Source organism: Acartia tonsa, chromosome 10, assembly GCF_053477335.1.
Source record: "Acartia tonsa isolate MP-2025a chromosome 10, ASM5347733v1, whole genome shotgun sequence".
NCBI lineage: Eukaryota > Metazoa > Arthropoda > Copepoda > Calanoida > Acartiidae > Acartia > Acartia tonsa.
Window position 1 is genome coordinate 7810517 of NC_137269.1, and position 109316 is coordinate 7919832.

A 109316-nucleotide genomic window follows, 5' to 3' on the forward strand; every position below is an offset into this window, starting at 1 on the left:
CTAAAGTACTAAACAAACAAAAGTGAAAAACTACCCATCCTCTTTTATTTTTAATTTATTTTTAAAACAGGGGGGAAGGATGTTATTTGTTACCCTAACCAGTACCTAGTATAAACTAACTAATCCTGACCTAAAGTTAAAAAGTATAGTATAGATAAATATATACAGATAACTACCTGCCCCCATTTTCCATGGACCTTTTAGTCTGATATTAAATTGTTTTCTGCTACTTGGATGCGTTAATATTCCCGATACTTTTGGTTGATTTTTAAAGACCCAATGTAGAGTTGGCACAAGGTCCTTGGGATTGGGACATGCAGTTATTGAACCCTTCCCCCCACTAGTGTTTTACTCTAAAATTTTACATTAGAGTAAAACACTAGAGGGAGAAAGGGTTAAATAACTGTATCTCCCCATCGCAACCGCCTTGTGCAACCTTTCTATTGGGTCATTGAAAATCAACCAATGGTGTCGCTTATATTAACACAGCCAAGTAGCAGAAAAAAATTTAGAAGCAGACAAAAGAGGTCTTTGAAAAAGGAAGGGAGGTAGTTGTTTGTATATACATCTATACTATAGATCTGTTTATTTTACCTTAAATTGTTTTCCAGGTGTAGGTTAGTCCCGCTGGGTGGTTAGGGTCCAATTAGAGCATTAGGCCCATAGTAGAAGCTAGTAAAAGTGGCGGCACAGATTATGACATAAAAAAAATTAACTAATGGGAGGCTAGTATACACTGTAATTGACCAATGGTAAAATCTATAGTGGCCTCTCATTGGTTGATTTTTTTGACGTCATAATCTGTACCGCCACTTTTACTAGCTTTCCCATATATAAAAATCGGCCTTCACATTTGTTTGCCGCCGCTTTGAAATTTAAATTACCTCCGCCCCCAGCTGCGAAGCACAACAGCCCAGACCTCTGCCAGATTCTTATTGATTTTGGTTGTGAGATAAACCCCCTCTGCAGATTTTCCAGCAGGAATGGTCACAATCCTATTATATAAAGTAGTAAGGTTTTTTGTCTCAAGCTTATTATCTCATTAACTACCAAACCAATTAGGTTCTCTATTTTAGTTAAGGTCTTACGATGGTTTTAGGTTATTATATTTTAAGATTCAAGTCTTGGGATGGATTTTAGCTACTTTTTCTCTGCCGCTTCAAGTTCAGAAACCCTATATGCTAGGGCAGTAGCCTCTAGTAATGGATATAGAATATACGTGGATATTATGACAGGGTAAAAATTGGCATAAATTTAGGTTTCTAACATGAACATCATTTATTGATCAGTTATGTTATCCAGTAGGAGGGGAAGGGATAAGGTAAAGAGGGTGTATTGAGGTGATCGCTACAAGTTTCACTATATTATTGTAAATGATAATCTGGTGTAAGATCCATGTATTAATAAATCAATTGTCACAATTTAATTGTCAAAAAGCGTAGATAAAAAAGCTCAAATTAAGCAATTTATGCAACAGCTAAACGAGTTTTTTTTTTATATTTCCTGACTAGGAAGAGATATCACTACTGGAAAAAATCAACCATCAAACTTCTTTCTAAAATTTCTTTTTAAAAGTGGAGGTGCGACAACACCGCTTCCCTCTTTCCCTCTTGAAAGCTTTTCGGGTTGCTAGAATTAAAGAAATATTTTTATCAAAATGAGGCAAAATATAGACTATTTTTTATCAAATTGGATTTTTCTAGTTTTAAGTACTATAATAATTAATTTTAACTTTATTGTAATAAAATTTAACATAATTGATATTTCTTTTTAAGTGTTATAAGAATTAGAAATAATTAGGTTCAATTTTATTGTGTATATAGTGTTCTTGACGTTAGCACTAGCTAAAATCATATGTTATAACTCACTTTGTCCGTGTGCTGTCTGTACGTCCAGAAATGGGATACCATGTTACTACGCACCTCAGGGCCTCTAGAGGCGTTTAAGGGGAGGGGGAAGGTGGTTGAATTTTATAACAAAATTTTTAATTTTAGTTTTGAAGAAAATTTTTTTTTTTTAAGGGGGGCAATTTTTTCTAGGGGCGATTTCTCTTAGTAGGTTTAGCGGTTAGCAAGATCCTTTGGTACAGGCAGGCAGATAAATATACAAACATCCTGTTACTTTTATAAAGACTAGCGGCTACGCCCCTAGAGGCCTCTAGTGGCACTTTAAATGTTTGGTTTTTGGGTTCAAGGGTCTACGATACCTATTTATGTAGCTTTCAAGTCTCTACGATACCTAACAATGTTGTATTGGAATCTGTCAGTGTTAAAACAAATCGATTTTTTTGGGATTTCTCTTGGGAGTGTGGTGGTACTGGTACCCTCCCCTAAAATAGTTATAAACCTTCCAGGGACTTATGAGAAGCTACCCTGCTAAGGAGAACCCGATCGGTTCAGCGGTTAGCGAGATCCTTCGGTACAAACATACAAACAAACAGACATCGTCATACTTTGTTTTATACATATAGATAATTTACTGTTTTGTGACTTATCCCGAGCAGTCGACTGTATACACCAATGGATATTGCTTTGTTACGAGGAAACACGGCTTCTGCAAAATTTCTACATTCAAGGTATAAATTTTACTTTTTAATAAGCACAGTTGTTTTTCAATTTTAATTTTTCGTGTCTAACAGGGAGGGGGCGGATATGACATTTTTTGAAAATAAAACTAAAACTAAAAGGAACTCAACTAGAAAAAGATTTACAGCTCTTAGATTTGACATGGCAGTTGATTTAAAGAGGTATAATATGGAACTGTGAAGAAACGGCGGCTGAACCGCCGCTCCCGCCAAAAACCGCCGTTTCCGCCGAATGTATTTCCTTTTCTCGCCAAATTAGACAATTTTTCCCATGTTTAAGTACAACCCTAAATAAAAATCATGAAAATTTTTTAAATAATCATTCTAGGGGAGGTGTGTCATCCAAGAAGATGTTAAACAAAGCTATCCTAGAGCTGGCTCTCAAAACATCATTAAATGGAAAGGTAATTTTTTCATATAAAATGAATTTAGAACTCTTTTTTTTGACAAAAAGTCATTAATTAGGAAAGTTATGTTCCTTATTTTTAAATTTTTAACTTAAAGTTTCTGTGTCTGTCTGTCAATATGTATACTCTCAAGAGAAATAACTTTTTTTAAAAACCACAAAAAAAAAATTTTTTTTATTTTTTTTTTATATAACTAAAATTAAAAGTGGAGGGTCGACTTTCCCTCAACCCCCACCTCCCTCAAGTGCCCCAGGAGGTCTCTTTAATGTAAGTTTTTTTTTGTCTGCCAATTTAATCTCGTTAACAACGATTGAGGCATAACCACGCTAGTATGTAATAAAATACTAAGTTTATATGGATCAAATGAAGGTTCTAGGCTTTTTATTGCCTAGAAAAAGCCCCCATAAAGATATAAAGATTCTTTCATGTTCAAAGTCTTTATAGGTTTTGTGAAGAAATTATAAATTTACTTTATTTTTAGAAAAAAGCTGCCTGTAAATTAATTGTTTGCAATCAACTTTTTGCTACAATTAATTCTACTCGTCCTTGTTTACTTTAGGTTGAGGAGGAGCCATTGCAAAATGAGCCAACGAATGGAGATGATTTAAAAACTGGTGAAAATTATCCATGTAAAACTTTTCCATCACCAAATAACTCTATAGGAATGTGTTTATATATTTACTAGCGCCTGCAACCATAGCTTCTAGGATTCTGTATTAGGTAAGGGCAGAAAAATAGCCTAATACTTATATCTGAAATAAAATAGCAGGGACTGATAGTAACCATTCCTTAAAAGGAGAACTAAATTAGTTTAGTATTTATTAAAATCCAAGCTGCAGAATGAAAAAAAAACTTTTTTCCCATTACCTCGTGAGAGCGGGATTCTCCTTCAATTTTAAGTGATCATCTAGAGAATCCAGAGCATCATCCATGTGTAATGGGATGCGATACTCTAACACCCAAGGATATTAGGTTAAGTAACATCAATCAGACCACCAACCCTTTGATTGCACGACCTTTGTCTGAGAAGTCCTAACTGTGCATGGTAGTGAGTTGCGCCTGTTTATGGGCCAAGGCATTCCCCCTACTTATCGTTATCTTATTCATCGTATCAAAAACTTTGGTTACTTTTATTGTTTTTTGATTGTTTGTTTTAATCTGCTACTATTTTTAATAGGATTTGTTTGTGTACTTGGTGTTTTTGCAATATACAATAGTCTAAGAATGCCTTTTAAAACAACTAAAAAAAAGTTATTTCAGCATGAAATAAATTTCTTTGAAAAACATCTTTATTTACTAAGTATATTTGCGATAACTTTTATTTAATGAAATCTTTCAATTTTTAACATGTACAAAACGGCCTGCTTAATTGCTTCAAGATCCATGTCAGATCTATATAGGAAATAAATGTCTATAAACGAGCTCAAGTTTTCCAAGGAATATTTGTTTAAAACTCATAGTGCTCCAATAATCCATAATAAACTCTCATTGCCCAGAACGATAAGACCCATTATTTTACTTTATTAAAAATAAATTCCTTTTTTTAATTTTATGTTGCTATTTACCTTATATCAATGTATTTAATTTCTAATCATAAAAAAGAAAATTTAAATTTATAATATAATAAATTTAAGAAAACTCTGTTTTAAAAGAATTCGATTGTGGCGACACTTTGTGTGTTCAAATATTAAACTAAAATTGTAATCATCATCATTAACCCTTTGGTGATGGTAATGTAAAGAAAAAATATAATTTAAAAAATCTTTTTAAAATCATTTAGATTATTAGATATTTACTTTCTTTTAGATAGTAATGCCGGGTGAGGAAAATAGATTTATTGAGAAATAGATATGCATATAGAAAACTAGCCAATAGGGAGATAATTATATCGAGCCAACTCTAGTTAAAAAAATGGGATAATTTGCGCACTTTTATTTACTCCAAATATTATACTCCATCCTCCTTAATAAAACAACAAGGATGACAACATCCATAAGTAGCGAAGCCTAACAAATTATGGAATGATTTTAAAAATATATGTCAAAACCAAAAGAAATCGCGAAGCCAGTAAAAATAAAGGTTTTTTTTGCATTTTAAAGCAGAACTGACAGACAGACTGACAAAACAATGTGTTGAATATATGTTCTTATGCCATAGCAATCTTTGCTGAAAATTCATCGTTCTTTGATATAAGCATTAAATAACATTTTCTCTATACAAACTAATTTACTGACAGACTAAGTTAATTATAGAGCAGCTTCGTACCAAAAATTACACATTTTTTAATGATTTAATAAATCCTTACATGCCTGAAATTTTTTTTGGGGTATTGTTTATTTTTATTCCCTTAATCCATATTCGATTGAAATGTAAATTGTAATAATGTTTATAACTATTAATAAATTTTAAATTAAAAGTTATCTTCCTTAAAGTTAATAACCTTTATATTATATAATGTATTTTTTTTGTCTGAAGCTCAAGATTTCAATAATTAAAAAGCTTTTGGAGAAACTTCACAAAGTTACCGGTATGGTTTTAGGCTATATTCCCCCCCTATCTTACCTCATTCAATGTAGAGCCCCTGTATGCTAGGGGCGCAGCCGCAAGAAATATGTATATTATAAATTTAAACGCTTTGAAAACTATTCTGACTTTTAACAAGTTTTACTAGCGGTTGCACACCTAACATTTAGGGGCATGGACGTCATAGAAAAGAGTGGGGGGGGGGGTGTAACGGAATGTTTACACATCCCCCAAACGAATTATGATTTTTACTATTTTTGGAAATATATTGAAATTTTGTCGTTTAAATTTGACCGCCCAAACAGAGTGCTTCTTATTATAAAATCTGTGAAAATCTGGTTCAATTGACCGCCAAAACTGCGCTGATTAATTTGACCGCTGGTTGCTAGTGCGCATCCCTCATTTATACATTAGGTCTAGAAGTATATAAACTAATGATGTCAGAGTTTATGAATCATATTTAAATATGTGAATTTAGTATGTATTTTTGGTTCATTAAATAGTGATATAATTTATCTATAGCAATATTTATATCACATTTTAATGGCCTTTTTAAATTTATTGATATTTTTCGACATTTGAATTCTTTGTTTTATGCTTACTGTTATTGATATTATTGTTATTTCTAGAGAAAATTTATTATCTTAATTCATAGAACATTATTTGGTGATTTGTTTTCCTTATTTAATCACTGGTTAATGTTCTTTGAATTATGATCATGTCTTTGCTACTTACATTCTCAGAAACAATCCATTTCTAATTATTTATAAAGTGGTGTCTCTATAGTCATGGTTATATAATATACATGACTAGAGTAGACGCTGTTTTATTATCAACTATCTACACTATATATTCTATATAATTATAGATAAGGTAGTGTTTTATATGGTTTTATAATATACATGACTAGAGTAGACACTGCTTTATTATCAACCATCTACACCATATATTCTATAAACCCTGATTATATTGAAGAATTCCTTTATCCCTGAATAATACTTTACCTGTACCTTTATCTGATTAAAATTGACCTATTCCTTTATTCCTGAATAATACTTTACCTATTTCTAGACCTATGATTATATTATAATAATCCTTTATTCCTGATTATACTTTACCTATTCCTTTATCCTTGATTATATTAACCTATACCTTTAATCATGATTAATATTGACCTATTCTTTTATCCCTGATTAATATTGACCATATATTCCTTTATCCCTGATTACAATAATCTATTCCTTTATCTCTGATTAATACTTAACCTATTCCTTTATCCCTGATCAATATTGGCCTATTCCTTTATGCTTGATTAATATTGACCTATTCCTTTATTCCTGAATAATACTTTATCTATTCCATTATCCCTGATTAATATTGACCTATTCCTTTATGCCTGAATGATACTTTACCTATTCCTTTATCCCTGATTAATATTGACCCATTCCTTTATTCCTGAATAATACTTCACCTGTTCCTTTATCCCTGATTAATATTGACCTATTCCTTTATCCCTGATTAATATTGACCTATTCCTTTATTCCTGAATGATACTTTACCTATCCCTTTATCCCTGATTAATATTGACTTATTTATCCCTGATTATATTGACCTATTCCTTTATGCCTGATTAATATTGACCTATTCCTTTATTCCTGAATAATACTTTACCTATTCCATTATCCATGATTAATATTGACATATTCCTTTATCCCTGATTAATATTTGCCTATTCCTTTATTCCTGAATAATACTTTACCTATTCCATTATCCCTGATTAATATTGACCTATTCCTTTATTCCTGAATAATACTTTACCTATTCCTTTATCCCTGATTAATATTGACCTATATCTTTATTCCTGAATAATACTTTACCTATTCCTTTATCCCTGATTATATTGACCTATTCCTTTATGCCTATTTAATATTGACCTATTCCTTTATTCCTGAATAATACTTTACCTATTCCAATATCCCTGATTAATATTGGCCTATTCCTTTATGCCTGATTAATATTGACCTATTCCTTTATTCCTGAATAATACTTTACCTATTCCATTATCCCTGATTAATATTGACCTATTCCTTTATTCCTGAATGATACTTTACCTATTCCTTTATCCCTGATTAATATTGACCCATTCCTTTATTCCTGAATAATACTTCACCTGTTCCTTTATCCCTGATTAATATTGACCTATTCCTTTATCCCTGATTAATATTGACCTATTCCTTTATTCCTGAATAATGCTTTACCTATTCCTTTATCCCTGATTATTATTGACCTATTTCTTTATTCCTGAATATTACTTTACTTATTCCTTTATCCCTGATTAATATTGACCTATTCCTTTATTCCTGAATGATACTTTACCTATCCCTTTATCCCTGATTAATATTGACTTATTCCTTTATCCCTGATTATATTGACCTATTCCTTTATCCCTGATTAATATTTACCTATTCCTTTATTCCTGAATGATACTTTACCTATCCCTTTATCCCTGATTAATATTGACTTATTCCTTAGTCCCTGATTATATTGACCTATTCCTTTATGCCTGATTAATATTGACCTATTCCTTTATTCCTGAATAATACTTTACCTATTCCTTTATTCCTGATTAATATTGACCTATTCCTTTATCCCTGATTAATATTGACCTATTCCTTTAGTCCTGAATAATGCTTTACCTATTCCTTTATCCCTGATTAATATTGACCTATTCCTTTATTCCTGCATGATACTTTACCTATCCCTTTATCCCTGATTAATATTGACCTTCCATTATCCCTGATTATATTGACCTATTCCTTTATGCCTGATTAATATTGACCTATTCCTTTATTCCTGAATAATACTTTACCTATTCCATTATCCCTGATTAATATTGACATATTCCTTTATCCCTGATTAATATTTGCCTATTCCTTTATTCCTGAATAATACTTTACCTATTTAATTATCCCTGATTAATATTGACCTATTATATGCCTGAATAATACTTTATCTATTCCTTTATCCCTGATTAATATTGACCTATTCCTTTATTCCTGAATTATACTTTACCTATTCCTTTATCCCTGATTATTATTTACCTATTCCTTTATCCCTGATAAATATTGATCTATTCCTTTATCCCTGATTAATATTGACCTATTCCTTTAGTCCTGAATAATGCTTTACCTATTCCTTTATCCCTGATTAATATTGACCTATTCCTTTATTCCTGAATAATACTTTCCCTATTCCTTTATTGCTGATTATTATTTGCCTATTCCTTTATCCCTGATAAATATTGATCTATTCCTTTATCCCTGATTAATATTGACCTATTCCTTTAGTCCTGAATAATGCTTTACCTATTCCTTTATCCCTGATTATTATTGACATATTCCTTTATTCCTGAATAATACTTTACCTATTCCTTTATCCCTGATTAATATTGACCTATTCCTTTATACCTGAATAATACTTTACCTATCCCTTTATTCCTGATTAATATTGACTTATTCCTTTATCCCTGATTATTTTGACTTATTCCTTTTTGCCTGATTAATATTGCTATATTCCTTTATCCCTGATAAATATTTGCCTTTTCCTTTATGCCTGAATAATACTCTACCTATTCCTTTTTCCCTGATAGATATTGACCTATTCCATTATTCCTGAATAATACTTTACCTATTCCTTTATCCCTGATTGATATTAAATTATTCCTTTATCCCTGATTAATATTGACCTATTCCTTTATGCCTGAATAATAGTTTACTTATTCCTTTATCCCTGATTAATATTGACCTATTCCTTTATCCATGATTAATATTGACCTATTCCATTATCCCTGAATAATATTGACATATTCCTTTATCCCTGATTAATATTTGCCTATTCCTTTATGCCTGAATAATACTCTACCTATTCCTTTATCCCTGATAGATATTGACCTATTCCTTTATTCCTGAATAATACTTTACCTATTTCTTTATCCCTGATTGATATTAAATTATTCCTTTATCTCTGATTAATATTGACCTATTTCTTTATGCCTGAATAATACTTTACCTATTCCTTTATCTCTGATTAATATTGAACTATTCCTTTATTCCTGAAAAATCCTTTACCTATTCCTTTATCTCTGATTAATATTAAACTATTCCTTTATCTCTGATTAATATTTACCTATTCCTTTCTGCCTGAATAATACTTTACCTATTCCTTTATCTCTAATTAATATTTACCTATTCCTTTCTGCCTGAATAATTTTTTATCTATTCCTTTATCTCTGATTAATATTGACCTATTCCTTTATGCCTGATTAATACTTTATCTATTCCTTTATCTCAGATTAATATTGACCTATTCCTTTATTCCTGAATAATGCCTTTTCTATTCCTTTATCCCTTATAAATATTGTCCTATTCCTTCATGCCTGAATAATACTTTACCTATTTCTTTATATCTGATATATATTGTCCTATTCCTTTATCCATGATTAATTTGTCCTATTCCTTTATCCCTTATTATATTATATTGACCTTTTCCTTAGCGGTCGAACTGCTTTTAAGCCTTTTTTTCACAACCGATTTTCTCAGTTCCTGTGAAAGTTCCTGTGAAACTTCTTGTATATAATATAAGTTTCATAAAAAGTATTGAAATTGTAAAGAAAACACGTCATTGCACTTAAAAAAGCATTTTTCTTGAAAAGTTACTTTTTTCTCAGCCACTATGGGCTGCAGATGCTAAAAAAAATACTTTTTCGTGGGTCAATCTGTACAAAATCAAAACAAGAGTATCCACACAAAAAAATGAATTTTTTTCTCAATATTCATATTATTTGAATTGATGAATTGTAAATATTCTCTAATTATTTTTTAACGCCCCGCCAATAAATTTTGTAAAAACACTACTCTACTTATCAGGGACGCATCCTAATGAAACATTGACCTCACCAAACAGATCCTCTTCATATCTCCTATCAGGTAAAATTTTAACATTGTTTTGTCAAGCTTTTTATAGCGCCTATAAAACAAGGATGACGACATTAATAAAAGCGAAGATCTAAAACGGTAGGACAAACAAACATTAAAACTTGGAGAGTGTCAGATCTGAGTAAGCAGAATAAATGTTTAAAACAAAATTGTAAGTAAATTTGTTGAAAAACAGCTTAAAGACAGGATGATGTTTATGGACATACTTATATTTTTAGAACTTGATTATAGAGATGCTTCGCTTAAAACATTGTACTTTGTTGTCCTAGGAATCAGTATTTCAAAAATAAGTTCAATCGGATTATTATATCACATAAAAAATTTAATAAAAAGTTAAAAATCAACATGTCTGTCTGTCTGTCCGTCCGTTCGTCCCTTAAGATCTCGGTAACCACTGAAACGATCGGATTCTTCTCTTCAGGGAACATAACTAATGGTCCTGTGGTGGTTTTAGGCTATTTTCTTGGAGGGTGGGACACACCCAACCTCCCCAATGAATAATATGTTACTAGATTTATTTATTTAGGCACCCTTACATCTCCAAATTTGACCACAGGAAAGTTTCTTTATTATCCTTTCTCAATTATGAACACATAAATAATATAAAAATCCGATTCTGGCCTATCATTGGTAATTTTGTCTGTGTATTGGCATATAATTGGTCATTTGTAATGTATGACGTCATTTTCTATAGGCTCTATAAACAGCTTCATTTTTTATGCTTTATAAAGGTTAGGTTAGGTTAAGTAAAGGTTAGAAGGGGTAATCTTTTCTCTTAGTTACTTTAAAATATCATTTCTCGTATTCATTCGAATCCGGTGGATAGGAACCGGTTCTCATCCATACGAAAAAACTATGTCTAGCATCGTATTATATCTAGCTTTCTACGAATATAAAAATGTACAATCATAAGATTAAAACCAGTTTTTTAGCCCGTGCCTACGGCACCTAGGTGCTAATAAAAAGGTTTTAATCTTATAATTGTACATTCTATATCCGCGGAAAGCCGTTTATAATACGATACGATAAATAACTATTATTAACTATGAATTAACTTTCTTGTACTACAGCAAATTTTTGCCTGGCCGAGAGTTCAAATTTATTCAACGATAACAAGTCTCATAATCATGTTCTTCTGTCATCAACAAGCTCAGATAAAAAGAGTTTTAGTCAACACAGGTAATTCTTTTATAAAAGTAACAGGAAGTCTGTCTGTCTTTAAAATCTCGCTAACTGCTAACTGTTTGCACTATCGTCTAATTCTATCTTTTATGGATGCTCTCTCGTCCTTCTTTATGTTTTATGTTAAGTTTTTTAGAAGCGTAGATACTCTATAATTTGAAATGTCCATCTGTCCGTATGTCTGAAAAGTTTTTGGAGAAACGTGATTTTCTCGGCTCCTTTAAAAGGTAGTAGGCTGAAACTTCTTGTCAACATTACCAGCAATGTAAAGTATAATTAAGAATAACACATACATAGAGGTCGGACTGCTTTTAAGCAGCTTTTTAGCCGCTTTTGTTTTTTCACAATTAATTTTCTTGGCTCCTGTAAAAGATAGAAGTTTAAAACTTCTTGTCAACATTCCCACCAATATGGAGCATAATTAAGTATTGCACATCCATAGCGATCGGACTGCTATTAAGCCGCATATACTTTTTGCAACAGATTTTCTCAGCTCCTACATTTTTAGGTTTTTGTATATTCTCTCTCTTTCTTTTCTTTTTATGATAACAGATTATCTGCTTTATAACTCACTTTGTCCGCTTGTCTATTTCATGATAAATTTTGTGTTTCGCTACTTATGGATGTTGTCATCCTTGTTTTTTTTTCAAGTTTTTCTATTTTGTAGGATGTCTACGTCTGATTCAACAAGTTCAGATGAGGACCGCAGACGCGAATATCCAATTCAAAGGAAATTATGCATTTTAAAATGAATTATCTCAATTTAGGGGCTTCGTCCCTTTCACGGGTAGAATAAAACACATTTTAATTTTAGAAATGAATTTAGAAAAAACTTTTACAACCCCTTAAAAAAATTGGGACAGAGTCCAAATTGTGTTAAAATTGTGTCAAACATGATTCGTGTGACGTTATAAAAAGAGTGAGATGAGAAGAAAAGTGGGAAAGAAAACCCCTAAAAAAGAGATGGATAATCCCTCATTTTTATTACGTCACATAGATAATTTTTGACGCAATTTTAACACAATTTGGGCTTTGTAAAAAAATTATGCTTCGCGTCTTGGTTCTAAGCTCTTGGTATTTTTTATAATTTTACATCCAAAATGTTATGTTTAAACTTCCTCTCCCCCCCCCCCTCAAAAAGCTTAGACGTCTTTGCTTGAAGAAAATGCATTTTAAAAGGCGGAGGCGGTTAAGAAAGAAGGTTAATTCTGATCCTTACCTACAAAACTGTGCCTCCAACCCTAGGTATATTAGTTATTATCTACAAGTGTGCCTCCAACCCTAGGTATATTAGTTATTATCTACAAGTGTGCCTCCAACTCTAGGTATATTAGTTATTATCTACAAGTGTGCCTCCAACCCTAGGTATATTAGTTATTATCTACAAGTGTGCCTCCAACTCTAGGTAAATTAGTTATTATCTACAAGTGTGCCTCCAACCCTAGGTATATTAGTTATTATCTACAGGTGTGCCTCCAACCCTAGGTATATTAGTTATTATCTACAAGTGTGCCTCCAACCCTAGGTATATTAGTTATTATCTACAAGTGTGCCTCCAACCCTAGGTATATTAGTTATTATCTACAAGTGTGCCTCCAACCCTAGGTATATTAGTTATTATCTTGAAGTGTGCCTCCAATCCTAGATATATTAGTTATTATCTACAAGTGTGCCTCCAACCCTAGGTATATTAGTTATTATCCTTATATAAAAGTAACAGGATGTCTGTGTGTCTGTGTGATTAGAGTAAAGCACTAGAGGGAGAAAGGGTTAAAAAACTGTATCTCCCCATCGCAACCATCTTGTGCAACCTTTCTATTGGGTCATTAAAAATCAACCAATGGTGTCGCTTATATTAATACAGCCATGTAAATTAGAAGCATACCAAAGAGGTCTTTGAAAAAAGAGGGAGGAAGTTGTCTGTATATGCATCTATACTATAGATCTGTTTCTGTGTGTTTGATTGATTGATTAGCCATAGTTAGGGTTTGGGCCTAAGTAGTCATGGAGTAGGCTGAGACACTTTTGTCTAGCCACTAGGACTATCAAGCTCCACGTTCAAGCACATTATGACTTGACCCGCTGTCTCATGAGACTGTGTGTACTGTAAAGAAGTATGAGAAGCTACACTATAAAGGAGAACTATAGCAGTTCAGCGGTTAGCGAGTTCTTTCGGTAAAGACAGATGGACAGACACAGATCCTGTTACTTTTATATAAGGATAACTAGCGGCTTCGCACCTAGCCTCTAGTTTTTTGGGCGGTTGGGGGTGTCCCAACTCCCCAAGAAAATAGCCTTAAACCACCACAGGATCAGTAGGTATATTTCCTGAGGAGAAGAATCTAATCGGTGGAGCAGTTACCGAGATCTTAAGCTTAAAACGGACGGACGGACACCATTCTACTTTGTATTATACTAGCGGCTTCGCCCTAGCCTCTAGGGGCTTTGCCCCAAGAGGTTTGATCAAACCAATTTTTCGTAATCTAGATTTTAAAAATAAATCTAAAAAAAAATTTCTTTGGGGAGGGGAATTTATTTTTTTTATGGGGTGGGTGGGGGTCGGTAGTCGACCCCACTATTTTAATTTTAGTTTTATAAAGAAATTTTTTTTTTTTTGGGGGGGGGGTATTTTCAATTTTTGTGGGAGTTGGGATGTCCCACCCCCCAAGAAAATAGTTATAAACCTTCCCGGGACCTATGAGAAGCTACCCTGTAAAGGAGAACCCGATCGGTTCAGCGGTTAGCGAGATCCTTCGCTACAAACAAAGAGACAAATAAACAGACAGACATCGTTCTACTTTGTATTATATTTAGATAAAAACAATATGTTTCAAAATCACTAATCATGGAAATATCAATCCTTGTGTTTTTTCTAGTGTAAACCTGAGCGCCCATAGCTTTGGAGGAGTAGAGAGAAAAGACAGCCATGAACGCAAGGAAAAATTAAACAAAAATAAAGGGTGCCAGTTTTTCTGCTCATTTTCCGCAAAGGTATATGATCATATGCGGAAAGTGTCATATGCGACGTCATAAAATCCATCTCTTTTTTGGGCTTCCCTTTCCCCACTTTTCCTCTCATCCTTCTCGTTTAGACGTATTTTAACAACGTCACATATGACAATTTCCGCATATCCTAAGATATTTGTTACAAGACGTATGATGTTTTTGCCTTTTCTCCAAATAAAACAATTTTAAATGATTTTTCAACTTTTTTATTTAAAATAATTTTATTATATTTTAACTTATTTTTTTAAAAGAACACTTACTTTTACAGTAAATAATCAAAAAAAAATACTCATAACAAAGATTATCTTTTTTTATCCGTTCTCAACCTCAGATTATATTTTTCATCACTAATAATAGAAACAAGGATGACAACATCCATATGTTGCGAAGCTCAAGAATTATGAATGGATATCAGGAAAAAATTTACTATAGAGCATTGTCATAAAATAATCATTAAACTTGATAAAATAGGGAAATCACGAAGCCTTTAAAATCTAATAATCGATCTAGCACCGCAATTAATAGACAAATCTCAATGAAACGTGGTTGAAATATGTAGAATATAAGTATATTCAAACCCCGATAATTTCAGCCGTCAATCCTGAATAGGAATTGAGAAAATCACGAAAACTTGAAAATCTAGTAATCAATCCAGCATCCCATTTACTAAACAAAACTAAATAAACCTTGGTGAAAATATGCAGAATGTAAAATAATTTAATCTCTGAACGTTTCAGCCTTCTATCTTGAATAGGAATTGAGAAAATTACGAAAACTTGAAATCTAGTAATCGATCTAGCACCCCATATAACAGACAGATGGACAAAACAATGTGTAGATAAGATTGGCCAATGCCATAGGAATCTACACTAAAAATTTGAGCTGTCTATCATGAATAGGAGCCGAGAAAATTACGTTCCCCCAATGCGTTACAGACGGACAGACGAACTGACGGACAGACATAGTGAATTATAGAGTAGCTTTGCTACTAATAAGTTTATTCTAAATTTAGAAACTATTAAAAAAACCAGGGATCGGAAGCCTCACGTAAGCCGCGCATAAGCCTCAGTTTTAAACCTGCTTGTGAGCAGAAAAAAAAATTTAAGAAAGAAGGATTGTCTGCTAAAGAGCCGTTTTATACATCCAGCTGAATTTTATAGTGATAAAATCACGATTTCACTGAGGCTTACACGCGGCTTACGTGAGGCTTCCGATCCCTGATTAAAAAACTTATCATAATAGACAAAAAAAAATTTTAATAACCTTAATCATTTTGTTGCGCATTTTCTCTGTAACTGAGGTCTTTCCGTCCGTTCTTATGTTTGACAGGGACAATTAAACGCATATTGTTTAATTTTGCTGACCCCACAGACTCCAGAACAACGTATCTCAGCAGATCCTGAAGTTATAAGTGCCAGGTAGTGAACACAGTAATAGTGTCTGACTGATTATGACGTAACAAAAAAAATAGCCAATGTAAGGCCACTATAAATTTTACCATTGGTCAATAACGGCCTCTCATTGGCTAATTTTTTTTTGTTACGTCATAATCAGTCAGACACTATTTACTAGCGGTTACGCGCCTAGAGGCCTCTAGGGATCTTTGTGATTTTTTTTTGAGGGGGGGGGGTGGTGAATCGACCCTTTCCAACTTTAATGATTTTTAAAAAAAATTAAGTTAAAATAAAAATTTGTTGAGGGGGTCATTTTTTCTTGAGAGAGTGGTCGTACCCGTGGAGGAGAGAGGGGGGGGGGTGAGAAAATGGCAAAAAAAATTGTGTGACATTTAACCTCAAATGTTCAGATTTTGTACCCCCTCCCCCTCAAAAATTTTGGATGTTCTTGTAATAAAGTATTGATGCATTGCAGGTTAAAACGTCAGAATGCTGTGACTCCCAATGGCACGCACTCTGACAGGAAAGTGGCTTTTTTATCATGGCTTTGAAACCGATTAATATCCGGTGTATTAGAGTTAGTTCTCAGTCATACGGAAGAGTCTTGTAAAGCATCGAATTACAGACAATTTTTACAGAAGCTTTTCTATGAATTAGAGCCGTATAGAAAGCAGTTTCCAACCTTTTAACCTATAATTTACAATTATATAAGGGGTATTTAATTTATCATGATTGGTTTTATTGTCCATTTGAATTAATTTGAACCCGTTTGGAATTAGAGTAAAACACTAAAGGGAGAAATGGTTAAATAACTGTATCTCCCCAACGCATCAACCTTGTGCAACCTTTCTATTGGATCATTAAAAATCAACTAATAGTATCGCTTATTTTAAAACAGCCAAGTAGCAGAAAATAGTTTAGAAGCAGACGAAAAAGGTATTTGAAAAAGAAAGAGAGGTAGTTTTCTACATCTATACTATAGATCTGTTCGTTTGAAAGCTTTGAAAGTTTTTTTTTGAAAAGAGGGATCGCCATATTAGAGTAAAGTTTAGACTTTTAGCTGATTTGTAATTTTTGAAACGTTGCTTTCTCTAAGTCTTATAGAGATGAACTCCAATTTAGTTTCCGAAAGTATACCTAGCGTCCGCGTCCTATCTCGAAATTTGCTATTAGCTAAAAAAGCTTCAAACTTCCAAAAAAAATTTAAATTTTAAACATTAAAATTTTGAATGTATAATGTATAAATCGCTTTGTTTTCACAAATTTCCGGAGTAGCTGAAAAAAGGGTCTGCAATAATTGGGTTATCTGCTGTACACTTTAGGAAACTAGGGCTAGAATAGGAAATACATTTGGAGCTGATCCTTATAGAGGCGGGTGACGCGCGGCTGCCGTGTCCTAATAAAAGTCCACTTAATTGTAGTCAGAATATGCATACAACGACTGATTTTGATGAAGAAAAGAACAACGAAAGCGGAGATATAACGAGGCAAGTATTAGTTATTTCTCGCATCGTATTATAAACAGCTTTCCGCGGATATCAAAATAGTTTTGATCTTATATGAAAACTGGATATAATTTAGTGCTAGACATAGTTTTTTCGTATGGATGAGAACCGGTTCTAATCCAATGGATCTTAATCGGTTTCGGATGAATACTAGAAAAATATATATAATCACATCTTTATATTTACTTTTTAAGCTTCGATGCTACTTTATAAATAACTTTGTCTGTCCGTCCGTCCGTAACGCTATATGGGAAATGTGAATTTCTCATCTGTTATTCAAGGTAGACGTCTGAATTTTGTTTGTGAAGATTTCCTGAATTAATGTTTGTCTTTCAGTCACTCTACAAAAAAATATAAAAATACGCGAATAAGGTTTCGTGATATTTTTTTTCTTTAATACACTATTCTTGATTTTAACATATACTCTTTACATCTATTCGTTTTAGTTCTAGATTATTAACCCCATGCTCTCTGACACCATCTACAACACAAAAGTCGGCTTCAAATGTATATATTTTTCAAGGAAAAGTGTTTTTTTTTAGAAATTAATATTTCTTCTGTTTGCCAATTCACTTTGGAGAAACTTTGGTGTGGGGGGGGAGCCTCCCCAAAATGGTTATAAACCTCCCCAAGACCTATGAGAAGCTACATTGTAAAGGAGAACCAGATTGGGTCTACGGTTAGATAAGTCCTTCGCTACAGACGAAAAAACCTTACTACTTTATATAATAGGATAATTTTATAACAAATATTTCATTCATGCATTACAGCTGGCTAAAATAATTGTAGCCCTCATTCTCTTCCCCCTCTGTTTGGCTTTAACTCATTCCCCCCCCCCCTGGCAATTTAAAACAATATATTAGGACTATATTAGCAACCTAAATTGATGCAAAAAATTCTCCGTCACAATATCTACGTATTGCATATATTCATTTATAAAAAAAAACGCTTTCAACACCCTAGGATCTTTGAAAATCTTACCGGTTAGGGAAAAAAGCCCCTCCAGCCAACCTTCCCCAAGAAAAATGATGAACAAAAGTTTTAGTCTGAATACCAAGTTGAAAACTCTCAACCTGTACAACGAACAAAAATTGCGAAGAAAACACAAGATAGTGGATGTTTTACAGGTTAGTACACAGTTATGTATCACATCGTATTATAGACAGCTTTCCGTGGATATTAAATTTATGAATTTATTACACTAGTCCCCAAAGTCTTATAATAACGATATCTTATTCATTTGCTTAACAACTTTGGGGACTTTTATTGAATTTTGATAGATTTGTTCGTTAAGTTGAGATTAAAGTTAGTCTCTAAATCTATTCAGTTGAGTGTCCAAACATTTCAACCACTGATAATACCTACAAAAGTTACAATTTAGTTTATCATCATTTGGAATGTACATCAATTTGTCGGCCAATATCTTATCCACTTAGATCCCAGTTTAAACAGAGATGGGTTCTAAAAAAAATGCCGCGTTTTTCCGACATTTTTTAGACATTGATTGATTGAACGAAGACGATATCGTTATACTGAGATGGGTTTTTGAAAGATGAATGCCGCGTTTTTAAACATTTTTTACGCTATGAATAACAAGCGCAGCATTCGCGAAATCTAAACAGAGTATATAACTATTTATTTAATTATTTTGTTTTTGTTGGTACAGCCTTTATAAAAGAAAAACAAATTATCTTAAATCCATTCTTGCTGCATATTAATTAATATATCTTTTTAGAGCTATATTAGACATTATACAAATGGGTAAAATAATAATTTAAAAATTTTGAATTCCTAAGTTGTATACTCTGTTTAGATTTCGCGAATGCTGCGCTTGTTATTCATAGCGTAAAAAATGTTGAAAAAACGCGGCATTATCTTTTAAGAACCCATCTCAGAGTATACAACTTAAGAATTCAAAATTTTAAAATAATTATTTTAGCCATTTGTATAATTCGCTTTTGTTCGTACGGCCTTCATAGAAGAAAAACAAATTATCTTCAATCCATTTTTGCTGCATATTAATTAATGCATCTTTTTAGAGCTGTATTAGACATTTTACAAATTCAATCGGCAACTCAAATTCAGCCGGATATTTATATATTTTAGACATATCTGCTAAGATTGGAACATTTGAAAGTGAGTACATCCAAAGAAAATTGTAGAATAGTGGCCAAAAGATTTGTTGAAGAATTCAATTGCGAAGTTTCCAAGGCAAGTAATTTAATGGTCTCTATGACTACTGAACTGTTTGGGTTCTCTTTTTAGTGAAGCTTCATATTGGGATGGTTTTATTCTATTTCATTATTGGATTTTCTATAATTAGGACTTGAAAATCAGTACGTCAGAAGCAGGAACTATTTTACTGTAGTTTTGGCCAGTCATAATTGGCTAATGGTAAGGTGTACGTTAGGTGGGTTAAAAGTTTAAAACTGTCAATTGTGAAATTTTATTTTATGAACCCTTTTCTCGTATTCATTTGAATCCGGTGGATAGGAACCGGTTCTCATGAATACGAAAAAACTATGTCTAGCATCGTATTATATCCAGTTTTCTACGAATATAGAAATGTACAATCATAAGATTAAAACCAGTTTTTTAGCCGGTGCCTCCGGCACCTCGGGGCTAAAAAAACTAGTTTTAATCTTATAATTGTACATTCTATTTCCGCGGAAAGCCGTTTATAATACGATACGAGAAATAACTATTAAGAGTTTCGTGGACTTATAAATCCCTTATCCCTTTTTTCAGGTTCAGACTTCCAGCTGACCCACAGGCGGCTGAAACGCGGCTGCAGAGCCATGAGAAAAAAAAACTAAAATAACATGATTATTTTTTAGTATGTTGGCACGCCACCTTATGCTGGTTTGTTCTTGTTCGCCAACATTGAAAAATACATTCAAGATCAGCTGTACAGATGCAATATAGGCAAAAACAACATTTCTTACTGCTTTTTAAGCAAGAAGATTTTTGGATCATGGTAAGAAAACGAGGTAGCGCGTTTCGTTGTATTTTCACAGTAGCTTTTCTCCTATTTCAAGCCACTGCGGAGCATTCATTTACATTTACCTAACCTTACCTAACCTAGAATAACCTATCAAAAGCTACTGTGAAAATACGACGAAACCCGCTAATTCGTTTTCTTTCCATGATCCAGATTTTCATTTATATTAAAATATTTTTTTCAAAATGTTTGTTTTTATAGCATTCAGAAAGCAAGAGGCATTTTGTAAGAAAAGCAAAGATTCGGCAGAATGGATTTCAACAAGTTTAGATGGGTAATTAGATTTTTTAAAAGCGAAGCTTTTCTATTAATAGGGTCGGTCCGTCCATCCGTACCGGTTAGCTCTTTTCGTTTATTAAGGAATGTTATAATTGTCCTATCGATTTCAAACTTTGCAAGGTGAATCCTGTAACAAATTTTTAACAACAAATGTTTTATGTGTTGTAATATAATTGTTTTTTTGGAGTACTGATTCCTTTACAATAAGGTACACTATTATAAGCAAAGTATCTGTATAATCACGTCCTAAAAATATCAGTATGTTCTTAAACAGTATTATGTATTTAAGAAGTTTTGCAACAAATCTACGTACAATTTTGTCAAACTGATATATTTCTATTTTGCATATTCAGTTCTGACACTCTACAAGGGTTAATGTTCGTCTGTCATACAGTTTCAGAGCTTTGCTTTTATGGATGTTGCCATCCATGCCTTTATACTTTATTTTTATCATTTTTAATAATTTTTTTTAGTATATTTAAACAATATAATAGAATGCGGAATTGAAGTGACACCACAATATTGGTGTAATGATGGATATAGAATACGTGGATATTGTGACGGGGAATTTTTTGTCGTCAATTTAGGTTGCTATTAAAATATTCAGATAGTGGTCAATATGTTTTTCTATGGCCAAAGAAGGGGATGGGGTAAGGTCATAAGAGGGGAAAAAGGAGTGGCTATCATTATATTTGCCAGCTAGGAGAAACATTTCATCAGGGCAGGCAAGAAACGTATTCTATATTCGGATCATTGAAAGAAAACGAAGTTTCCGGTTTCGTCGTTTTTTCACAGTAGCCTTTCTCCTATTTCTAGCCCCTGCGGGGGGCTCTAGCCCTTCGGGGCATATTTTCTAACCCTGCGGGGCAATCATTAACATTTACTTAACCTAACCTAACCTAAAATAACCCTTCAAAATCTACCGTAAAAATACGACCCAGGATTTAAATAATACCAGAAAAAAACCTAGTTTTTACCACTTTTACGGTAAAATTTTACCAGACTTTACGTTATAAAAAGTGGTAAAAACCTTGGTAAATTTTACCAAAAAGTGGTAAAAACATTTTTTCTGGTACTTTCTCACGGTTTTTACCACCTGTTTTACCACAATTTTCGGTCAAATTTTACCAGATTTCCGGTAAAATATTACCATTTTAGGACGCAAATTTATACCAGATTTTGACCAATTTTACCACTTTTTTGGTAAAATCTTACCGCAAATTTCTGTAAGATTTTACCGAAAAAGTGGTAAATCTGGTCAACACCTGGTAATATTTTCGTCCTAAATTGGTAAAATTTACCGGAAATCTGGTAAAATTTGACTGAAAATTGCGGTAAAATCGGGTGGTAAAAATCGTGAGAAAGTGGTAAAAAACGACCGACCCTAATTATAGAGAAACTTCGCTTTTAAAAATAGAAAAAATTATAAAATTTTTTGTTGTATTTTTATATTTATTTAACTTGAACATATAATAATAATTCTAATAATCAGCAGCCGTTCTCAATGTCGCGCAGCTGAGGACCCTTGGGTGCGCCGCCAAACACACAAGTGTTCTTGATTCTACTGCTCTGGCCGAACTGTTGCGCAACCTCCTGGATTTGCTGGGCACCGGCCCCATTCCCTCGTAGAACTGATATTCAACCTGGAATAAAATTGCTCATTAGTTAATTAGATAATTACAGGGATATAAAGGGATAAGACAATGGCTGATAAATTGATGTTCATCTCTAATGATGATACACATCGTTACCCCTTCTGTAGATTACAATAAGTGATTGAAATGTTAGGACACTCAACTTAATGAACCAACCAATAAAAAATCAATAAAAGTACCCAAGGTTGTTAGGCCAAAGAATAAGAAAATGTTATTTTAAAACTTTGGGGGCTAGTGTAATTTACAGCCCAATGTCCCATCCCTCCCTACTAAATATCTAATCTATAATACAAAGTAGAACGATGTCTGTCTGTCCGTCCGTCTGTCTGTCTGTCTGTCCGTCCGTCCCTTAAGATCTCGGTAACCACTGAACCGATCAGATTCTACTCTTCAGGGAATTTACCTACTTTATCACCTCTTGGGGCAAAGCCCCTAGAGGCTAGGGGCGAAGCCGCTAGTTAAATACAATAGGATCACAGTCGCCTTCAGATATATATTTTGGGTTAACAAAACTGGTTTTAATTTTAGAATTTTTTATTTTAATGGAAAATTGTCTGTCAAACTATCAGGGTGATAATGCTTATCATCATTGGATATTAACAACAATTTATCGTCCATTGTCTTATTCCTTAAGATCCTTAGATTTTAATAAAACAAAGAGTAGCTACGCCCCCCCCCCCCCACACACACACCAAAAAATCTTTATTTTTTTCAATTTAAAACTTAAGTAAAGCGGAGGGTCGATATACTTCATTATAGTGCCTCTAGAGGCCTCTAAAGGCGCATTTTTCACTATAATTTCAAATTGATTTACCTAGATTAGCTATGCCCTGCATGTAAGCATCTTTGCTGGCAGCTGTTTTAAACACCTCTTTCTCCATGTTATCTCCACTTCTACGACAGACAAAATAGTTATTAATATATAGTTATAAGATATAAATGGTTAAATATGTCAAGGGTTAATAATTCATAAAGCGTATATATTTGCAAAACGACTTTTGTAAATGTGTACCTATACAGTATTTTTTAAAGGTTTTGCAGTTTGTACTATTGCAATAATTTCAGGGTTCGGAAGCCGCAGCCGCAGCCTCAGCCTCAGCCACCATCAGCCGCGCGGCTTACGAGAAGCCTCAAAATCAGCCGCGCGGCTTCCTCAGCCACCCAATAAGCCTCAGCCTTAGTCGCAGCCGCGCGGCTTAAAGAAAACATAAGCCACTGTAAGCCTCAGCCGCATTCAGCCACTGTAAGCCTCAGCCACTGTAAGCCTCAGCCACAAAACTCCAATTCAGCCACATTAAGCCTCAGCCGCACTAAGCCTCATTCAGCCAACACCCCTCTAAGCCTCAGCCGCAATCAGCCGCGCGGCTTATAGTTGGGGAAGCCTCAGCCACACTCAGCCGCGCGGCTGTTAATAATTTGAAGCCGCAGCCGCACTCAGCCGCGCGGCTTCAAGAAAGCCGCAGCTGCAAAGTTATGATTATGCCGCAGCCGCAGCCGCGCGGCTTGATATTTGTAAGCCGCAGCCTCAGCCGCAGCTTAATTTTTTTAATTCAGCCGCAGCTTTGACACAGCCGCGCGGCTGAGATATTGTAAGCCCCAGCCGCAGCCGCAGGTGCTAAATTAGTACAAGCCTCAGCCGTCAATTCAGCCGCGGGGCTTAATTTTCATTTAATTTTGTCTGTCTGAAGCTTAAGATCTCAGCAACCACTGAACTGACAATGTTGTCCTTCTCAGGAATCCTTTTACTAAAGTAACAGGATGTCTGTGTGTCTGTGTATCTGTGTGTCTGTACCGAAGGATCTCTCTAACCGCTGAACCGATCAGGTTCTCCTTAACAGGGTAGCTTCTCATAGGTCCTGGGAAGGTTTATAACTATTTTTTTGGGGGTGGGACACCCCCAACCCCCCAAAAAAATTTAAAATCCCCCCCCCTCAAAAAAAGAAATTTTTTTTAAAATTTTTTAAACTAAAATTAAAAATGAGGGGGGAGGCCCCCCCCCCTAAAAAAAAAATTCCCCCCCCCAAAAAAAATTTTTTTTTACTTTTCTTTAAAAATTTAAAATAAGAAATTGGGTTATTAAATTTGACTCTCTCTCTTCCTCAAGTGCCCCCTAGAGGCCTCTAGGGGCGTATCCGCTAGTTATATATATATTGACATTGGATGGTTTTGAGCTAATTTTGGGGTGGGGGTCAGACATTTCCATCGCCAAAAAATAATTTTTTTAAATGTTATACTTTTAAATTTTTTTATATTCTTTTATAAAATTTTATCTTAAGTTTTTTTTTAAAATTACAACATAGAAACTACCATCTCGAACAACTACAAAAAGTTTGAACCTGTAATGTAAGAGCTCCAGTGGGGCAATCAGTTAGCGCACGGTTCTTCTACACTGTTATGCCGGGGTTATAAGTTCGAATTTCACCAGGAGCAATACGTTTTTGAACGTTGATACTTATGAATATTATTGAATACTATTTATAGGGTAACTGCCCTACTGACGTTTGCCTAATTTTATTGTTTTTAAAAGATACAAATTTTTCAGAATTTACTTAATATTCACTATGAATTTGTATTATCTTAAATTTTTTTTCTTGTACAAGTGGCCTATTTAGCTCAATGGTAGAGCACTCGTCTTGTAAACTAGGGACCGTGAGTTCAAACCTCACAGGATCCAAACAATTTTTGTGATACTCAAGTTATATAGTAGCTTCTCTATTATTTTTCCGTTTAGGTACGCAATACTTGTTCTATATAATTAAGCTTCATTATGTTATACAATTTCTGAATTTATAAGCAATACATGAATCGATATATTATTACTTTGATGTTGTCCATATTTTCATGTACTCTGATAAAGAAATAATCTCAGCTGGCTAAAATAACAATAACCCCCATACACCCCCTTTAATCCATCTCTCCCCTCTTATGGGATATATAAATGAACTGGCCAATAAATGAGGTCCATAATTTTATTAACAAATCTTCTTTTTTTTAATATATCCACATATTCTATTATATAAAGTGGTAATGTGAAGCTTCTTATTGATCCAGGGAAAGTTTATAATTTTTTGGGGGAAATGTATCTTTTCCCTCCCAAAAAAAGATGACCCTCAAAATAAATTATTTTTGCTTCCCTTAAGTATTCCTAGAGGTTTTAGGGGCGCAGCCACTAGTATCCTTTAACCATTAACTCATTACATATTAAAACAGGTTTTAAAAGTATGTACATAAGAGTTATACCTATGAAATTTAGCACCCAATAATTTATTAAATTGTGATATTTAGACCTAAATTTTTCTTCAAAATTTCTGTCACCTTTGGTCTAGGGGTAAGTGTGGCAGTCGTGTGTTGGAAAGGTTCTTGGTTCAATTCCACCAAGAATTTAATGTGATTAAAGTTTTTATTCTGCTATGGACATTGGGACAATGGACAATAATTTTTGTTTCCTCTCATTTATATTTAGTTATTTTCCTCTCAAGTTGAAAAAAAAATTTAAAAGGAGGGTGGATATAATGTGTAAAAAAAGATTAGAGGAGATTTGTTCTAGGTAAACTTACTTTATTTGTAATATTATTAACTAAATTTTAATATAAAATTGCTTTACACCTATGTTCTAAGGTTTAGTGCACCATAATGTGTAAGAAAGGTTTTCTGTTCAATTCCACCAAGAATTACATATGATTATTTCTAAAACCTTGTATAAAGTATGGAGAGTTATTTTGTCTGTAGATTAAGAATTCGATAACTACTGAACTAATGAAAACTTTTTAAATTGCCTTTTCCAAGTTTTTGAATTTTTTAAAAAACTGAAATTAAAACTGGTGGGTGCTCAACTAAACTCCCCCCTATTTTCCCATAAAAAAATAATAAAAGTCACCCTTCATCCCCCCAAATTTTTTTTTCTTCTGGGATTCGAACCCGGATGATAGATGGTTCAAAGCTGTTACCGTACCAAAAAGCTATCAGAGCTCCAATATTTCAAAATGAAAATTTGTCTTATTTTTAGATCATTAAGTATTATGATGTCTGTTTGTTTGTCTGTCTATATGTTTGTACTACAGGATCTCGCTAACTACTAAACCGATATGGTGCTCCTATTCAGGGTAGTTTCTTATAGGTACTGGGAAGGTTTACAACTATTTTGGGGGAGGGTACCATCACATTACCAGAAAAAAATTGCCTTAGAAAAAAAATTAAACATCACCCCAAAATTAAAAATGGGATTTACTCGCCCCGGCCCTCCCCACCCAATAAAAATCACCCTACCCCCCAAAAAATTATTTTAATTCAGTTCTTCTTTTTCCAGTACCTATTGTTTAGTATTTTTTGTAATAACTTCATAATTACATTGTCATTAAGATTATGTGACATAAAAAGTTAGTCATAAAAATTATACCCATGAATAATTGTAATAAAAAGCACTTTTGTAAAAAAAACATTTTTCATAAGAGGTAAGTTTTTATGACAAATACATTTATTGCAAGTGTACATATGATAAGCATTTTAAAGACGATTATTTTTAAAACAAATTTAACCTGCGTACCATGGCTCAACATGTAGCGCATCTGCTTGTCATCATGGAGGTAATAGGTTCGAATCTTGGCCAGACACTGCGTGAAAACTGAAGACGTTAAATGGTTCCTACTGCAGCTATGCCAGGTATGCAACATGTAAAGTTAGAGTATGAGGATTTCCTTGGCTCATAAACAGGCGTAACTCATTACCATAAAACTTTCAGGCAGGTAGTTCAATAAAAAAAAGTTGGTTGCTGGATAGATGTCACTTAAACTAATACAGAAAAGGATAGAATTGGTTCCCCAAGGTTCAACAAGTAGCGCAAAAAAGGCGTAACTCATTACCATAGGACTTTCTGGCAGGTAGTTGGTTGCTGGATAGATGTCACTTAAATTGGAAAGAATTGGTTCCCCTTAATTATCCAAGGTTCAACAAGAAGCGCATCTGCTTGTCATCATGGAGGTAATAGGTTCGAATCTCGCGCAGACACTGCGTTATAACTGAAGACATTAAATGGTTCCTACTGCTGCTATGGCAGGTGTGCAACATGTAAAGTTGAAGTAGGAGGATTTCCTTGGCTCATAAACAGGCGTAACTCATTACCATAAAACTTTCAGGTAGGTAGTTCAATAAAAAAAAGTTGGTTGCTGGATAGATGTCACTTGAACTAATACAGAAAAGGAAAGAATTGGTTCCCCAAGGTTCAACAAGTAGCGCATCTGCTTGTCATCAGGGATGTAATAGGTTCGAATCTCGCGCAGACACTGCGTTATAACTGAAGACATTAAATGGTTCCTAGGTGCTAGGTGTGCAACATGAACAGGCGCAAAGGAAAGATATAATTCCCCTTAATTATCCAGGGTTGTTGGACCTCGAGTTAATGTCATAGAAACCCTCGACCGTGGCTCAACATGTAGCGCATCGGCTCGTCGTCTGGGAGTTGATAGGCTTTGTACTGCATCATAACTAAAGATGTTGAAATAAATTCCTACTGCTAAAAAACTTGTATAAAACTTTGGGTACCAGTATAAAACTTTGGGTATCAGAATAAATTTTTGTCTATTAGTATAAAACTTTGGGTACCAGTATAAAACTTTGGGTACCAGAATAAATTTTTGGCTATTAGTATAAAATTTTGGGTACCAGTATAAAACTTTGGGTACCAGTATAAAACTTTGGGTACCAATATAAAATTTGGGTACCAGTATCAAACTTTGGGTACTTGTATATAACTTAAGGTACCAGTATAAAACTTTGGGTACCAATATTAAAACAAAATTTTAGGTATTAGTATAAAATTTTGGGTACCAGTATAAAACTTTGGGTACCAGTATAAAACTTTGGGTACCAGTATAAAACTTTGGGTACCAGTATAAAATTTGGGTACCAGTATAAAATTTGGGTAACTGTATAAAACTTTGGGTACCAGTATAAAACTTTGGGTACCAGTATAAAATTTGGGTACCTGTATAAAACTTTGGGTACCAGTAAAAAACTTTGGGTACCAGTATAAATTTTTAGTACCAGTATAAAACTTTTGGTACCAGTTTAAAACTTTGGGTACCAGTATAAAACTTTGGGTACCAGTATAAAACTTTTGGTTCTAGTATAAAACTTTGGGCACCAGTAAAAAACTTTGGGTACCAGTATAAATTTTTAGTACCAGTATAAAACTTTGGGTACCAGTTTAAAACTTTGGGTACCAGTATAAAACTTTGGGTACCAGTATAAAACTTTGGGTTCTAGTATAAAACTTTTGGTACAAGTATAAAACTTTGGGTACCAGAATAAAATTTGAGTACTAGTCTAAAACTTTGGGTACCTGTATAAAAACTTTGGGTACCAGTATAAAACTTTGAGTACTAGTATAAAACTTTGGGTACTAGAATAAAACTTTGGATACCAGAATAAAATTTGAGTACTAGTATATAATTTTGGGTACTAGTATAAAACTTTGGGTACCAGTATAAAACTTTGGGTACCAGTATAAAATTTTGGGTACCAGTATAAAACTTTGGGTACCAGTATAAAACTTTGGGTACCAGAATAAAACTTTGGGTACCAGTATAAAATTTTGGGTACCAGTATAAAACTTTGGGTACCAGTATAAAACTTTGTGTACCAGTATAAAACTTTGGTTACCAGTAAAATTTGGGTACCAGTATAAAACTTTGGGTTCTAGTCTAAAACTTTGGGTACCATTATAAAACTTTGGGTACCAGACTAAAACTTTGGGTACCAGTATAAAACATTGAGTAACAGTATAAAACTTTGGGTACTAGAATAAAACTTTGGGTAGCAGAATAAAATTTGAGTACTTGTATATAATTTTGGGTACCAGTATAAAACTTTGGGTACTAGAATAAAACTTTGGGTACCAGAATAAACTTTGGGTACCAGTATAAAACTTTGGGTACCAGTATAAAATTTGGGTACTAATTTTGAATCAAACATTTGAAAAAATCCTGCTGTCCTCCCCCCTCTTCCCTCCACTCTTATTCTCACAACCCCTAACCACCCTCAACTCTCCAAAAAATGTCCTAGAATGCATTTGAAAAATCCAATTTAGCCGAAGCCTCAGCTGCAAAGCTTATTTTATAATCAGCCATAAGATCAGCCGCAAGGCTTAATATTGTATTCAGCCGCAGCCGCATTCAGCTGCGCGGCTGAATTTAATTCAGCCACAGCCTCAGCCGCACGGCTTTCAGTAAGCCGCAGCCTCAGAATCAGCCGCGAGGCTTAATTATGTTATCAGCCACTCTCAGCCTCAGCCTCACTCAGCCGCGCGGCTTAATTTTCCAATCAGCCACTGTAAGCCGCAGCCGCTATGAGCCGCGCGGCTTTCAGTAAGCCGCAGCCTCAGCCACAAATCCTTCAGCCACTGTAAGCCTCAGCCACCCTCAGCCACTGTAAGCCTCAGCCGCTCGAAGCCTCAGCCACAAAATTCCAATTCAGCCACTGTAAGCCTCAGCCACCCCAATTCTTATTAAGCCTCAGCCGCATTCAGCCGCAGCCACTCTCAGCCGCACTAAGCCTCAGCCACTCTCAGCCTCAGCCACTTCCATAACTTTAAGCAGCCGCAGCCGCAGCCGCAGCCGCAAATTAGGATTCAGCCGCAGCCGCAGCCGCGCGGCTGATAGCGCGGCTTCCGAACCCTGAATAATTTACACTGTTAGTGTTGAAGATTTGCAGAAATGGACGAACACAAACACTTAAGGTATATTTTATGATAAAATCTTTTCCAGTATGGCTTCGAAACCGATTACTATATATAATATCCACTGGATTAGAACCGGTTCCGAGCCATACTGAAAAAAAAACCTGTAGCGTATTGAATTATATCTAGTTTTAGACGAATATAAAAATGTACAATTATAATATTAAAACCAGTTTTGTTAGCCAGTGCATTAGGCATCTCATGTTACAGTGTTGAAGATTTGCAGAAATGGACGAACACAAACACTTTAGGTACATTTATGATAAAATCTTTTCTTGTATTCATTCGAATCCGGTGGATAGGAACCGGTTCTCATCCATACGAAAAATCTATGTCTAGCATCGTATTATATCCAGTTTTCTACGAATATAGAAATGTACAATCACAAGATTAAAACTAGTTTTTTTAGCCGGTGCCTTCGGCACCACGGGGCTAAAAAAAACTAGTTTTAATCTTATAATTGTACATTCTATATCCGCGGAAAGCCGTTTATAATACGATACGAGAAATAACTATTCCAGTATGGCTTCGAAACCGATTACTATATATAATATCCACTGGATTAGAACCGGTTCCGAGCCATACTGAAAAAAAACCTGTAGCGTATTGAATTATATCTAGTTTTAGACGAATATAAAAATGTACAATTATAATATTAAAATGTTAGCCATTGCAGTGCATTAGGCAACTCATGGCTAAAATAAACTGGTTTTAATCTTATTATTGTACATTTTATTTCCGCGGAAAGCTGTTTATGATATGATGCAATATATAACTATTATTTTGAACCTACCTAATTCCCCACTTTCCCTCATTCAGAACCTTGTTAAGTTTGGTCAGCTGATGGGCTCGAAACTCTGGGCTTTTCCAGTCTTCCAGGACGTCCTGAAGTTACACAGTTTTATTTAACATCTGTGATACAAAGTAGAACGATGTCTGTCTGAAGCATAAGATCTCAGTAACCACTGAACCGATTGGGCTCTACTCTTCAGGGAATATACCTACTGGTCCTTTGATGGCTTTAAGCTATTTTCTTTTTAAGATATTTAAAGAAAAATGTAAAATAACCCCCCACCAAAAAAATACCTACCACCTCAAAAAAACTTTGGGGGCTAGTGTAATTTACAGCCCAATGTCCCATCCCTCCCTACTAAATATCTAATCTATAATACAAAGTAGAACGATGTCTGTCTGTCTGTCCGTCCGTCTGTCTGTCTGTCTGTCCGTCCGTCCGTCCGTCCGTCCCTTAAGATCTCGGTAACCACTGAACCGATCAGATTCTACTCTTCAGGGAATTTACCTACTTTATCACCTCTTGGGGCAAAGTTCAGATCGAAATTCGAATTCTAAGTGCCATTTAATCACAGATTACGAGATGGTTGCATTAAAACCCCCCTTACATACCTATTGAAGGAACAAAAAGGTCTTTCCGCCAAGATATTACTGCTGCACAGACAATGGCGAATAAATATTGTGCAGAATACAAATCCCTGTTACCTTTGCAAAGACTATATACCTGTGTTTTGGATCGAACATGCCAACGAGACCGTCATACCGGCCACCTCCTGCCACGGATCCAACTGTGATTGGTTCTCCCTTATCATCCACGGAATCTCCACACAAAACCTGAAAAAAGGAGAAATATATTGTAATATAATATTTTAGCAGACAGAGGAAGAAAAAGGACAAAACATAAGAACAGCGAATTATAGAGTAGCCTGGCTCATAAAAAACGTATTTATAAAAAAAGACTTGTTAATGACAGGTTGGTATAAAAAAAGGCTCGTTAATGACAGGCTGGTATTAAATAAAAAATATACAGATATTCAAAGTCATTATGTGTCAAATGTCGACTAGCTAAAATCCAATCATATAGGTAAACAATGTTTTCTTGGGTAAAAGTGAAATGCAGAAGGAGTAATTTAGTCAGTAAGCGGAAACTTAAAACTTTAACATTGAAACTAAGGTTGGCAATTCTAATCCTAATCTGGAATTTTAACAGCGGATTCGGATTGTTAAGGGGGGGGGGGGAGTTCTGACACATTTGCGTAAATCTGGTGTATAGGCTTTATCTTTGGACTGAGAGGATAGGTTATTAGGGATAAAATCATTCTTATATGATGAATTTCCCCCAGATTTAAGATTTTTTGGATAGGCCTCCAGGTTCCGGAGCTCCAGGCCTCCAGGTGGTCTCTCTACAGGTAAAAATAAAAAAAATATTTTTTTTAAAGAGTTAGATGTCAGCTTATGAGACAAAATATGTATGCTTTTTCTTCAGATATGTGAATAACAATCAAAATGAAGCATATTTTGTTTTATAAGTTAACCTCTAGGGTAAAGTGGGGCGAACTCGGTGTTTTTTTCGGTTTTTTGAACCTGCAAATCGTAAAAATTATTTTTTTAAAATGGGACCAATACCAGTAGAAAGATCTCGGAAAAGTCGATCAGGTCCTAAAAGGACGTAAACCTAGGACTTTGGGAAGTTTGTCAAAATTGATCTCTAAAACGGCACCGACTTCGCCCCGCCTTGAGGCGAAGTCGGTAGGGCATTTTCAAGCTTCGAAAAATCGATGACGTATTGATTTTATTACAGCATGCCCAAAAGGTAAAAGTTGCTAAATGTAATAAAGAGTATGCACAAAGAATTTTATTAAGATAGGTCAATTTTTTCTACCAAAAAAAATAATTTTTCCGAAGTACGCGAAATTTGACTTTTTTTTTCGAAAATTTTTTTAATAAAAAACATAAAAATACTACTAGAAAAAATAACTTTTTATGACTTTAAAGGCCTGATCCTTAAAATTCAGGCAATTTTGAATAGATTTGCCCAAAAAAAAATTAGTTCTATTAGCAAAATTTCCTAAAAAAATCAAGTTGAAAAAAAGAGAAATTTGACTTTTTTCTCGAAAATTTCACTTTTTTATATAAAATTGAAAAAGTTAGTATAAAAAGTGAAAAAACCGAATTCGCCCCGCTTCACTTTTAGTCGATTTAAGAAAAAACTATACAAGCTTTTTTAAAGTTTTAAACGGAAATGGATAGCCTATTAGATTCTTAATAAGTCCCCTGAAGACGTCTAAGCTCTAGCTCTTACCAGTTTTTGTCCAACTTACCGTTTTTCTGACCGAAGCAAAAAAATCGAAAAAAATTTTTTTTGTCGTCCGACTTTAAGACCCAATAAGTACCCAAAAAATTCATCTCACAAAAATTTCATTTTATACTTTTCGTAGGCAATTTAATAAGGAACAAATTTGATTTTATGTTTTTTTCTGTCAGTCGATTAGAACATGGAGAAAAATGTCATTTAATGAAGGTGGTCAAAAAAATACCGACTTCACCTCAAAACCGAGATCGCCCTGCTTTACCCTAACTATTAAAAAAAAAATCTTATTTTTAATTTTTACCTGTACAGAGACCACCTGGAGGCCTGGAGCTCCGGAACCTGGAGGCCTATCCAAAAAATCTTTTTAGCCGTTTTTTGGCTATTTTTAGGGCAAATCTAACATAAATTACGTAGGAATCAACTTTTTGAAACATATTTTTGCTTTAATCATGTGAAATGATACAAAAACGCATTTTTTTAGATTTTTAGTACCAGCAACTACCGGCTAGAACCGTTTGAAAACGTTTTGGAGCGGGTAAAGAGTATTATGTAAAGATAGGTTTCGTGATGGATTTCCGTTGTAAATAGTCAAAAAATGGCTAAACGGCTGAGCCGCCAGCTGCTACTTTTCCAACTTTTTGTTCGATTTAGGGAAAATAGACCTACCAAGGATTACTCATGCAAAATTTTAGATCAAAATTCGAATTCTAAGTGCCATTTGATTTATACATTGATTACGAGATGGTTGCATTACCCCCCCCCCTTTATTTTAAAAATGCCTTTTTAAATATTGCTAGAATCCGGAACCCGTCAAAAAAATCAAGAATCCGGAATCCACGGATTATTCAGTTTCATTTTTGTACAGATTTTTGTAAGAATCTGAACCCAGTCCAAAAAAATTGGACGGATTGCCAACCCTAATTGTAACAAATAAAGGACAAACAAAGGCTTAATAACCATCTAAGAACGTATAATAGGAGAATGTACTAACCGCTTCATAAATAACCCCAGTATAATAGTCCAGACCTCTGGCCAAACTCAGATCAAAAGATACATTCTCACTGCAGTTGTACAGCTCACAATACCTTAACAAAATTCAAATATTTTTATATCCATTAGGTACCTAATATTTCCAAAATCAAGCACTTTGGAAAACTGGATTTTAAGTCTTATTTTGATAAAAAGCCATGAAATAGCCCATACTTTTTAGTTTTCTTTTATAAAAAAAAATATCTTAAGACAGTAAGACGATAATTAAGACAACCTACTAATAATATAATGAAAGTACCCAGAGTTTAAGCTAACGACTGTTGAATGTTAATGAACAAAATTTACCTTCTAGAAAAAGAAAAAAAACTTACTTTAGCAACAATTTCATATCTTCAAGGCCTTGCTTAGCAATTTTACTCTTTGCAAGATCACCCTGGAGTAACTCATCAATAAGGGGTAGACCACCAGCCTTCTGCACATATTCACCAATCCTATAAAAGAATAGTTTTATATCGCAACGTATTATAGACAGCTTTACGCGTATAATAATATGAAAAACCTCAAAAAAAATTTTCTTTCTTTTTCTTTTAAAATCTAAAATACGAAAAATTAGGTTGATGAAACCTCCTGGGGCAAAGCCCCTAAAGGCCAGGGGCGAAGTCGCTAGTCAAAATATAATAGCACACTACGAAGAAATAGAAACCAATTAAAATATAAAATAGGGTTGGGCCGGATATCCGGCAATGTAATCATTCATATTATTTAACAAACATCCCTGTCAAAATGGCCTAGAAACCTACCCAAGAAAGTAGATGTCAGTCAAATGGTAAGTAATAATAATTCATTAATAGATTAAATCAATGCTTAGAACTTAGAAGTAGGATCAACTTAATAGTTACTTTTTAAGTTTTCATCGTTTTTAGCTGTAATTACAGTTGACGTAATTACAGTAGAAGTTCCAAATACTGACCTAAGATGTAGATACAGTTGGATTTTTCGGCATAATAGTTGCAGAAGTGCCGGGTGCTGGTGCACTTCTCCTGGTGGCTTTCATTGTCTTCACATTGTTTGCTCTGTTAGACTCTTCAGATCCTAAAATTTACAGATTTAAATATTTAAAAATTACATCTATAATACAAAGTATAATGAAGTCTGTCTGTCTATTTTGTTAACCTCAGAACCGCCAAGGTTGTGTTTTTCAAGGAATATATACCTACATTTTTTTGTTAGTTAAAAAAACGTTTTCTCATTCGTTGGCTGAACAAGTTTGGGGAATTTTTTTTGAATTTATTGCCCATTGTATTATCTCGTTAGATAAATCTGCTGATTTAGGTAATCATTTCTTGCATTACCTGCAATTTTTTTCCAAAGTCCATCCCCATCCGCTTCCTTCATTTTAGCGCTTGGAGCCCGGGCTCGTTTAGCCGGTAAAATGTCAGCAGCCGCTGCTACAGCCAGCGGCTCACTGTTGATTCGCTGCTTCCCTGCCTGCAGATCTGCAGCTCCTGTTGCCTGTGGCTCCAGCAAGCTTTTCTACAAAGTCAACATTTTTAGCAATAAGCGAAAAAAAATGGATGAGTTGGAATGGATATAGATTTTGTGGATTGTAACAGGGGATTTTTTTGCCGCCAATTTAGTTTGCTATTATAGTATTAAGATATTTTTCAGTATGTTCCTCCATTTATGAAATATTTCGATTTTTGGATAAGTAGGTACTACTTAATTATTAAAGAAAGTAATCTACATGTTAAGGGAGCTTCACGTAGGTCCTTGGATGGTTTTATGCTATTTAATATAAGTCATGGGTTGGTTTTGGGCACTTTTACCTTTTTAGACTGACAGAAGAAAAACAAACAAACATTCCATTACTTTTACTGTGTGTTTTTTTATAAGAACTTTTTTGAAAGCAATTTTACCCCACTTAGGTATAGTTATCAGAATTTAATGATTAATAGCTTATTTTTTTCGGTTTTTTAATATTCTTAATACCATTAAAGGAACATCAAAAAATATTTAAGTTTTTATTTAAAAAGTACAGTAAAATAAAAGCTCAAAACTTTAATTATATTAAAAACAAAGAAAATATGCCATTAATCATTAAATTCTGATAACTATACCTTAGTAGGGTAAAATTGCTTTCAAAAAAGTTCTCATAACAAAACACACTGTATAAAAATAAAAAGGATTAGGTACCTTTTGGTTGAGATTCGTTTACAGCTGACTTATTCTTATTTTGTAGTGCAGATGTTGAATGTGTCACACCCATAGATTCTCTCTTCTAAATAAATTAAATAGTTGAGTAAAGAAAACCCGCAATTTAATTATTTTTAAAATTACAACTTCTTTAGATTATAATTAGACATATTGCTAGGTAATTTTCAAAAGAAAGAAAAAGAACATAAGAAAAAAAGAATACTTTAATAGTTATTTCTTGCATCGTATTATAAACAACTTTCCGCGGATATAGAATGTACAATTATAAGGTTAAAACAATTTAAACTAGTTTTAATCTTATGTACTTTTTAATCTTTGTACTTTTTTATATTCGTAGAAAGCTGGATATAATTCGATGCTAGACATAGTTTTTTCGTATTGATGAGAACCGGTTCCTATCTACTGGATTACTCTTTATTACATTTAGCAACTTTTACCTTTTGGGCATGCTGTAATAAAATCAATACGTCATTACGATCCGTCGCCCCCAAGGATAATATCCCCACTTACCTGATAGCTCAAGTGTGGTTTAAATAGAACTGAAGCCTCTAACCAACTACAGAAGTAGAGGGTTACAAAAGTTTAAATTGATGTTATTTTTTTTTAATGTTAATATTGAATGTAATATAGTTTTGTAATGACATATAAAATATATTCGATAGAATATAAAAAAAATATAGTGCATTCAATATTAAAAAAAATATTTAAATATATATAGTTGTTAACCATATATATGCATGTATTTCCGGCCGGGTTCTTAAAAGATAATGCCGCGTTTTTTCGACATTTTTTACGCTATGAATAACAAGCGCGACATTCGCGAAATCTAAAAGAGTATACAATGATTTATTTAATTATTTCGCTTTTGATGGTACGGCCTTCATAGAAAAAAAAAAGATTATCTTCAATCCATTTTTGCTGCATATTAAATAATGCATCTTTTTAGAGCTGTGTTAGACATTAGAAAAATTGCTAAAAAAATAATTTAAAATTCAGTATTTTTAAGTTATATACTCTGTTTGAAATTCTATCGTCAACGTTCAATCAATCAATGTCTAAAAAACGCCGAAAAAATGTGGCATTCATCTTTTAAAAACCCATCTCAATGGTATTTCCGGTTGGCAGAGACAACATAAATATAGAAATCATGAAACATTGTTGTTCCACAATTTTGCCACATTTTTAAACATCTTGCTTAAAAAAATCTTCCAAACAAATTGTAAATTCTATAAATTTAAATATTTAGAGAAAATTGAGTAGTAATTTACTTCTTGATTCAAAATATTTGATTAAATTGAATCAAAACTAATAATTATTTTTGGCACTCTATATTCAAATAATCATAAGCTTATCAATAGTGCGCATGCGCGCACAGAGGTGCCATAAATTTCAAAACTTAAAAATATAAGTTTTGTAGCGAAATTACTCTATAATTCGAAATCTCTGTCTTTCTTTTAGAAACATTCAGGGGAATATACGAAAGCTTATATTTATATTAAAGATGAAAAATTGATAAATTCAAATGCACACGGCACATCTGCACACACACACCTGGATTTTTTTTCTTTTAATTTTAATTCGTCATGAAGCTAGCTCTAATAAGTAAATATTAAATTTGATATATTTTTGACGATGCGGGAGGATGTTTTAAAAGAAATGATGAAATAATTTTCAAGGTTTTAAAAAAAAAAGTTAGCTTTTTTTATGCGAAAAAATTCAATAAAAAGTAAAAATTGACCCGATTTTTGGTAAAAATTAACCAAGTTGGGTTTTTTTGCCAAAGTCCGAAAATCTGTACTTAGCCTCAAAAATTACCTTGTCAATTTTTACCAAAAAGTTGGTCAAATTTTACCAAGTTGATTTTTTTTGTCAAAGTCCAAAAATCTGTACTTAGCCTCAAAAATTACCTTGTCAATTTTTACCAAAAAGTTGGTCAAATTTTACCAAGTTGATTTTTTTTGTCAAAGTCCGAAAATCTGGACTTAGCCTCAAAAATTACCTTGTAAAATTTGACCAACTTTTTGGTAAAAATTGACCAAATTGCGTTTTTTGTCTAAGTCCGAAAATTCAGACTTAACCTGAAAAATAAAGTTGTAAAATTGACCATATTTTTGGTAAAACTTCCAAATGTGGTAAAATTCCAAAAAAAAAAAAACTTTGAAATTTAGGCTTCATTGTATAGAAATCATTATTTTAAAGTACTACAATTGATTTTGAAGAGCTTACATTAATTTAAAACACAAAAAACGGGGTTTTTTGTTTCGTCAAATTTTACAAAAAAAATGGTAAGATTTTACTAATTTCTTGGCTAACATTTTTGCTGGTAAAATTTACGACGAAACCGGTAAGATTTACCAGATTGACCAGCTTTACCACTTTTCCGGTAAAAAGGGTGAAATTTTCTGGTACTTCGTAGAACCTGGGGATGAAACCGGCAACTTCGTTTTCTTTCCATGATCCCTATATTCATTTGTGTAATATTTCAAGTTCAATAGTATATAGTTCCTAAAAGCACCGCTAGATGTTTCTAAACATTTCATAATGTATAATTTTAGTTTAAGCTTGTACAGTGAGAGGACCCGGACAACGGGGGACTCTGGATACTACAAGAGGCAGAGATTGACAAATACAACTTCTCTTGACTCTAGGCAAGGGTGTTCACATGATGCTTAGTCATTTTTAGTAGCGAAGCTTTTATATTATTCACTAGATTATACACTAACTGCTACGCCCCTAAGAGGCCTTTAGTGACACTTTAAATGTTTGGTTTTTATGAGAAATAATACGTCTCTACGATACATATCTATTTTGCATTCAAGTCTTTACATATATAAAAATAAAATTCGATATTTTCATGAATTCTCTTTGGAGGGGGGTAGTACCCTACCCTAAAATAATTATAAACCTTCCCGGGACCTATAAAAAGCTATCCTGTTAAGGAGAATCTGATCGGTTCAGCGGTTAGCGATATACAAACTAACAGACAAACACATGTACTGTTACTTTATTATAAGGATTCTTATGAGATATGCGCATATGAATAATAATATAATTTTTTTCTTCAAAATAGTTAAAAACCTTCCCAGTACTTATGAAGCTATATGAGAAGCTATGTAAAAGAGAACCATATCGGTTTCAGTGGTCAACCACATCATTTAGTACATACAGGCAGATACAGATCATATTACTTTTTTATGTAAGAATCATGTGAATCTTTGACGCTTATTTGCTCAGAGCTGGGTATAGTTCATCAGAATATCAGCAAAGAATTACCAAGGCAAGAAATACCAAGTCTGTTAGAATTCAACATGATAAAAAAAGAAAAACTGTGATAAAGTAAGTTTTTTTTTCTCTCCATGGCTCGGCAGCTGTATTTTAGCTATAAAAATCACGTGTGCGGCTGTCGAGCCCCGTTTTTCTCCCATTTTTTGTTAGATAAAGATGACTGAAAAAGCACCATATAAATAAGAAACAAAGAATGACAACATCCATAAGTAGCGAAGAACAATCAACGGAAAAAGTGAGTTATAGCTGTCTATCTGGACTAGGAGTTGAAAAAAAACCTTGAACACTTAAAAAACTAGGAATCGATTTAGCATCCCAATTAACCAATAAGCATATCTCTCTGAAACTTTATAGAAGTGTGCAGAATTTGAATTTATTTAATCCCTAAAGATTTTAGACTTCTATCTTGAATAGGAATCGATCTAGCATTTTAAGTTAATTAATTTTGACCAATAGGAAAGGTGGATTTTAAACTACCTGCGCTCTAATTGGTTGAATGATGTACGCCATCCAATCAGAGCGCAGATTTTTTAAATCCACCAATCACAGATGCCAAAATTAATTAACTTAAATTGCATTTCCGCTTTTAGATAAAGAATTATAGAAAACACGAATTTTATAAAAAAAATCCTCAAAATTTGATGCAGATTTCAAATCCCCCTCTAACTTTAAAATTCCGGAAAACTTATATATCTTATTATTTAATCCCTAAAACTTCAGGCGTCTGTCCTGAAAGAAGCCGAGAAAATCACGTTTCCTCAAAAACGTTTCAGACGGACATACGGACAGAAGGACATTTCAAATTATAGAGTTGCTTCGCTACTAAAAAGGTATTGTGAGATTTGTGCTATTACAAATTAATAAACGTTTTATATCAGACAGACCAATAGGGATCAACTATAGGGCAAGAATAGATTTAATAATTAATTGGATATTGTACCAGATTTTCGCCTACTCTAATAAAATGGTGTTTCCAGCTGGCTAATATGACGATACCTTCCATCCACCCCTTTTACACATCTGCAGTTTTCTGGAGAAACGTGCTGACCAATAAATGAGGACTAAAGTAGCAACCCCTAATTCATTGACGACAAATTTCCCCAAAATATCCACATGTATAAAATCCATTAGATTAAGTATATTATAACAATACTTATTATTATTATTTATTTAGTAGGCCTGACATGTCACCTCTAATGCTTGAAATTTCTAATGGTGGAAGACGACAACAGGTTAAGCATTTTCTTTATTTCTCAAGTATTACAGCTACCAGTGGGTCAACTAGATTTAAAGAAGAAATACAATGTGACCCTGAATATTATTATATTATAGGTGCAGCTACCAGTGGGTCAACTTGATCCAGAGAAGAAATACAATATGACCCTGAATATTATTATATTATAGGTACAGCTACCAGTGGGTCAACTTGATCCAGAGAAGAAATACAATATGACCCTGTATATTATTATATTATAGGTACAGCTACCAGTGGGTCAACTTGATCCAGAGAAGAAATACAATATGACCCTGAATATTATTATTATATTGTAGGTGCAGCTACCAGTGGGTCAACTAGATTCAGAAAAGAAATACAATATGACCCTGAATATAATTATTATATTGTAGGTGCAACTACCAGTGGGTCAACTTGATCCAGAGAAGAAATACAATGTGACCCTGAATATAATTATTATATTGTAGGTGCAGCTACCAGTGGGTCAACTTGATCCAGAGAAGAAATACAATATGACCCTGAATATTATTATTATATTGTAGGTGCAGCTACCAGTGGGTCAACTTGATCCAGAGAAGAAATACAATATGACCCTGAATGTTATTATTATATTGTAGGTGCAGCTACCAGTGGGTCAACTTGATCCAGAGAAGAAATACAATATGACCCTGAATATTATTATATTGTAGGTACAGCTACCAGTGGGTCAACTTGATCCAGAGAAGAAATACAATATGACCCTGAATATTATTATATTATAGGTGCAGCTACCAGTGGGTCAACTTGATCCAGAGAAGAAATACAATGTGACCCTGAATATCAGATCCATGGAAAATTCTACCAGTCCCTCATTACCATCCCTAACATCTAGCTAAAAACAAGTATGACAACATCCACAAGTAGCAAAGCACAAATTTATTGACAAACAAATAAAGTGAGTTTTTTATCAGATGTAGATCAGAGGTAACATGCAAATACTCGAAGAATATCTCAAAATCTATAAATAATAAGGTTTATGTCTTTTAAAGCATAACTGACAAACTACGGACAAAAAAAAGTAAACACTAGATAGATCCACATTTATTTTTAAAAACTCAATAATGCATAGAAAAAAAGAAAATTATATAACAGTTATTTATACAAATTATGCCTTAAAAATGTTTTTTTTTCTCTAAAGGTCTTATTTTAGAAGATTTGTGGATTTAAAGGTAGTGCCAAAATGTGCATATTTTTAAATTTAAATTGCGCGGCTTGTGTTCGTAGTAGAAAAACGTTATGATTCTTACATTTTTCAACAAATGGTACTTATATTTCCAAAAACTAAAGTTTATGACGATTAAAAAGTTATGCATAAAAGTTTTTTACTATTAACACAAGCCGCGCAATTTGAATTTTCAAAATATGCGCATTTTTTGCACAACCTTAAATCCATAAATCTTTGAAATTAAGGCCTTTAGAAAAACCGGTTTATGTGGCATAATTTGTTGAAATCATCATTTTTAAATATTTGAAGCATAAATTTACCAGAACAGGTTTTCCAAATATATAAAGCATTTTATCATATTCATTTGAATCCGGTGGATAAGAACCGGTTTATATCCATTCAAAAAACTATGTCTATAATACAATGCGAGAAATAACTATTATATATAAATTTGTTTTTATTCTATGCTTAATTAAATTTTTAAAAATACTTGATAATAAACTCAAAACATAACTTTAGAATCTAAATAGTTTAATTGTTATTTGTTGCATCATATTATAGACAACTTTTCGTAGATTGTAAAATAAGAAATTACAAGATTATTTCCTGTTTTGTTAGACCCGTGGGGCCAAAGCCCGGGCCAAAAACTAGTATTAGATAATAGATTATAGATTTATGATTTTTTTATTAGTCTTCGTAGAAAATTACATATAATACGATTGCAACCTGAATACTTATTATTTTGAAATGTGTTAGTTACATTGTTTAATAAATTTTGTGATTCAAATACATAATATATTTAATTTTTAAAAGCGAAGCTTTTCTATAATTAGGGTCGGTCTGTCCGAACGCCCTTACATCCGTCCGTGCGTAACGGATAGCTTTTTTCGTTAATTTAGGCATTTTATAATTGTCCTATCGATTTCAACTTTAGATTTTTTGTGATTTATCTTGGAAGGGTGGTGGTTAGTTATAAATATAGTTATAAACCTTTCCGGAACCTTTGAGAAGCTACCCTGTTAAGGAGAACCCGATCGGTTTAGCAGTTGGCGAGATCCTTCGGTACAGACAAGCAGACATCGTTCTACTTTGTATTATAGATATAACGAGTAGCTTTTTCGCGAACACAGTAATAGTGTCTGACTGATTATGACGTAACAAAAAAATTTAGCCAATGAGAGGCCACTATAAATTTTACCATTGGTCAATAACGGCCTCTCATTGGCTAATTTTTTTTTTGTTAAGTCATAATCAGTCAGACACTATTACTGTGTTCCTTTTTCGCTCATTTATAGAAGCGAAGCTTTCTATAGATAGAATTGTTCCGTCCGCCCGCCCTTCTGTAACGGTTAGCTCTTATCGTGTTCATGTTAAATTTGTCCTATCGATTTCAAACTTGGCATTTGATTACTGTAATAGTAAGGTACGATTAGCAACACTATAATTGCTACCAGAATGTCCGTAACTCCATTTAAAACGTGTGGATATTTACCTTTTGAAGAAATTTTTATGTGATTTGATCATCCTATTTATCTCAGTTTATAATACTGATTTCAATGACAAACAAGGATGACATCATCCATAAAAGCGAAGCTCTGAAACGGTAGGACAGATTAACATTAAATCTTTGTAGAGTGTCAGAACAAAATATACAAAATTTGAATATATAAGTTTTGACAAAATTATACGTAAATTTGTTACAAAACTTCTTTAAACCAGAATGTTGTTTATGGACATACTGACATTTTTCGCTCAAAATATTGTACTTTATTGTAATAGGAATCAGCATGTTTAAAATGGACGTACGGATAATCTGTTAACGATTATAGAGTTGCTACACTTTTTAAATCGTACCTACTACAGGAATCACCATGCAAAGTTTGAAATCGATAGGACAATTCAAAAATGCCTAAATTAACGAAAAAATTAACGGACCGACTCTAATTATAAAAAAGCTTCGCTTTTAAAAAGTACAATGTTATAAGCGAAGCATATCCACAATCAATTCCTAAAAATGTAAGCATGTCTTTAAATAGTAACCTGCATTTTGTAGTTTTGTAACAAATTTACTTACAATTTTGTTTTCACTTATCCATTTATATTCGCTTATTAAATTCTAACACTCTAATTCAAATGTTAATATTCGTTTGTCCTACAGTTTTTGAGCTTCGCTTTTATGGATGTTGTCATCCTTGTTTAGTATTTGTTTGTTGTGGGGGAAACTTGTCGCCAATTTAGGTTGATAACATGTAGCTCATTTATTGGTCAGTTAGGTCTGTTTGTCTGTCTGTTTGTACCAAAGAATCTCGCTAACCGCTGAACTGATATGGTTCTCCTTTACAGGGTTGCTTCTCATAGGTCCAAGTAAGGTTTATAACTATTTTGGGGGAGGGTACCACTATCCTCCAAGATAAATCGCCCCAAGAAAAAAATCAGCCCCCCTCCCTCAATTAATTTGTATTCCTTTTTTTTTAAAAACTAAAATTAAAAATGGGGGGGAGGGTCTAAATCTAAAATGATAAAATAGGTTATTCAACTCCCCCCTCCTTAAGTGCCCCTAGAGGCCTCTAGGGAGCGTAGCCGCTAGTACTTAACAAACCAATGGATATAAAATTAATATATTAACATTAGCCAGCTAGAAAAATCACTTTATTAGAGTAGGCAAAAATCTGGTGCAATATCCAAATAATTTTGTATCCACTCTACTTTACATATCCCCTCCAGGGCACTGAACATAATCCAGGAGTTTTCAAGCTTGAAGTTTCTTCTGCCCAGGACTTGAGTTGAGCGGGGGTTAGCCATCTATTCAGTGGTTTCATCTTTAGTCGTGACATGACATCTCTAGAACAAAATTTTAGATAAATGTACGATAAATATTTTATTCATAATAGTTATTTATCGTATTATAGACAACTTTCTGTGGATATTAAAATGTTGGTTGTTCGGACTGGGCTATCAAATCTTGTATTACTTTTATGATATTCGTGGGAAATTGTCTGTAATTCGATGCTATACATGAATTTTCAGTATGGCTGAGAAACGGTTATAATCTAGCGGATATTAATCAGTTTCGTAGCCATACTAGAAAATTTATTTCTCGCATCGTATTATAAACAGCTTTCCCCGGATATGAAATGTACAATTAAAAGATTAAAACTTTTTTTTAGCCACGAGATGCCAACTTGTTTTAATCTTATTTTTGTACATTTTTATATTTGTAGAAAACTGGATATAATAGGATGCTAGACATAGTTTTTACGTATGGATGACAACCGGTTCTAATCCAGCGGATATTAATCAGTTTCGAAGCCATACTAGAAAAACAATTACATTCTTAAGTAGCGTAGCAGTGACATACAAAGTTTGTTCAAAAAAATTAAATTTTAAATTATGGCAACTTTTTCAAGAAATCGATGTGTATTTCCTTTTTTTATTTTTTTTTAATTAACATCAAAAGTGCAGGGTAGCCCCTACAAGGGGAAGTGGAGAGCAGATAGATTAGCAGTTTAGCTTTGATATTAAAAACTACCTGATATTTTCAACGTGTTTAAGAACCCGAATAATATTTGCGCTGGCTAATTTACCCAAGTCTTCGTTTGTCCAATTAACCTTCAATTAATGATTTTATTTAACATGGATATAGGTATGGTACACTGGATCTAAAATTAATTTTTTGTCTGTCTTTAACTTTGGGTACTAGGAATAGTGCAACTTTGGGTACTAGAACTAGCGCAACTTTTCTTATTGTGGCTAATTTAAAAGACTTTGGCTACAAGCGTATAGAATGCCGCGGTTAAAGTTTTTTCAGCATCTGCTTGCTTTTACTCTAAATATGAATTATTTGCCCATTGTCTATCTCTATATGACAGATATCTAATGGCAATTTCTTTCAAAACATGGTGATTGGGATTAAATTAATTTATATGTAGAGTGTCAGAGTAGAATATGCAATAAATAGATATATAAGTTTTGACAAAATTGTATGTAAATTTGTTGCAAAACTTCTTAAATACAGAATACTGTTTAAGGACGACATTTTTAGAACATTATTATAGAGATGCTTTGCTTATAATATTGTGCCTTGTTGTATTAGGAATCAGATCTTCAAAAATCAGATCAATCATATGATTACAAAAAAATTTGTTAAACAGTTTAAAATCAACATGTTTAAAATGGACGTAAGGTCATTCTGGTAACAAGTATAAAGATGCTACTATAAAGATAGAAAGTTTGAAATCAATAGGACAATTCTAACATGCCTAAATTAACCAATAAAAGTTAACCGGTATGGATGTACAGATGTACGGACAGACTTTAATTATAGAAAAGCTTCATTTTTATCAATAAAAAGAAGGTAAAATTTTAGGTTACAGGAAATACTTTAAAAAAGACTTTCCTCGGATAAGATCAATGCTTCAAAAACGTGTGGGTAATGTGAAACATCTGGTATATCCCGCGGCATTTTGTCCACACCATTAAAGTCACCACCAATACCAACATGATCCACACCAGCAACCTCAAAAATGTTGATATATTTGAACTCATATAGGGTGGGTCGATTTTGGACATTTTTATCTTAGACCTAAGCGGGAACCTGCACTTGTTTTATATAAGTGTAATACTCCTCTGGATGATTTAAAATTTATCTTCAGTCTAAAAACCGCTGGCGACCACTCATACAATTGTATACCCATTTGTTAATGGGAGTCAAAAATTTATTGAATCAGAACTATCGCTGGTGCTTCCAGAAAAGGTACTGAGGTGTAGAATCACTAACTTTTGATTTAATTGTACTTTCAAAGGCAACAAAGATATTTTTCCTATTTTTATAAATTCTAAACCTTTTTAAGAGCACATTTAGTGTGTATAATGTTATTACAACTTCCAGATACAAGATGTGAAATCAAAAGACTAATCTAAGGTAGTATTCAATATATCACTATCTAAAGAAACAGAACTATGCCTCTAAAGGACTCTAGGGGTACTCAAGTGATGGAGGTGAGGGGTAAGTCGACCAACTACTTTTAATTTCAAAACGCAAATATTACAAAAAATTTGAGTATTTCTTTTTTTTGGAAGGTTGATTTCTTTTTGGAAAGGGAAGGTACCCGTAACCCTGACCCAAATTAGTTATAGGCCTTTCCTGGATTTATAAAAGCCTCAAAGTTAAGAAGAACCATATAGGTCCAGAAATTGGCAAGAGATATACACAGACAAATAGATATCCTGTTACTTTTGTAAGTGTAACAGCTCAAGGTATGAAAAAGAGCTAATATACCTTCCTGACATGATTGATATGAGCCACAACATTTTGTACAGTCGCCTCTTGTCTAGCACAATCATCCACAATGTGACAAGCATAGAAGTTCACCATAACAATGCCGCCATTTTTCTTTACCATTTTGAGTACGTCATCAGGAACATTGCGCGGGTGATTGGTGATGTTTCTGTCATGATATTAATTCAGTAATTCTTATATAACAAGGATGACAACATCAATAAAAGCGAAGCTTTGAAATGGAAGGACAAAGGAACACTAACACTTGTAGTGTGTCAGAACTGATTAAGCGGAATATCAATGATTAAGCTAAAAAAAATTGTTTCAAAATTAATACATGAAACTGTTTAAGTACATACTTACATATTTAGGATTTGATTATAGAGATGCTTCTGTTGTTGTCCTAGGAATCAGTATTCCAAAAATCAGATCAATAGGATAATTATAATGCATAAAAATTGAAAAAGTTAAAAATCAACATGTTTAAAATAGACGTACGGACATTTTGGTAACGATTATAGAGTTGTAATGCTTTCTAAATCATACCTAACTACTAAAGGAATCACCTTGCAAAGATTGAAATCAACAGGTATTAGAGGATCGCATCCTAGCACAAGCAGGTTATGCTCTGGATGATCACTTGAATAAAAAAAAATCCCATCCTAACTAGGAAATCTATAAGAACCATTCACTGACATATATATTAGTTGAACACATTCCTGGCACTAGAGTGGGAAAATATGACCGGAGACCTTGTGACCATTAGAGCATCCCTCATGACCTCCGTGGACACGTGGGAGAGGTCAACCAACATTCCTAGTCTAGTTTGTAGAAGGATGACTAGCAATAAAATGCCGCTTCTCCCGGTCGAACGCGGTCATGCGTCGTGTTGCAAGTGTGACGCAAATTTCAGATTTCGCAAATTGAGAAATATTTACCTTTATATCAATGTGAATTAAATCATCTTGCAAGCATCGCTTTTATCTTATAGAGAAAAAAAGTAATTCAAATAGCGAAAACTGAGATCTGAAATTTGCGTCAAACCTTCCAAAATGACGCATGGCCGCGTACGACCGGGAGAAGCAGCATTTTATTACGAGTCATCCTTAAACAAAAAAAAATTAGAAAACAAGATCATTTTTTTTAAATCATATCTTTTAAGCTAAATTATACAATAATATTTCCCGTATGGCTTCAAAACTTATAGTTATCCACTGTATTAGAACTGGTTTTTAGCTATACTAAAAAATCATGTATAACAATATATTACACAAATATTGAAATGGAAAACAGGTTTTATTCTTTTTTTTTTCATTTTTATATCCTCAGAAAGAAAGCTGTATATAATATGATGCAAAATAGTTATTTCTCGCATCATATTAGAAACAGTTTTCTGCGGATATAAGATGTACAATTATATGTTTAAAACCAGTTTTTTTAAAGCCCCGAGATGCCGAAGGCACGGGCTAAAAAAAACTTTCATATTCATAGAAAACTGGATAATACGATGCTAGTAATATTTTTTTGGTATGGATGACTTCTAATCCACCAGATATTAATTGGTTTAGAATAAATACAAGAAATAACTATTATTTGTACTAAATCCCAACTGCTTTACTGATTTCTTAAAAATAGTAGTAGAACGGTAATATTCACTAAATATGTGTATTTCTTATTGAAAAGAACTATAGACAATTTTTTAAAGTTAACTTAAATTTTTATCGTTCTACTACTGTTTTTAACTTAAAACTCACAACCTTTACGGATTTTTAGCGCAACCATCTCCTCCCTTTTTTATTTATACTGACGGAACAGCAAAGTAGTTAGAATAACAACGATTACAAACATCAAAGTAAATTATATATTCGATGCTCAATAAAAAATTAAAACCGCGAAAAATCACGTTTCCCCAAAATTATTTAGACAGACAGACAATTCTGTATAGAGTGGCTTTGCTACTAAAAAGAATTTTGGGTCAACTGAATTTGAGTTGTCGATTGTGTACACAGTTTCTTCGGTATAAACTATTTATACTACATTCAAAATGTTATTTTTTTGGAATTTTGATTTTTTTTTGGAAGTTTGAAGCTTTTTTAGCTAGTAGTAAATATTGAGATAGGGTGAGGAACATTCGGCAACTCAAATTCAACTGACCATTTTACCTGTTCATCTCCCGGATGACATCCCTTCCAAAGAGACTGAGCCCTGTTCCCGCCCCCTCCGTGGCAGCACCCGCCCACGGGGTATCACACACATGGGTTAGTGTCATGTACCTCAACAAGGATGACAACATACATAAGTAGCGAAGAATACGGACTAGGAGATTTAAAAAGCATTTTTAAAATCTAGAATCCCATAATTAAAAGTAAAGCTATTCTATAATTTGGGTCGGTCTGTACGTCCGTCAGTCCGTCTAAGACGGATAGCTTTTTTGTTAATTTAAACAGGTTAGAATTGTCCTATCGATTTCAAACTTTGCATGATGATTCCTATAACAGTTAGTTACGACTTAGAAAGCGCAGCAACTCTATAATTGTTACCAGAAAGTCCGTACGTCCATTTGAAACAAGCTGATTTTTTACTTTTTTGATAACAAATATTTGTATGATTCATCTGATTTTTGGTGTACTGATTCCTATTACAACAAGGTATGGTGTTATAAGCAAAGCATCTCTATAATCAAATCCTAAAAACGTCAGTATGTCCTTAAACAGTAACATGTATTTAATCAGTTTTGAAACAAATTTACTTATAATTTTGTAGAGACATATGCATTAATAATCAGTTTATTCAGTTCTGACACTCAGCAAGTGTTAATGTTCGTTTGTCCTACCCGTTCAGAGCTTTGCTTTTACGGATGTTGTCATCCTTGTTATATTTATATTTTGTAGCATAACTGACAGGCCAATGGACAAAGTAATTTACATACTGTCTTCTCATTGATAAAGGGAATCTTTACCAAAAAAATCAGCTGTCTATATTGAATAACAGCTGAGAAATCAGACTGACTGACAGACTGGCGGACGGACAGACAGGTGAATTATAGAGTAGCTTTGTTACTAAACAAGGATGACAACATCCATAAAAGCAAAGCACTGAAACGGTAGGACATTAACACTTGTATAGTGTCAGAACTGAATAATCAGAATATAATTGTATAAGAGGCGAAGCAAATTGTAAGTAAATTTGTTGAAAAACTGCTTGATACAGGATAATTTTTATGGATATACTTACATTTTTAGGACTCGATTAAAGCGTGCTTTGTTGTCCCAGGAATCAATATACCAAAAATCAGATCAATTGGATAATTAGATCACATAAAAATTTGTTGTTAAAAAGTAGAAAAAACAACATGTTTAAAATGAACGTACGGACATTCTGATAACGATTATAGAGTTGATATGCTTTCTAAATCGTACCTAACTACTACAGAAATCACCATGCAAAGTTTAATCTGATAAAATATTCTTGAAATCACCTGTTAAAAGAAGAAAAGGTTTTTTAATCAAAGAATATTTATATACCTGGCTCCCATAGCATACAAAGACCTGAGAATTGGTAAACTACTTCTAATAGCATGTCCACTCTCTATCCCAATGAGACTGGCAATTTTGCCTTGGCGGAAAGCTCTCTTTATGTCAGCGGAGCTTTGCGCCCACATAAGGTCATCTAAAGCACAATTGATCTGTAATCGTTATATAAAAGTAAGAGGTTGTATATCTGTCTGTCTGTACCTTAAGATCTATTTAATCGCTGAACCTATATAATTCTATTTAACAATGAGGCTTCTCATAGTTCCTGGGAAGGTTTATAACTAAATTTGGTTTTCCCAACAGAAATCGCCCCTAGAAAATAAAAGCTTCCCCCCCCCCCCCCGATTATTTTTTACTTTTACTTCATAAAACAAAAATTGAAAATAGAGTGAGTAACGGCTAACGGCTGGTGGCTCAGCCGTGAAGCCATTTTTTGACTATTTTCAGGGCAAATCCGTCACAAGCCCTATCTACACATCATGCTCTTTGCCACTCCCAGACGTTTTCAACCGGTTCAAGCCGGTAGCGGGTAGTCGCTGGTACTAGAAATCTAAAAAATTAATGGTAGACATGCCTTAAAAATAGCCGTTAGCCGTTACTTTTCCAACTTTTTGTTTCTTTTTAGGGAAAATAGACCTACCAAAGATTACTCATGCAAAGTTTCATAATGAAATTCGCATTCTAAGTGCCGCTTGCGCAATGATTTCGAGATGGTTGCATTAACCCCCCCCCCCCCCCCCTAGATATACCACACTTTTCTGGGATCTTGTTGAGTCAAGTATCAACTGTTGGGAATATCAAAGGATGTGTGTGTGTGAGGTTTTTTTTTTGTTTTAATTACATTGGGTTTATTTAGGATTCAAGGACCATCCATATAATAAAGTAACAGGATGTCTGTTTGTTTGTTTGTGTGTCTGTCTGTCTGTACCTAAGGATCTCGCTAACTTTTTAACCGATCGGGTTCTCCTTAACAGGGTAGCTTATCATTGGTCCCGGGAATGTTTATAACTATTTGTAAAAATCTTAATTTAAAAAAAAATAGGTTTTTGGATTTAACTCCCCCCTCCTCAATTGCTAGGGGCATCATTGCTAGTACAAAATAATGTTATTAGATAATGACCGATCTCGATTCATATAATAAGTAACTAATATGATTTAACAAACATTTTAGGTGATGTTAACAATATAAATGGGGTCTCTATATTTGAAGGGATATGAAAGAGCATAATAATAGCCTAAAACCAAACCCAGACTTCTTCGTAAAAATAAAATAGCCTAAAACAATCTTAGGACCTATAAGAAGCTTCACTGTGAAGAAGAATCCTATCAGTTCAGGGGTTAGCAAGATCCTTTTCTACAGACAAAAAAGCTTAATACTTAATATATTTAATAAGATTATCATGATGATTATGTATGATTTTTCTGTTAAGATGAATAAATCATTTTAAGCATACACACTAAGATATATAAGTTTTCCGGAATTTTAAAGTTAGGGGGAGATTTGAAATCTGCATCAAATTTTGAGGATTTTTTATAAAATTCGTTTCTATAATTCTTTATCTAAAAGCGGAAATGCAATTTAAGTTAATTAATTTTGGCATCTGTGATTGGTGGATTTAAAAAATCTGTGCTCTGATTGGATGGCGTACATCATTCAACCAATTAGAGCGCAGGTAGTTTAAAATCCACCTATCCTATTGGTCAAAATTAATTAACTTAAAATGCATTTCCGCTTTTAGATAAAGAATTATACAAAAAACGAATTTTATAAAAAAAAAATCCTTAAAATTTGATGCAGATTTTAAATCTCCCCCTAACATTAAAATTCCGGAAAACTTGTATATCTTAACACACACATTTATCTAGGTTTTTCCTTTCATGAGGGTGGAGGTACCATACCCATAAATAATCCTAAACTTTTCTTCACCTTCAAGAAGCTTCACTTTAAAAGAAAACCATATCGGTAAAGCGGGACAAGCACAACAGAGAGAGGGAATGATATTCTGACAAACAATTATAAAGGAAAATTTCCCCACAACCATCTTCCCCTTTTCCTACCTTACTTACTCACCCCTCTTCAGTTATATGAAAAAACAAGATATACCCCCAGCTATCTTCCAAAGAATTCGTGATTTCTTTTAGAATTGATTGTTACAATAGCTAGGCCTGCAAGCACATAGTTACACAGACAGACAATCCTCCTGTTACTTTAATATAAATCTTACCGAAAACGCTCTCTTTCTCGCCATATACTTGATTGAAAAAGGCAGGATCGACTGACTAAATGTTATCATAGTAGATATGATCAATACGGTTACACCATCACCACCAATTCTGATAATCATCTGAAAGATGTCTGAGGTAGGAAAATCATTAATTAGATATAATTTTTGTTCGAACGGGTCTTAAGCCCCGAGAAAACAACAAAACTTTTATCAATATTGGGATCTACTGCAGTTCACGGTAAAATATTGCTGGTAATCAATATTTCCAAAAATCTATGAATTTAACAGGCTGCTAGCTGCCAAACGGCTGAACGTACAGATCATGCCCGCACACTGTTTTAAGCGGCATAAGAAGGCCTACAAATAATCTGAAATAGCCATAAATCAATAATGCATAATTATCTCGCAGTGCAGAGAAATGCGCGAAAAAGACCTATTTTACGCGTTTTTTCTTCAGTGAAGCTTTCCCTGTGCATAATTGAATCTTGGTTATTCCAGATTATTTGTAAGCCTTCTTATGCCGCTTAAAATGGTGTGTGGGTATGATCTGTACGTTCAGCCGTTTGGCAGCTAGCAGTCTTTAAAATTCATAGATTTTTGGAAATATTGATTACCAGCAATATTTTACCGTAAACTGCAATAGATCCCAATATTGTAATTTATCATTTTACCATCCGTAGAAAACTGTCTGTAATACTACGCGATAAATAACTATTACAAGTTGAAATCGTTAGTTTGACTTTAGGATAGCATTTGAAAATGTTAAGTAATTAGGGTAGGTCCATAACGGATAGATCAATGTAAATTTAGGCATGTTACAATTGTCCTATCGATTTCAAACTTTGCACAGTGATTTCTGTAACAGTTAGGCACAATTATAAAGCGTAGCAACTCTATAATCGTTACCAGAAAGACTATCGTGTTGATTTTTTACTTTTAGATATTTTGAATAATATAATCATCCGATTCATCGGATTTTTGAAAACTGATTCCTAAGACAACAAATTTATATACAATACTGTTTAGATTTGTAAATTGATATTTTGTTCATAAAGTTCTGACACTCAGAGTGTTAATGTTTTTTGTTTTGTTTTACCGTATGCTTTTCGTGCTTTGCTTTTGTGTATATTTGTCATCCAAGCAAAAATTCATAGCGGGACAAAGTGTTTCAAAAAATCGCCATGTGACGGCATAAAAATGAGGGATTATCCATCTTTTTTCTAGGGGTTTTCTTTCCCTCTTCTCTCTTCACCATCTTTTGTATGACGTCACATGGCTGATTTTTGAAACACATTGTCCAGCTTCATAAAAATTATTTTTTATATTAAGAATTCATTTTTTCATGCTTTCACTTGTAGCTGAAAATTGAAACCAAATATCATCTTTTCATAAATTTCGGAAAGTAACATTTTTTAGCCTTTGCGGTGTGTTTCAACCCACCTAGGCTTAACCCACGGGGTCACTATTCCTACGGGGTAATTACCTTATTTACCTTTATTATTCCAATTAAATAATAACTTCAATTAAAATCATATTAAAATTTGATAATATAATAAAACTGTTTAAATAACGAAAAACATATATTATAAAATATACTGAAAATTGTTTTTGTTCTCTGTTATTTTAAGTTGTAATACAATATTTCATTGTTAGTAGCGAAGCTATAATTCACTTTGTCCGTCAGTCAGTCCGTAACTGGGGGAAACGTGATTTTCTCAGCTCCTATTCTTTTTTTTGAAGAGTTAGAAGTCAAATTATAAAACAAAATATGCAATAGAAAATTTAAAAGTGGTTATTGTTATCATTTAACATGAATTAAACCAAAAATATATTTTAAAAGTTGATTCCTACGTAATTAATGATGGATTTGCCCTGAATATAGGCCAAAATCGGCTGAGCCCCCAGCCGTTACTTTTCCAACTTTTGTTCGATTTAAGGAAAATAGACCTACCAAGGATTACTCAGTGCCACTTACTCATTGATTACGAAATGGTTGCATTAAACCCCCTTATATTATATTTCAAAAATCAAAAGAAAATAGGATAAATATTTCTTACAGAAAATAGTTGTTAAATAATGTTTTAAATGGACGTACTAAACATTCATGTTATCGAGTTGCTATGCTTTCTAAGTCGTTCCTAACTTTTAAAGGAATAATTTTGTAAACTTTTAAATCGAAAGGGCAACTCTAACATGCCTAAAATAACGACTAGAGCTAACCGTTAGGTACGGACGGTAGAACTATCCCAATTATAGAAAAGCTTCGCTATTAAAAATACATAAAACATTAGTTAGTCTAAATTTATTCTAACTTTATATTATATAAAACAATATTTTAAAATAAAGTAACTACAAATATAAATTCTAATATATAAAATCATATTATATACTAGTTTTTTTTTTAAATCTTTCATAATAATAATGTCCGATAATTAATACTTAAAAATACTTTACAATCATAATGAAATATGTATAAAAATTTATTATTTACAATTAATGAAATATGATAAATATTGATAAAGGTAGGTTTTATGAGGTCAATTATGTATAACGAGAAATAAAGTCTATTCAAAATTTTGCAAGGCTCAGCAGCTGCCGAGAAAATGTCATTTTTTTCAGCATTTTAAACAAATTAAAAGTTGTAACAATCAATTTATCATCATACGTTACAATAAAAAATATATATAAATACTGATTTTACACATATATAAAAGAACTAATAGTTTGTTTTTGATAAAATTTTATATTTTGAATATTTTTTATTCAAACAAATTTTCAGCCATCGTTTATTATGTTTAGATTATGTACTGTTTATTTATTTGGTACTAGCGGCCTAGCCCTTAGAGGCCTCTCAGGGTACTTGAATTAAAAATTACCGATATCCGAATAGTTTCAATATCCGGTATCCGGTCGGATATTGATAATGGCCGGATATCCGGCCCAACCCTAACTTAAATAGATGAAAATTGTACATACCTGTCAATTTATAAATGATTTACATAGTTAAGCATTTCATTTGTGACAAATCATTTAAATCGGTCAGTTGAATTTGAGTTGCCGATTGTGTACACAGTTGCCTCGGTGTTTCATCATCCTATCTCTATATTTACTACTAGATAAAAACATCAATCTTTATAAAAAATTTGAATGTATAAACTATTACTTAAAATTTTAATTTTTCAAATTTAGATTTTTTAAGTTTGAAGCTTTTTTAGCTAGTAGGTAGCTATTGAGATAGGATGAGGGTGCTATGTACACAGTCGGAAACTAGAATTCAGCTGACCTTAAAATCAGATCTTTGTAAATTAGAGGATTTTGTCGGTATCACAAAGGATGTTCTTTTTTAAAACTATCTTCTTTCATAATTCCGACTTGGATCAAAATAACGGATTGCGTTTTGGCAAACTAGAAAGCACTTTATATCAATTAGATCATATCTAATACGTTGGGGGATATTTCCATGATGTATATTTCAAAAGTTTAGACAAAGAACGTTTGCGAATAGCATGTTTTTTACTAATTAAATATACATCGTGGAACTATCCTTCCAAAATAAAATTATATTATGTAACAATTAAAAAATAAAAACATAAATGTCTTTCAAAAATATAATTTTTTCTACATTAAGTACCTAGTTAAGGAATTGTAAATGAGATTATTTCTTATTTTTATCCAGAATGGTTCCGAATCAATTTAATTTCTGATGCATTAAAACCGGTTCTGAGCTAACAGAAAATATCTCATTTACCATCCCCCCTAAGAATATTTTGATTGATACATATTAATAGTATAGGTATACTGCATGGATCCATATGATTTTGTAGACAGCTTGCTAAATATATCAATAGTTTAGCTTTTAAAATAGATATATAAGATTTAGAAAGTCAAACTTAAAAAGGAATTCATGGCAGACAAACCTGTTTTGTTTACCTAATCTATGCTTTATCCTAAGAAAGGGAGGAGTATGTTGCGCTAAAAATCCGTAAAAGTGATCAGTTTTACTATTTTTAAGCCTTAAAACTCACACTTTTGCGGATTTTTAGCGCAACCTACTCCTCCCTTTTGTCTATTTAAAGCTGACTCAATATGAGAATAGAATGAAAAAATTATTGCCCTTTTAAACCAATAATATAGCCGGATTAACTTTCGCTGAATTAGAACCAGTTATTAGTCATACCTACAGAAAAATCATGTATCGCATAATACTATAGAAAATTTTCCACATATAATAATCTAAAATTCTTACAATTAATGCCAGTTTCGTAATTAGGGCCCTTGGAGCGAACAAAACAGGAATTAATCTTATAATTTTTTCATTTTACTATCCGCGGAAAGATGTTTATAATCTGATGCGAGAAATAACTATTCTAATGATTGTTTCATTAAATGACCTAAGGATGATGAATCTTAATTTAGACAATCATTTTTACTAGGGTTGGCAATCCGGATCCGGAATCCGCCCAATTTTTGGCCAATTTTGGAATCCGAATCCGGAATCCGTTTTTTAATAGCGGATTCTGGATTCTTATTCGATAGGCTAAATTTAGCGTCTTGAGTTTTTTTCTTTCAACTCCTCCTCTTTGAAGGCAAAGATTTTCATCATTATTTACTAAGTATATTTGCGATAACTTTTATTTAATGAAATCTTTTAATTTTTAACATGTACAAAACGGCCTGCTTAATTGCTTCAAGATCCATGTCAGATCTATATAGGAAATAAATGTCTATAAACGAGCTCAAGTTTTCCAAGGAATATTTGTTTAAAACTCATAGTGCTCCAATAATCCATAATAAACTCCCATTGCCCAGAACGATAAGACCCATTATTTTACTTTATTAAAAATAAATTCCTTTTTTTAATTTCATCTTGCTATTTACCTTATATCAATGTATTTAATTTCTAATCATAAAAAAGAAAATTTAAATTTATAAAATAATAAATGTAAGAAAACTCTGTTTTAAAAGAATTCGATTGTGGCGACATTTTGTGTGTTCAAATATTAAACTAAAATTGTAATCATCATCATTAACCCTTTGGTGATGGTAATGTAAAGAAAAAATATAATTTAAAAAATCTTTTTAAAATCATTTAGATTATTAAATATTTACTTTCTTTTAGATAGTAATGCCGGGTGAGGAAAATAGATTTATTGAGAAATAGATATGCATATAGAAAACTAGCCAATTGGGAGATAATTATATCGAGCCAACTCTAGTATATAATATCTTTTAAAATCTGGTTCGATTCTCGGAAGTGAATTATAGAGAACGCCAAGAACATTGATTTTTAGGACATATGTAGCACTTAATTTAAAAAAAAAATTTAAAATCCTTTTAAAAAATTGCTAGAATCCGGAATCCGCCAAAAATAAGAATCCGGAATCCGCCACTTTTTTTGACGGATTCTTTAAGAATTCGGAATCCGAATCCGGCCCAAAAATTCGACGGATTGCCATCACTAAATTTTACAGTAAGAAATGTTATCTCATATTTTCTATTTCTCCCCATATGCATATATTTATCTATCTATCTGCCTTTAAAAGATGAGTTAAACAAGGATACTAATATCCATAAGAAGTGAAGTAACACTAAAAGCCAACTACTGAATAAGCTGCCTATTTAGGGATAAATTTTCATTATCAGAATTATCAGAGACTAGAATTCTGTTCTCTTCAGAATTTCCATTGTTCAGTAGAATCACCTGAAATAAAACAAATGAAATTAGTGTTTATGAAATTTGAAAGGGCTCGGCAGCCGACTGTAAGTTTTAAGAAAATCCTCCTTTATTTAGAACTAGAGGCTGCGCCCCTGGCATCTAAGGGCTCTATATTTTTGGAAAAGATAGAGAAAGCGAAAAATAGCTTAAAACCATCCTAAGACTTAAATTTTAAAACTAGCCTAAAACCGCCTAAGACCTATGTAAAGCCCTCCTAAAATGGAGAACTAAATTTTTTTAAATTTCAAATTTTCAAATTGAAAAAAAAATCCAAAGAGGATAATACCACCGTTTTTTGTACCTGCTGAAATTCTTCCGCCCTCCTTCTTTCCTCCTGCTGTGCCTCTTCGAACCACTCCGCCATCTCTCTTTTGTACATCAACTTTTGCAGCTGTTCTCGCGTTCGCCGCATGTACCCAGTAAAACATAAAAAGTCACCCTGAAAAATTATCATTTTGACAATTTTGTGTCCCTCCATCCAATGGTATTGACCGAACAATCTATAATAAAAAGTAGAACGATATCTGTCTGTATGTCTGTTTTTTTTGTACCGAAGGATCTCGATAACCGCAGAACCGATCGGGTTCTCTAGTAATTTATTTGAAATTTATTGACAGAGGAATGGAGGGATAAGACAATGGAAGATAAATTCAAATAAATTCTCAATAATGATAAACAAAATTGCCCTTTCTGTAGATTAAATTACGGGTTGAAAAGTTTGAACACTACTAATTTAGAACCAACCAATCAAAATATAATAACAGAACCCAATTTTTTTCTGTTAACGAATAGATAGGTTATAAAACTTTGGGTACCGGTGTAATTTCTTGTCCAATGTCCCCTCCCTACCATGGTAACTGACCTGGAAATCATTGACTAAAATCTTCCTAAGTCCTCCCTCGTTCTTTAATATATCCTCCATCTCTACCAACTCTTCTCTGAAAATATATAAAAATATCCTTAAGTAACAGGATGTTTGTCTATCTATTTGTCCGTCCGTTCCATAAGATCTCGGTAACCACTACACTGATCGGATTCTACTCTTCAGGGAATATACCTACTGGTCCTGTGGTGGTTTTAGGCTATTTTCTTGGGGGGTGGGACACCTCAAACACCACCCCCAAAAAATAAAAAAATCCCCCTCATTTTTTTTTCTTCTCTGCATCAACTGCCCTAAAGGCCTCTAGAGGCGTTGCCAATAATCTGTATATCAGGTAAGAGGATGTCTCTCTGTCATTGTGACTGTGTACTAAAGATTCGCTAACCGCTGAACTGATATGGTTCTCCATTACAATTTAGGTTTTTATAGGTCATGCAAGAAGGTACCTCAGTCCTCCTAAATAATCAACCTTTAAGGTAGAGTGTCATCCGATTTATATGCACTGGATAACAAACGGTTTAGAGCCATACTTAAAAATCATGTCTTTAATACGATGCGATAATAGTTATTTCCCGTATCGTATTATAAACAGATTTCCGCGGATATAGAATGTACAATTATAAGATTAAAACCAGTTTTTTTAGCCCCGAGGTGCCGAAGGCACTGGCTAAATAAACTGGTTTTAATCTTATGATTGTACATTTTTATATTCGTAGAAAGCTGGACATAATACGATGCTAGACATAGTTTTTTCGTATGGATTAAAACCGGTTCTTATCCACCGGATTCGAATGAATACGAGAAATAAATTTTTTACCTATTTATTTTAACGTCAACACACAGACTTTTGATTTCAGTTTCCTTGTCCATAGTTTTCTTGTACTGGATTCTATACAAAAAAAAAACAAATATAAATTTGCTTTTGCAATGTAAATAAGAAAGATTTTTAAAAAAAATTATCACAAAAAAACCACAGCAGGACTAATAATCTTAATAAATATATTCATCTTGTTCTGTAACAATGGATATAGAATATATTTGGATATTATAACAGGAGAAAAATTGTCGTCAATTTAGGTTGCAATTTCCTCTCGCATTGATTGAGCGGGCCGTTTATCCAGTAAGAGAGAAGGGGATGGGGGTTGTTATTTTTAGCCCACTACAGAGTTCATTTTTAACGTAGAACATAAAAATCTTGTGTAAGATACAAGTAATAATAAATATATTCTAGGAACACATCGTATAAAGATTTGAGAGATATATATATTGCCGTTTAGACTTAATCAAGGTGTTTGATACCATAACATCATTAGGGTAGAGACCCTTTCGTGACAACGTCTCTTAAGGGGCGTTTCGTCGTATTTTCGTCATTTATAGTAAGAGTAGGTAAGATTAAAACCATTTTTTGCCCCCAAAATGCCGGTGGCACAGGCTAAAATACTTATGATTGTACATTTTTTTTTATATTCGTAGAATGAGAACCGGTTCTAATCCACCGGATCTTAATCGGTTTTAAAGGAATACGAGAAAATGTATATTGTAGGGTTGGCAATCCGGATCCAGAATCCGGAATCCGCCCAATTTTTAAATCCGAATCCGGTTCCTGAATCCGTTTTTTAATAGCGGATTAATTCTTTAAGAATCCGGAATCCGAATCCGCCCCAAAAATTCGACGGATTGCCATCACTAGTATTTTGTATACCTGAAAAGGAAAGCCTCTAGGATGAAAGCCACAACTATGGTCATAACAACCATTGTTAACAAGTAAAAGCTCATGAAGTACAGCCTGAAATTTTAGAGGATTAATTAAAATTGGAGGATTTATTTTAAAACTTTTAGCTGAGAAATAGGTAATAGCTTACAAGTGGCCGGTTGAGGACTAACCTCACCCCCCTTTATTTTTGAGAAAAAAGGGGGTTTAGTTTTGTTTCCTATTCTAAATCCCTGCGGGACTACCTAGTGCACAATATAACCTAACCTAACCTAAACGAACCTAAAGTACCAACAAAAAACTAACCCTCCCCTTTTTATATAAGAGGAAATAGTACCTAGCTTTCGCAATTTTCTGTAAAATTGTGAGCAAGCTTCCAGTCAAAAAACAGTTTGACATAATAAGCGCATTTGACTGGAATCTTACTCACAACTTTATGAAATTTTGCGAAAGCTACTATTCCCTATATGACAAATCTTTGATAAACAGACAGACAAATAGATAGATAGATAATACCTTGACCAGTAACCCGTTACTGCAGCGTATCCCTCCATAATAATGAACCAGATAGACAGACAGACAGATAGATAGGTAGATAATACCTTGGCCAGTAACCCGCTACTGCAGCGTAACCCTCCTTAATAATGAACTAGATAGACAGACAGACAGACAGACAGACAGACAGATAGATAGATAGATAATACCTGGACCAGTAACCCGCTACTGCAACGTAACCCTCCATAATAATGAACTAGATAGACAGACAGACAGACAAACAGACAGACAGACAGACAGACAGACAGATAGATAGATAGATAATACCTGGACCAGTAACCCGCTTCTGCAGCGTAACCCTCCATAATAATGAACTAGATAGACAAACAGACAGACAGACAAACAGACAGACAGACAGACAGACAGATAGATAGATAGATAATACCTGGACCAGTAACCCGCTACTGCAGCGTAACCCTCCATAATAATGAACTAGATAGACAGACAGACAGACAAACAGACAGACAGACAGACAGATAGATAGATAGATAATACCTGGACCAGTAACCCGCTACTGCAGCGTAACCCTCCATAATAATGAACCAATTATTGACCACTGTCAGCTCAAACAGGGTTACACCTAAAAATCATCAATTATCAATTTGTATGTGTTACATGAAGATTTAATCAAAGTACCCAAAGGTCTTAAGCCAACCAATAGAAGATAGTGTTTATACAACTTATGGGATCAGTGAATTTACATTCTCGCTACTGGTTTATTACAAATTAGCGAATACGCTTCCTAGAGGCACTTCAGGATTGGGAGCTGCATTCGATAACCCAATTTTAATTTAAGATTTAGGAAAACAAATTTTGGGGATGAATTTTTTTTTTGGGGTGGGGGGGGATTTTTTCTAGGGGCGATTACTCATGGGAGAGTGGTGGTACTCTCTCCCAAAATAGCTATAAACCTTCCCAGGACCTATGAGAAGCTACTCTGTAAAGGAGAACCATATCAGTTAAGCGGTTAGTGAGATCCTTCAGTAAAAACATACAAACACACAGACATCCTGTTACTTTATTATAATTTTGGATGGTAATCCGTCAAATTTTTGGACCGGATTTGGATTCTTACAAGAATCCGTCCAAAAATGGCGTATTTTTGGCAGATTTCGGATTCTAACAATATTTGAAAAGGCTTTTTTTTAAATTAATAATTCTTAAGTGATACATATGTCCTAAAAATTAATGTTCCTGGTGTTCTCTATAATTCACTTTCGAGAATCGAACCAGATTTTAAAAGATGTTGAACATAATGATGATAATCTTTGCCTTCAAAAAGGGGGAGTTTAAAGAAAAAACTCAAGACGCTAATTTTAGCCTACCAATTAAGAATCCGAATCCGCTATCAAAAAACGGATTCCGGATTCGGATTTCAAAATTTGCCAAAAATTAGGCTGATTCCGGATTCGGATTGCCCTAATTATAAGGATACCAGAATACAAAATACTAAATAAAGGTAACCTGCAGCTGGAAGACTCTCAAAATTATTGAGATAATAATATCCAATACCACTGCTGTTATCATCTGTGTTGTAGTATGGCTCCACAGTTGTGTTCTTACAACAATTCCTGAGAGAGAAAAAAAAATAGTATTCATGTCCAGCAGGCCTAGCTATTATAACAATCAATTCTACAAAAAAAATCACGAAACCTTTGGAAGTTAGCTTTTTTCATATAACTGAAGAGGGTGGGTAAGAACGGGAGGAAAATGGGAAGGGGGTTGTGGGGGAAATTTTCCTTTAAAATTGTTTCTCAGAATAGCATTCCCTTTTTCCTGTTGTCCGTCCAGGGATCTAAAGGGGTATGAGTAAGAATGGCCGATAAATTACATCCCAAATGATATAACATAAAATTAACCCTTCTGTAGACTTCAATTAGTGTTAAGACAACGAATAGGAAACCATTATTATAAAACTTTGGGGACTAGTGTATAAAACAGCACAATGTCCCCTCCCTCCATGATTAAAGTCACGCATAAACCCGCACATCGTTTTAAGCGGCATAAGAAGGCGTACAAATAATCTGGAATAGCCATAAATCAATAATGCACAATTATCTCGCAGTGCAGAGAAATGCGCGAAAAAGACATATTTTACGTTTTTTTTTCTACAGTGAAGCTTTCCCTGTGCATCATTGGATCTTGGCTATTTCAGATTATTTTTAGGGCTTCTTATGCCGCTTAAAACGCGGTGTGCGGGCATGATCTGTACATTAAGCCGTTTGGCAGCTAGCAGTCTTTAAAATTCATAGATTTTTGGAAATATTCGTTACCAGGAATATTTTACCGTCAACTGCAGTTGATCCGAAATTACTTACTTTAATTCATATCCATGAAAGAGCTCCACACCAATTATACCATAGAAGTAATACATGAAAACTATAAAAAAATATTTATTACTTGAATAAATAGCAGCTGCGCGCTTCCAGCCTATTAAGAAAGAGGGTTTAACTGTTGATGTTTAATTTTGGAGGGGGTAAGGGGGGGGGGAGTTTTGCCACTTTCGCGTAATCCGTGATTATTAGGCTAGGTATTGATGTGAGACTATAGGTTATTTGGGATAAAAGTTTACTTTTGGGTAGTACTTCACGTATATTTAATCATTTTTTGGATAGGTCTCCAGGTTCTGGTGCTGCAGGCTGAAAGGTGGTTTCTGGACAGGTAAAAAAAATTTAAAATTTTTGTTTGAAGAGTTAGAGATCAAATTATTAAACAAAATATGCATCTTTATGGATATTTTTTTGATATTATTGACATATTTAAAGAAAAAATTAAAATCGGCCTCCAGGTTCAGGTGCTGCAGGCCTCCAGGTCAACTCTGGACAGGTAAAAAATAAAATTTTTTATTTGAAGAGTTAGAGGTCAACTTATAAAACAGAATATGCATCTTTTTTTTATATTATTGACATTTTTGAAGAAAAAAATTAAATCAGCCTCCAGGTTCAAGTGCTGCAGGCCTCCAGGTCCACTCTGGACAGGTAAAAAAAACAAGTTTTTTATTTGAAGAGATAGAGGTCAACTTATATACATTTTTACTTTTTTATATGGACAGTGACACTTTTACCTGGATCCTGGTGAACGCTGGTTGTTGCCGGCCAGGTGAATATCTCAAATGGTTATTTTGGAATTTAGAAGAAAGATTTAAAATTGAATAAGTTTAAAACTTAAAATATAATTATATAGTGAAATTTAAGGACCTGGAGCCTGTCTGGACACACATTTTGAAGCCTTAAATGATTAATTTTACTATATTATCTTATTTTTATCAGTTTTTGAATACATACCTTTCTTCTAAATTCAAAAATTACCTGGATATTTACCTGGCCAATGGCGAACAGCGGTCACTGGGATCCATCAAAAAGTTTCAATGAATATGATAACTACCAGGTTTAAATAAATATAGAATAGAAAAAAAGTAGGGGGGAAATCAAATAAATAGGAAATAAAATTGAAAATAGTCTCTAAAGTTCACCTGGAAGCCTGCAGCACCTGAACCTGGACGCCAATTTTTTTTCTTCAAATATACATGTTACATCTAAAAAGATGCTAATGTTGTTTTAAAAACTGACCTATAACTCTTCAAATAAAGAATTTGATTTTTTACCTGCCCAGAGTGCACCTAGAGGCCTGCAGCACGTGAACATGGAGGCCAATTTTAATTTTTTCTTCAAATATGTCCATAATATAAAAAAATATGCATATTCTGTTTTATAAGTTGACCTCTAACTCTTCAAATAAAAAATTTGATTTTTTACCTGTCCAGAGTGGACCTGGAGGCCTGCAGCACCTGAACCTGGAGGTCGATTTTAATTTTTTCTTCAAATATGTCAATAATATAAAAAAAGATGCATATTCTGTTTTATAAGTTGACCTCTAACTCTTCAAATAAAAAACTTGTTTTTTTTACCTGTCCAGAGTGAACCTGGAGGCCTGCAGCACCTAAACCTGGAGGCCGATTTTAATTTTTTCTTCAAATATGTCAATAATATCAAAAAATATGCATATTCTGTTTTATAAGTTGACCTTTATCTCTTCAAATAAAAAACTTGTTTTTTTACCTGTCCAGAGTGGACCTGGAGGCCTGCAGCACTTGAACCTGGAGGCCGATTTAATTTTTTTCTTCAAAAATGTCAATAATATAATATGCATATTCTGTTTTATAAGTTGACCTCTAACTCTTCAAATAAAAAATTTTATTTTTTACCTGTCCAGAGTTGACCTGGAGGCCTGCAGCACCTGAACCTGGAGGCCGATTTTTATTTTATCTTCTTATATGTCAATAATATCCATAAAGATGCATATTTTGTTTTTTAATTTGATCTCTAACTCTTCAAACAAAAATTTTAAATTTTTTTTACCTGTCCAGAAACCACCTTCCAGCCTGCAGCACCTGAACCTGGAGACCTATCCAAAAAATGATTAAATATACGTGAAGTACTACCCAAAAGTAAACTTTTATCCCAAATAACCTATAGTCTCACATCAATACCTAGCCTAATAATCACGGATTACGCGAAAGTGGCAAAACTTCCCCCCCCCCTTATTTTCTTCTCCCCAATCTTCTTATATCATGTTAACTTGAAAATGGACAACTAAATTTTAGATCTTACAACAGATAACAAAAACACATAAAACTCAGAGAGAGAGAGAGAGAGAGAGGGAGAGAGGGGGAGAGGGGGAGAGAGAGAGAGAGAGAGAGAGAGAGAGAGAGAGAGAGAGAGAGAGAGAGAGAGAGAGAGAGAGAGAGAGAGAGAGAGAGAGAGAGAGAGAGAGAGAGAGAGAGAGAGAGAGAGAGAGAGAGAGAGAGAGAGAGAGAGAGAGAGAGAGAGAGGGGACAATGGGCAGTTTATTACACTAGTCCCCAAAGTTTTTAAATAACTCTTTCTTATTTGTTGGCTTTACAACTTTGGGGACTATAGTGATGTTTGATCGGTTGGTTTATTAAGTTGAGTGTTCTAATGATTCAACCAATAATTTTAAGCTACAAAAAGGGTAATTTTGTGTTTCATCATTGGGGATGTACACCAATTTATTGGCAATTGTCTTATCCCTTTAAAACCCTGCCTAAAACTACTTAATTCATAGGACAATATTAAAAGAAAACCAGATTTTCATGGATTTTTAAGGGTAAGACAATGGACGATAAATTAAATTATATCCCGATCGATGATAAATAAATTCCCTTCTGTAGATTAAAATTATTGATTTTTAAGTTTGGACATTGATATAGTTTTTAACCAACAAATCAAAGTTCTATTAAAGAGCCTGAGGTTTTAAGCAAAGGAAAAAGATTGAGAGCCTTGTTATAAAAATTTGAGTACAAGTGTAATTTACATTTCCAATGCCCTAATTTTTAAAAACTTACTTAAAACTATGACAGCACAATTGAGTCTTGGCATTAAAATGACAAAAGTTCCAAAAACATCCCGGAATCGTTTCTTCAACCGGAAAAGCCTAAAAGAAAAAAAAGGTTATTTTTTTGTATTAAAATGAGAAACATATCTATAATACAAAGTAGATCCCATGTCTGTCTGAAGCCTAAGGTCTCCGTAACCGCTCAACCAATTTGACTGATCCTGTGTTGGTATTAAGCTATTTAGACACTTCCATCGCCCGAAAAAGGAAAAATTGACACCTCCCATTTCTGTTGTAAAATAAACGAATATAGCTCATACTTTTTTTAATTTATCCTCTCAAGGGGGGGAACCCATAGAGGCAAAGCGTAATGAGTTTTATTTGTCCACAACAGGAAAAATTCATACAGCCCCGGATGGTTTAAAATATTTTTTTTCTGTCCTCCTACCCCTTCCAATATAGAGGCCCTAGAATTAGATAGTAGGGGCGTAGCCGCTAGTAATGAATAAAGCATTGTTGAAAAACATTGTAAATAAAGCCGAGCTACAAAATAAAACTAATGAAAATATGATTTAAAGACAATACCTTAAAAGTCTAAGCGGTCTTAGAATAATAATGTAGAATGTTGGAATATCAAATTCTGTCAGAATTATGCTGGTTATACCACTCAATGTAACTAAAATTAATAAAAACAAATAAATATAAGTTAATATTTTGTTATAATTGTAAAACTGTAAAAGGCTTATTTTAATGGATAAAGAATATGTGGATATTATGAGATATTCTCGCATACCCTGACATGTTTCTCGCAGACGGCTAATAAAACGATACCCCCCTTAATGGCCTTAACCCATCCCTTCCTCTGACCAACGTATTAAGCAATATCAGAGGACTTTATTAGCAACTTAACTGACGACAAAAATTCTCCTGTAACAATATCCACGAAATCTATATCTAAAATTATTACATTAAATAAACGATGACAACATCCATAAAAGCAAAGCTCTGAAATGGAAGGACAAACAAACATTAACACTTGTAGAGTGTCAGATCTGAATAAACTTAATATTAATAAAGTCTATACAAAATTGTAAGTAAATTGGTTGCAAAGCTAATTAAATAAACAATACTGTTTAAGGACATACTGACGTTTTTAGGACTTGATTATAAAGATGCTTCGCTTATAACATTGTAACTTGTTGTAATATGAATCACTATTAAAAAAATCAGATGAATAAGGTAATTTTAACATATAAAAATTTGTTGTCAAAAAAAAGTAAAAAAAAACTTGTTTTAAATGGACTTTCTGGTAACGATTATAGAGTTGCTACGCTTTCTAAGTCGTACCTAACTGTTATAGGAATTTTCATGCAAAGTTTTAAATCGATAGGATAATTCTAACCTGTTTAAATTAAAGAAAAGAGCTAAGCGTCACGGACGTACAGACGGATTGACCCTAATTATAGAAAAGCTTCGATTTGAAAAAGTGTTAATCCATATTCACCTATGAAATCAAAGACATTCCAGAGTGATTTAAAATAGTCTCTGAAACCCAGTCCTGAAATATATAGGAAGTATTATCGTATTTTCACAATATTGATTATACTGGAATCGTTATTTCTCGCATAGTATTATAAACAGCTTTCCGCGGATATAAAATTTACAATTGTAAGATTAAAACCAATTTTTTTACCCCCTCGGTGCCGAAGTTATAAGCTAAAAAAAACTGATTTTAATCTTATGATTGTACATTTTAGTATTCGTAGAAAACTAGACATAGTTTTTTTTCGTATGGATGAGAACCGGTTCTAATCCACCGGATATTAATCAGTTTCGAATGAATACAAAATATATAGCTATTCAGACAATGTTTGATAACATGACTAATCTTAATTTTACAAAGAAGGAAGGAATAGAAAATATAATTTTACATACATTATCGATTAAAATAACAAACTTAATAATATATAGGGAATAGTAGCTTTCGTGAATCGTAATTTTGCGTAGAATTTTGAGCAAGCTTCCAGTCAAACGCGCTTATTAAGTCTAAATGTTCTTAATATTGACCAAACGCATAGTATAATTACACGCATATTCTAAAAAAGTTTGACCTAATAAGCGCATTTGACTGGAATCTTAATCACAACTTTACGCGATATTGCGAAAGCTACTAGTCCCTTTATAAATTAAACAACACGGCTGTCTTGAAATAATCAAGAAAATCTGATGATAAAGTTTAATTAAACATAGTAACCTAAATATTATGGGATAAAGGAAGTATTCTATGGGGCTGGGTCGGATACTTTTTTTGTCGGATACCGTAATCCAGCTGATTTCTAATGCTGGATATCTTGTATCCAGCCGGATATTGAAAATAGCTCGATATCCGGCAAATTATCGGATATCCGGTATCCGAATTGTTTCAATATCCAGTATCGGATATCCGGCCAAACCCTAGTATTCTAATTTTTTAACTACGTCGATTTATTTAACTAGTGACTCCGCTCCGGGCAAAACTTAAATCTAAATAATAAAATAGCCTAAAACCCTCCCATGAACTATGCAAATCTACCCTTAAATGAAGATTTCAATCAGTTCAGTAGGTATTGAAATCTTTGGCTATAAACAAAAAAAACCTTACTACTTTATAAAATAGGATGCCGAAGTAATTATGACAAAACAATGTGAAGTAAGGTAATGTAAATAAATAAAATGTTACCTATAAGTTTTAGAATTGCCTCTACTACGTAGGCTGCTACGAAAACGTAGGATACCCAAAAAGCATAAATGTCCTAGATAAAAAAAATTAAGTTGTACATACACACAAAAAATATTATGCAAAGTTGTAATGGTCGTACGTTGTCATTGTTGGAAGGGTGGCGAAAAATTTCAGTGTCAGATTTCATGATTTGAGAAAAATTCATCTTTATATCATAGAGAATTAAATAATCCTGAAATCATCGCTTTTATCCTATAGAGAAAAAAGTAAATTAAATAACGAAAACTGACATTTGCGTCACCCTTCCTACATTGAGTATGGCTGCGAGAAACGGCATTTTATTACTAGTCATCGTTGAGTACATACATTATCAGTACATCCCTTATCCAAAGCTTTTCTGTTTGATTTGGGATTGGGAAAGCTGCTAGAGTAAGGTGTTAAATAGGAGCTCTCATGAGATTGCAGGTCAAGTTACTATGTACTTAAACCTGGAGCTTGAACTTAACCCAGTGGCCATACAAAACTGTATCGTCCTACTCCAAGACTACTTAGGTCCAAACACTAAGAAACAATGGCTACACAAACACACAGGATGAGGTGTTCATGAGCTGTCACGAGATTGCGGGCGCAAGTCATGATATGCTTGAAGCTACTCAATGACCATACAGGTCCAAACCCTAGAAAACTAGTATCAATCAACCAATGAATCCTAAGAATACCTGTCTCTGAGTGGGTGAATCCAGAAGGTATGTCTGTAGGATAAGAAGGACACCGTTGATAAATATCAAGGTATAGATGAAAAACTCAAAAGCCTGAAGATAAAAGCATTTAAGAAAAACAAGGATGACAACATTCATAAAAGCGAAGCTCTGAAACGGTAAGACAAACGAACATTTAAACTTAGTGTCAGAACTGAATAATCACAATATAAATATATTAAAGTCGTAACAAAAATGTAAGTAAATTTGTTGTAAAACTGCTTAAATACAGGATAATGTTTATGGACATTCTTACATTTTTAGGACTTGATTATAGAGATGCTCCGCTTATAACATTGTACTTTGTTGTCTTAGGAATCAGTATGTTAAAAATCAAATCAATCCAATAATTATATCACATAAAAATTTGCTGTTAAAAAGGACTAAAATCAACATGTTTAAAATGGACGTACGGACATTCTGGTAACGATTAGAGAGTTACTATGCTTTGTAAATCTTCCCAACTACTAAAGGAATCAACATGAAAAGTTTGGAATCAATAGGACAATTCTAACCAGTTTAAATTAACGAAAAGAGCTAGCAGTAACGGACGGCCGACCGACCCTAATCATAGAAAAGCTTTGCTTTAAAAAAAGTTATTCATATTGTAAAATCTAAGAAAAGTTAAAATGTTCCCGGGATCAATTATCTCCACAAATCTATAAACTTTAAAGGATACTAGCTGCCAAACGGCAGAACGTTTTATGCTCCCAAATCGTTATAAGAAGGTCTCTATAGATAATCTGTAAAAGACAAGATCTAATCGTGAACCGTTTGGTTGCTTGCAGCCTTTAATGTTCATATATTTTTCAAGAAAATTGGTCAAATGGACAGTTTACCATGAACTGCACCATCTTTATACTAAAGTAACAGGATGTCTGTTTGTCTATTTGTGTTTGTGTGTCTGTGTGTTTGTACCGAAGGATCTCGCTAACTGGTGAACCGATCGGGTTCTCCTTAACAGGGTAGCTTCTCATAGGTCCCGGGAAGTTTTATAACTATTTTGGGGGAGGGTACCACCACCTTCCCAAGAAAAATCGCCCCTAGAAAATAATACATTGGGTTATCAAATTCGACTCTCCCCTCTTCAAGTGACCCTAGAGGCCTCTAGGGGCGTAGCCGCTAGTATCCAATTAGGGAATAGTAGCTTATGCAATAATCCATAAAATTGTGAACAAGCTTCCAGTCAAATTCTCATATTAAGTCTAACTGATCTTAATGCTGACCAAACGCATAGTATAATTAAACGCATTTTAAAAACAGTTTGACATAATAAGATTAAGCACATTTGACTGGAATCTTGCTCACAACTTTAGGCAATATAGCGTAAGCTACTATTCCCTTTCACCTTTGATTTAACAAGTTTTCTGATGGCGGCAATGATAACATCAAATGGATGCCTACAGTTCTCATAATAAGGTTTCCGTTCTTCTTGGATTCTCCAACTATATACAAAAACAAGGATGACAATATCCGCATGTAGTGAATGGACAAACGAACATAGTGAGCCGAGGCAAAATTGGGCTACAGTTGTTTTAGTGACTAAGTATTTATTTTTTAAAGCATGACCGACGACTGACCGACGAATTATATACTTAACTAAAAATTTCAGCCATCAATCTTAAGTAGCAGCCGAGAAAATCACAAATTAGCGTTAAGGACAGACAAATTTAATCATAGAGAAGCTTTGCTACTAAAAATTCAAGTAAAATCAAACAATTTCAAGGAAAGGGTATTTAAGAGACACAATACACAAAAATGTACTAGGACAATAAATGATAAATTGATACAAATTATAAAAAAGATTACACCTTCTGAAGATTAAAACTTTTGAATGAAAAGTTTGGAAACAACTAATTTGGGATTAACAATAACCAGCTCATTCAATAGATTCACAGATTTTGAGTAGAAAAAAATAAGGTATTGTGGTTTAAAGTTTAATGTCTCCTCTCCCACCAAGCAAATTTATGCATTCATGAAATAATTTTAACTTTTGTCTGTTTGTTATAACGTACGAAAATGCTTACCTGTACTCAACTGCGTCATACACTTTGTAAAAATCCTAAAAAATATCTATTCATTGCAACATATTTTAAACAGATTTCTGCAGATATAAAAAATATACAATTATAATATTAAAACCAGTTTTTTTTAGCCCCGAGATGCCTAAGGCACGGGCTAAAAGACTGGTTTTAACCTTATGATTGTACATTTATAAAATCCTTGAAAACTGGATATTATTCGATAATATACATAACTTTTCAGTATGGCTTAAAACCGGTTTTAATCCACCGGATATTAATCGGTTTCGTAGAGATACTGAAAACAAACTTCTCTTATTTTTGGCATTTTGTTTGATTCAGTTGAAGTTTAAAAATTAGTCTAAAATTAAAGCAACGTATTTTTAAAAATTTGTTAACAAAAAGATATTTTAATGAAAAACGAAAAAAAGTATTATTAGGTAACACGAGAAAATCTTCACTATCCTTACATAAAAGTAACAGGATGTCTTTCTATGTGTCTGCCCGAATAATCTTGCTAACCGCAAGACCGATGTGGTTCCACTTTGTGTTAATAGTAGAAAAATTGTATGCATACCGTTAGAACCGCTATGAACTCTAGTTTTTGGAAATATAAAAACGATTCCTGTACTACTTATAGTTAAGGAGCTACGTGGAAAAATGTCCCATATGACTTAAAACTTGACTTGGAGTAATCATTAAAGATTTAAGTATTGAATGTGTACAGTTCATAGTGGTTCCAACGATATGCATACAAAATTTCTACTATTAACACAAGCCGCGCAATTTTAATTTTATATAGGACCACTTTTTTTTGCGTAGACCACTCTTAATAACAGAAATCGCCCCTAAAAATTTTTTGTTTTCATTTATTACTTTTTAAAAGTAAATGTATCTACAACTGGGGGTATGGGGGGTCGACTTCATTCACCCCCACTACTAGAGGCTTCTAGGGGCGTTGCCGCTGGTTATTATTAAATTTTTACCTGTTGAGTGAGAAATGCACTGCTTCTGTTACCCATCAACATTTTAAACATTAGCATATGATCTATTATTGTACTGTGGGGGGCAAAATGAGATATCAATCCACTAAAATAAAGAAACATCATATATTGTACAGAATGTACAAATCATGTGGTCTATTATTGTACTGTGGGGGGCAAAATAAGATATCAATCCACTAAAATAAAGAAACATCATTTATTGTACAGAATGTACAAGGGGGGGGGGGAAGTTCTGACACATTTGCGTAAACAGTGAGTATAGACTTTATCTTTGGACTGAGAAGATAGGTTATCAGGGATAAAATCATTCTTATAATATGATGAATTTCTCCCAGATTTAAGATTTTTTGGATAGGCCTCCAGGTGGTCTCTGTACAGGTAAAAATTAAAAATAAGATTTTTTTTAAAGAGTTAGAGATTAACGTATAAAACAACATATACTTCTTTTTGATTGTTATTTACATATTTGAAGAAAAAACATACATATTTTGTCTCATAAGCTGACATCTCACTCTTAAAAATTTTTTTTTTTCATTTTTACCTGTACAGAGACCACCTGGAGGCCTGGAGCTCCGGAACCTGGAGGCCTATCCAAAAAATCTCAAATCTGGGGGAAATTCATCATTTAAGAATGATTTTATCCCTTTTAACCTATCCTCTCAGTCCAAAGATAAAGCCTATACTCACTGTTTACGCAAATGTGTCAGAACTCCCCCCCGGGCCCCCCCCCCCTTACATAAATTAAAGGTGCTTACACAACACAAGCCCTTGGTTGTTAAAAATCGGAGACTATCTTGACAAAACATACACAAAACGTGACCGGGGCACCGCCCCCCCCCCCCCTTAAGAATGTTGGGGAAAGGTAATTACCCATTGGATGTCAATTTTACCCCGAAATAAAAAATATTCCCTCTATTAAGTTTTTTTGCTCCTCACCCCCCCCCCCCCCAAAAAAAAAATGAATATTCCTGACACCCGTCCTTGATGTGAAAAAGGTTTAATTTACCTGAAATTTCTAAAGGATACACCTTCAGTATTGTCCTTGGTGACCAGCAGTTTAAATGCATGCTGACACGCCTAGTAAATAAAAGGGAGTTGTAATTGAACAAACCTAGTAATCCTTATAACAAATTAACAGGATGCCTGTCTGTTTGTCTGTACCGTAGGATCTCGCTAACCGCTGAACAGATCGGGTTCTCCTTAACAGGGTAGCTTCTCATAGGTCCCGGGAAGGTTTATAACTATTTTGGAGGAGGGTACCACCACCCTCTCAAGTGAAATCACAAAGAACGATTTTTTTTACGTTTCTCGATTTTTTAAAGAAAGTTCTACGCAACATATACGTCAACGCAACAAAGACATATTTTAAATATAAAAAAAAACATTTAAGGTGTCACTAAAGGCCTCTAGGGGCGTAGCCGCTAGTTAACGTATAAAGGACACTTAAAACATTCTAGAAAGCTAATTAATCATAGTCGGGTTCTTAAAAATTAAGGTAAACCACGCTATCATAACTATTTTTCTATAAAATCTATACCTAATCTGTAATCCAAAAGTCTTTTTTAAACCAACTTATGCAAAGCTTCAAAAAAAAGGTATTAAAAAATATAACTAAAATAAATTTCAAATATTATAAGAACAATATTATTACAATCTTTTACTATAATTATTAGCCAAAGACAGACAATGCAAAGGGTTAGTTGCACGAAGTGGATTTAAACTTGAATTTAGTGAACTGCGTAATTTTTTTCTCTTCAATAGTTTAAACTACATCTATATGACATATATTTGAAAGAATTTAAATTTTCTACCAGGTAGTTTTAAAAATATCAAGACTTGAAAATCATGTTTTTTTTGATATATGGAACTTACATGACTGTCCTATTTCCACAAAAACAGCATGATGACCATTTTGGTTGCATAATTGATTGCTATTTATTATAATACAAAACTAATAAGATAAATGGTATTCTTGAAACTTTTGTTTGCAAACATACTATTTAAATATACTTCATGCAACTATCCCTTTTAATATTTCCGTCTCATTAAAAACACTTTTATCCGCAACTCACCTTTCTTTTGTGAAGGAAAAGCTTCTTGAACTTGCCCACCTCGATCTTGGTGAAGGCGTCGTAGACAACAGCCAACATCAGGTTCATCAAGAAGTACAACAGGATTGCTGCAATAATAAATCATTTTGTCTAACTTCTCTACGGGAATTTTAGAACTTTTTGAAGACAATATAGGTAAAAGTGATTGTAGGCTTTGTCTTTGGAATGAACATGGAGGCAAAATCCATTTTTTTTTAAAGATAGGGAAACTACATACCAAATGGATTCTTTTTGTAAAATAACCAATCCTCTCACTTCAAAGATAAAGCCTATAATCACTGTTTACGCAAAAGTTTTAGAAGCCACCCCCCAACATACATCCGTGTGTGATATACATAAAAATACATGTAAATATAAACATTAATACAAATGCGCAAAATTTGTTCATATCTCTCAGTTCTTTGGGTTCTAAAAATTTCCTTTTATTTTTACAATTTAGAAGCTTAGATATTAAAGTACAAAATTTTTGTGATGAACAAACTTGTTGCTGACTGTAAGATGTATCCACACTATTAACGTCTAAACATACCGTCCATAAACAACATAAATATCATCAATATAATACGTGAATTGCTTATTGGGAGAGCAAGCTTCATTAAAACGCCTTGCCTCTTAAAGACTTCTGGACAAAAGTCTGTTTATAAAGAGAATTAAACTAATATACTTACAAAGATAAGAGATGAAAAAGGCAGCAGACAGCGGATTATCCGCATAGCTGGGCATCATCACGTCTGGATAGTTGGCCGTCGTCAGCAGCACAAACAGGTTTATAAAACTAAAACAAGGAATATTATGTAATACCTGTATTTGCGACAACTTTTGTTTGATAGAATCTTCCAATTTTTAACACTTACAAAAGGACCTGCTTCATTGCTTCAAGATCCATGTTAGATCTATATAGGAAATAATTGTCTATGGGTGAGCTCAAGTTTTCCAAATGATATTTGTTTAAACACGTAATGCACCAATTATCCATAATAAACTCTCATTGACCAGAACGATAAGACCCATTATTTTACTATATGAAGAACTAACGGCTGTTACTTTATTATAAGGATAAATTCATTTTTTTATTTCATTACTATAACAGCGACATGCTTCATTCAAATCATTACTATTTATTAGGATTGAGTTCAAATTGGCATTAGGCTGTTTTTGTACTTTCAGATACTACTAAAATGCCAGAATAACAGTTTTGTTTTCCACATCTTTTTCCTACAAACTTATTATCTACATATTTAAGATCATAATGAGTAGATAGTTGTGAAGCTACCTTACAAGGGCTTTAAGACTGCCAGATGAATTATCTGATTAATGGGGTGAGACATTATCAGGAAATATTTATCCCTGACACTCAGTCTGTTGAAAGGGACAAAGTTTCTGTTATTCGTAGCGAAGCTACTCTATAGTTTACTTAGTATGTCCGTCAGTCAGTCTGTAATGCTATAGGGGCCGGGGGAATGTGATTTTCTCGGCAGCATCGCAACAAATGATTATGCTATTTCAGAGATACTAAAATACAGACAGAAACAAATACAGACTCTGTAGCTTTTTTATTGAACATATAAAAATATACCTGTCCATAAATGTTTGAAAGTAAGGAGAACCAGGCCTATACGGTGTGGGACCAAACATGTAAAATCCTTTAAAAAAACATAAAGATTAATTCATTTCAAATAGGTATACAAGTAAAATATAGATAAAAAAATATGTATAAAATATTAAAAGGCAGAAAATCAGTTAGAAGACTGTGTTAAAAAGAACTGCAAAAAAAGAAGATTAAGAGAGGGGGGAGAAACAGATCTATAGTATAGATGTATATACAGACAACTACCTCCCTTTCTTCTTCAAAGACCTCTTTCGTCTGTTACTAAATTATTTTCTGCTACTTGGCGGGGTAATATAAGCGACACCATTGGTTGATTTTCAATGACCTAATAGAAGGGTTGCACAAGGTGGTTGCGATGGGGAGATACAGTTATTTAACCCATTCTCCTTCTAGTGTTTTACTCTAATGGTAAAGAGATTAAGAAAGAATAGCAGAAAAAAAAGAAAATTCACTTATACAGAAGCTTAGCTACTATAAAAGCCTACCTAGGACACTGTAGATCAACATGACAAACAGGAGTAGGCCCATCATATCGAGAATAGGAGGCAGCGATTGAAGAATTTGTCGAATAAATCGACGCACCCCACCACACATGCTTGTATCTAGAATATAAACAAGAGCTGGAACTTTAAATCATTTAGTGGTAAGCCGAGCCAGATCTGCCCCGAGGTGAGCCAGAGGTGAGACACAGCTACTGCTAAAAAACATTGATCTTTAAAAGATTTACGCTCGGTGTGAGCCAGATCACTTCCCGGCAATATAGATAAAGTACACAAAAGTCATCGGAATATTCACTGACAATTTCAGCCTTTTTTCTGCAATAATAGCCGAGAAAATCACATTTCCCTCCTATCGTTACAAACAAACTAAATTATAGAGTAGCTGCGCTACTAAAAATGACAAAATATTTACCTAGCAAAAATATTGGCCGTAAAGATCTGAAAAAAAAATAAAAATCATTAACCTAACTAGGTTGTACTTACTTTAATGTGAAGGTTCTTCCTTTCTGCTTAAGTGTTTTTGATAACATCAAAAAAAAAGAAAACAAAAAAAGCAAGGTTATCAATTTATTGTTTTAAAAAAGCAATGTATGATACTTTTTTCAGGTTTATTCATAAATTAAGATTCATGGATTCCGCATGGTATAAAAATGTTACCTAAGGGGCAAGAAATAGGCCTTGGAAAAAAAACTATTGAAACTGAGAGCTCATTTACAATTTAGGCAGGGGCTGTAAATCAGCCAATTAATTCAATTTGAAATTGCTGAAAATTGTATATTTTACTGGCGTAGAGTTGGCGTAAAACTTGTGTTTTATGTAACTGTAGGGAAATGGGTAAGCGGGGGGGGGGGGGGCGGAGAGAAATAAGAGAAGCGGGAAATTTTCACTTAAATTTGTTTGTCAGAATAGCATTCCCTATGGTTGAGATAGATTTATAACTATTAAAAGTATGGATGGCAATCCATCAAATTTTTGGACCGGATTCGGATTCCTACAAGAATCCGTCCAAAAAAAAAGGCGGATTCCCGCGGATTCCGGATTTTTATTTATGGCGGATTCCGGATTTTAGCAATATTTTTAAAAACTTTTTTTAAATCAGAAATTTTTAGTGCTACATATGTCCTAAAAATGATTGTTCTTGATGTTCTCTATAATTCACTTCCGAGAACCAAATTTTAAAATATATTATATATAATGATGATAATCTTTGCCTTCAAAAAGGTGGAGTTGAAAGAAAAAAACTCAACACGCTAATCTTAGCCGACCAATTAAGAATCCGAATCCGCTATTGAAAAAACGGGTTCCGGATTCGGAATCAGATTCCAAAATTGGCTTAAAATTGGACGGATTCAGGATTCGGATTGCAAACCCTAATTAAAAGTAGCATTAAAAGTCCCTGTATTCAAGAGTCTCTATCCTTCCAAAATGCTATACCAACTAACCTTGTAATTCTAAAATGATTTTGTTGTCTGATGAGTACGACAACGGCCTCTGTAATCATGACCACCAGAGTAACATTCTTAATCACAGTACGGTTGTGCTTTATACACGATCTAAACAAAATAATAAATATATCCTCCAATGAATTTGAAAGGGTACAGAATTCGGAACTCGCTAAACAAATATTGAAATCCTTTACAATGGAGTTTCTCATAGGTCCAGAGATGGTTCATAATATTTTTGTGGTAGGGTATTGCCACCCTCCTAAGAGAAATCATCCCTAGCAAAAATTTACCACCCTCCCCACCCCCCCAAATTTTTTAAAAAAATAAAATATAAAGTGGAAGGTCGACTTAAATTGAATTTAAGGGGGGGTGGGGGGTGTTTTTAATGCAACCATCTCGTAATCAATGTATAAATGGCAATTAGAATTCGAATTTCGATCTGAAATTTTGGTGATCACTGGGATTTTCGAACGCATAGAAATTTCGTACGAAAGTTTTTTCGTCGTGATCTATTCATGATAGTTCAAATAATATGATACGCAAATTGATCAAAAATATTGAAATAAATTACTACAGTAAATTTCAATTTTACTTAAAGAATAAATCTATTATTTAAAGGTATTTTTAAGGTTTTTTAATGTTCAATCTATACATATATATTTTAAAAGTCTTAAAAAAGGTAAAAGTATCTCAGAGTACATTAAACAAGTATATGCCAATAAATGGTAACATAATCACAACAAATAATAACATAATCAACATTTTCTTTACTATGCAAATTTCTATGTTTAAAGCTTGAAATAAGTTTTTAAGAAATGTTTTTTTACATTTACTTATCCCTGAACTCTGTGAGTATGGTAGAATTACAAACAGCTGCATATAATAAAATTTTTTTAAGGATTAATACTATCAGGTACAAAATTTAATACAACACCTTTTTTAAAGTGCAACTTAATTGGATTAAATGAAAAGATAAAAAAAAAACCAAAAGTTTGTGTGCTTTAACTCATACCTACATATCCCATCATTTACCATTGTTTCTAATTTGGGGACGGACTATCTCTGTGAAACTCCTTTAACTCTAAATTTGCCTAACCTAAGACAATATTATGTAAGTGTGTGTGTGTGTTTTTGTAAAGAATTATATATTTTGTTAACTTTTACATTGGTATCCTTGATTAAATCTTCTTGAAAATAGGGTAATAAACTTATGTTTCTACATCCTTCCTGTATCTATATATAAGTGTTTATATATTTTAGCAAATTAAATTAATGTTATATTATTATTATCTGATTCAATAAGACTGACATCTACTAATCTATTTTAAGGGTTGATATGGTATAACAATAAGAGTTTACATTTTTCTTTTTTTATATTTTTATATTTTGTTTTCAATATTAGGATACATAAACATTTGCTATATTGTTAATTTGCAGAAATGTGTGAAGGACTTAATATTATAACGACATAGTGTGACATTAGGTGTTTATACATTACAGCTAAGAAAAAATAACTGGACTCTCAGTTTAGAGGAGACTGGTTTTGTCCAAAAAATTATAATTATAATTTTCACAAGATTTATTTGAATAATAAATGAAAATATGTAGAAAAAACATTGCTAATTAATAATTTATTATTATTTTTCTTTTTAATTTAACGGTAAATGTATGAACGCCATGATCTGCACCTGTTGTCTACTACTTCCTTTCTCTCCAAACGGGCGTTTACATAGGGGGGATAAAGGGAACAGACCCCACCTTTTTTAAAATTCAGGAGAAGACCAACTTTAACTTTTAAACTCCAAAAAATTTTAAAGTTTGTTAACCTCAAAAAGAAGTATTATTGTATGAGGTATAATAAAAAAGGTTATACCAATACGATATTATAAGGAGAATAAATAAAAACCAAAATTTTGAAGTTTAAATGTTTACCCCCCTAAAAGATAAAAAGCTTGGACGTCCTTGCCTATATAATGTAAAGATTAACCCCCCCCCAACAAAAAAAAAATTAAATTCGGGTTGCCATAGGCCCCCCCACAAAATTTGGAATTTTAACCCCCCAAAATGAAAAAACTTGGACGCCCTTGAAATAACCCCACTTTTTTGGGTTTCTGTACGATTTTTCCAAATTTATGTGCTCTACGAAGAAACTCTCACGAAAATGATACCTGCAATCGAAATTTTGCATGAGTAATAATAGTAGCGGCTAACGGCCGTTAAGCCATTTTTTTAGGCTATTTTCAAGTTAAATCATCACGAAACCTTTCTCCAAATAATACTCTTAACTGCTCCAAAACGTTTTCAAACAGTTCTAGCCGGTAGTTGCTGGTAAAAGATATCTAAAAATGTTTTTTTTTGTATAATTTCACATGATTTAAAGCAAAAATATGTTTCAATAAGTTGATTCCTACGTAATTTATAACAGATTTGCCCTAAAAATAGCCAAAAAACGGCTAAACGGCTGAGCTGTTAGCCGTTACTTTTTTACCTTTTTGTTCGATTTAGGGAAAATAGACCTACCAAAATTTCAGATCGAAATTCGAATTTTAAGTGCCATTTATACATTGATTACGAGATGGTTGCATTAACCCCCCCCCCCCCCTTGTTTGAAAAAAATACTACCAACCTGAACCCAACCCATCGAATCTTTAGAAAGGCCTGGATGGACAGTAAAACTGAAAAGACAAATGTTTTTCAATTGTCATGTCTCAATGTTTTATATAAATATTCACTTAGCGATTGGGGAAAATGGATGTTAATTTGATACAGACATTTAAAACCCAACACAAAACGCTAAGGAATTAGAAAAATAGTTGCATTAAACTGTTTTTAACCTATTTTTTAATCATATATCAAAAATATATTATGACACCAGTAGAATCAGACTGCAGAGCCCAAATTTGAATTAAGTCCCCAATAAACTTTTTTGGGGGGATTTAAAAATTAATTTTATATGTTGCTGTGATCATTTTGACAGGAGCAAAAGCAACTTTTAGTTTGGGGTAAATTGTTTCTTACAGAACAATTTTATATGATTCAGTTTTTATCAATACAATAATAAAAAAAACTCTAGGTACTCTGTTTGATGGAAATAATTTTTTTTCTAAAACAATTAATTTCAGTGAAAAATTTAACATAATACAATAAAACACATAATGCTAAAGTCAAACCAATAAGATTTCTTGTTTCATTTCAATTATTTATAATTTCCGAAAGAGTGTTTTCACAAAGTGACTTATTTACAATGTAGTTAAATAATTTTTATTTAATTAAAATGAAAAGAATGAAAACTATACACGTAAAAGATACATACTTTTTAAAAATATTTTTAAAAAATAAGTTTGAATAATCTTATTTTATATCATATTTGTGTATGTGTCAAAAATAATTTTGTTGTATTGCATAAACATTTTTTGACATCTTGTCATGTTGACATCAAATTTAACCCTTTACAGCCAATTTTTATATGTTTAAAATAGGTGAAAGAACACAAACATGTTAATGTTAATTCATTGGTATATTGTAAAGATTTAACTTTTTAGTGAATTTTTATAGAAAAATCATAAGGTCTAATTTTACTCTATACCAGAATACAATATTTATGAAGCAAAAAACTCTAAAAGCTACGAATTTTACCCAAATAAAAAAAGTCCTTTTGCTCTGGTCAAAATGACCACGGCAACAGTAAAAATTAATATTTAAATCCCCCCAAAAAAGTTTATTGGGGACTTAATTCAAATTTAGGCTCTGCAGTCTGATTCTACTGGTGTCATAGTATATTTTTTATATACGTTTTAAAAATAGGTTAAAAAAAGTTTAATAGGATATAATGTAAAAGTGTGATGAAAAATAATTGCTGTGGTTATGTTCACCCTTGGGCTTGGCGTTATAAATGTTTTATGAGAACGAAAATTTCCGTCGCTGGTATTTCTTAGAAAGAATCGAATATAAAAAAAAAGAGTTGTTTGTCTGCTAAAATTTCCTCTTAATTATGAGGAGAGATGGACCATCTAGTTATGCTATGTTTACTATCAAATAATAATGTCTATTCATATAACTTATTTGAAATAAGATTATATTAAAAAGATATGAAATGACACTGCAACGATTTTACTAATCTAAAATGTATACCAACCTAATGAACAAAGTTCTATAGAGCTATGAACAGGAACTGGTATATGAAAGGCGGTTATACAAGGCTCCTCAAATAAACCTAAAAGTGAAACTTCATTATTTTCTTAATTTGCGTATTAGCGAAGTTATCTTACAGTCATACACATATTACAAAAATGCAAGCCATATGGTGAAAAGGGGACTATCCACGAACGAGAGCACATGATTCTAAGTACCTTCCAGCATTTATCCTAAGTATTTTCTTTTAGAATATAATAGGTCACCATATATCTTTATTGTATTGACGAGAAAATTTATGTTTCACCATGTCTTTTTTAGGTATTTTAATTGATTTTGAAAACTTTTATTAAGCTAATTCTTTTAATAAAATGGATATTTGATGATACATGATATGCGAATACTCGTGTTATATAGATTGTAAATTAATCCATATTAGCATTAATTTAAACATAGTAAATGTGCTTTTGACTTTTTTTTATTTTTACCATTTGACAATATGGACACCCCGACCCCGAACTCAACAAAACGTTTGATAGAATTTTGACTAAAAATGCTGGACATTTTTTTTACTTTTCTTCAACTTGAAGTGGCGAAACATAAGTTTTCTCGTCAATATATTAATAATTAATAGTGACCTAATATATTTTTGAAGAAAATACTCAGGGTCAATGCTGGAAGGTACTTAGAATTACGTGCTCTGTTCGTGGATAGTCCCCTTTAGCAAATTTGCGGATAAATCTTGATTCGTTAGTACAAGCTAGCAGTGTCCAAACTTTTTCACCAATTAATTTAATCTGCATATTTAGATCAAATAATTCAATACATGTTCCAATTTCTTATTCCTTTAGTATGTACTAGCGGCTTCGCCCCTAGCCTCTAGGGGCTTTGCCCCAAGAGATGACAACAACAAAAAATTCAAAAAAAAATAAGAAGAATTAAAGAAATCTTCTACAAAAGAAATTTTCTACAAAAGAAATCTTCTACAAAAGAATTCTTCTACAAAAGAATATTTCTACAAAAGAATTCTTCTACAAAAAAAAAAAAAAAAAAAAAAAAAAAAATGGGGGGAATTTTTTTGTTTTTCAGTGGTTACCGAGATCTTAAGGGACGGACTGACAGACGGACAGACATCGTTCTACTTTGTATTATAGATTAAGGAAATATTTTAATAGTTATGTTATTGTTCAGTTCATTCAGTTTTCTATACCTACTAACATTTAATAAGTCATTATTAAAAGCGAAGCTTTTCTATAATTAGGACGGTCCGTCCATCCGTACGTCACAGACAGTTAGCTATTTTCGTTAATTTAAACAGTATAGAATTGTCATATCGATTTCAAACTTTGCATGATAATTCCTGTAGTAGTTAGGTACAATTTAGAAAGCGTAGCAACTGTATAATTGTTACTAGAATGTCTATGTCCATTTTTAACATGTTGATTTTCAACATTTTTAACAACTAATTTTTATGTGATAAATTATTTGATTGTTCTGATTTTTGGAATACTTTTTCCTCTAACAACAAAATACAATATTTTAAGAGAAGCATCTCTATAATCAAGTCCTAAAAATGTAAGCATGTCCTTCAACAATATCCTGTATTTAAGCAGTTTTTAACAAATTTACTTACAATCTTCAACTTAATTTATATTGTGATTATTCAGTTCTTACACTCTACAAGTGTTAATGTCCGTTTGTCCTACCGTTTCAGGCATTCGCTTTTGTGGATGTTGTCATACTTGTTAATAATGTAAAGATTGGCTTCAGACGGATTCAAAGTGGGGATCTGACAATCTATTTAGTCGTATTTGCTTCTGTTAAAAAATAGTATTCTTACCAAGTAGAAAAATAATCAAGGAGGCGAAGAAATCAATGGCATTAAACCATCTGCTGTGAACTAGAAGGTAGGCGGGAAGGGCATCCATGTCCCTAAAATTAAACCGAAAACTTTTTTACTTTCAGGGTTAGAATGGAGCATACATGCAGAGCTTCAAAATACAATAAAAAGATTTTGTGTCAATATCTTTAAAAGCACAGGAGAAGTACTGAATTTAAGATATTATACATAGATAAACGAGAATTTGAAAAAAAGTCCCCCCGCATGGTTGATAGTAAGGGAAAAATTAAAAAAAAAGGTCTCAAATGATTCCAAATTGCCTAATTCGGCGAGAAATGCAATAACAATTTTTTTTTGGCGGCGGCAGAAAACGGCGGTGAACGGCGGTCACCGATATTTTAAAAGTAACTTTGGCCCTATAGTAGTTTAAATCCGAAGTTTGCTCAATTTTGGTCAAAAGGTTCTCGAGTAACCCCTCCCCCCTGCCCACACCATTCTTATTCACATCCTCCTTTACCTTGGATGATACATGAATTTATCATTATTCTTCCCTTCATCCAGAAATATTGCAGCTTCCCTAAAAAAATAAAAAAATAAATTAAATGAAGAAAAGTTACTAGAAAAAGGGGGAGGTAGGTTGTGCTAAAATTCCGTAAAGGTGTGAGTTTTAAGGCTTAAAAACAGTACTAGAACGATAATATTCACTAAATATGTGTATTCCTTATTGATTAGAACAATAGACAAAAAATTTAGTTTTTAAGTTAACAATAATATTATCGTTGTACTACCGGTTTTAAGCCTTAAAAAGTTAAAACTCACACTTTTACGGAATTTTAGCACAACCTACCTCCCCCTTTGGTACAGCATGAAAACACAGTTTAAGCAATTTTTAACCAAATCTACCAAAATAAAAGAATTAAAATGGATATTGAATATGCGTAGATATTGAGACATGGGAAAAATTATTGTCAATTTAGGTTGCTAACATGGAACTCACTTATTTGTCAGTTGATTCATCCAATAGGAGGGCAAGAGAGTTAAAGGGGGTAGAACAGGGTGGGGAAAAACCCAGGGTTTTTTAAAAAAGCCCAACCCAACCCGTAAAAACCCTTAAAACCCTGGGTTTTATTGGGTTTTTTGGGTTTTATTGGGTTTTTTCATTTAGGAGTCAAATACATTTGATATATTGATGAAATATTAATGTTTATGTTGTTGTAGGTAAAAGGTAAGCAAGATTTCACAATAAACAAGATAGATAATGAAAACAACTGACATTTCGATCAATTATAAACCCTTATTAGCAACGGTGCACAAAATATTCTATTAAGGGGGAGGGGAGGTTAAAAGCTTCAAAACATGGAACCTCCTCCTCTATTCCTAAGCTGTCAACACCCCCCCTCCCCCTCCCAGAAATTATTAAGGTATTCCCCTTTTTACATCCCCTTAATAAAACCCTCTGCACGCCACTGTAACTATTTCCTTTTATAAATTGTTATGTTTTAGTTTAAAAATCAATTATGATTATGTAATTTACACAATTTATATATCATCAAATTAGTAGCAAAGCGTTTTCTGAAATTAAGTTTTGAGAGAAAGTAATTTCATAAACATTTGAACAATATGTAGAGCATCATTTTTATAAGGGGGGGGGGGGGGGGGGTTAATGCAACCATCTCGTAATCAATGATTAAATAGCACTTAGAATTCGAATTTCGATCTGAAATTTTTCATGAGTTATCCTTGGTAGGTCTATTTTCCCTAAATCGAACAAAAAGTTGGAAAAAGTAACGGCTGGCGGCTCAGCCGTTTAGCCGTTTTTTTTTGCCTATTTTGAGGGCAAATTCATCATTAATTACGTAAGAATCAACTTTTTAAAACATATTTTGGTTTAATTCATGTTAAATGATAGCAATAACCATTTTTAAAATTTCTAGTACCTACAGCAACCGGCTAGAACTGTTTGATAAGGTTTTTGAGCGACAAAAAGTATTATGTGGAGATAGGTTTTGTGACTAATTTGCTCTTAAGATAACAGAAAAATGGCAAAACATCTGAGCTGCCAGCCGTTAGCCATTACTTTTCCAACTTTTTGTTCGATTTAGGGAAAATAGACTTACCAAGGATTATTCATGCAAAATTTCTGATCAAAATTCGAATTCTAAGTGCTATTTAATCATTGATTACGAGATGGTTGCATTAAACCCCCCACCCCCTTACTTAATATTTTTTAAAACTTTTTTTAGGTAAAATTTGCTTTAAAATGTTATTAGATCCTAGTCTTTGAGTAAATAGAGGTTTAATTTGTAAATTTTAACGTGAAATTTCAATGTTTTTTCAAAAACCCAAAATACCTTGGGTTTTTTTTCAATGGGTTTTTCAAAAAACCCTGGGTGGGTTTTTTTGGGTGGGTTTTTTGTATGCCCACCCTGGGGTAGAAGGGAGGTACCGTTATTTTATCGGGCTAAAAGTTTTACTTTGTTAGAGAACATGAAAATCTGGTGTAAGATCCAAGTACTCATACATCCATTAGAATAAATAACTTAAATAGGTACACAAGAAAAAAAAACATTAGTAATAGGTAATTTATTCACGAAATGATTGTTGTTTGTTTGAATAGCCATAGTTTCTTAAGAGTTTGGACCTAAGACTCCTGGAGTATGTTGACGTTTAGACACTTTTGTAGCCACCAGGGCCAGCCAGCTTAAGCTCCACGTTAAAGCATGACTTGACACGCTGTCTCATGAGAGCTCCTCGTTATTACCTTACCCTCGCTGATTTTGAGTATGGCAGGTGTCCCAGATTAAGTGACTGTAATGAATGACACTCTCCTCCGAGAAGAATGGGATTAAGGAATGTGTTAAGGAATTAAGGTATTATACACTTAATTATTAGGCTTTCAAACTACCTAACAATTCCCCCTCTAACGCAACTGGGGAAGGTTGCGTGAGTGATTGGAGAATTTGAGACAACATGTTGTGATAGCAACATGAGTGGGTTTGAACTCGAATTCTCATCACCGTAACTCAGTGTGTTACCACAGAGCTATGGTGCACCCACGAAATGATCGAATATTTCAAATAAAAAAAATCTATCAAAAAGTATAAGTACCTACCTATTAATTACATACTTTGGAAAAAGTATTATTGTGTGTAGTAACTAGTAGACAGACGTACCAGATTTGACATGATTCAAGTTTACAAAATTCTCAACAAAGTTGACAAAGTAGAAGAAAATATTTGTGTCACAAGAGCAAATGTTAATTCAGAAAGAGTTACTAGACTAACTGCTAACCCACTTAACTTGAAGAAAAAACGTGTCAACCCAGATGTCTACAAAAACTTTTTTTCTAACCGAGTGATTGATCTATGGAACAATCTACCAGACAACGTAAAATCTGCAAGAAACCTGTACATTTTCAAGAAAGAATGACAAACTTTAAAGACTTCCAACAAAACTGTTATTGTGATGAATATTCTATTGATTGAACTTATAACTGTGATAAAATTAACATGTTTTGATGATGCCCTAATATTCTCGATATGCTCCAGTAGGGGCCCTAAGAATTATATAAACATAAACATAAACAACTTACAGACCATTATCCTGTTGAAAAATTTGTTTATACCTGTAATTAACTTGCCAAGTTTCTTGGGAGTAATTATCCGACGGGGCCTGTCCTGGGGTAACAAGCTCTTTTTCTAGGTCATCACAGCTACGCCGACCTAGGGACAAAATCATTCTTGTTAATCATAGGAATAGTTGAATGAGAAAAATAATTGCAAGCTTAAATCACAAGAATGCCGTTTTAAATGAATTAGTGTTTCATCAAAGAGAAAAATAATATGAAATTCTTTGTTACATCGTGAAAAATATTTTCTAAATAATGGTAACCTGTATTTCCAGTTTGATTTGGCAAATCACCAATGGAAGATATCCTAAAATTATAAAAAAAAATATGTAAATGAATCATACTATTATGAAAATTGTGGCCAATTGAGCTCTAATGAAAAATAAAAAATAATGGGGGCGGTAAAGTTTTTCTCTATGCCTAATCCCTGCGGGGATAGCCAGTTCCCGATAGAACCTAACCTGAGTCCTGACCTAAAGTTATTAACATGCAAACGAAAATCTACCCTCCTATTATCTTCAACTTTTTTAAGAGGTGTGGTTATCGGCAGGGTTGGGTCGGATATTTTTTGGCCGAATACCGGATATCTGGCCAACGTTCGATATCCGGAAATTTACCGGATATCCGGTCGGATAACCGGATATCCGGCGTCAAAAATCAGCCGGATATCATGTATTACAGGATAGTTTTAATATCCGGTTTCGGGCCGGGTATTTAAAATGACCGGATATCCGGTCGGATATCCGGCCCAACCCTAGTTATCAGGACTCAAGAAGATACTCTTTGTGATAGCGCTAAGTGTCTTGAAATTGGCCAATAAACTTTTAAATAGATATTAAAAAGTCAGTTAATACAAAAGAAACTACCTACCTCAGAAAACTATAAAACATGCTCAAGAAAAATTGATCAATCGGTCGGCATCACATATGATTATGTAGGTAGTAAAAACATGCCGCCAATTTACGGTACCTAATTGATTAGAGCCTACTAAAAAATCTTTGAAAACGTACCTACTAATATTATTGGAGCTACCACCAAATGCAGACCCCGAGGGGTTAAGACTATGAGATGACAGGTGGCCAGGCTGCAAACCACGGAAATCTCCTGGAAATTAACATTGTAATAAGGATGGAAACATCCATAAAAGCGAAGCTCTGATAGAAAAACTATGATGAACACTTGCATCAAGTGTCAAAAATTGATAAGCAGAATATTAATTTAAAGGAACCTATAAATATAATACCTGTATAAACTTGTTGCAAGATTGCGTAAATACACGATTCTGTTTAAGGACATGCTTAGGTATATTTTTAGGACTTTTGATTATAGAGATGCTTCGCTTAAACTTTAGTACCTGGTTGTCCCATGAATCATTGTTACGAAAATCAGATGAATGGGATAAGATAAATATAGCATAAGCTAAACATCATCATGTTTTAAAAAAGGACGTACCGACTTTCTGGTAAATAATGAAGATTTGCAACTCTTTCCAGAAGATTGTACCTAACTGATACAAGAATCATCATCCAAAGTTTGAAATTGATAGTACAATTCTTACATGCCTTAATTAACGAAAATTTACCTCCTTCTGGAATTTGAATATTACTACTGGAAACAGAATTGCGCAGACGCACTTGAACAGGAGGTTCACACAACATTTGATCCCCACCTACACCATTGGATATAGAATACACAAATATTGTGACAGTTGGGTTGGCAATCCGTTCAATTTTTGGACCGGATTCGGATTCTTACAAAAATCCGCCCAAAAATAAAAAGGATTAATCCGTGGATCCGGATTCTTATTTTTGACAGATTCTGGATTTTCGGATTCCGGATTAATGATTCTAGCAATATTTTATGAGGCCTTTTTAGAAAATAAATTAAGGGATTAATTTTTATCGGAAGAATCTAATGCTTGCTGCGTTTTTTCATATTTTCACAGTAGCTTTTCTCCTATTTCTAACCCTTACTCAACCTAACCTAACTTTTTCAAAAATCAAAATATATAGTTGACCAAAAAACTCAAGACGCTAATTTTAGTCTAACAATTAACAATCCGAATCCGCTATTAACCCATTAGTGCCGAGCGCCACTTTTATGGGCCGATCGAGCTGTAAGTTTCAGGGAAGCTTTATAATGGTCAAAACGGAATTCGTATTTTTTTGTTTTGCTCTAGTGGCGTGCACAGGAAAGTTGCAAAAAAACCCGGTTCGGCTTGGCCATAAATACCAACCAGGCATTAACACCCGTTTTTGGTGCTTTCCCCCAGTTTTAAAACCCGGTTGACCTGTATAAACCTGGTTATTTTGACCAAAAATCGAAAAATGTAATTTTTGAACGCCAAAAGTGAGATGAACACTTTTTAGAACTTTGATACGATCCGTAATTGAAAACTACACAACCTCATGTAATCTAAAGAGCTACAAGTATAATACGAAGCGATTTATTTCAAATTTAGTGTTTCGGCTATAGGTGCCGCCGTTTTCGGGTAAAAAAACCCGTTGCTCGAAGTTTTAAAAGACACACACTACAAAAAAAGAACATATAAAATTTGGGTGTTACATATCAGAAAACGAGCATAAAACTATTGGGTGACACCTATAGAGATTACTAGGGTTATTAGGGTGGCTCAAACCCTTACTAATGACGTAAACTGTTATTTTTATTGGTTGAAAAGTTAAAACCGGGTAATAAAAACCGAAACCGAGCCGGGTTTTAAAATTTTCGGGTATTTATGGCCAAGCCGAACCGGGTCATAATAGGGCGTAAAAAAACGATAAAAAAATCATATAAAAAATTATAATTTGAATAAAACGAATTCACAAATAGATGTACTTGTCAATAAACATTAGATTTCACACAAAAAATCAGCGACTTTACTATAAAAACAAAAAAGTTAGAAGGGGTATTTTGAATTTTCATGATTTTCAAATTTTGTTGAGCAATACCAGCAAACGGAAGTAAGCTAAACTGCCTGCTCCAGGGGGAAATGAAAGTCAGGGTAGTAGAGGGGGGATTCATTCTGAGAATGATGCAATTATGAAGCCGGAAACCGGTTTTTTTTCCATTTTCCGGAACCGGGTTTTAATACCCGGTTCGGCACTAATGGGTTAATTGCGGATTCTGGATTCAAAAATTGGATGGATTCCGGATTGCCGACCATATGTGACAGGAAAACATGTTTCGTCAATTTAGGTTGCTGATATATTCCTAAGATATTGGCCATTACGTTCCTCCCTGGTCACCAGGGTATGTGTTGGGGGTAAAGTAATAAGGGGGTAACGTCATAATAGCCAGCTTGGTGAAACATTTATTCAGGGTATGCGAGAATCTCACACAATATCCACGTATTCTATATCCATTCCTGCTCCATAATGCATGTTTCCCCCATAAATGGCAGAAAAAGTCATTTGTGGAGGGTGTCTGGTCACCACTGGGGGTTCATTTCCCCCCTCCTCGTCGTCCGGGTCTATTATTATCACAGGGGTGGGGGGAATGGATGGGGGGTCGTTGGCACGCGGTTGGGATGGTGCTGTCACTAATTCTTGCTCTAAGAAGCGGGATGGATTTTTTGGAACAGTAATTATAATGAACATCTTTTATGTTATTTTATGACAACGTTTGCGTTTATTATGCATTTTGGAAGGTATCTAGATAATTAAAAGTGTTAACTAATTTTTTTGTATAGACAATGAAACGTTAAAAAATCCGTCTAAAATTCCGCCTTCCTTGTTGTTGCAGGTTTGGGGGGTTATATCCATCCTGGAAGGTTTCAGAGAGGTCTACCAACCTCTCTTGGTCACTATTAGATCTAAATAAAACAATCCTTATAACACAGTAACAGGATGTCGATCTGTTTGTCAGTGTGTCTGTACCGAAGGATCTCAGTTAACCGCTGAACCGATCGGGTTCTCCTTAATATTCTTCTACTTTCTCCTTCTGAAGTCAATCATAAAAAAATCGAGCATTGACTTACACACAAAAAAATGTCAATTTAATGTCTGCTAAGTGACAAACGGCTAAACGTACATATTATGCAAGCTTATCGCAGTAAACAAAAGGCTTATACATAATCTGGAACAATAATGTAAATGGAACTTCTGGCAACGAAAAAACACTAAAACAAGTCTTTCCTGCATCTATGTGCACTGCGATATAACTGTATATTATTGAATATAAGCTATCCCAGTTTTCTTGGCGGTTATAATAATAATAATGTACGTTCAGATGTTTGGCCACTTGCCGCTTTAAAAATTTTGAGTGTGAGTTGAAATAATGGATTCAAGGACAATTTTATCATGAAATAATGGATTTTAGGACCATTTTTACCATGAAAGAATGGATTCCAGGACCATTTTTACCATGAAATAATGGATTCCAGGAACATTTTTACCATGAAATAATGGATTCCAGGAACATTTTTACCATGAAATAATGAATTCCAGGAACATTTTACCATGAAATAAATTTATAATAGATTCCAGGAACATTTTTTCCATAAAATTATGAATTCCAGGAACATTTTTACCATGAAATAATGGATTCCAGGAACATTTTTACCATGAAATAATGGATTCCAGGAACAGTTTTACCATGAAATAATAGATTCTAGGAACATTTTTACCATGAAATAATGAATTCCAGGAACATTTTTACCATGAAATAATGAATTCCAGGAACATTTTTACCATGAAATAATAGATTCCAGGAACATTTTTACCATGAAATAATGGATTCCAGGAACATTTTAACCATGAAATAATGGATTCCAGGAACATTTTTACCATGAAATAATGGATTCAAGGAACATTTTTACCATGAAATAATGGATTTCAGGAACATTTTTACCATGAAATAATGAATTCCAGGAACATTTTACCATGCAATAATAGATTCCAGGAACATTTTTACCATGAAATTATGGATTCCAGGAACATTTTTATAATGAAATAATGGATTCCGGGAACATTTTTACCATAAGATAATGGATTCCAGGACCATTTTTACCATGAAATGCAACAGAACCGAAAATTTACCTTCGAAACATTTTGTTTGTCGTCAAGTTAATATTATCACAGTTTATTTTTAATCATCAGATCTTTACGTCAAGATTCATATTCGTTACAACATTTTAATTCTGAAATTTATGCATAATTTTAAACAGGGACAATTAAATTAAGTTCGTCCAAAAGTAGCGCAGCTGTAACAAGCTTCTATCATCATTTTATACAAGAATCATTATGTCATTGTCAATTTGTGTGTCTCTCTGTTTGTAACGAACGATCTTGCTAACTGCTGAACAAATATTGTTTTCCTTTACAATGTAGCTTCTCATAGATCATGAGAAGGTTATAACTATTTTAGGGGAGGGTACCACCACCCTTCCAAGAAAATCACAAGTGGAAAATGCCCCCTAGGGGCGTAGTAAATAATGATTTTCTGCTATGTAATCTTTTTAATCAACCAAAAAAAACAGTCTTGGTCATAGAGACAAGCATACTTACCTACCTATGATATAGAGTAGCTACGCTGATAATCTAAACATATGAAAGCAATATGTAAAGGGGGGGGGGTAAAATGTGGTGACTCGTGCCACGACATACCAGCAATTTTATTTTGGGTGCTACTCCCTTAGTTTTAGAGATAATTGGATGAAATCTTTTGGGCTGGGTCACTAATTACCCCAACTATTGGTATCTTTTTAAAAAAACGGCGGCGGGACCGCCGCTCCCGCCGCCCGCCGCCGTTTTCCGCCGACACAAAAAAAAAATTTTATTGCATTTCTCGTCGAATTAGGCAATTTGGAATAATTTGAGACCATGTTATTTTTTTCAAAGATTTTTCCCCTTACAAGCACCCCTGCGGGGGGACTTTGTCATTTTTTTCAAATTCTCGCTTTTCAAGGCATATCTTAGATTCAGTGCTACTCCTGTGCTTTTAAAGATATTGAAACAAAATCTTTTTAGGTAGGTCAGTAAAAAAATGTTTGAAAATAATTGAATAAAAAATGGCGGCACCGCCGCTCCCGCCGACCGCCGCCACCAAAAAAAAAATTTTTATTGCATTTCTCGCCGAATTAGGCAATTTGGAATCATTTGAGACCATGTTATTTTTTTCAAAAATTTTCCCCTTACAAGCACCCCTGTCAATGTATATTCTGAGCTACTCCTGTGCTTTTAAAGATATTCAAACAAAATCTCTTTAGGTTGGTAAGTAAAAATTATTTGAATTAAGAAAACGGCGGCGCTTCCGCCGTCCGCCGCTGTTTTCTGCCGCCACAAAAAAAATTTTTTTTTTCATTTCTCGCCGAATTAGGCAATTTGGAATAATATGAGACCAAGTTATTTTTTTCAAAAATTTCCCCTTACAAGCAACCTTGCTCCCGCCATACGCCGCCGCCGTTTTCCGCCACCGCCCCCCAAAAAATTTGAAAAAATAACATGGTCTCATATGATTCAAAATTGCCTAATTCGGCAAGAAATGCAATAAAAAAAATTTTTTTGGTGGCGGCGGAAAACGGCGGCGGACGGCGGTGCTGCTGCCGTTTTTTTGAAAGATACCTAAACTTGGGGTAATTAGTGACACAATCAAAAAGATTTCATCCAATTATCTCTAAAACTAAAGGAGTAGCATACTGTACTTAAGATATAATTTTAATTGTATATTATATTTTTTTTGATTTTATGACTTTTTTTTTGTTTAATTTTTATGCCCAAATAAATATGTTTATGTTTATGTTTGTACCTTAATAAACGAGAATTTGTAGGGGGAAAAATTTTTGAAAAAAATAACATGGTCTCAAATGATTCCAAATGGCCTAATTCGGCGAGAAATGCAATAAAAAAATTTTTTTTGGTGCCGGCGGAAAACGGCGGCGGACGGCGGGAGCGGCGGTCCCGCCGCCATTTTTTATTCAAATATTTTTTTACTGACCTACCTAAAAAGATTTTTTTTCAATATATTTAAAAGCACAGGAGTAGCACTGAATTTAAGATATACCTTGATAAGCGAGAATTTGAAAAGGGGTGCTTGTAAGAGGAAAAATTTTTGAAAAAAATAACATGGTCTCAAATGATTCCAAATTGCCTAATTCGACGAGAAATGCAATAAAAAAATTTTTTCTGTGTCGGCGGAAAACGGCGGCGGGCGGCGGGAGCGGCGGTCCCGCCGCCGTTTTTTTAAAAGATAATTCGGCGAGAAATGCAATAAAAAAAATTTTTTTGGTGGCGGCGGTAAACGGCGGCGGGCGGCGGGAGCGGCGGTCCCGCCGCCGTTTTTTTTTAAAGATACCAATAGTTTAGGTAATTAGTGACCCAGCCCAAAAGATTTCATCCAATTATCTCTAAAACTAAGGGAGTAGCACCCAAAATAAAATTGCTGGTATGTCGTGGCACGAGTCACCACATTTTACCCCCCCCCCCCCCTTTCGTTCAGTATTATATAAGATCAAATAAAAATGTATGTTTAATTAAGTGAAATTTTGAATACTATTTGGCACAATATCATTATTAGAAACAAAGCTTCTCTACAAACTAATTGCGATGTCTTTCTTATCAGGGATCTTAAGGGATAAGACAATAGTCGATAAATTCTTATACATCTCCAATGATGTTATACTAAATTACCTTCCTTTACATTACCATCAGGACACTCAACTTAATTAATCGCACAATCAAAATTTAATAAACGTCCCAAAAGTTGTGAAGCCAACGAATAAGAAAACGTTATTATAAAACTTTGGGGACTAGTATTATACGCAGTCCAATGTCCCCTCCCGTTCCCCCAAACCCCCTGTCCCAGGTATACTGTATGGATACTTCTACATGAAGACAGAAAACGAGTAAGGGTATGACAAATATTTGCATTGACTTTCAAATGTACATAAGTGAGTCTGAGCTGGATCTTTAAATGTGTAGCCGTAGCCAGAGGTACAGCCACAAACCTGATAGCGATCTTTAAATCAAATTGGCTACGCGTGGCCACGGCTATATGTGATCTTTACATCACTACCACTTTTTGAATTTTTAGTAAAAATATGAAAACAAATAATAATGATAATACGTAAAAACTTCAAACATTTAAAATTTTATGTTTTATTGGCAGTACTGACAGAGGCGACGGCTACGACAACGGCTACACATTTAAAGATCCAGATCTGTTATTTAATTCAACCATTTGAATTATTGAATACGAATCATTCTTACTTCTGGACGTTTTCATCCTTGTTTCAAAAATTTTAAATTATCACAGGAATGGATAGGGGAAACTGTCGTAAATTTAGGTTGCTAACATAGAGCTCATTTATTGTTCAGTTTGTTCGTCCAGTAGGGAGGCGATGGGGTAAAGGGGATGGATGGTGAAGATATCGTTATTTTATCCCACTGCGAGTTTCACTTTAATAGAGAAGATGAAAATCTGGTGTATCATCCAAGTAATAAAACATCCATTATCACAGCTATTGATTATTTTCTTCCTGTACGACTTTTGGATCTTCGAAAATTTTGTGGACCAACTTTTTGTGTCGCAATAGGTTTCGTTTTTCTGGACTTTTGTATTGGCAGAGGTCACATTTGTGTACAAGTCCCTTGTGTACGACTCGTATGTGTTGATTTAACTTGGCCTGTACAAAAATTATATACAAATTGATTTATGTTAAGTGAAGTTAATGTGATGTTACAGAACTTGTTTCATAGTAAAATAGTCATTAAAAAGCAAATATTCATTTTAATTTGGGGAGGTGTTCGGTTCGAATCTTGGCCCAGGCCGCGTCATAACTAGGGAAGTTAAGAATTTACTCATCACAGCTACTATGTCAGGTGCACGAAATAGATAGTAAGAGTAGGGGAAATGCCTTGACCCAAAACAGCCGCAACTCATTAGAATGCACAGTTAGGACTTACAGACAAAGGACATACAATCAAAGGGTTGGTTATCTGCAATATTATGCATTTTAGTGCCTTTGAACCAGCTTTTAAGGTCTGACCCTACGTTGTTTTCAACTGCTCCAGAGGTATTAATCACTAACCAGGTGTTACTTTTCTGTTTTTTTTTTTTAGTATTAGGCTTTCTAAACAAACATCCTACTTTAGCAATTTATTTAAAAAGTTTGTATATTTTCCTTGATAGCACCAACAAAATCACATTCAGCACATGGAAAAGTCACTCCTTTATGCTCCTATTAAAGATAAGATGCTTAAACACTTATTTGTATCTATTTTTAAAAAACGATTTAGGATCTGTCCATCCGGCCAAACCTACGTTATAGATCTCACCGTTAATTTAGGCATGTTAAAATTGTCCTATCGATTTAAAAATGTCCATCATGATTCCTATAATAGTAAGGTACGATTTGGGAAGCGTAGCAACTACATAATCATCACCAGAAAGTCTGTACGTGCATTTAAAAGTGATAATTTTGACTTTTTTGAAGAAAAAATTTTGTATGATATATTTTTTGTATTCATCTAATTTTGAAAAATGATTCCTAGGACTACTAAGTATAATATTTTTATGCAAAGCTTTTCTCTAATCAAGTCCGAAACATGTTATTATCCTGTCCTTTAATGGCAACCAAGCCTTTATTCATAGGAAGGTAAAATTTTGAAAGGGAATATTTATGGATTGTTATTTTCTAAAAAAAAATAAGTGTTAAAATAACCTTTAGAACATGAACATTTAGTTTAGTCTAAATAAAACGTCATATTTTAGAACATTTGTAATGCATAACTTTAAAATTAAGAAATCTACCTAGAATATCTACTTGATCGCTAAAATTATTGTGCAGCATTTTTTCTTAAAACATAAGCTACCAGAGACAAAATTTTATATATAAGAATAATTAGAAGGAATTTTTTTTCAATATATCTCGTTACTAGCGACTACGCCCCTGGAGGCCTCTATATCAAATTTCAGTTTTAAAAGGAAAAAAAAATTCTGTGGGAATTTTCTCTTGGGAGGGTGGTGGTACCCTCCCCCAAAATAGTTATAAGCCTTCCCAAGACCTATATGAAAATTCACAGTAAATGAGAACCATATCGGTTCAGCGGTTAGCAAGATCCTTAGGTACAGACAGACAGACACAGACAGAGTTCCTTTATAATAATGATTATTATCATTAAGTAAGCAAAGTTTGAAATATGACAATTTCCTGGAGACCCGTAGTAAAATCACATTGTTCGCATCTTTTAATGGGGACCTTTTTCAAAGTTAAATATAAAGGGCGGACTATGTACGAACGAGATCAAGTGATGTGAGGTATTTTTTTGGCTGATATACTTATTTGATAAAATATACAAACTTTTTGGGCACTTTTATTTTTGGGTTCTCCACAGCAATAAAAATGACGAGAGAGCATTGATTTTTTTTAATTAATTGGAAAATCGAACACTTGAGGACCTTTTTTCAAGTCCTAAAAAGAGTCATACAAGCGAAGTTTTCAATTGTAAATTTTAATAGATTTTAGTATTTTATCATATCATAAAAAGGTCTCCATTCCTTTTGAGAATTCCTTTGTGGACAACATCAATGTGACGCTTCAAATACTGTTCATAATTTGCCACAAAGTCGCAGTCGTTGCAGGGGTGTTTCACTCCCCTATGCACCTGAATATATCAATCCTTATTCTAAAGTAACAGGATGTCTATCTGTCTGTCGCTAACCGTTTGACTGATAAGGATTTTTTTTGGGGGGGATACCTCCACTTTCCCAAGATATATCAGCCCTGGAAAAATTTCCCGTCCCCCAAAAAATATTTTTATATTTTAAAACTAAATTAGAAATGTTAAGTGGACTTCCACCATTTCCTCAAGTAGGGGCGTAGCCGCTGGTATAAATCAAAAGAAGAAAAATATAATTCGAATAAAAAAGAATAATTTGTTTCTTTTTGGTAAACAAGTAGATTCCCCCCCCCCCCCCCCTAGCATCTATGGGCTCTATATTCGAAGGGATATGGAAGGGAAGAAAATAGCCTAGAACCATATCCATAATTATTTTTTTAAAAGTTAAAATAGCCTAAAACCATTCCAGGACATCCAAGAAGCTTCACTTTAAATGATAACCATATCGGTTCAGCGATAGCGAGATCCATCGCTAAAAACATAAAAAAATCTTAGTATTATTTTATACACCAGGAATTTTTTATTTTTTGGGGGAGGGGAATTTTCCATTTTTGGGGGGGTTAGGGGTTTTCCATCCCCCAAGAAAATAGCTTAAAACCACCACAGGACCAATAGGTATATACCCTGAAGAGTAGAATCCGATCGGTTCAGTGGTTACCGATATCTTAAGGGACGGATGGACAGACATCAAGCTACTTTGTATTATAGATAGGATGGTCCATACTGCGAAAAAGAAAGGAATGCAGCAGATCAATTTTACCGCCATTGATCTGTCCTTTTTGATTAAGACTACCCAACCTTTTCTATATGAATGGTAAGATTTCTTCTATTTCTATAAGTTTGCTGGCAACCAGATTCTGGACAGGACAGTAATGGTCCACTTTTCTCTATTTTTTCATGTACTCGATCAATATGACTCTTGAGTGCACTCTAAATAATATAGGCAATATAGTTATCCGTGCATTTCCTAAAAAAATTGGGTATAGTCCCTTTCGTAACATCGCACCTTATGGGGCGATTCTTCGTATTTTTCACAATAGCTCTTCTCCTATTTCTAGCCCCTGCGGGGGGCTCTAACCCTGCGGGTCCAATTACCTAACCCTGTGGGGGCAATCACCTAACCCAATATAACCTAACCTAACCTAAAATAACCTATAAAAAGCAATTTTAAAAAATACGACAAATCGCCCCTCGTTGGGCGATGTTACGAAAGGGACTATTCCAACAAAATTAACTTATCAATCCGTTTTTGTGTAGAATAAACAGACGGACAAAAATCCTATATAGGGGGTGGTGGGGGGTAATGCAACCATCTCGTCATTTCTCGTAAATATTTGCCCTAGAAAGAGCAAAAAAAACGGCTAAGTCTTTAGCCGTTACTTTTCCAACTTTTTGTTCGATTTTTGGAAAATAGACCTAGGTACCATGCAATGATAATGTTTGATGTTTCATAATGAAATTCCGATTCTTAGTGCCATTTGCGCATTGATTACGAGATGGTTGCATTAACCCCTATCTCCCCTTCATCACACCACCAAAATTATTTATTCAAACATTGAGAAATCATATTTCCATGAAATATTTTTTTGCAGATATCATTGAATGAAAAAAATAGCCTAAAACATGGCTATAGCCATTTAAAACTTAGAGTAAAAACAGTAGGGAAAAAAATAGCTTTAGGCAATATAGTTATCAGTGGATAATTCATTATCTTGAAAACAAATACAATATTCTTTTATATACTTAGGTACTTGTTAATTCATTTAAGTGTAAAATAAACAAACAGGCAAACATCCAACATCATTTATATCAGGCTCATTTAATGATAATTGACTTACTGGACGTGCAAACTTGAACGTACATCCTTCAACTGTACATGAAAACAGGCTTTCTCGTTGGTGATGAACTTTGATATGATGGCTTAGAATGTCGTTTTTGTACGTTGAATAGCTACATTGATCGCATCTGATTTTCATTGTTGATTTCTTTTTGGTGATAACTATGACATTTATATTCTTATGTAAAAGTAATAGGATGTTTGTCTTTGTGTCTGTCTGTATCGAAGGATCTCACTAACCGATGAACCGATATGGTTCACCTTTATATTGTAGCTTCTAATAGGTCCTGGGAACGTTTATGACTATTTTGTGAGAGGAAATTTTAACTATCTTTTTCATACATGGATTTTTAGCAACGAACCTATTCTACAATTCACTTTGTCTGTCCGTCTGTCAGTCAGTCCGAGATGCATTACGTAAATTTGATTTTTACAGCTGGTATTGGAGATATACAGATGAAATATTCCAACTATTTTTTTTTTTTTCGTTATGAAAACTAAAAATCTGCTCTACAACCCTACTTTGTCTGTTTGTCTATTCTATGATTTTTTTGTGCTTTGCTACTTAAATTTGTTGACATCCTTTTTTAATGGAAGTATACTGTTAATGTGCTAGAAAATTTGTCCTCGCTGACTCTACCAAAAATAAACAATTCCTGAAGTCATGTCCACCATGAACAGTTTCCATGTGTTTGTTAAAGTCAGCACGACTTGTGAATGCTGCATCACATTTCTTACAATTGTATGGCTTCGAGTTCTTATGCCAAAACCTCCAGTGCTTTCGTAAAAGATGCTTGGCTAAAAAACAGAATTAACAAGGATGACAACATCAAAAAGTAGTAGAGCACAAAATAAATCATGGAGAGGACAAACGGACAAAAAGAGTTATAAAGCAAATGTCAATTTGGCATTTTACAAAAAAAAAAAAAAAAGAGAGAGAACTCGAATAAATCCCGAAACCATTAAAAAAACGTCTATGTCTTTTAAAGCATGACCGACAGTCAGACAGACGGACGAAACCTATGTACCTATGTATAGACTATATGCACATATGTCATAAGAATCTTCACTGGAAATTTCAGCTGTCTATCTTCAAAAGCAGCCAAAATAATATTAATCATATTTCAACATATTACAGCGCAAATTTAGGAAACTTAAATTTTTGACAACAGCGTGCACTGTCAAGTGTTACTGTTCTTTACCTGTTGTTTTAAAATCGCAGTGTTTACAAGGGAATGTTTTGTTTTCATGCTGACTGGCTTTATGGCTCCGTATACTATTAACTGTTAACATCTATAATGAACAAACAAGGATGACAACATCTATGAAAGCGAAGCTCTGTAATCAAACCGAAGAACGAATCAACATGTACACTTTTAAAGTAATTTAAAGATTTTAACAAAATTAAATATATACTTGTGCAAAATTGCATAAATACCGGATTCTGTAAAAGATAAATCATCTGTACTTCCAATTCTTAGGTGAACGAAATTTTGTGATTGGCACATAGGTTGACAAATTATATTATCGCCCATTGTCCTAAGAATAGTTGACTCGCCTCAATCCCCCAAAATATTTATAAACCTTCCCTGGAACTATAAGAAGTTTTATGTAAAGGAGAACCATATCGATTCAGCGGTAAGCAAGATACTTCGCCACAAACAAAAAAAAACTATTTCAAATCATATCTAATTTCTTAGTCCCTACTATATAGGGGAAGGGCATTGGATGTAAAAAAAATTGCTTAAAACCTCTTTATAAAGCTTCCCTGAAAAGTAAAACATGTTCGGGTATTGATAAGCAATTTTCAAGATCTTTAGCTTTAGACAAATAAACCTTACTTACTTGTCCACAATCTTCACAGCAAACATAACTTTTCTTCTCTTCAATTCCATGTTCTTCTCTGAAGCATTTTACTTACTAAATTTTTAATAGCAAAGCTTCTCTATAATTAGGGTCTGTACGTACGTACGTGACGCATAGCTTTTAATATCGTTAATTTAGGCATTTTAGAATGGTCTTATTAATTTAAACTTAGGTTCGATTAAGAAAGCGTGGCAATTCTATAATCGTCACCAGATTGTCCAACATCAACATGTAAATTTAAAACATGTGGATTTTTAACAAAGTTAATTCTAATATGATTAGTTTTTTATGAAAACTGATGCCTTTTTTCGAAATAGAAAACAGAACAATGTCCTGCTGTCTTGTGTATAGAAAGGTATACAAACTTAACTTGCAAGAAGGCATGAAAGTTATGCTTACTTTTCATGTTTTGAGAGCTCTTTCTGACAGGGAAACAATTTGTTACAGACTGGACAGGTGGCTTCTGTATGGTTTCTACTTATGTGAGTGGTTAATGCTCCCTAAAAATATATATATAATAAGGCTGACAATCCGCCGAATTTTTAAGTCGGATTTGAATTCTTACAAAAATCCGCCAAAAGAAAAAGCGAATTGGGGATTCTAGTAATAATCTTAAAAGTATTTTTGTAAATAAAAAAAAGTAAGCCCCTACAGCAGCCATTTTCTAACCCTTACTTAAGCTAAGATGAGCATGAAAAGCTACTGTGAAAATAAAATATAAAAAAAAACTTTGCATGCTACCCACCATTTTACTTGTAGTTAAGAAACAATAAAATACTTTTTATTTTTTGTCAGCCTTATTTTTAATAAAAAAATTTAATTGCTACAAAAGTCAAACAAATTAACAATCCGAATCTAAAATTTGAATTGCGGATTCGGATTTAGGGTTTAAAAAATGGGCGGGTTCAGATTGCCAGCCCTAAAATTTACGATTGTAATAAATGGTCCTGAGGGGTTTTGGATAGTAATCCAGGTTCAGGAGCTGCAGGCCTCCAGATGGTCTCTGGACAGGAAAAAATTAAAAAACGAAAGATTTTTTATAAAGAGTTAGAGGTCAGCTAATGAAACAAAATATGCATCTTTTTGTCTTGAAATATGTAAATAACATTTAAAAATAAGCATACTTTGTTATATAAAATGACCTTTAACTCTTCAAAAAAAAATTTTGATTTTCACCCGTACGTACAGAGACCACCTGGAGGTCTGCAGCTCCTGAACCTGGGGTCCTATCTAAAAAATCTTAAAACTTGGGAAAATTTATCATATAAGAATTATTTTATCCCTAATAATCTATCCTCTCAGTACAAAGATAAAGCCTATACTCACTGTTTACGCAAATGTGTTAACCCCCCCCCCCCCCTCCCCTTAAATTTTTTTTAAAAACAATAAAAAATCTATAAATGTAGTGCTATGTCCGTTTACCGGTCGGAAAAAATCTGTCAAAGAAACCATAGTGTACTTTTTTTAATCAAGTTTTTTCATACCTGGGTTTTAGCCATGTAATTACAATTACAGCAAGGGTATTCCCCAATTTGTTTGTGACTAGTTCTGTGTCTGTATATATACCTTAATAAACAATCCTTTTAATAAAACAACAGGATTTTTGTCTGTCCGTCTATCTTTTTGCACTGAAGGCTCTTGCTAACCGCTGAACCGATATGATTCTCCTCTACAGTGTACCTACTTATAGGCCCAGGAAAGGTTTATAACTATTTTGAGAGAGGAGGGTAACACCACCCTTTTATGAGAAGTCGCCACCATTAGAGGTTTTTAGGGGCGTTAAAGCTAGTAACACAAAAAAAGTCAAAAACTATAATACAAAGTAATACTTTTTAGGTTATTTTTCAAGAGGATTTGACACAATTATTTTGAGCGTTAAGTCCATGAGGGAAATTTTAGGTAATGAAATTTTGTGGTCAATGTTAAAAAAATTCTTACCCACTTATCAATGTTGAATAATCGCAGTCATTTTCTGGGCAATGGTATGATATATTGATTCCATGAGAATTGAACATGTGTTGTGTCAACAATATCATGTCGGAAAACTTCACTTTACAATGTAAACACTACAGATTAATTTTTGGATAATTATATGAAATTACTTATTCTTCAGGTAGTCAAGAATTTTTGGTGATTGAGTACTTACAATCATTCATTAAATAAGAAAACTCACACTTAACGTATTTTTAAAAACGAAGCTTTTCTATAATTAGGGTCGGTCCGTCCGTCCGTCCGTCCGTCCGAGATAGTTAGCTTTTATTCGTTAATTTAGGCATTTTAGAATTGTCCTATCGATTTCAAACTTTGCATGGTGATTCCTGTAGTAGTTAGGTACGATTTAGAAAGCGTAGCAACTCTATAATCTTTACCAGAATGTCCGTATGTCCATTTTAAACATGTTGATTTTTTTTACTTTTTTAATAACAATTTTTTATGTGATAAAATCATCCGATTAGTCTGATTTTTTGATTACTGATTCCTATTACAACAAGGTACAATATTATGAGCGAAGCATCTCTATAATCAAGTATTAAAATGTCAGTATGTCCTTAAACAGAATTCTGTATTTAAGAAGTTTTGCAACAAATTTACGTATAATTTTGTCAAACCTTATATTTTCATATTTTGTATATTCAGTTCTGACACTCAACAAAAGTTAATGTTCGTCTGTCATATCGTTTCAGAGCTTCGCTTTTATGGATGTTGTCATCCTTGTTCGTTAACACTTCAGTACAATTTCGCCTATAGTAAGAGAAGCTTGTTAGGTAGGTATTAAATCAAAACTCAACAAGAAGGCAAAACATAAAAGAAATATTATGAAGTTATCCAAAAATTATTCCTGAAATTCACTTTCAAGGCCATCAAGTCCGAAATGAGCAGCTTTGATATGCTTAATAACAAATCTATCCCCTCTTTTAGTGTCCTGATATCAAAATTATTATAAATATATCACCTAACTAGGTACCTTAAATCGCGTCGTTGGAAAGGTGATAGGTTCGAATCTCGGTCCGACACCGCGTCATAACTAAAGACGTTAAAATGGTTCCCACTGCTACTATGTCAGATGCGCGACGTAAATAGTTAGTCATAAGTATTGTATGCATGTTCCAAGGTGCGTGGAGAGAGGTCTAGTACCCGAAGCGACACCAAGCCCCCCCCCCCCCTAGAGTCTTAACTTAAGAGGGAAATAAACTTATTTTTCCTTGGCAGTTCTAGAAAATCGGAAAAAGCATTTTTTCAATAATTATGCATATATTAGTTGTTAAAGTGATATTTCGAATAACAAATATCCTGCCTGTTTAACATGACGATCACACCAGTGACATTTTTTGTACTTTAGGGTGCAGTTGATATGGTCATTAAAGTACTCCTAAAAACCATGATTATTTCAATATTTTTAAAAGCAAAGCTTTTCGATAATTAGGGTCGGCCCGTACGTCCGTATTGTCCTATCGATTTAAAACTTTGCATGGTGATTCCTTTAGTAGTTAGGTACGATTAAGAAAGCGTAGCAACTCTATAATCATTACCAGAATGTCCGTAGTCCATTTTTAACATGTTGATTTTTTTACTTTTTTTCAACAAATTTTTATGTGATCTAATCATCCGATCGATCTGATTTTTGGTATATTGATTCCTGGGACAACAAAATATAATGTTATAAGCGAAGCTGCTCTATAATCTAGTCCTAAAAATGTAAGTATGTACATAAACATTATCCTGTATCAAGCAGATTTCATCAAATTTACTTACAATTTTGCTTCGAATCTTATACATTTATATTCTGATTATTCAGTTCTGACACTATACAAGTGTTAATGTCCGTATATCCTACCTTTTCAGTGCTTCGCTTTTATGAATGTTATCATCCTTGTTAATTAGGTATCTAGTGGAATAAGAAATATTTGATTTACAGAAACTTAAGAATTCGGACAATTCCTCATAATTTTTTAATGAAATACTTTGAATATACAAGCATTAATGTAAAGAACAATAGAGTATTTTCCTTCCAATTTGTTTGTCAAATTATATGCTAAATAATCATGAAAATTCCTCATTATTTGTTGTATAGTCGCATTTATGACAGTTGTATTTCTTAGGTCCAGGTTCTGTCTTGATGCTTGACAAGTCTGCATCTGTAGATTTTATTATAACACTCTCTTCAAGTTGTTCTTCCTGTTTTGATGTGTCTTTTAACCGAATTTTTCGCTTCAGAGGTTTTCTTTTAGAGTTCAAGCTTTCTTTATCTATACCTAACAATAATTCATATCTCAATGACAAATTTTTATATTGGCAAAACAAATTTTAGAAATTAAATTCAACATTTAATTTTGTACCTACATAATTTTGGTTTTAAAATATATTTAGCTTGTATTATAAATACTAAAAGTTTCAAAAGTTCTTGTAGCCATATTAAACCAAACCATGATAATTTTTTTTACAAATAAGTTTTTTTTCTGCCAAAAATATAAATTAAGTTGATAAGGGGGGAAGGGGGGCTGTGAAGTACATACCCTCATTGTAGAGTTGCAGCACAACTGAAATATAACTTAATAGCATTGATATAAATTATGCCTTGTTCTTTAAATGCTTCTTTATCAGACTCATTACTATAATTATCAAAATCTATATTTTCATTTTCTTCAATTTTGGTCCTAGTCTCATTATCAATCAGGTTTAGTTTTTCATTTATTTGCTTTAATTCACTGTTTTCTTCTAAAACATTATCATCTTTTGTAACTGGTTTGTAATAATCTGTAGTAGGCTGAATTTTATATTGATCTTCTGAAGAAAGTTGGATGTTTTTCATATGATTAATGGAAGAGTTTAAAGATTTTTGTCCAGTGGTTAAATAGGACATTATTGTTCTATATTCATCTTCGGAACTCAGACAAACACCTAAATAACTTTAATAAGTAAAATAGTAATACAAAATTCCAAGATCAAAGGGAATGGGTATGAAAATACAATTATTTCTAAAACTTCCTTATAGATTGAAAAAAATTACCTGAATTTAAAATTAGCTTGCTGACTTCAATTGCTTTACAAACCAGATTCTTAGCTTCTTCTATGAAATGACCCAGCTGTTGAACCCAAATATAATAATTTCCTTCAATGTTATCCTCATCATAGAGTTCTATTTTGATGTTGGTTTCTGCAGTTTCTAACATCTTAAATAGAGGTACTTTCGATTATTTCTAATTAGTACCAATTTAGATATACCTAACAAAATTAATAGCGTTTCTATCCATTTTTAGCTTTTTAAGTTTTTAACGTCGATACTAGAATATCATCAGTTTTGAAAGAATTGTACCTAGTATATCTAAAGTACTATAAACTAAAAATTGAAAATAACCTTTAGGTAGTAGCTCAGTGCAAATGCCAGCTGCCCCACAATTAAACATAAACAAAACCCAAGCACATTCTTACTCTAAAATAAAAAAAATATTAACCTTTTTGATATAAAATTACGAATTAAGCCAGAATGAAACTTTAAATTTCTGGAATCTAAATAAATTGAAAACAAAATCAAAAACAATATGTAGGTAGGTAACTTTAATTTTTTTCATCACTAAAAACAATTAATTTTAGAATCTGTTTGGACTGAATTTATCCAAATTGCAATTTATCGTATTACATATTATGTCTTACAAGGATGACAACGTCCAAAGGACGAACGAAC

The 109316-nt window shown here is 33.4% G+C and overlaps 5 protein-coding genes and 3 long non-coding RNA genes across 12 annotated transcripts; 3 read left to right on the forward strand and 5 right to left on the reverse strand.

Annotated features, from left to right (window-relative positions):
* Window positions 1–2504: 2504 nt before the first annotated feature.
* LOC145330418 (uncharacterized) lies at window positions 2505–3676 on the forward strand. Its single transcript, XR_013883384.1, has 3 exons — window positions 2505–2575; window positions 2913–2988; window positions 3551–3676. It is a non-coding gene; the product is annotated as an uncharacterized LOC145330418 (long non-coding RNA).
* Window positions 3677–20430: 16754 nt separating this feature from the next.
* LOC145329308 (uncharacterized) lies at window positions 20431–39217 on the forward strand. Its single transcript, XR_013882860.1, has 3 exons — window positions 20431–20520; window positions 20798–20870; window positions 39125–39217. It is a non-coding gene; the product is annotated as an uncharacterized LOC145329308 (long non-coding RNA).
* LOC145329306 (histidine--tRNA ligase, mitochondrial-like) lies at window positions 22303–37129 on the reverse strand. 3 transcript variants are annotated; one of them, XR_013882859.1, is made up of 10 exons: window positions 37007–37129; window positions 36549–36633; window positions 35708–35888; window positions 35326–35447; window positions 34727–34846; window positions 34357–34450; window positions 31779–31888; window positions 31056–31147; window positions 23345–23424; window positions 22303–22518 (listed from the first exon to the last, which is right to left on the reverse strand). XR_013882859.1 is itself a non-coding variant. In XM_080173367.1 (9 exons), exons 5-9 carry the CDS (start codon window positions 34741–34743, stop codon window positions 22514–22516), a joined length of 306 nt encoding a protein of 101 aa, XP_080029493.1. In that variant the 5' UTR covers window positions 34744–34846; window positions 35326–35447; window positions 35708–35888; window positions 36549–36633; window positions 37007–37129; the 3' UTR covers window positions 22307–22513. The 3 variants fall into 3 exon arrangements, 2 of the variants coding, with proteins under 2 accessions (XP_080029493.1, XP_080029494.1); XM_080173367.1 differs by lacking the exon at window positions 31056–31147 and having other exon boundaries at window positions 22307–22518; XM_080173368.1 differs by lacking the exons at window positions 23345–23424; window positions 31056–31147 and having other exon boundaries at window positions 22307–22518.
* Window positions 39218–39779: 562 nt separating the features above from the next.
* LOC145329309 (uncharacterized) lies at window positions 39780–42631 on the forward strand. Its single transcript, XR_013882861.1, has 3 exons — window positions 39780–39905; window positions 41029–41086; window positions 41850–42631. It is a non-coding gene; the product is annotated as an uncharacterized LOC145329309 (long non-coding RNA).
* Window positions 42632–44561: 1930 nt separating this feature from the next.
* LOC145330508 (uncharacterized) lies at window positions 44562–48387 on the reverse strand. The gene is made up of 5 exons (XM_080175138.1): window positions 48290–48387; window positions 47571–47739; window positions 46688–46808; window positions 45822–45900; window positions 44562–45133 (listed from the first exon to the last, which is right to left on the reverse strand). Exons 1-5 carry the CDS (start codon window positions 48382–48384, stop codon window positions 44995–44997), a joined length of 603 nt encoding a protein of 200 aa, XP_080031264.1. The 5' UTR covers window positions 48385–48387; the 3' UTR covers window positions 44562–44994.
* An 8481-nt stretch (window positions 48388–56868) lies between these two features.
* Window positions 56869–91003, reverse strand: LOC145329310 (two pore channel protein 1-like). 3 transcript variants are annotated; one of them, XR_013882862.1, is made up of 32 exons: window positions 90894–91003; window positions 90322–90415; window positions 89575–89618; window positions 89309–89405; window positions 86201–86260; window positions 85684–85775; window positions 83848–83925; window positions 82339–82387; window positions 79710–79820; window positions 78680–78705; window positions 78253–78369; window positions 77735–77801; window positions 76827–76933; window positions 76120–76226; window positions 75054–75124; window positions 74030–74132; window positions 73050–73084; window positions 72371–72467; window positions 70984–71076; window positions 70265–70337; window positions 69050–69103; window positions 68131–68221; window positions 67556–67644; window positions 64509–64569; window positions 63655–63761; window positions 62686–62770; window positions 61627–61710; window positions 60742–60813; window positions 59907–59982; window positions 59346–59483; window positions 58863–59029; window positions 56869–57160 (listed from the first exon to the last, which is right to left on the reverse strand). XR_013882862.1 is itself a non-coding variant. In XM_080173371.1 (32 exons), exons 1-32 carry the CDS (start codon window positions 90967–90969, stop codon window positions 57085–57087), a joined length of 2613 nt encoding a protein of 870 aa, XP_080029497.1. In that variant the 5' UTR covers window positions 90970–90983; the 3' UTR covers window positions 56975–57084. The 3 variants fall into 3 exon arrangements, 2 of the variants coding, with proteins under 2 accessions (XP_080029497.1, XP_080029495.1); XM_080173371.1 differs by having other exon boundaries at window positions 56975–57160; window positions 58944–59029; window positions 90322–90412; window positions 90894–90983; XM_080173369.1 differs by having other exon boundaries at window positions 56976–57160; window positions 58944–59029.
* A 1643-nt stretch (window positions 91004–92646) lies between these two features.
* LOC145330419 (uncharacterized) lies at window positions 92647–94473 on the reverse strand. Its single transcript, XM_080175055.1, has 3 exons — window positions 94351–94473; window positions 93043–93125; window positions 92647–92864 (listed from the first exon to the last, which is right to left on the reverse strand). Exons 1-3 carry the CDS (start codon window positions 94359–94361, stop codon window positions 92647–92649), a joined length of 312 nt encoding a protein of 103 aa, XP_080031181.1. The 5' UTR covers window positions 94362–94473.
* A 4888-nt stretch (window positions 94474–99361) lies between these two features.
* LOC145329311 (zinc finger autosomal protein-like) lies at window positions 99362–109087 on the reverse strand. The gene is made up of 16 exons (XM_080173372.1): window positions 108990–109087; window positions 108642–108804; window positions 108209–108532; window positions 107685–107886; window positions 106929–107001; window positions 106473–106556; window positions 105572–105699; window positions 105118–105199; window positions 104033–104133; window positions 103613–103670; window positions 102970–103060; window positions 102424–102565; window positions 101769–101895; window positions 100729–100860; window positions 99809–99915; window positions 99362–99495 (listed from the first exon to the last, which is right to left on the reverse strand). Exons 2-16 carry the CDS (start codon window positions 108802–108804, stop codon window positions 99429–99431), a joined length of 1881 nt encoding a protein of 626 aa, XP_080029498.1. The 5' UTR covers window positions 108990–109087; the 3' UTR covers window positions 99362–99428.
* Window positions 109088–109316: the final 229 nt, after the last annotated feature.

Excerpts from the sequence above, each read along its gene's own strand:
- LOC145329310 (XM_080173369.1), bottom strand. The coding sequence starts at position 90,969 with ATGTTGTGTGAACCTCCTGTTCAAGTGCGTCTGCGCAATTCTGTTTCC. Across the intron at positions 79,821-82,338 it reads ATTCGATGGGTTGGGTTCAG|ATCGTGTATAAAGCACAACC; the intron begins GTTGGTAGTATT and ends TATTTTGTTTAG. Across the intron at positions 59,030-59,345 it reads GGGCGGAAGAATTTCAGCAG|GTGATTCTACTGAACAATGG; the intron begins GTACAAAAAACG and ends GTTTTATTTCAG.
- LOC145329306 (XM_080173367.1), bottom strand. Across the intron at positions 31,889-34,356 it reads CTGGGGTTATTTATGAAGCG|GTTTTGTGTGGAGATTCCGT; the intron begins GTTAGTACATTC and ends TCCTTTTTTCAG. Across the intron at positions 23,425-31,778 it reads ATGTTCGATCCAAAACACAG|AAGTGGAGATAACATGGAGA; the intron begins GTATATAGTCTT and ends TGTCTGTCGTAG.
- LOC145330508 (XM_080175138.1), bottom strand. The coding sequence starts at position 48,384 with ATGTTGGTTGACCTCTCCCACGTGTCCACGGAGGTCATGAGGGATGCT. Across the intron at positions 46,809-47,570 it reads ATATCAATCATGTCAGGAAG|GTTGCTGGTGTGGATCATGT; the intron begins GTATATTAGCTC and ends AACATTTTTGAG. Across the intron at positions 45,901-46,687 it reads AGCATTGATCTTATCCGAGG|TTAATTGGACAAACGAAGAC; the intron begins AAAGTCTTTTTT and ends ATTAATTGAAGG.
- LOC145329311 (XM_080173372.1), bottom strand. The coding sequence starts at position 108,804 with ATGTTAGAAACTGCAGAAACCAACATCAAAATAGAACTCTATGATGAG. Across the intron at positions 106,557-106,928 it reads GTGATCGTCATGTTAAACAG|GACACTAAAAGAGGGGATAG; the intron begins GCAGGATATTTG and ends TTTTGATATCAG. Across the intron at positions 99,916-100,728 it reads TTACCATTCATATAGAAAAG|GTGCATAGGGGAGTGAAACA; the intron begins GTTGGGTAGTCT and ends TGATATATTCAG.
- LOC145330419 (XM_080175055.1), bottom strand. Across the intron at positions 92,865-93,042 it reads CCCAAACCTGCAACAACAAG|AGCAAGAATTAGTGACAGCA; the intron begins GAAGGCGGAATT and ends CCCGCTTCTTAG.